We start from the raw sequence: 139,918 nt of genomic DNA, 5'->3' as shown, positions 1-139,918 counted from the left end.
CTGCTCCTCGTGGCTTTGGCTAAGCAAGGGGAAAAGCTTAACGTCCTCCCTGCAGCAGCCCCCGCCTGGCCTGCGATTATTCCTCCACTGTTTTCTAGATGTGTGACCTTGGCAGGTCACTTACCCAGCCTCTCCTAACCTCTAGTCTCCTATTCTGAAAAAAAAAAAAAAAAAAAAAAAAAAAAAAAACAGCAAGGTAATATGTGTCTGCTGTCCGTCTACCTCTGTCCCCATGCTGCCGAGCACTGAGCACGGGGCTTCCCCGGGGAGGGTGCTGGACTGAAACGACCGGCCCGGAGGCGCACTTGTTTATTCCAGCTTGTTTTGCTTTCCATTGGCCGCAGCACCCACTCCTCGGGGCCAGGTTCCAGAGACGGTGAGGACGAGGCGGTCAGGCAGCTGACCAGAGCAGCCTGAGGTCTCTCCAGAGGAAGCGGGCCTCCCGTTGCCAGGCCTCTCACAATGGTGGCACAGAAGCCCGGCCTGGCATCGGGTCCCAGCGGGCCTGTGATCCAGCCTCCTGTCCAGCTCTGCTTTTCTAGTGTACCACAAGCTGCTGCTTCAGCATCCTCAATGACTCACTGTGTCTCGTGCCATCCAGGCGAACACTGTGTGCTTTATCATTCGCCCAGCCACCATCCATTTGCCTGCCGTCCCTCCTTGAGACTCCGCCTTGGCCACGTCGACGGTCCACCGCACTCTCCCCCGGTAGTCCAGAGCAGGGGTCCCACCCTGGAGTGGTTGAACCACCCCGGGGCTTGTTAAATTAAACTGGGGTTCTGGTTGGATCTGTAGATGAGGACAAGACCTGCCCCTTTAGCACCTCTAACAAATCCCCAGGTACTCCAGGCAGACTGTAGTGCCAGGACCCCTGTGATTACGGACAGGAAGCAATCACGGGATAATGCAGCAAGGGAAGAGATCACTAGAGCCAGAGACAGGCCCAGCAGAGCACACCAACGGTGCGACACGCGGAGGCAGTGTGCGTGAGCGGATGGGGTGAGGGCAGTGCGGGGAGAAGTCACCGAGGCACCAGCATGGAGTCCAGACAAGACAGGGGCTGGAGAGCAGGCTGGCTCGTGTGTGGCCTTTGGGGACGCCCAGGTAAGAAAAGCAAGCAAGAGCTGCCTGGGGGTGGGTGAGCACACTCAGGCCCAGGCTCTAGCAAGGCGACCTGGATGCTGCGTGCCAGGAGCCAAAGAAGTAGACGGGGAGATGTACAGGTGGAAATACGGGGGAAGGAGGGGGTTTTGTGTGTGTGAGATTGAGCCCAGGGACATTCTACCTCTGAGCTACCTCCCAGCCCTATTTTTGTTTGGAAATAGAGTCTCACTAAGTTGCTGAGGCTGGCTGTGATCTTGAAATCCTCCTGTTTCAACCTCCCAAGTACTGGGATTACAAACATGCACCACCAAGGCCGCACAATTTATTTTTATTTATTTATTTTTGTGGTACTGAGGATAGAACCCAGAGACATTCTACCTTGGAGCTACACCCCCAGCCCTACTTTTTATTCTTTATTCTTGAAACAAGGTCTAAGTTGCGGAGGGCCTCACTAAGTAGCTGAGGCTGTCCGTGAACCACGATCCTCTGGTCTCAGCCTCCCAAATACTGGGATTTTTTTTTTTTTTTTTTTTTTTTTGCGGGTCTGGAGATGGAACCCCAGAGGCATCTGAGCTCTGAACTATACCCCCTGCCCTATTTCTTATTCTTTATTTTGAAACCAGGTCTCACTAAGTTGTGAAGGGCCTCACTAAGGAGCTGAGGCTGTCCCCAAACCGCGATCCTCTGGTCTCAGCCTCCCAAATGCTGCTATTACGCATGCGCCACCACGCCCAGCCCTTTTTTTTTTTTTTTTTTTTTTTTTTTTTTTTTTTTGGTGGTACTGTGGGTGGGATCCAGAGGCTTTCTACCTCCGGGCTACACTCCCAGAACCTATTTTATTTGGAAACAGGGTCTCACTAAGTTGCTGAGAGCCTCACTAAGTAGCTGAGGCTGGCTTCGAACCCGTGCGATCCTCCTGTCTCAGCCTCCCGAGTGCGGGGATTACAAGCGTGCGCCACCACGCTCGGCCCAGCCTTATTTTTAATTTTGAAACAGGATCGCCCTAAATTTCTGGGAGCCTCACTACATTGCTAAGGCTGTTCTTAAACCTGTGATCCTCCTGTCTCAGCCTCCTAAGACCTGGGGTGACAGACGTGTGCTGCTGTGTATGGTAAATGGAAGCTTTTAACTGTCTTGTGTGCAGTACAACACTGCATTCTACTGGAGAAAGTGAAGTTTCAAACAAGCCGAGTGTGGTGGTGCATCCCGGTCATACCAGTACTTGGGAGGATGAGGCAGGGGAATCACAAGTTCGATGCTAGCCTTACTAACTTTGTGAGGCCCTCCACAACTTAGAGCCTGTTTCAAAGTAAAAATCACACTGGGCCATGGGGGTGCACACCCGTAATCCCAGTATGGGGGAGGCCGAGACAAGAGGATTGCAGGTTCAAAGCCAGCCTCACCAACTTGGTGAGGCTGTCAGCAAACTTAGTGAGACCGGTTCAAAATAAAAAATAAAATGGGAGCCAGCCATGGTGACACATGCTTAAAATCCCAGTATTTGGGAGGCGGACACAGGAGGAGGTTTGCAGGTTCAAAGACAACCTCAGCAACTTAGGGAGGCCCTCCACAATTTAGTGAGACCATGTTTCTTTCCTCCCCCCCCCACAGAACCCAGGGGCATTGTACCTTTGAGCTACACCCCAAACCATATAGAGATCCTGTTAGACCTTGTTTATAAATAAAAAATAAAATAGGGTCAGGTGTGGCGGCACATGCTTGTAATCCTAGCATTTAGGAGGCTGAGACAGGAGGATTGTGGCTCGTAGACAGCCTCCGCTACTACTTAGTGAGGCCCTCTGCAACTCAGTGGGAGCCTGTTTCAAAATAAAGAATAACAAAAATAGGGCTAGGAGTATAGTTCAGAGGTAGAATGCCCTTGGCTTCCGTCCCCAGTACTGGAAAATAAATTAATTAAAATAAAATAAAATAGGGCTGGGGGTGTAGCTTGGAGGTAGAATGTCCCTGAGTCCCAATACCACTACTACTACTACTACTACTACTACTACTAATAATAATAATAATAATAATAATAATAATAATAATATTAAATAAAGTCAGGCATGGTGGTACATGCTTGTAATCCCAATACTTGAGAGGCTGAAAGAGGAAGATTGCAGGTTCAAAGGCAGCCTCAGCAACTTGGTGAGACCCTGTTTCTTTTCTTTTTCTTTTGCAGTACTGGGAATTTAATCCAGAGGCATTCTAACTCTGAGCTACACCCCCAGCCCGACTTTTTGTTCTTTATTTTGAAACAGGGTCTCACTAAGTAGCTGTGATGCCATGCCCAGCTGAGATCCTGTCTCAAAATAAAAACCAAAATAGGGCTAGGAGTGTAGCTTGGAGGTAGAGTACCACTGGGTTATATCCCCAGTACTGCAAAAATAAATAAATAAATAAATAAATAAATAAATAAATAAATATCTGGGTGTGGTGGCACATGCTTGTAATCCCCAGTATGGGGAGGCTGAGACAGGAGGATCACAGGTTTGCACCCAGTCTCAGCTACTTATTGAGGCCCTCAACAACTTAGTGAGACCCTATTTCAAAATAAAAAATAAAAAGCCGGGTGTGGTCCCGCACGCTTGTAATCCCTGCGCTTGGGAGGCTGAGGCAGGAGGATCGCACAGGTTCGAAGCCAGCCTCAGCTACTGAGTGAGGCTCTCGGCAAATTAGTGAGACCCTGCTTCCAAATAAAGTATAAAAAATAGGTTGGGGAGTACAGCCCGGAGGTAGAAAAGCCCCTGGGTTCCACCCCCAGTACCACAAAATAAAAATAGGAGCCTGGCGTGGTGGCATACACTTGTAATCCCCGTGCTTGGGAGGCTGAGATAGGAGGATTGGACAGGTTTGAAGCCAGCCTCAGCTGGCTTAAGAGACCCTGTTTCCAAATTAAAAAAAAAAAAAAAAAAAATATATATATATATATATATATATATATATATATATATATATATATGGTCTGGGAGTATAGCCCAGAGGTAGAAGACCCCTGGGTTCCATCCCCAGTACCATAAAAAATAAAATAAAATAAAATAAAATAAAATAAAATAAAATAAAATAGGATGCCGGGCATGGTGGCGTACGCTTGTAATCCCAGCTTTCGGGAGGCTGAGACCAGAGGATCGCAGTTCGTGGACAGCCTCAGCTACTTAGTGAGCCCCTCCACTACTTAGTGAGACCCTGTCTCAAAACAAAGAATTAAAAAATAGGGCAGGTGAGCCAGGCGTGGTGCCGCACGCTTGTAATCCCAGCATTCGGGAGGCTGCGACTGGAGGATTGCAGTTCGCGGACAGCCTCAGCTACTTAGTGAGGCCCTCTGCAACTCAGTGAGACCTGGTTTCAAAATAAAAGAATAAAAAATAGGGCAGTGGGTGTAGCTCGGAGGTCAAATGCCCCTGGGTTCCATTCCCAGACCTGCAAAAATAAATAAATAATAAATAAATAAATAAAGTAAAGTAGGGCTTGGGGTGTAGCTCATAGGTAGAATGAGAATGCCCCTGGGTTCAATCCCTAGTGCCCCACACACACACCAAAAAAAAAAAAAAAAAAAAAAGCAAGCAGGGAAGGAAAAAAGTTTAATAACAAGTGACTTTCATGTCATTTGTGATTTACAGCCAAAAGAAATAAAGCATTGCTCTTTTCCAAAATGCACAACTTTCATTTTATTGTGATACTGGAGACTGAACCCAGGGGCATTTCACCTCCAATCTACACTCCCAGTCCTATTGTTTATACATTTAATTTTGCAACAGGGTCTCACTAAGTTACCTAGGACCTCATGAAGTTGCCGAGGCGACCACAAACCTGCAATTCTCCTGTCTCCGCCACTTAGGGACTAGGGTTACAAAGTCACTACACCCAGCTCTTTTTTTTTATCTTATTTGTTTGTTTGTTTGTACTAGGGATTGACCCCATGGGTGTTGTGCCTCTGAACTACAACCCCAGCTCTATTTTTATTTTTAAACAGGGTCTTATTAAGTTGCTGGGTATCTCATTAAATTGCTGAGGCTGGTTGCGAATCTGCAATCCTCCTGTCTCCGCCACTCCAGTACTGGGACTACAGGAGTGCCAGCTCTGGTTTTTAATCTTTGAAACAAGGTTTTAACGGATGGCATTGATGTGTGTGTGTGTGTGTGTGTGTGTGTGTGTGTGTTACTGGGGATGGATCCCAGGGGTATTCTACCTCCGAGCTACAACCCCAGCCCTATTTTTTATTCCTTATTCTATTCGTTTTGTTTGGTGGTACTGGGGTGGAACCCAGGGGCTTTCTACCTCTGGGCTACACTCCCAGACCTATTTTATATTTTATTTGGAAACAGGGTCTCTTAAGCCAGCTCAGGCTGGCTCCGAACCTGCGCGATCCTCCTGTCTCAGCCTCCCAAGCGAGGGGATTACAAGGGTGTGCCACGACGCCCGGCTCATAGAAACACTAGAAATTAACTAGCCAGGTGTGGTGGCACATGCTTGTAAACTTGGGAGGCTGAGACAGGAGGATCTCAGATTTGTGGGCAGCCTCAGCAATTTAATGAGTCCATTTCAAAATAAAGAACAAGCCGGGCGTGGTGGCACACGCTTGTAATCCCCGCGCTTGGGAGGCAGAGACAGGAGGATCGCGCAGGTTCGAAGCCAGCCGCGCGCTGGCTTAGGAGACCCTGTTTCCAAATTTAAAAAAATGCAAAAATAGGTCTGGGAGTGTAGCCCGGAGGTAGAAGGGCTTCCAGGAACCCCAGTACCACCAAAAAAATAAGAAAGAAAGAAAGAAAGAAAGAAAGAAAGAGAGAGAGAGAGAAAGAAAGAAAGAAAGAAAGAAAGAAAGAAAGAAAAATAAATAGGGCTGGGAGCCAGCTGTGGTGGTGCAGGATTATAATTCCAGCAATCAGGAGTCTGACACAAGAAGATCCTGGTTCGAGGACAGCCTCAGCTACTTAGGCCCTCTGCAACTCAGTGAGACGTGGTTTCAAAATAAAAAGAATAAAAAATAGGGCAGGGGGTGTAGCTCGGAGGCTGAATGCCCCTGGGTTCCATCCCCAGACCCGCAAAAAAATAAAAAAAATAAAAATAAAAAACATGTGGCGCATGCTTGTAATCCCCGCGCTTGGGAGGCTGAGACAGGAGGATCGCACAGGTTCGAAGCCAGCCTCAGCTACTGAGTGAGGCTCTCAGCAACTTAGTGAGATCCTGTTTCCAAATAAAGTATAAAATAGGTCTGGGAGTATATCCCGGGGGTAGAAAAGCCCCTGGGTTCTACCCTCAGTACCACAATAAATAAATAAATACATACATACATACATACATACATACATACATACATAAATACATAAATAAAAAAGAGTGTTGTGAAGCAGGACGTGGTAGTGCACGCCGTAGTCCCAGTATTTGGAGGCTGAGACAGGAAGATCGCAGGATCAAGTACAGTGCCAGCGATGGAGTGACTCCCAGCAACCTAGTGAGACTGTTTTATTTCTTATTTTTTGGTGGTACTGGGGTTCCTGGAAGCCCTTCTCCCTCTGGGCTACACTCCCAGACCTTTTTTAATTTATTTGAAAACAGGGTCTCTTAAGCCAGCGTGGCTGGCTTCGAACCTGTGCGATCCTCCTGTCTCCGCCTCCCAAGCACGGGGATGACAAGCGTGCGCCACCACGCCCGGCGTGAGACTGTTTTAAAACAAAAAATAAAAAAAGCCAGGCGTGGTGGTGCCTACCTGTAAGCCCTGTATTTCGGAGGCTGAGACAGGAGGATCACAGGTTTGAGGGTAGTTTCGGCAAACAGTAAGACTCTCATCACCCTAGTGAAACCCTGTTTAAAAATAAAAATAAAATAGGGCTGGGGGTATAGCTCCGAGGTAGAATGCCCCTGGGTCCAATTCCCAGTAACACCCCACCCCCCCCAATTTTTTAAATAGAAATAAAAAGGGCCGGGGATATAGTTCAGAGGTAGAACCGCTCTGGGGTCAACCCCCACCATCATTAAAAAAAAAAAAAAAAATGCAAAGGGCCGAGGGTAGCTGGGAAGGGCGCCACCAGGGCTCAGCCCCCAGCTGCTCAGGTGCCCTGGCTTGCCCCGGCTTCCGGCGCTAAGCGGACGGCGGTGCCTCGGGCCCACTCCCCCGAGAAGCGTGGGAGCATTGTTTGAGGAACACTGGTCAAATGGCAAGCGGACATAGGAGCCTTTAAATGCAGTTTCAAGTAGAAACCAAGTTTTCCCAGCCACCTTTGCGAGGCAGTGACTACAGCCCGTCCCGATGGTGAAATCTACTGAACTGATTATGGCGCCCCTGCTGCTTCGCCACCATAAACTCCTCATCCTCCTCACGGGCCTTTTTCACTTCTTCTTTGGCCTGTATGGCGTCCATCTCCTTTTCTGGACCCTGGAGAAAGAAACAGAAGGAATGGCCAGTGCCCGGGGTCATGCTCGCCGGCGAATCGGCCCTGCCTGCGAAAGCCTCCCAACCCGTCGGGCCTAGGGTGGGCCGGACAGAAGCCCCTAAGGCAGCCGTCCTGGTTCCCAGGGCTGGGGACGCAGCTCAGCGGAAGAGAGGCCCTGGCTTCCATCGCCTGCACTCAAAAAAGAAATAAAACAAAACCCAATCCCTGGAGCTGCAAAGGTTGCCTTATATGGAAAAGGGGTCTTTGTGATTGTAATTAAATCAAGCATTTCGCACGCTTATAATCCCCGCGCTTGGGAGGCTGAGACAGGAGGATCGCACGGGTTCGAAGCCAGCCTCAGCTGCTTAGTGAGGTTCTCAGCAACTTAGTGAGAGAGCCCGTTTCCAAATAAAAAATAAAATAGGTCTGGGAGTATAGCCTGGAGGTAGAAAGCCCCGGGGTTCCACCCCCAGTACCACAAAAAAGAAATAAATAAAATAAAAAAATAAAAAAATAGGCACTTGTAATCCTAGTACTTGGGAGGCTGACATAGGAGGATCACAGGTTCCAGGACACTCTCAAGTAGTGAGACTCAGAAACCTAGCAAGACCCTATTTCTTCTTCTTCTTTTTTTTTGGGGGGTGGTGGTACTGGGGTTCCTGGAAGCCCTTCAACCTCCGGGCTACACTCCCACACCTATTTTATATTTTTATTTGGAAGCAGGGTCTCCTAAGCCAGTGCACACGGCTGGCTTAGGAGACCCTGTTTCCAAAAAATAAAATAGGTCTGGGAGTGTAGCCCAGAGGTAGAAGGGCTTCCAGGAACCCCAGTACCACCACCAAAAAAATAAAATAAAAATAAATAAATAAGCCAGGTGTGGTAGGGCATGCTGTAACCCTAGTACTTAGGAGGCTGAGACAGGAGGATTGCAGGTTTATGGTCAGCCTCAGCTACTTGTGAGGTCCTCCACAACTTAGTGACACTGTTTCAAAATAAAGAATAAAATAGGAGCCAGGTATGGTGGTAATCCCAGCATTTGGGAGGCTGAGACAGGAGGACTACAGTTCAAGACAGCCTCAGCTACTTAGTGAGGCCCTTTGCAATTCAGTGAGACCCCATTTCAAAATAAAGAATAAAAATAGGGCTGGGGTATAGCTTGGAGGTAGAATGCCCCTGGGGTTCTATCCACGGTACGGAAAAAAAAAAAAAAAAAAAAAAAAAAGGAATAAGGCTGAGGGTGTAGCTTGGAGGTAGAATGTCCCTGAGTTACCAGTGCCAATAAAATAAAATAAAATAGCCGGGCGTGGTGGCGCACGCTTGTCATCCACGCGCTTGGGAGGCGGAGACAGGAGGATCGCGCAGGTTCGAAGCCAGCCGCGCTGGCTTAAGAGACCCTGTTTCAAAAATATAAAATAGGTCTGGGAGTGTAGCCCGGAGGTAGAAGGGCTTCCAGGAACCCCAGTACCACACATACACAAAATAAATAAATAAATAAATTAATTAATTAATTAAATAGGGCTGGGTTGTAGCTCAGGGGTAGAATGCCTCTGGGTTCAATCTTTAGTACCACACTCCCACACACTAATAAATAAATAAATAAATAAATAAATAAATAAATAAATAAATAAAATAAATAGGACTGGGGGTATAGTTTAGAGATAGAATGCCCCTGGGAGCAATCCTCAGCACCAGAGGGGGGGGGGGAAACAACAACTAAAAGGCTGAAGGGTGAAGATCGGAGGTAGAAGCCCCAGGATTCAATCCTCAGCACCAAAGAAACAAAAAAGGCCGAGCCATCCATGGTGCTGGGTCAGTATTTGCTTTTGGGGGGAGTGCTGCCTGGAAGGGGGGGTTTATGGAAGTTTCTGGAAGTTTCTAGAGTCCTGGTGATCTTGTGTATTTTGAGCAGGCTCAGTTGTTCATTAACAAAAATCCATCAACCCCTTTTCTATATGCTTGACCAAATTTACAAAAATAAATGAAGGGTAAGGGAAGTTGTGGTGCGCGTCCTCAGTACCTTGGTTTCTCCCCAGGTGGTCTTGGCAAAACTCTCAGCGTACTCTTCATCATCCGTGATCAGGAAGTTGTCAAAGATAGTTCCAGATCTCACCTGTGAAGGAAAATAAGACCTTTATTTATTTATTTATTTATTTATTTAATTTATTGTGCTTTATTTTATTTATTTATTTATTTTTTTGAAGATTTAAAGAAGTTTATTAGAAAGATAGAAATACAGAAAATAGAAATACAGCTCCATACCAGACTGGCATGGAGGGGTGACTGGAAATGAACACACCCTGTGCTTTATTTTTATAGTTCTGGGGCTTGAACCCAGGAGCATTCTTCATCCCAGCCCCCCACTTTTTTTTTTTGCAGAACTGGGGATCAAACCCAGGGGCCTTCTACCTCTGAGGTACAACTCTAGCCCTATTTTGTGTGTGTGTGTGTGTGTGTGTGTGTGTGTGTGTGTGTGGTACTGGGAATAGAACTCAGGGGCCTTCTACCTCCAGACCTATTTGATATTTAAATTGGAAACAGGGTTTCACTAAGTAGCTGAGGCTGGCTTTGAACCTGTGTGATCCTCCTGTCTCAGCCTCCCACGTACTGGGATTACAAGCGTGCGTCACCACGCCTGGCTCTTATTCTTTATTTTGAAACAGGGTCTAAGTTCTGGAGGACTGCACAAGTTGCTGAGGCTGGCTGTGAACCTGTGATCCTCCTGTCTCAGCCTCCCAAGTACTGGGATTACAAGTGTGTGCCACCATGCCCGGCTTCCGATTTTATATTTTTATGTGGTACTGCGGATGGAACCCAAGGGTCTTCTGCCTCTGGGCTACGCTCCCAGACCTATTCCATATTTTTATTTGGAAACAGGGTCTCACTAAGGTGCCGAGAGCCTCACTAAGTAGCTGAGGCTGGCTTCGAATCTGTGCGGTCCTCCTGTCTCAGCCTCCTAAATACTGGGATTACAAGCGTGCGCCACCACGCTCATCCAAGACCTTTATTATCGATGTAGATGTTACACATGGAACAGCTTCCCACAGAGGGACAGCAGCACTGAGCTCAGTACTGTAACCAGTAATCAGTTCTTAGTAGCAGCTGGTGCTTACGCCCATTTCTAGAATACTAAACTAGCCGGGCGCGGTGGCGCACGCTTGTAATCCCCGCGCTTGGGAGGCAGAGACAAGAGGATCGCGCGGGTTCGAAACCAGCCGCGTGCGCTGGCTTAGGAGACCCTGTTTCCAAATAAAAATGTAAAAACAGGTCTGGGAGTGTAGCCCGGAGGTAAAAAGGCTTTCAGGAGCCCCAGTACCACCACCAAAAAAATAAAAAATAAAATAAAATAAATAAATAAGGCAGGGAGTGTAGCTTGGAGGTCAAATGCCACTGGGTTCCATCCCCAGACCAGCAAAATAAATAAATAAATGAATAAATGAATAAATAGAAAATAAAAATAAAAAGACAAAAATATAGCCGGGGGTGTAGCTTGGAGGTAAAATGCCCCTGGGTTCCATTCCCAGTACCGAAAAAAAAAAAAACAAATTAAAATTAAAAAAATAAGCCAGGCATGGTGGCACACGCTTGTAATCCCAGCATTTGGGAGGCTGAGACCGGAGGATCACGGTTCGTGGACAGCCTTAGCTACTTAGGCCCTCTGCAACTCAGTGAGACCCTGTTTCAAAGTAAGAAATAAAAAATAGGGCTGGGCATGGTGGCGCACGCTTATAATTCTAGCATTCAGGAGGCTGAGACCAGAGGATCACAGTTTGGGGACAGCCTCAGCTACTTAGTGAGGCCCTCTGCAACTCAGTGAGACCCGGTTTCAAAATAAAGAATAAAAAATAGGGCAGGTGCTGTAGCTCGGAGGTCGAATGCCCCTGGGTTCCATCCCCAGTCCTGCAAAAAAAAAAAAAAAAAGAATAAAAAATAGGGCAGGGTGTATAGCTCGGAGGTCAAATGCCCCTGGGCTCCATACCCAGACCTGCAAAATAAATAAATAAATAAATTAATTAATTAATTAAATTAAATTAAAAAAATAAAAATACACTTGTCATCCCAGCATTCAGGAGGCTGAGACCGGGAGGATCACGGTTCGCGGACAGCCTCAGCTACTTAGTGAGGCCCTCTGCAACTTAGTGAGACCCTGTTTCAAAGTAAAGAATAAAAAATAGGGCTGGGGCTGTAGGTCAGAGGTCAAATGCCCCTGGGTTCCATCCCCAGACCTGCAAAAAATAAATAAATAAAAATAAATAAATAAAAATAAAATAGGCCGGGGGTGGAGCTCAGAAATAGAATGCCCCTGGGTTCAATTCTCAGTATCAGACACAAAAGCCAGAGAAAAGAAAAAGAGAAGCAACGCCTCCACGTGGGGGTCAGTGGAATCACAGCCAAGCACAGTGAAAATCAAGTGACCTACCTGCCAGAGGTCCAGTCCGATGGCGCCGATGTTCTCGAATTCCGAGATGTCGTACTGGCTCAGGTAGCCGGGGCCCTGCATCCTCTGGTGCAGCCAGAGGTCCTTATCGATTCCCTCCGGTTTCAGGCCATCCTGCGAGAGAGCACAGCAGGGTGGTCCCAGGCCCGGGTGGCGGCGGCGGGGCCCGGGGCCTGGCGGGAGGTGCACGCACCTGGTATGGCGGCTTCTGCAGCATGGGCGCCGGCCAGTCCCCGTCCAGCTCGCCATGCCAGTCACTCTGCTTGCTGGCGCTGGCGTCCAGAAAATGCTTCTCCCAGTCCTTGAGAGACGGAGGAAAACACAAAACCAGCCAGACCCTTAGATTCTCCGATCCGCGGGAGGAGCCAGGGCCTTCTGTGTGCGAGCTGCGCGCTAGCCCCAGCTGCGCCTTGACCCAGGAAAGGGGATTCCTAGCCACCATGGGGGTCACCACACTCCCTCCTCCAGTGTAGTGGCCACGGGGCCAACGGCTCAGTCTCTGGGGCCATGACATACTGTTTGGCGTGCATACGTGTGTGTGTGTGTGTGTGTGTATGTGTGTACGCGCGCGTGTATGATCAGGGATTGAACTCAGGGGGTTTCTTTCTTTCTTTTTTTTTTTTTTGGTGGTACTGGAGTTCCTGGAAGCCCTTCTACCTCCGGGCTACACTCCCAGACCTATTTTATATTTTTAAATTTGGAAACAGGGTCTCTTAAGCCTGCGAGGCTGGCTCCGAATCAGTGCGATCCTCCTGTCTCCGCCTCCCAAGTGCGGGGATTACAAGTGTGCACCACCACGCCTGGCAAACTCAGAGGTTTTCTACCTCTGGGTTACATCCCCAGCCCTTTTATTTTTACTTCTGTATTTATTGCAGTAGTGGGGATGGAACCCAGGGGCATTCGACCTCCAAGCTACACCCCCAGCCCTATTTTTTATTTTTGTTTTGAAAGACTCTCACTAGGCTGATGAGTCTCCCCGTTTGCTGAGACTGTCCTTGGACCTGTGACCCTCCTGTCCGGGGCTCCCAGGTACTGGGATCACAGGTGTGTGCCACCACGCCCGGCCAGGAGCAGAACTCTCGATGGGGGAGGACAGACCACATGTCTGTAGCTGCCCAGGCCACAGCTGGTCTACCTTGCGCCTCCCAGCCAGATGTGGACTGTTCCGGAGACAGGGCTGGGATAGCTACAAAATATTCCAAGATTCACCAGGGGATGTGGGGATAAAAGCAGAAAAATAAAGTAGTTATATTACCGTGCTTGTGTATGCACGTGTGGTGGAAATTGAACCCAGGGGCATTCTACCTCTGAGTTATAATCCCAGCTCTTTCATTTTTTGTTTTGTTTTTTGGGGGCACTAGAGATTGAACCCACGGGCATTCTAACTCCAATCTACAACCCCAGCCCTATTTTTAATTTTTTTACATTTATTTATTTACTTAATTTGTGGTAATGGGGGTGGAACCCAGGGGCTTTTCTACCTCCAGGCTACACTTCCAGACCTATTTTATATTTTATTTGGAAACAGGGTCTCACTAAGTTGCTGAGAGCCTCACTAAGTAGCTGAGGCTGGCTTCGAACCTGCGCGATCCTCCTGTCCCAGCCTCCCAAGTGTGGGGATTACAAGCGTGCGCCACCACGCCTGGCTTTTATTTTTGTTTTGAAACAGTCTAGGCTGGGCGTGGTGGCACAGGCTTGTGATCCCAGCATTTGGGAGGCTGAGACTGGAGGATCGTGGTTCGCAGATAGCCTCAGCTACTTAGTGAGGTCCTCTGCAACTTAATGAGACCCTGTTGCAAAATAAGGAATAAAAAATAGGACAAGGTATATAGCTCAGAGGTCGAATGCCCCTGGCTTCCATCCTCAGACCCGCAAAAAAAGAAACAGAGTCTAAGTTGCAGAGGGCCTCACTATGTAGCTCAGGCTGGCCATGAACCTAGGATTCTCCCGTCTCAGCCTCCCAAATGCTGGGATTACAAACATGTGCTACCACACCTGACATAGTTTGTTATTTTGAAACAGGGTCTCACTAAGTTGCATAAGGCCTCAAAGTTGCATAAGGCCTCAATTGCTGAGGCTGTCTTCAAACCTGCAATCCTCCTGTCTCAGCCTCCCAAATACTGGGATTATAAACCTGTGCCACCACACCAGGCTAAAACTGTGTTTCAAGCCGGGCGTGGTGGCGCACGCTTGTAATCCCAGCATTTGGGAGGCTGAGACCTGGAGGATCACGGTTCGCGGACAGCCTCAGCTACTTAGTGAGGCCCTCTGCAACTCAGTGAGACCCGGTTTCAGAATAAAAAGTAGGGCAGGGGGTGTAGCTCGGAGGCCAAATGCCCCTGGGTTCCATCCCCAAACCCGCAAAAAAAAAAAAAAAAAACTGTGTTTCAGAATTAAATAACAAAAATGCCCAGGAGTGGTTGTGCATGCTTGTAATCCCAGTATTTGGGAGGCTGAGACAGGAGGAAGGCAGGTTGCAGATTTGCAGCCAGCCTCAGCAACATAAGGCCCCCACAATTTAGTGAGACCCTGTTTCAAAATAAACAATATAATAGGATGGCGGTTATAGTTCGGAGGTAGAACATCCTTGAGTTCAATCCCCAGTAACACACACACACACACACACACAAAAAAAAAAAAAAAAAAAAAAAGCTGGGCGTGGTGGCGCATGTTTGTAATCCCCAAGCTTGGGAATCGTGCAGGTTCGAAGCCAGCCTTGCTGGTTTAAGAGACCCTGTTTCCAAATAAAAATATAAAAAATAGGTCTGGGAGTGTAGACTGGAGGTAGAAGGGCTTCCAGTACCACCAAAACAAAACAAAACAAAAAAAGTGTTAGGGGTATAGCTCAGGGGTAGACTGTCCCTGGATTCAATACCCAGTACCACTAAAGGGGGGGGGGGGAACACGTTAAAAATACAAATCTAAGCCGGGCGTGGTGGCGCACACTTGTAATCCCAGAATTCGGGAGACTGAGACCAGAGGATCAAAGTTTGTGGACAGCCTCAGCTACTTAATGAGGTCCTCCGCAATTTAGTGAGACCCTGTTTCAAAATAAAGAATAAAAAATACGGCAGGGGGTGTAGCTTGGAGATCAAATGCCCCTGGGTTCCATCCCCAGACCTGCAAAAAAAAAAAAAAAAGGTCTGGGAGTGTAGCTTGGAGGTAGAATGCCCCTGGGTCCCATCCCCCAGTACTTTAAATAAATAAATAAATAAATAAATACAAATAAATGAAATGAAGAGGCCGAGGGTGTAGCTCAGAGGTAAAATGCGCCTGGTTCAATACTCAGTACCCACCAATATATACATATATATCACACACGATCTACTTGCTGTCTCAAATGCCCTAAGACTCTCCTGCAGCACTATCCCAGGGCTAGTCCCAGCGATCGCCATGACTGCCAATCGCACAGTGACTGGGCACGTCCAGACTGTCTTACTATGGCTTGTTCGCACGCAGAATCACCCGGGAACGGCGGTACCTGGATTTTGCCATTTGGCACCTGGTCCAGATCCTCAAAGGACTTCTCCATCGTGTTCAGCGAGGTCAGGTTCCAGTCGTACTTGATGCTGCCAGACTCAATCGATACACCGTCAATTTTCACGTCGTAGGAAAGATCTGGCCTTAAAACCAGACTGTAGAGGTGTGTGAAGGCATCCACCTGGATGTTTTAGGAGGGAGAGGACGTCAGACTGAAACCCTTGATGTTTCAACGTAAGTCTAAGTATGCATTGTAAGGCGGGTGTGGTGGTACAAGCTTGTAATCCTATACTTGGGAGGCTGAGACAGGAGGATGCAGGTTCACGGCCAGCCTCGGCTACTTAGTGAGGCTCTTGGCAACTTAGTGAGACCCTGTTGTTTTTTTTTTTTTTTTTTTTTTGATGGTACTGGGGTTCCTGGAAGCCCTTCTACCTCGGGGCTACACTCCCAGACCTATTTTTACATTTTATATTTGGAAACAGGGTCTCCTAAGCCAGCGCGCGCGGCTGGCTTTGAACCTGTGCAATCCTCCTGTCTCTGCCTCCCAAGAGCGGGGATTACAAGCGTGCGCCACCACGCCCGGCAACCCTGTTTTTAAATAAGAAATAACATTGATCTGGGGGTATACCTCAGGTAGAATTCCTCTGGGTTCAACTCTCTGTCTGTCTGTCTGTCTGTCTGTCTGTCTCTCTCTCTCTCTCTCTCTCTCTCTCTCTCTCTCTCACACACACACACACACACACACACAACACACAGAGTTTAAAACAGGCCCAAGCTAGGAGGCGTGGTGGTACATGTTTGTAATCTCAGCATTTGGGAGGCTGAGATAGGAGGATCATAGCCGGTCCCAGTTACTGATTGAGGCCGTCTACAAGCTAGTGAGACCCTATTTCAAAATAAAGAATGAAAAATAAGGCTGGGGTAGCCGGGCTTCATGGTGGCGCACGCTTGTAATCCTATACCTGGGAGGTTGAGACAGGAGGATGCAGGTTTACGGCCAGCTTCAGCTACTCAGTGAAGCCCTTTGCAACTCAGTGAGACCCTGTTTCAAAATAAAAAAAACAGAATACAAAATAGAGTTCGGGGTGTAGCTTGGAGGTAGAATGCCCCTGGGTTCCATTTTTTGTACTGTAAAAAAATAAAAAATAAAAAAATAAGCTGGGTATGGTGGCGCACGCTTGTAATCCCAGAGTTTGGGAGGCTGAGACAGGAGGATCGCATAGGTTCGAAGCCAGCCTCAGCTACTTAGTGAGGCTCTCAGCAACTTAGTGAGACCCTGTTTCCAAATAAAATAGAAAATAGGTCTGCGAGTATAGCCCAGAGGTAGCAAAGCCCCTGGGCTCCACTCCCAGTAACACACACACACACACACACACACACACACACACACAAATAGGGGAGGGGGTATATCTTGGAGGTAGAATGCCCCTGGGTTTCATCCCCTAAATACCACAAAAAAGGGAGGGAGGATCCTGAAGCCAGGCATGGGCATTCCTGTAATCCCTCTATTTGGGAGGCTGAGAAAGGAGGGTTGCAGGTTCAAGGGCACCCTCAGCAATTTACTGAGGCCAAGTTTCCAGACAAGAAATGCCCCTGGTTCAATCCCTAGCATCACAAAAAGCAAACAAATAAAAGCCGGGCGTGGTGGCGCACGCTTGTAATCCCCGCGCTTGGGAGGCTGAGATAGGAGGATCACACAGGTTCAAAGCCAGCCTCAGCTACTTAGTGAGGCTCTCAGCAACTTAGTGAGACCCTGTTTCCAAATAAAATAGAAAATAGGTCTGGGAGTATAGCCCGGAGGTAGAAAGCCTCTGGGTTCCACCCCCAGTTCACCCCCCCAAAAAAAAACCCAAAAAGCAAACAAATAAATAGGGGGGGAAAAAAAAGAATAGAAGGGAAGCCTAGGATTAGGGTGTGCTCAGCGGTAAGCACCTGCCTCGCACACACAAGGCCCTGGGTTCCTTCCTCAGTACTTTTGTGCGTGCGTGTTGCTGGGGATTGAACCCATGAATGTTCTACCTTTGAGCTAAACCCAAAACCCTATTTTAGTTTTTATTTTGAAACAGCATCTGACTGAGTTGCTAAGGCCCTCACTAAGTTGCCGAGGCTGGTCTCCGATGTGCAATCCTCCTGTCCCAGCTTCTCAAATTACTAGGATTACAAGCGTGCTCCATTAGGCCCAGATTTTTTTTTTTTTTTTTTTCAGGTCTGGGGATGAAACCCAGGGGCATTCGACCTCCGAGCTACACCCCCTGCGTTGTTTTTAATTCTTTATTTTGAAACCGGGTCTCACTGAGTTGCAAAGGGCCTAAGTAGCTGAGGCTGGCCACAAACCTGCGATCCTTCCTGTGTCAGCCTGTGACCCCAGTACTTGGGAGGCCGAAACAGGAGGATTGTGGTTTTGAGACCAGCCTCAGGAGTTTAGTGAGGCTCTTAGCAACTCAGCAAGATCCTTTTTCCAAATAAAAAATAAAATAGGGCTGGGGTGTGTCCCTGGTACCCGCCCCAAAGAAATAAAAGAGGAAAGAGTTCAACGAATCATTCAAATATGAGGGCATTTACCTTACATCTGATTGATTTCTTGTTTGCATGATACTGATTCTTGAAATATAAAATAACATGAACTTTCTTGACATCAAATCCACAAATATCAGGTCCTATTAAAAAAATTAGGTGTTCTTAATTTTATTTCATGAGCCACCATTTAATATACCCCTACCCGCCCCAACCATTCTCTTTTTAAATATATGGAGTACAGGAAATCTGTATGCCCAGGAGTAGGCATATGATCATGTGAAGATATTTATTTATTTATTTATTTATTTATTTATTTATTTATTTTGGTGGTGCTGGGGTTCCTGGAAACCCTTCTACCTTCGGGCTACACTCCCAGGCCTATTTTATACTTTTTTTTGTATTTGGAAACAGGGTCTCTTAAGCCAGCACGGGTGGCTTTGAACCTGCGCGATCCTGCTGTCTCCGCCTCCCAAGAGCGGGGATGACAAGTGTGCGCCACCACGCCCGGCGAAGATATTTAAATAAATGCATAATGACCACCTTCAGCAGGTTGCTTCTCTGGCCATCAAAGCCTCCTTGGACTCAAATATAAACAGCACGAAAGCAGCGGAATATCTAACTGTTCAGTAAGGGTTCCCCTGGTGCTGCCTGAGCCTCAGGTCTTCGGTCCAGGGTGGAACCCAGGACCTTGTACGTGCTGGACAAGTGCTAAGCAATCAGCAGCACCCCGGCCTCCTGCGTCTCAAGTTCTGATTAATGCGTGGCTGGGTGCAGGCTTCGGATCTGGAGGCTGGCTCTAGTACAATCCCAGGCCTCAGTCACCATGTTGACATGTCTGGCAATGACTCAGCCTCAACAGGCCTTGGTTTCCTGTTCTATAAAACAAAGATGCTAATGTGTGTGTGTGTGTGTGTGTGTGTGTGTGTGTGTGTGTGTGTGTGTGTGTGTGTTTTACTGGTGATTAAACCCAGCCTTTCCTATTTTGTGTGTGTGTGTGTGTGGTATGGGGGATGAAACCCAGGGGCCTTTTACCTCTGAGCTACACCTCCAGACCTATTTTTATATTTTATTTGGAAACAGGGTCTCACTAAGTTGCTCACCTCGCTGGCTTAAGGGACCCTGTTTCCAAATAAAAATAGAAAAAAATAGGTCTGGGAGTGTAGCCAGGAGGTAGAAGGGCTTCCAAGAACCCCAGTACCACCCCCCCCAAAAAAAAAATAAAAAAATAGGGCTGGGGGTGTTGCTCAGAGGTAGAATACCCCTGGGTTCCATCCCCAGCACCACAAAATAAATAAACAAAGCAAATAAGTCAATAAATAAATATAAATAAAATAAAAACCATAGGGCCGGGACTGTACCTTAAAGGTAGAAAGGCTGTGTGTTTAAGTCCCAGTACCACAAAATGAAAAGAAAAAAAAAAAAAAAAAAAAAAAACCAAGATGGGAATGGTTTGGGCACCGTCTCAACTCACCAAACATGATATAGTACTGTGATTTTCCATTCAGGTTCTTCTGATCGAGGTCCGCGGGGAAAACCTTGACGTAGCCCCCGCCGCAGTCCATCTTCTGCTCGTGTTTCACGGTGTACTGGATGACCAGAGTCTTCCCTTTGTTGCTGAACGGTTTGAAGCGCGCGGAGATGGCGTAGAACCGGCTGTTCTGAGTGGTCTGCAGCCCTTCCGACAGAAAGTACCGCGGGGGTTAGGCGCGGGGCTGCACGCGGCACCGTGCCGTCTCAGACAGACGTTTCAAAATTAAAAACAAAATAGGACTGGGGTCGTAGCTCAGAGGTAGAATGCTCCTGGGTTCCATCCTCAAAATTAAAAAGCAAAATATTGCCAGGCGTGGTGGCTCACGCTTGTAATCCCCACGCTTGGGAGGCTGAGACAGGAGGATCGTGCAGGTTCGAAGCCAGCCTCAGCTACTTAGAGAGGCTCTCAGCAACTTAGTGAGACCCTGTTTCCAAGTAAAGTATAAAATAGGTCTGGGTAGAAATTCCCTGGGTTCCACCCCAAGTACTGCACACACAAAAGTAAATAAATAAAAATAAACACACATGCACACACACACACACACACACACACTACTGCTATGGTTTTGTTCTGTTTGGTGCTAAGGATGGAACCCAGGGCCCATGTAGGCTAGATAAGTGCTCTGGTCTCTACTCCCCCAGCACTCTCTATGCTTATTATTATGATAATTATTGCCAGGCATGGTGGTGCACACTTATAATTCCAGTACCTGGGAGACTGAGACAAGAGGATTGCAGGTTGGCAACCAGCCTCAGCTATTTAGCGAGGCCCTCTGCAATTTAGTGAGACTCTGTTTCAGTATAAAGAATAAAAGCTGGGCATGGTGGCACACTCTTGTAATCCCAGCATTCGGAAGGCTGAGACCTGAGCATCATGGTTCCCAGGCAGCCTCAGCTACTTAGTGAGGCCCTCCTCAACTTAGTGAGACCTTGTTTCAAAGTAAAGAATAAAAAATAGGGCAGGAGGTGAAGCTCGGAGGTAGAATGCCCCAGGGTTCCATCCCCAGACCTGCAAACAACAACAACAACAACAACAACAACAACAACAACAACAACAACATCAGAAAACATAAATAAAGAATAAAGCTGGGCATGGGGGTGCACACTGTAATTCCAATACTTGGGAGGCTGAGACAGGAGGATCGCAGGTTTGTGGCCAGCCTCAGCTACTTAGTGAGGCCATCTGTAATTTAGTGAGATCATGTTTCAAAATAAAGAATAAAAATATAGATAGGGCTGGGGGTGTAGCTCAGAGGTAGAAGGCCCCTGGTTCAACACTCAGTACCACAAAAAAGACAAATAAATAAAAAATAAAAAAGCCGGGCGTGGTGGCGCATGCTTGTAATCCCCGCACTTGGGAGGTGGAGAAAGGAGGATCACGCAGGTTCGAAGCCAGCTATGCTGGCTTAAGAGACCCTGTTTCCACATAAAAATGTATAAAATAGGTCTGGGAGTGTAGCCCGTGGGAGTGTAGCCCACAGGTAGAAGGGCTTCTAGGAACCCCAGTACCACCAAAAAAAAAAAATAATAATAATAATAAATAAAAATATAAAATAAACCAGGTATGGTGGCACACGTTTGTAATCCCAGCATTCGGGAACGCTGAGAAAGGAGGATTGCAGTTCACGGACAGCCTCAGCTACTTAGTGAGGCCCTCTGCAACTCAGTGAGACCCTGTTTCAAAATAAAGAATAAAAAATTGGAGCCCGGCGTGGTGGCACACGCTTGTAATCCCAGCATTCAGGAGGCTGAGACCGGAGGATTGTGGTTCGTGGACAGCCTCAGCTACTTAGTGAGGCCCTTTGCAACTCAGTGAGACCCTGTTTCAAAATAAAGAATAAAAAATAGGGTTGTGGGTGTGGCTCAAAGTGGAATGCTCCTGGGTTCAATCCCTAGGACCGCAGAGAAAAAAAAAAAAAAAAAAAAAAAAAAGAAGAAGCCAGGTGTGGTGGTGCAGGCTTGTAATCCCAGCATTTGGGAGAGACAGGAGATTGTGGTGGTTCACAGACAGGCTCAGTTACTTAGTGACGGCCTTTGCAACTCAGTGAGACCCTGTTTCAAAGTAAAGAATAAAAAAAAAAAAAATAGGACTAGGGGTATAGCTCAGAGGTAGAATGTTCCTGGGTCCATCCTCAGTACCACACACACACACACAAAAAAGGTCTGGGAGTGTAGACCGGAGGTAGAAATCCTATGTTCCATTTCAAGTAACACACACACACACACACACACACACACACACACAACTTGTTACTATTATTTTTTTTGTGGTACTGGGGCAGGGGCATTCTAACTCCAAACTACACTCCTAGCCATATATGTATACATATACATACACATATACATATACATACACATATATATATATATATATACACTTTTTTTTTTTGGTGGTACTGGGGTTCCTGGAAACCTTCCTACATCCGGGCTACATTCCCAGACTCACTTGATATTTTTATTTGGAAACAGGGTCTCTTCGACCCTGTTTATTTGGAAACAGTCTCTTCGCGGCTGGCTTCGAACCTGCGCGATCCTGCTGTCTCCGCCTCCCAAGTGCGGGGATTACAAGTGTGTGCCACCATGCCCGGCCCTGGCCCTATTTCTTCCTTCCTTCCTTCCTTCCTTCCTTCCTTCCTTCCTTCCTTCCTTCCTTCCTCTTTCTTTCTTTCTTTCTTTCTTTCTTTCTTTCTTTCTTTCTTTCTTTCTTTCCCTTTTCTTTCTTTTCTTTCTTTGGTGTTACTGGGGTTCCTGGAAGCCATTCTACCTCTGGGCTATACTCCCAGATACCTATTTTTTATATTTTTATTTGGAAACAGGGTCTCTTAAGCCAGCGCGGCTGGCTTCAAACCTGTGCGATCCTCCTGTCTCCGCCTCCCAAGCGCGGGGATGACAAGTGTGAGCCACCACGCTCGGCTTATTCTTTATTTTAAAACTGGGTCTGACTGAGTTGCAAAGGGGCTCACTAAGTAGCTGAGGCTGTCCTTGAACCACAATCCTCCGGTCTCAGCCTCCCAAATACTGGGATTACCAGCATGCACCACCACGCCTGGCCATTATTATATATTTTGTGTGCTGGGAATTGAACCCAGGGGCACTCTACCTCTGAGCTCTGCCCTATCCCTATTTTACTTTTTATTTGGAAACAGGGTCTCACTAAGTTGCTGAGAGCCTTGCTAAATTGCTGAGGCTGGCTTCATGCCTGTGGTCCTCGTGTCTCAACCTCCCACATACTGGGATTACAGGTGTGCCACCGCGCCCGGCTCGAATCCTCTTCTTGTACTAGGAGTCTATGAGACAAACCCGAGGACAGCTATTCCTATTGTAAGCCACCGTTTTCAGTGACCAATGAAACTGGCATTTTATACCCACGTGTCCAAACCTCAACTCAGGGTGATTTCCCCTTACCATGCCCCTCTCTCCGTTCTTCAGGGTCTTCAGAGGGCCCACCCCGGCCCCCACCAACTGGGCACTTTTTTTTTTTTTTTAGTACTGGGGATTGAACCGGGAGCTTTCTACCTCTGAGCTACACGCTCAGCCCTGTTTTCTTTCTTTCCTTCCTTCTTTCCTTTCTCTCTTTTTTTTTTAGGCATTATGTATTGAACCCAGAGTATTCTACCTCAGAGCTAAGCCCCCAGCCTGATTTTTTTAAATCTAGAAACAGTTTTTCACTAATTTGCTGAGAACTTTGTTTAGGTTGCTAAAACTGGCTTTTAAAAAAAATTTAATTAGCCAGGCGTGATGGTGCACGCTTGTAATATCCGTGCTTGGGAGGCTGAGACAGGAGGATCGTGCAGGTTTGAAGGCAGCCTCAGATGGCTTAAGCTGAGTAAAACAGGGTCTCTTAAGAGACCCTGTTTCCAAATAAAATATAAAATAGGTCTGGGAGTGTAGCCCGGAGAAGGCCCATGGGTTCCATCCCCAGTACCACCAAAAAAATTTTTTTTTTAATTAATTGATTTTTTTGGTGGTAGTGGGGTTCCTGGAAACACATACATACATATACATATATATACACACACACACACACACATATGTATATGTGTGTGTGTGTGTGTTATGTGTGTGTGTGTGTGTGTGTTTATTTATTTATTTGGAAACAGGTTCTCTTAAGCCAGAGAGGCTGGCTTTGAACCTGAGCGATCCGCCTCCCAAATGTGGCGATTACAAGAGTGTGCCACCACGCCTGGCTTTTTAAAATTTTTTGGTGGTACTGGGACAGGGGTTTTTCTACCTCCAGGCTACGCTCCCAGACCTATTTTATATTTTATTTGGAAACAGGTTCTAAGTTGCTGAGAGCCTTACTCAGTAGTTGAGGCTGGCTTCGAATCTGTGCGATCCTCCTGTCTCAGCCTCCCAAGCATGGGGATTACAAGTGTGCGCCACCACGCTGGGCTCCAAAGCTGGCTTTGAACCTGTGATCCTCTAGTCTCAGCTTCCCAAGTAGTGGGATTACATCCCGGCTTCCAGCAGGGCGCGAGCAGGCCACGTGGCTGTCCTCCTGTGTCTCACACCCTCCACCAACACCCCACTCTCCCTCGCCACCTCTCATCTGTCTGACTCAAGCCCACATCTTTTTATTAATGGACCCAGGAGAGCGCAGGGAAGCATCCCGGGACCTTCCTGTTCCTGTCTGCTTAGTAGACTCTGTGCTGAAAAAATGGATACACAGACTGGAAGGAATCCAAATTGGAAGAAAAACACTGCGTGCGTTGGGGAGTGGCAAGCATATCTTGTGTGTGTGTGTGGTTCTGGGGGTTGAACCTGGGGGCATTCTACCTCTGAGCTACACCCCCAGCTCTATTTTTTTTTTTTTTTCAGTAATAAGGGTGGAACCCAGGGGCATTTGACCTTCGAGCTATACCCCCAGCCTGATTTTGTATTCTTTATTTTGAAACAGGGTCTCACTGAATTACAAAGGGCCTCATTTAAGTAGCTGAGGCTGTTCAAGAAATTTGACCCTCCTGTCTCAGCCTCCTACAGGTTGGAATTACAAGCATGGGCCATCACGCCTGGCAATTTTTCTTCTTCTGTGATTTTTTATTATCATGTGTGGTAGTGGAAATTGAAGCCAGGGGCATTCTATCTCTGAGCTAAACTCTCAGCCCTATTTCATTTTCATTTTTAAATTTTTATTTTTATTTTTTTTTTGCGGCTCTGGGGATGGAACCCAGGGGCATTTGACCTTTGAGCTACATCCCCTACCCTATGTTTTATTCTTTATTTTGAAACAGGGTCTCAGTAAGTTGCAGAGGGCCTCGCTAAGTAGCTGAGGCTGTCCACTAACCGCGATCCTCCAGTCTCAGCCTCCCGAGTGCTGGGATGACAAGCGTGCGCCACCACGCCTGGCTTTCATTTTTATTTTTGAAATAGGGTCTCACTAAGGTTTTAATGGTTGCCCTAAGAGGCTGAAGCTGGCTTTGCACCTGTGATCTTCGCTTCAAGTACTGTGGATTACAGGAGTGCACTACTTCACCCAACTCCTTTTTCTTCTACTTTTTCTCTCCTCCTCCTCCTCCCCCTCCTCTTCCTCCTTTTTTTTTTTTGTACTGGGATTGAACCCAGAGGCGTTCTCCTTTGAGCTACACCCCTAGCCCAATTTTATTTCTTATTTGGAAACAGGGTCTCCCTAGGTCGATGAATCTCACTACCTGCTGAGGCTGTCCTCAAACCTGTCATCTTCCTGTCTCCCAAGTACAAGAAATATACGCATGTGCCACCCCGCCTGGTTTCTGCTGCTGCTCCTCCTCCTCCTTTTTTGTACTACGTTTTTTTTTTTAATTTATTTTTTTGGTGGTACTGGGGTTTCTGGATGCCCTTCTACCTCCGGGCTACACTCCCAGACCTACTTTTACATTTTTATATTTGGAAACAGGGTCTCCTAAGCCAGCGTGTGCGGCTGGCTTCGAACCTGCGCCATCCTCCTGTCTCCCCAGCGCGGGGATGACGAGCGTGCGCCACCACGCCCGGCTTTTGTACTACGGTTTAAACTCAGGGGCATTCTACCCCTGAGCTGCACCTCAGCTCTACTTTTTAATTTTAAGCCGGTCTTGCTATATTGCTAAGGATTTCCTAATTTGCTGAGGCTGGCCTTGAATCTGCTGTCATTCTCCGGTCTCAGCCTGGCAAGTATTGGAATTACAGGCCTACACCATTGTACCGGGCTAATGTTTTCCCTTATTGTGAAGATAAAAATGGAAGTATCAAGCCGGGTGTGGTGGCGCACGCTTGTAATCCCAGCATTTGGGAGGCTGAGACCGGGAGGATCGCGGTTCGCGGACAGCCTCAGCTACTTAGTGAGGCCCTCTGCAACTCAGTGAGACCCGGTTTCAAAGTAAAGAATAAAAAATAGGGCAGGGGGTGTAGCCCGAAGGTCAAATGCCCCTGGGTTCCATCCCCAGACCCGCAAAAAAAAAAAAAAAAAAAAAAAAAAAAAGGAAGTATCCAGCTGGGCGTGGTGGTGCACGCTTATAATCCCCGCGCTTGGGAGGCTGACACAGGAAGACCGCACAGGTTCGAAGCCAGCCTCAGCTACTGAGTGAGGCTCTCAGCAACTTAGTGAGACCCTGTTTCCAAATAAAGTATAAAATAGGTCTGGAAGTATAGCCCAGAGGTAGAAAGCCCCTGGGTTCCACCACCAGTATCACTAAATAAATAAATAAATAAAAATAAAAACGAAACTATCATAGCCAGGCGTGGTAGCACACACTTGTAATCCCGGTACTTGGGAGGCTGAGACAGGAGAATCGCAGGTTTGCGGCCAGCCTCAGCTACTTAGGCATGGTGGCGTATGCCTAGATTTTCAGCTACTTAGTGAGGCCCTCTGCAACTCAGTGAGACTCTGTTTCAAAATAAAGAATAAAAACTAGGGCTGAAGGTATAGCTCAGAGGTAGAATGCTGCTGGGTTCCCTAGTACTGGTTTCCTAGTACTGCCAAAAAAAAAAAAAAAAAAAAAAAAGGTATCTTCTCATTCTTTCTGCTAGATAAGGCATGACTCTTTTCCAAACTCCTCTGGCAAATGCTATGAGCCTGGGTGATCTGGTGTAAGTATGGGAAAAGAAATACAAACAAAAAAAGAGGGCAAGGAAAATCCTAATTGTGCTTCAGTGGACTCACTGCAGAAATGGGCCCAGGAGTCAGGGATGGTGGCGCATGCCTTGATTCTCAGTACTAGGGAGGCTGAGACAGGAGGATGAGCCTCACCAATGTAACAGGAGTCAGCAACTGAGTAAGAAACATCGAAACAAAATATAAAAAGGACGGGGGTGTGGCTCAGAGCTAGAAAGCCCCTAGGTTCCATCCTCAGTGCCACGAAGGAAAGAAAAGGAAGCTGGGCCTGGTGATGTACGCTTGTAATCTCAGTACTTGAGAGGCTGAGACAGGAGGATCACAGTTATTGCCCAGCCTCAGCCTCTTAGTGAGGCCCTTGGCCACTCAGTGAGACACTGTTTCAAAAAGAAAAAATAAAAAAGAAATTGGGCTGGGGGTGTAGCTCGGAGGAATGCCCCTAGGTTCAATCCCTAGTACTGCAAGAGAAAAGAAAAAAAGAAAAACAAAAGAAACAAAAAAAGTTTGTTTCTTTTAACACAAAAGAAACAAAAAGTTTCTTTTTGTTTCTTTTTTTTTCAAAAAGAAAAGTTTGTTTCTTTAACACAAAAGAGTGTTAGCTGTGTGTCACATATCTTGAAAGGTTGCTTTGGAGTCAGGCATGGTGATACACGCTTTTAATCCCAGTACTTGGGAAGTTGAGACAGGAGGACTGCAAGTTTGAGGGCAGTCTCAGCAGTTTAGGGAGGCATTGTTTCAAAATAAAAAATGAGATAGGGTTGGGGGTGTAGCTCAGAGGTAGAATGCCTCTGGATTCATTCTGAAAAAAGAGAAAGAAAGAAAAAGAGAGTCGGGCATGGTGGCGCACATTTGTAATCCCAGCATGTGGGAGGCTGAGACAGGAGGATCCCAGGTTCGCGGCCAGCCTCAGCTACTTAGTGAGGTCCTTTGCAACTCAGTGAGACCCTGTTTCAAAAAATAATAATAATAATAATAATAATTGCATGCTTGTAATCCCTACACTTGGGAGGCTGAGACAGGAGAATAGCACAGGTTCGAAGCCAGCCTCAGCTACTTAGTGAGGCTCTCAGCAAGTTAGTGAGACCCTGTCTCCAAATAAAATATTAAAAAATAGGTCTGGGAGTATAGCCTGGAGGTAGAAAGCCTCTGGGTTCCACCCCCAGTACCATAAAAAAAAAAAAGAAAGAATAAAAATTAGGGCTGGGGGTGTAGCTTGGAGGTAGAATGCCCCTGGGTTCCATCCCCAGTACGGCAAAAAAAAAAAAAAAAAAAAAAAAAGAGAGAGACAGAGACAGGAAGGTCGCTCTGGGTCAACACCTGCTTGCTTTTCTCCTGGGTCAACACCTGCTTGCCATTCTCCTGATTCTACACTAACCTTTGTCTTTCTCTTTGTCACCATAAAACTTGCCGGACGACAGTCTAAAATACCCAAACTGGGAGTCATTGGTGGACTGCACCCATCGGTTCCTCCAGCGCTCTGCGGGGGGGGAAAGGACACCGGTTAGAAAGGAACATGGAGCCGGGCGTGGTGGCGCACGCTTGTCATCCCAGCATTCGGGAGGCTGAGACCTGGAGGATCACGGTTCGCGGACAGCCTCAGCTACTGAGTGAGGCCCTCTGCAACTCAGTGAGACCCGGTTTCAAAATAAAGAATAAAAAATAGGGCAGGGGGTGTAGCTCAGGGGTCAAATGCCCCTGGGTTCCATCCCCAGACCCGCAAAAAAAAAAAAAAAAAAAAAAGAAAGGAACATGGTTTATCTGGGTCTCGAGCAGGTAAGCGGGACCCTCGGTGGGCGACAGGCCCGCGACGCTCCCGGTCACCTCCGTCCAGAAACTCCTCCTGGAAGTACACAGTGGCCAGCGCCACCCGCAGCACGCAGGCTGCCCAGAGCGCGACGACGGCGCGAGCCATGGGGGCGCGCGATGCTCCGCCTCCGCTCCCGGCGGTCTCTGCGGCCAGGCCGTCCGGGCCGCTAAAACTACAACTCCCGTCACGCCTCTCGATTATGACCTGGAGCGCCATTGGCCCTCGCCGCGCGGGGCACGCCGGGAGCGCCCTGAGACTACCACTCCCAGGACGCCCCGCAATTATGACCTGCGTGCTAATTGGTTGATGCCGCGCGGGGGCTGCCGGAAGATGTAGTCTTTTCCGCCCCGGTGTGGTTGCCGGGGCAACGGCAGCCGGGGGCCCGAGCGCCTGGCGGGAACGCGGCGCTAAGCCTCGAAGGATGGACGAGTCGGTGTGGAGGTCGGCGGGGGCAGATCGGCACACTATTGGGTGGTCGCTTGCTTGAGAGAGGGGCTGCGGGAAAATGGGGCAGGGTTACGGGCCAGGCGGGTTGGGCGGCCAGTGCTTGTTTCCCCGTGTGGAGGAGCATTGGAGCGTGACCCTTGCTACGAGGCCGGGGAGTTTCTTTATTTCATGGTTGGGGAGGCTGACAGTCCGAGACCAGACAGCTGCCTCTGGCGAGAGAGCCTTATGCTATTTTTATTTTTTGATACTGGGGATTGAACCCAGGGGCATTCTATCCCCGAGGTACATCCCCAGCCCCTTTAAATTTTTTTGTTTTGTTTTGAAACGGTTTCGCTTAAGTTGCGGAGAGTCTCTGAGGCCATCCTGGAACCTGAGATCGTCTGGTCTCGGCCGCTGAGTACGGGGATTACAGGCGTGGCGCCCGGCCGTCATGCTGCTCTGTGATGCGGTGGGAAAGCAGACAGGAAAGTGGGTGCACGCAACGCTAGAGGAAGCCGGGCGGAACCCTCCCCTCGCAGCCTGCTTCCCAGAGCACACATCCAGTCTTAACTCAATCCCAGGGCGTTTTGATTCAGAGCCACACCCCCCAGCCTTGTTTTTTATCCCTTTTTTTTTTTTTTTTTTGGTGTGTGTGTGGGGGGGGGGTCTGGGGATGGAACCCAGGGGTATTCGACCTCTGAGCTACACCCCCACCCCTATTTTTGTATTCTTTTTGTGGTCCTGGGGTTGTAACACAGAGGCGTTCTACCTCCGGGCTATACTCCCAGACCTATTTTCTATTTTATTTGGAAACAGGGTGTCACTAAGTTGCTGAGAGCCTCACTCAGTAGCTGAGGCTGGCTTCCAACCTGCAGTGATCCTCCTGTCTCAGCCTCCCAAGCCTGGGGATTATTACAAGCATGTGCACCACCACACCCAGCTTGTATTTTTTATTTTGAAACAGCGTCTCACTAACTTGCAGAGGGCCTCATTAGGTAGCCAAGGCTGGCGGGAACCACAATCCTTCAGTCTCAGCCTCCCGAACTCGGTTTATTCTTTATTTTTGAAACAAAGCGTCACAAAGTAGCTGAGCTTGGCCACAAACCTGTAATTCTCCTCTCAGCCTCCCAAGTACTAGAATTACAAGCATGCTCCACCTTGCAGGTTCCTCTTCCTCCCCATTATCCTTCTCCTCTTCTTCCTCCTCCTCCTCATTATATTATTATTATTATTATTATTATTATTATTATTATTATTATTATTATTATTTTGTGATTCCGGGGATGGAATCCAGGGCTTCACACATGCTAGGTAAGTGCTAACCTTCGAGTTGCACACTCACACACTCTTACCACAGTCTATTCACCTGCTGAAGATCCCACCTCCCGACCCCAGCCCCGTGGCCGTCTAATTTCAGCTTGAGTTTTGGGGGGGCAACCAGAGCAGGTGGGGTTTCACAGGGAACCAACCACACAGAGGTGGTTCGGCTATGGCCGGACGGGAGCCCCGGGATGCACATCGCCTACATCAGCTATTCTCACGAGAAGTTCTTCTCTCCTAGAATGGCTTCAAGAAAAACCAGCCGTCCCACACTCGGTAAGTTTGGTGATCTCCGCGATCTCCCCTTAGAAGATTCAAAGGTGGAAGACCTCCGAAGTTTGAAAGTCAGTCGAAGGCTAACCCAGGCGGCGCCCAGTCCAAGCAGATTTCTAAAAAGGAACCAGGCCCTGGGGGAGAAGCACTTGATCTCAGAAGAGAATGCGTTCCCGGGCCGCTGGCCCCGCGGGGCCCTGGGCAGACCGCCTCCCACGGCCTCCAACATGGGAGCCGGCGCCGCGCTCACCAAGCTGGCCCAGATAGAAAGCAGGATCCGGAGCCGGAGGAGCGTGCCCTCCAGTGTGTCTGATGCAGAATCGGACTCGAAGCCCACCGACGACGAGGGTCTTCCGAAGAGAGCAGGCGAGGCCACCTGGCCCAGAACTATGGCTGCTCGCTCTTCACCGAACATTCCCAAGACTTCCCAGAAACGCGCCCAGGAAATCTCCACCTCCCAGAGGGAGGCTCAGACCGGGAAAGGAAGCAGGTTTCTAAAGAAGAAAGGACCGCCCGCTCCCGCTGGGAACAGATCTCCGAGTGCGCCTGTTGGGAAAGAAAAGAAATTTCAAACACCCAGACAGAAAGAACCCGCTAGAAAGCTGTATTCCCCAGACAGCGACGAAGAGGAGATGAAAGAATTGCTGGGAAGCTTGATGGACTCCTCTGGAGAAACGGAAATACGCGGGAATCGGGGATTTATCAGTGCTAAAATCGCTGAGAAAGAACATGAACGTGTGAAGCCGTTCTTGGTAAGGTCTTCGTTTCTTCACCTATTTGCAGTCCTGAGAATTGAACCTAGAGGCCGTCTACCTCTGAGCTATGCTCCCAGGCCTTTTTTTCCTTTTTCTTTTTTGTTTCTGGTGGTACTGGGGTTCCTGGAAACACTTCTACCTCCGGGCTATACTCCCAGACCTATTATATATATATATATATATATATATATATATATATATATTTTTTTTTTTTTTTTTTTTTTTTAATTTGGAAACAGGGTCTCTTAAGCCAGCGCGGCTGGCTTCGAACCTGCGCGATCCTCCTGTCTCCGCCTCCCGAGTGCGGAGATTACAAGTGCGCGCCACCACGCCTGGCCCAGGCCTTTTTTTCCCCCTCGGTACTGGGGATGGAAACCAGGGGCACTCTACCTCCGAGCTACACCCCCAGCCCTATTTTTTATTCATTATTTTGAAACAGGGTCTCACTGAGTTGCAAAGGGCCTTCCTAAGTAGCTGAGGCTGGCTGTGAACCCAGATCCTACTGTCTCAGCCTCCCAAATGCTGGGATTACAAGTCTGCACCACTGCGCCCGGCTTTTTTTTTTTTTTTTTTTTTTTATTTTGAAACAGGATCTCACTGAATTGCGGAGGGCCTAAGTAGCTGAGGCTATCTGCGAACCCAGATCCTCCTGTCTCAGCCTTGTACTGGGATTACAAGCATGTCCCATTTTTTTTTTTTTTTTTTTTTTTGGTGGTACTTGGGGTAGAACCCAGGGGCTTTCTACCTCCAGGTCACACTCCCAGACCTATTTTCTATTTTATTTGAAACAGGGTCTCACTAAGTTGCTGAGAGCCTTACTAAGTAGCTGAGGCTGGCTTCGAACTTGTGCCATCCTCCTGTCTCAGCCTCCCAAGCGTGGGTATTACAAGCGTGCGCCACCACGCCCGGCCAAGCATGTGCCATTTGAAACAGGGTCTAAGTTGCTGAGGCTGGCCTTGAACTTGTGATGGTCCATTCTCAGCCTTTTTGTGTGTGTGTGTGTGGTTCTGAGGATTGAACCCAAGGTGGTTCTACCTCTGAGCTACACCCCCAACACTATTTTGTATTCCTTATTTGAAACAGATCTCACTAAATTGTGGAGGGCCTCACTAAGTGGCTGAGGCTGGCTGCGAACCTGTGATCCTCCTGCCTCAGCCTCCCCACGTCTTGGGATTACAAACCTGTGTCACCAGGCCAGGCTCAGTTTATTCTTTATTTTGAAACAAAGTCTCACTATGTTGCTGAGGGCCTATGGCTGAGGCTGGCGCTGAACCTGTGATCCTCTTATCTCAGCCTCGCAAATACTGAGATTACAGGCGTGTGCCACTGTGCCCAGCCTCCCCAGCGTGTGTGTGTGTGTGTGTGTGTGTGTGTGTGTGTGTGTGTGTGTTGCTTGGAGTGAAACCCAAAGGTCTTCATTCTGGGCTATGCCTCCAGCCCTATTTTATTTTTTATTTGGAAACAGGCTCTCACTGGGTTTCTCAGAGCCTCACCAAGTTACTGAGACTCACTTTGAGCCTGCGAGCCTCCTGTCTCAGCCTTCCAAGTGCTGGGATTACAGGCGTGCGCCACCACGCCCAGCTTTTATTCTTTATTTGGAAACAGGGTCTCACTAAGTTGCTGAGAGCCTCACTAAGTAGCTGAGGCTGGCTTCGAACCGGTGCGATCCTCCTGTCTCAGCCTCCCAAGCGTGGGGATTATGCGTATGTGCAACCATGCCTAGGCTCGGTCAGTTTGCTGGAGCAGCTCACAGATAAGGAGGAAACACATTGGTTTATTATTTATTTTGGAACCCAGGGGCATTCTACCTCTGGGCTACACCCTTAGTCCCCCGTTTTTTTGAAACAGGGTCTCCCTAAATTGCTGAAAGCTTCACAAAGTTTTGCTGAGACTGGCTTCAAACCTGTGATCCTCCTGTCTCAGCCTCCTAAGTACTGGAATTACAGGCATGCACCACCACAATCGGCTCTATTATTGGTTTATTTATTTATTTTTTAAATTTATTTTATTGAAAGTAAATGTTGTACATTTAATCTGTATTTGGTGCCCTCTCTCCCCCCCCTCATATTATTGGTTTATTATAAAGAATGTTTTAAGCCAAGCATGGCTTAAAACCATACTTTGGGAGGCTGAGATGGGAGGATCATGGTTTGGGGACAGCCTCAACTTCTTAGGCTCTCCACAACTCAGTGAGACCCTGTTTAAAACTAAAGAATAAAAAATAGGGGAGGGTGTGTAGCTTGGAGGTCGAATGCTCCTGGGTTCCAGCCCCAGCCCCACAAAAAACACACAAAACAAAAAAAGTCTTGAATTGGAACCGGGCGTGGTGGCGCACGCTTGTCATCCCAGCATTCAGGAGGCTGAGACCCGAGGGTTGTAGTTTGCGGCCAGCCTCAGCTACTTAGTGAGGCCCTTTACAACTCAGTGAGACCCTGTTTGAAAATGAAGAATAAGGCCGGGCGTGGTGGCGCACGCTGGTAATCCCCGAGCTTGGGAGGCTGAGACAGGAGGATCGCGCTGGTTTGGAGCCAGCAGTGCTGGCTTAAGAGACCCTGTTTCCAAATTTAAAAAAAAGTTAAAAATAAAGAATAAAAATTAGGGCTGGGATTGTAGCTCAGAGGCAACACGCCTCTGGGTTCCATCCCCTCAACTGCAAAAAATAAATACAAGTTATGAATTGGGTAATTTCGTGTCTTTTATTTCCACCAAAGTAGGATCAGATCCCAGCGCAGCCCAGCCTCTCTCCGCCCGGCGCGGAACTTCCCAGCTCCAAGCCTTTGCGGACCTGGTGCCCTTCTGCCCCCGGCTCAAGAGCTGGCTCCCCGGCCCCCTACGGGGCCTCCCTTTCCGTCGCAGACACCTTTTCGGAGTCACTGTCCTCGGAGATGGGGTGCATCAGGCTCGCGTCCTCCCCCGGCAGGAGTGAGGCCGGGCCTCCGGATGAGTCTGGCTCCGAAGCCGCCGACAGCCTGGACGGTAAAGCGAGGCCATCGCCCGGGCGGCAGGGAGGCGAGGCCGCCCTGGGCCCTGTGGGGGCCGGGGTGAGGGCCGCACTGCCGAGCACGCATGCTCGCTGAGCCGGCCCCCAAAGGCCCCTCTTCTTTTTTGTTTGGTACCCCAGACTGAACCCAGGGGCATTCTACCTCTTAGCTATACTCCTAGCTCTCTTTTTTATTTTGAAATGGGATTCTTGCTAAATTGCTGAGGCTGGCCTTGAACTTGTGATCTTCCTGTCTCAGCCTCCCAAGTACCGGGGAGCACAGGCGTGTGCTATCATGCCTGGCTTTCCCCAGGGCTCTTGCATCCTGAAGAGTGTTCCTTTAACCTGCCGTTCAGTGAGAACTTAGAAACTTTGGGGCTACATCTCCTGGCCCAGGGGCCCCTCCCCAGCTCTGCTTCTCTCCGCACGGTCCAGCGCTAACACTGCCTGGTGCCGTCCCGCCTTGCAGCAGCGCATTGTGATTCTCGCTTCTCGGTCTGGAATAGGCCCAGGTGACCTACTATCTGTTTAAATAAAGGTTGAAAGCCGGGCGTGGTGGCGCACGCTTGTCATCCCAGCATTTGGGAGGCAGAGACCGGAGGATCGCGGTTCACAGACAGCCTCAGCTACTTAGCGAGGCCCTCTGCAACTCAGTGAGACCCTGTTGTTTCCAAATAAAGAATAAAAAATTGGGCAGGGGGTGTAGTCTGAAGGTCAAATGCCTCTGGGTTCCATCCCCAGACCCACAAAAAAAAAAAAAAGTTGAGAACCAGGTGTGGCGGTGCACGCTTGTAATCAATCCCAGTACTTGAGAGGCTGAGACAGGAGGATCGCAGGTTCGCAGCCAGCCTCAGCAACTTAGTAAGGGCCTGTTTCAAAATAAAGAATACAAAATAGGGCTGGGAATGAAACCTGGAGGTAGAACCCCCTGGGTTCCATTCCCAGTACCACAAAAACAAAACAAAACCCCAAAAAAGGTTTGTAAAAACATATCCACACCCCTTTGGTTACACAAGACTGGCGGCTACTCCTGCAGTCCGGTGGTGACTCCTGTGCAGGGCGATTCCAGGACCCCAGAGACACCAGGGTCCACGGATGCTGAAGTCCCTCTGTCAAATGGGACCGACATACATCCTCCTGTACACTTTATTTTTTGGTCCTGGGGAGAGAATCCAGGGGCACTCTACTGCTGAACTACACCCCGGCCCTTTAAAAATGTTTTTATATTTATTTATTTATTTATTTTTGGTGGTATTGGGGATTGAACCCAGGGCTACACTCCAGACCTATTTTATTTATTTGTTTATTTTTGTGGTACTGGGGATTGAATTCAGAGGCATTCTTTAAGCCATACCCCTAGCCCTATTTTATTTCATTTTGAAACAGGTCTTTCTAGGTTGCTGAAAGGCTCACTAAGTACTGAGGCTGGTCTTGAACCTGCGATCCTCTTGTCTCAGCCTCCTAAGGACTGGGATTATAGGTGTGTGCCACCATGGCCAGTTTATTTTGTATTTTTTGTATTTTATTTTATTTTTTTGTGGTACTGGGGGTGAAACCCAGGGACATTTTACCTCTGAGCTATACCCTCAGCCCTATTTTTTCTTCTTTTTTTCTTCTTCTTTTTTTTGGTGGTACTGGGGTTCCTGGAAGCCCTTCTACCTCCGGGCTACACTCCCAGACCTATTTTTATATTTTTATTTGGAAACAGGGTCTCTTAAGCCAGCGAGGCTGGTTCCGAACCTGCGCGATCCTCCTGTCTCTTCCTCCCAAGCACGGAGATTACAAGCGTGCGCCACCACGCCTAGCCTTTATTCTTTATTTTGAAACAGGGTCTCACTAAGTTGAGGAGGGCCTCCCTAAATAGCTGAGGCTGGCCACAAACCACGGTCCTCCTGTCTCAGCCTCCCAAATGCTGGGATTACAACTGTGAGCCACATGGCCAGCTCTATTTTTTTATTTTGAAACAGGGCCTAAGTTGCTGAAGGCCTTGCTAAATTGTTGAGGCTGTCCTCAAATGTGTGAGCCTCCTATCTCAGCCTCCCAAGTACTGGGATTACAGGTGCCAGCATACCCGACATTATTTATTATTATTATTCATTATTATAATTTATTTATATAATATATAATAATATATTATTATTTATTAATTATAATTTATTATTATTACACTCCCCATCTCAATTTCATTTTTTATTTTGAAACAGTCTTGCTAGGCTGCCGAGAGTCTCATTACTTGCTGAGATTCCTCCAACCTTTGATTCTTCTGTGTCTCCCAAGTACTGGGATTATAGACCAGCACACCTGGCTCTTCCACAGACCTGGAACCAATTCTAGATGATTTATAATACTTACTACAGTGTAAATGTTATTAAATAGTCGTTACTTTGTACTCTTTAGGGACTAGTGACAAGAAAAATGTCAGTGTAGTTTCTTTTTTTTTGGTGGTACTGGGGGTGGAACCCAGAAGCTTTCTACCTCCAGGTTATACTCCCAGACCTATTTTAAATTTTATTGGGAAACAGGGTCTCACTAAGTTGCCGAAGGCCTCGCCAAGTAGCCGAGGCTGGCTTCGAACCTGCACGATCCTCCTGGCTCAGCCTCCCAAGCGCGGGGATTACAAGCGTGCGCCACCACGCCCGACGTCCATGTAGTTTCAATAAAGGTGCCTTTATTCCCTTTTTTAGTGACACTGGAGATAACCCAGGGGCCTTCTACCTTCAGGCTGCACCATCAGACCCATTTTGTGTTCGCAAACAGGGTCTCCCTAAGTTGCTGAGAGCCTTTCTAGGTCGCTGAGGCTGGCTTCGAACCCGTGAACCTCCTGCGTTAGCTTCCCACGTACTGGGATTACAGGCGCGCGCCCCCACGCCCGGCCTCACGCTACTGTTTTAATTACAGATTTTAGAATCAACATTTTATCCCTGGACGATCTGGCTCCATTTGACAGCGAGAGATCCGAGTTGGGGCAGGAAGTAAGTACAATGGAAGCCATTTACTCGGTCCTCTCCAGGTGTGTGTGGTGCCGGGGCTGGAACGCAGGCCTCCCTCATGCTGGGCAGTGCTGACCCAGAAGGCTCACGGGAGGGTCTAGGTCGCAGAGGCTTGTGGCTTTCCGCAAGCCAGTGGTTCTGCCTGGGGCGGTCCTGGCTCGCAGGGTACAGGGGCGACGCCTGGGGACCTTTAAGTTGTTACCCTGGGGCAGGCGGGAGGAGGCCGGGGAGGCTGCTCGGGTCCTGCTGGTACAGGATGGTCCCCAGGCCTGAGCGTGTTCTGGCCTCAAATGTCAAGAATGGAAGCCGGGCGTGGTGGCGCACGCTTGTAATCCCCGCGCTTGGGAGGCTGAGACAGGAGGATCGTGCAGGTTCGCAGCCAGCCTCGGCTACTTGGTGAGGCTCTCAGCCACTTAGTGAGACCCTGTTTCCAAATAAAAATATAAAATAGTTGTGGGAGTATACCCCGGAGGTAAAAAAGCCCCCCCCCCAAATGTCACGAATGCCACAGGTGAAGCCAGACATGGCACAGGCCTGTAATCCCAGCACTTGGGAGGCTGATGATCGAAGGTTCGAGGCCAGCCTCAGCAACTCAGTGAGGCCCTCAGCAACTTAGTGAGATCTTGTCACAAAAATAAAGAAATATAAAGGGCTGGGGCTGTAGCCCTGAGGTAACACACCCCTGGCTTCACTCCCTAGTGCCACACATGCACAGACGTACACACACACACACACACACACACACACACGCGCGCGAACATTTAGTATTTCAGAACAGTGCAGCTTCAGATTCCGTGCAGGTGCTACTTACGGACACCCACATACTCAGGGCGTCTCCCACACAGTTTATTTTTTGTGGTCCTGGGGATTGAACTCAGGGGCATTCTGCCTCTGAGCTAAACTCCCAGCTCTACCTTATTTCATCATTATTATTATTATTATTATTATTATTATTATTATTGTTATTCTATCCCAGCCTCCCAAGTGCTGGAATGGGGATCAGCCCTATTTTATTCTTACATTTGGAAACAGGGCCTCACTAAGTTGCAACCTGCGATCCTCCTGTCTCAGCCTCCCAAGTGCTCGGATGACAAGCGTGCGCCTCCACGCCCGGCTTCCCCCACCTGTTAAGAAGCCTGTGCTAAGCGTCCCTTGGGTTCTGGGCTGGGGTTGGCTTGGTGGTACAGCAAGCCTGGACCATGCATGACACGCTGGTTCTGCCCCCCACGGGCCCCCTCCAAACCCTAGTGGGGGACCAGAGCCCCTCCCCCGGGGGCCTCCAGAGGCAGCCTCACCTTTTGGAAAGACCTTCCAAGTCACTTCTGTGTCCTTCGTCTTAGGAAGGCGCTCAGAGGGAAAGGCCGTGGAGCGGCAGCTGCCCACCGGTCGGACAGAAGGTGCCGAGACGCGCCGGGCCGCGGGGCTCCGGGTCCCAGGGAGAGGCGGCCTCCGTGGCTGGAGGCCCGGGCCTCGGCACCGCGAGCGAGCTCTCCGAGCATCTGAGCGCCAGCTCGGGCGAGTCTTCGGCCAGGACGGCTCCGGGGAGCTTGGCTTACTCCGAGGACTTCGAAAGCTCTTCTGGTCTGACGACGTCGGAGCTGGCGGCTCCTTCCAGGCGGTCTCCGGACAGGACCCTGGCCACTTGCTCAGAATTCTCTTCAAGTCTGCAGACAGACCTTGTCCCCAGGCCACCCCCGGCGAGGAGGAAGCGGGGCGAGGGCGTGACGAGAGTCCTGGTGAAGGAAACGGCCGTGCAGACCCTCGACCCTGCCTTTGCCTACCAGTGGGCCGCGGGTAGGTGTGGCGGCCCCGAGGCCCGGGCGCCTGGGCCTGGGCTCTTGTCGCTAAGTGGCAGGGGTGGGGTGGGGACTCAGCACCCTGCTTCCTCATTTCTCCATGAGGGCCGGTGCCCTGGGTGTTCCCAGCGTCTCCCCAACTCTGAAACCTTAAGAAAGTTCCCAGAAGCTGGGCGTGGTGGCGCACGCTTGTCATCCCAGCATTTGGGAGGCTGAGACAGGAGGATCTCGGTTCACGGACAGCCTCAGCTGCTATTTAGGCCCTTTGCAACTCAGTGAAACCCTGTTTCCAAATAAAGAACAGAAAAAAAGTAGGGCTGGGGGTGTAGCTCGAGGTAGAATGGTCCTGGGTTCCATCCCCAGTACAAAAAAGAAGAGTCCCCAGGCTGACAGGCTGAGGCAGCGGTGTCGGTTCTCACCGTGGGACCCTGGCCAGGTCTGAACACTTAGGCTGCCGTGATGGGGGTGGAGGCCGGGGCTGCTCGCGTGCGGCCTGTGCCCTGTTCCCCTGGAGTGGTGCAGCTGGGCCGGCGTTGGGAGACCACGGCCATGTCCACCCGGGGAGCCGCCTTCGCCCGGCCCTTAGCTGGCTCGGGACTCCAGCCCCAAATGCAGAGACTCACTCAGACTTTGTTTTTTCTTTTTTTCTTTTTTTTCTTTTTGGTGGTACTGGGGTTCCTGGGAGCCCTTGTACCTCGGGCTACAATCCCAGACCTATTTTATACTTTTTTATTTTTGGAAACAGGGTCTCTTAAGCCAGCGAGGCTGGCTTCGAACCTGTACCATCCTCCTGTCTCCGCCTCCCAAGCGCGGGGATGACAAGCGTGCGCCACCACCCCCGGCCCTCACTCAGACTTTGGAACTGGGCATGCGCCAGGCCTCGTGCACGCTGGGCAGGTGCAAATCACCGAGCCACGGCCACGGGGCTGGTTAGTTGGTTTTTCAGTACTGGGGAGGGAACCCAGGGGCATTCTGCCTCTGAGCTGCACCTCCAGCCCTAATTTTTATTCTTTATTTTGAAACAGGGTCCACCGAGTTGCAGAGGGCCTCACTAAGTAGCTGAGGCTGTCCGCGAACCGCGATCCTCCTGTCTCAGCCTCCCAAATGCTGGGATGACAAGCGTGTGCCACCACGCCTGGCTATATTATTTTTTTCTATATTTAAAGGGATGGGCGTGGCTTGGAGGCAGATGCGTCCCAGGCTCATTCCCCACTACCTCTCCGCACACGCGCGCACACACACGCACACACACACACACACACACGCAGGCGTGTGGCCGACACTGAGAGGGGAGGGGTGCACGTGGTTGCCTCGTGTCCTATCCTGGGAGAAGGTGCGTGTTTCACTCACCCCGCCCTTTGTCCCCGAGACAGCGACCGGCATGGCGGCCGTCGGGCCTGCCCTGGGAGGCGCCTACGTGGACCCGGTGCCCATCGCTAGCCATGTGGTCAGCGCGGATGCAGTGGAAGGTAAGGGCGGCGGCGGCCTTGGTGGCCTCCGCGATGGCCTCCGCGTGGGCTCCCGGAGTCCACGGGGCGGAGCATCCTCGAGGTTGATGGGATTCCTGCTGAGGCTGACGGGTGGGGGGGCAGCCACCTTTCGTCGCATCCTCTGCAAAGGCGCACCAGTGACCAACAAAACGGGAGGGAAGACGTAGCTCACCTGGGGGTGAATTGAAGACAGGACGGAAACTGTGGAGAAAACAGGAAGGAGGAGCTGGGCGTGGTGGCTCACACCTGGAATCCCGGTACTTGGGAGGCCGAGGCTAGAGGATTGCAAGTTCGAGGCCAGCCTCAGGAATTTAGCAAGACCCTGTTTCAAAATAAAGAATAAAAAATCGGGCTGTGGTGTAGCTTGGAGGTAAAACCGCCCTGGGTTCAATCCCCAGCACCACACTAAAAACAAAAACGAACCCCCACTAAATCATTTTCATAGTAGTGGAATTTTAATTTTTAATTGCATACAGAGGACTTAAATGACTTTTCTTTTTCTGTGCTGTGGATGGAACCCAGATTCTTAACCACTGAGCACCCCCCTAGGCCATTTTTTTAAATTTGGAATTTTTTTCCCCGAGTTATGTTTTTAGTGCATACTTGTAATCCCAGCTGCTTGGGGGACTGAAGCAGGAAGGTCTCTTGAGCTCAGGAGTTTGAGGTCAGCCTGGGCAGCAAAGTGAGACCAGCTGTTTGCTTTTTTTTTTTTTTTTTTACGGAACTAAGGACTGAACCCGGGGCATTCTACCTCCAGCCCTATATTTTATCCTTTATTTTGAAACAGGGTCTTAGCTGGATGTGGTAGCTCGTGCTTGTAATCCCAGTACTTAGGAGGCTGAGACAAGAGGATCGCGGTTCGCGGCCAGCCTCAGCTACTTAGGTGAGGCTCTTCGCAACTCAGTGAGACCCTGTTTCAAAATAAAGAATAAAAAATCGGGCTGTGGGTGTAGCTCTGAGGTAGAATGCCCCTGGGTTCCATCCCAAGCACCACATTAAAACAAAAACAAAAATACATTTTAAAAATAAAATAGGAACGCTGGGCGTGGTGGCGCACGCTCTTAATCCCAGCATTCGGGAGGCTGAGACAAGACGATCGCGGTGCACGACAGCCTCGGCTACTTAGCGAGGCCCTCTGCAACTCAGTGAGACCCTGTTTCAAAATAAAGAATAAAAAATGGGGCTGGGGATGGAGCTCAGAGGTTGAATGCCTCTGGGTTCCATCCTCAGTCACACACACAACACACTTTTTTTTTGCGGTACTGGGGATGGAAACCAGGGGCGTTGTACCTCCGAGCTACACCCATGATCCTCCGGTCTCTGCCTCCCGAATGCTGGGATTACAAGCATGTGCCACTACTCCCGGCCATACACGGTTTTTGTTTGTTTGGTTTTTTTTTGCGGGTCTGGGGGTGGAACCCAGGGGCATTCGACCTCCAAGCTACAGCCCCTGCCCTATTTTTGATTCTTTATTTTGAAACCGGGTCTCACTGAGTTGCAGAGGGCCTCACTAAGTAGCTGAGGCTGTCCGCGAACCGTGATCCTCTGGTCTCAGCCTCCCAAATGCTGGGATGACAAGCGTGCGCCACCATGCTCGGCCATACGCGTATTTTTGACTTATCAGCAGGTGCTAATTAGTATACAGTAGTCGCAGCATTTGTGGCAGTTCGCCTCCCAGGGGCGGGGCCACAGGCCTTCCTGGGAGCCCGTGGCTGGGAGGCGGAGCTGCAGGTGGGGCCGCGGCTGGGGCGCCGGGGAGCCCCCCACGGGTGACTGACGCGGAGGCGCAGCCCTGACAGCCTACAGCCCGGCCGCGCTGGCGCTCAACGACCTGCTGAAGCAGCAGCTGAGCCTCACCCGGCAGTTCGTGGAGGCCAGCCGCCAGCTGCACGGCGCGCTCCTGCGCTCGCTGGAAGGGGACTCGTTCCGCTACCACACGCTGGAGGAAGCCAAGGAGGTGAGAGAGCGCCGCGGCCGGGGATGGAGATGCGGCGGGAGGCCCGGGGTTCCGTCGTCACCTCTTGTCCCGTGACAGGAGCCTTTAGAGGTGGGGACTGGGACCTGTCTGGGCTCAGCATGGCCCTGCACCAACAGGGACCTCCTGTCTGGGGCGCCTTCTCCCCTGGGAGGGGTCCTATCTCCTTTCAGACCCTCCAGTGCTGCCCAAGAAGATCAGAGATACTGCTGGGGCTTTTTCTGCAAAGCTCCTAAGGCCAAAGCTCACCTCCCCTTTTTCCTCTCTAAAAATTTAATTTTTGCCCGATGACCCCCAAACCCCTGTGTTTAGATGGGTGTGGTAGTATGCCTCTATAATCCCAGGACTTTGGAGGCTCAGATGGGAGGGTCACAGATTTGAGGACAGCTTTGGCAACTTATCTAGACTGTTTCAAAATAAAAAAATAAAGCCGGGCGTGGTGGTGCAGGCTTGCAATCCCAGCATTTGGGAGGCTGAGACGGGAGGATCTCGGTTTGCAAACAATCTCAACTACTTAGTGAGGCCCTTTGCAACCCAGTGAGACCTGTTTCAAAATAAAGAATAAAAAGTAGGGCTGGGAGGCGGGTGTGATGGCGCACGCTTATCCTCCCAGCATTCGGGAAGCTGAGACAGGAGGATTGCAGCTCGTGGCCAGCCTCAGCTACTTAGTGAGGCCCTTTGCAATTGTCAGACCCTGTTTCAAAATAAAGAATAAAAAAATCAGGCTGGGGGTGTAGCTTGGACATAGAATGCCCCTGGGTCCCATCCCTCGTACTGCAAAAAAAAAAAAAAAAAAACAGGGCTGGGATATATCTTGGAGGTAGAATGCCTCTAAGTTCAGTACCAAAAGAAAAAAAAAACCTTATTTTATAAATACCCATTACAAAGACGTTTATATACAGTCTTCCAATAACTCCAAAGATAACTATTACCAAATCAGTATATATATTTTTTCAGATTTTTCCTGTGCAAAGCATGAACTATTTTATATATATTTTGAGTACTGAGGATGGAACCAAGGTCACTCCATCGCTAAACTACACTACCCTGCCTCTGTGTGTGTGTGTGTTATTGGGGATTGAATTCTGGGGCATTCTGTGTTTGAGTTACATCTTCAGCCCATTTTTTTTTTTTTGGAAACAGGATCTCACTAAGTTGCTGAGGCTGGCCTTGAACCTGGGATCCTCCTGTTTTAGCCTAGAATTCCCAAATAGTGGAATTATAAGCATGTGCCACTGCGCCCTGCCACTCCAGCCCATTTTGAGACAGGGCCTCATGGCTTGTCCAGGCTGGCTTTGAACCTGCCGTGTGCTGGCCTCCTCCCATCATGCTCCCGGGTACTCACCCAGCCCACGTCCTGAGCTGCCTGCCCGGAGCCCCGTGCCCTCTTCCTGCAGGAGCCCACCAGGCCCTCCTGTTGCCCGCGGGGTGCTCCCAGCACCAGGCTGGCCGCTGGCTGCGTCACTGTCGGCAGCTTAGCCGCACCATGCCTGTGCGCCTCTCGGTGCCTACCGGGTGGTGACTGCCCCTCTGTCCCCGCCCAGTATATCAGATGCCACCGGCCCACCCCGCTGACCCTGGAGGAAGCCCTGCAGCAGGTGAAGGAGGAGCTGTGAGCACCCGGGAGGCCTGACCCACAGACAGGAGCATCCTGCACTGGGCTGGCCATGCGGTGGAGCAAACCCCAGCTCTGGCGCTGAGCCAGGGAACTGACCTCTCCTGGCCGAGGCTGCCGCCATGACCAGAGCCCGGCAGAGCTGTCACTGCTCACAGCTGGACGAGCCAGCAGATGAAGCCCCTGCGCGGGGGACTCTGCAAGACAGCAGGCGGGGCGGAGCCGCTCGGCCTCAGAAGCCGCTCACCCGGCTTGCTTCTCGACGCAAGTGGAGGAAGCGGTCTTTTAAAAAAAGGCTTTATTTGAAGGCAAAACAGTAAAATCCACAAGGAATTGTTAACAGCACGTGTTTATGTTTTATCCTGACTCAGACACATCTGAACAAGTCACAGCTACGAGAAATCTAGAACAAAACCAAATATTGTCACATGGGTTGGAAAATTGTGGACGGGACTCTATCTTTTTGAAAAAATTTCCCATGTGTTTTTGTACAAATCCATGGCAGCACTCCGCAGGCCGACACTGGGCAGGCGTGGCAGACCCAGTGACTCCGGGGAGCTGGCTGCCTGGGGGGGGGCCCTGCACCCCTGAGGACGCCTCAGACCCCGATGGAGCCTCGACCCCAGGCAACAGCAACTGGCCACCGCGAGAGGGGCGCAAGCGGGCACCTGTGACCGGGCCAGCGCTTCCCGGGGCGGGGCCGAGACCTCACTGGGGATCGCTCTAGATCGGTACTTTTCCCTAAAACTAAACCCATCGGAGTGGAAAAGAAAACCTTGCTGGGCTCTGTAAATCAAAGTGTTCTGCTTTTCATTTCTGCCTGGCGCATGGCTGCCTGTGCGCGGCGGTGACCGAGAGGCTGCGCGTCCCCGCGGCTCCTCTCCGTGGCCAAGAAGCTGCCGCGCAGGGGGCGCAGAGCCCTGCCCGTCCCCGGCGGCTGCTCGCGGGCCCTCAGTCTTCCTTCTCTTCCTTGCGCGCCCCGAACGTGGAGACTGTGGGAAGGAGCCGTCACTAGCCTCCCGCCGCCCGCGGCCTCCCGGCGCCCCGCCGCCCGCCTTGCTCTCTACTCACACTCGTCGCGGGCCTTCATGCGCGCGATGAAGGAGTAGCTCTTGTTACGGCGGTAGTTCTCGTAAGGGTCGTCCAGGGCCACGCCCACGCCCTTGTACTGGTCCCACTTGTCCCGGACGTCCCCGCCCTTGATGGGGTCCTGGATCCCTTGCTCCTTCACGCCCAGGCCTCCGGAGCCGCTCCAGCCTGCGGCGGGGGACAGGGACACCAGCGCTCGCCCGCCGCTCCCGCCGGCCCGGCCCCCAGCCGCCCCGCACGCCGGCACTCACCCATCTTCACCAGCATCTGATGGCCCTTGTTCTCCTCGCCCAGCCTCGAGTCGGGGATGGGAGGCGCCGAGTTAGAGCCCAGGCCAGCCGAGGAGCTGAAACCGAGGACCACGTTTTCAAAACACAACCCTCCGCGATGGCAGTTAGTGACGCTCGGCTATGTGGCCTTGGGAGCTCCGGCCGCCAGGACACAAGACACCTGGCTCGGTTTTTTTATTTTGGGTCTGGGGATGGAACCCAGGGCCATTCGACCTCCGAGCTACACCCCCAGCCCTTTTTTTATTCTTTCTTTTGAAACCGGGTCTCACTGAGTTGCAGAGGGCCTCACTAAGTAGCTGAGGCTGCCCGCAACCCGCGATCCTCCGGTCTCAGCCCCCGAATGCTGGGATGACACGCGTGCGCCGTCTCACCCAGCTTACGTTTTTCTCCTCCATAGGCCGAGGGGTTCCTTGAAGACCCCGCTCAGCTTAGGTGTCAGCCGGAGCCACCTCAAGCCGTCTGTGGCCCGATGGAGTGCGCAGCCTCGCTGCGTCGGCGACACCGGCCACCCAGACTCTTTGGCCTTGGTGCTATTGGGGTTGAATCCATCTCTGAGCCTCACCTCCCGCCCTTTTGAAATTGGAAATGGTCTCGCAAAGTTGCGGATGTGGGCCTCAGACCTGTGATTCTCCTGTCTCTCCACCCCAAAAGCAAGCCAGCAAAGATCGCTTACGGCGGAGTGGGGCTTCGTGATCTCGACCGGCGCCTCCTTCCGGGGGAGTATGACTTGGACCTGGACCGCGAGCGGGAACGGGACCTGCTTCTGGAGGAGCGTGACCGGCTCCGGCTCCTGCGGAGGACAGGCCGGGTGAGCGCGGGCGGGGAGCTGGGCGGCGGCGCACGCCAGGGCGCAGGCTTGCCGTCCAGGCCGCAGCCTACCTGGATCTGGAGCGGGAGTAGGAGCGTGAGCAGGATCGCGACCTGGACCTGGAGTAGGAGCCCGACGACTTGGAGGACCTCGAGTTGGAGCGGGAGGAGGAGCGTCCCCGGCTTTTGGATCTGCTCCGGGACCTGGAGGGGCCGCTGCAGGAATATGCACGGTTGGAGAGGGCACGCTGATGGCTTTGTGCCCCACAAGCCCGACCTGCCTGGGACCCCCAGGTCCTGTAAGACCCCAGCTGTGGCAGCTGCTGCCTCTACCCCAGTGCAGGGGATCGAGCTCTGGAATATCGCTGATTACGACGGCGTCAGCACAGCCATGTTCACTGTTCCCTTCACTGTGAGGCCGGGAGGCAGCCACCGTGGGCCCACGGTCTGCCGGTGCCTGGGCCAGCGGCGCTCACCTGTTCCTCTTCTCCTGGCCTTTCCTCCGCCGGGCTCGCATTTTTGCTCGGAAGAACTCATAGAGGCCGTTCTGCTCCCAGCCTTCGCTGTAAGACAGGGCGTTCCCGCGTGAGTGCAGGAGCCCCTTGGGGTGGAGGCCCTCGGCCAGGCAGGGAGCTCGGCTGTGGGCTTGGCTCCGCTGGCCCACTGCTGGGCTGGAGGCTCTCACTCGCTGAAGGACGGGCCTGTGGTCAGCAGGGGGCGGGAGGGAGGCTGCGGGCTCCCTGATGGCACTTTTATCCTTAGAGACAGGACCGGGTAGCAGGGCGCGTTGAGGCCCTGGGCTCCATCCCACACTAAGGCTAGATAACTTAAGCCACCGTATTCTCTTACCTGAGGGGTGGCCAGTGTTAGGAGTCTTTCACGCAAATGGAACAAACTGAGGCCAGTGGGGCCCGTGGCCTCCCGCCCTCCTTACCTGAGGCCAGTGGGGCCCGTGGCCTCCCTCCCTCCTTACCTGAGGCCAGTGGGGCCCGTGGCCTCATCCCTCCTCACCTGAGGCCAGTGGGGCCCGTGGCCTCCCTCCCTCCTTACCTGAGGCCAGTGGGGCCCGTGGCCTCCCTCCCTCCTCACCTGTTCCGGGGCCTGTCGTGGGAGGGCGGGCTGTAGAAGGCCTCCACTGCGGCCAGCAGCCGCTCGCTGGGGGGCATGGGGGGTGGGAGGCGGATGTCTTTGGGGTCCAAAGGCTTGTACTCGTGGTCTTCCAACTGCGGGAGGTTACCAGTATGGCTGCTCAGCCCTGGACACCCCGCCCAGGGAATCCCACCCTCGGCAGGCTCGGCGACCCCTCGAGGGGCGCCCCAGCTCCTCAGAGGCTGAAGAAAGCAGGGGGCCGACACAGGCAAAGTGCGCCTGAGACGCTGTCCCTGTCCGTGTTGCAGGGTACGAGCCCCTCGCGGGTGGCCTTCCTCTGCCCCCAGGCCCACCTTGGCTCCCTGGGCATACCTGGGGGCGCCCCACCCGACCTGTGGAGCCTCACCTTCACCAGGGGTGCCATCAGCCCAGCAGGGAGGTCGAAGTAGGGCACGTTGGGGACCAGACTGGGGTCGTCATGGTTGATGTGGGGAGGGCCCTGTCGCCGCATGTGGGGGGGCTGGCCGTTGAAGCCGTGGGGAGGCGGGCCGAAGTCAGGGTGCTGGGGCCCAGCCCAAGGCGGGTGCTCATTGATCCCCGGGTGTGGCATGCGGTGGCCAGGGTGATGGTGAGGGGGTCCCATCTCTGCAGGAGAAAGCTGTCTCAGGCCTCTGGAGCTGGAGCCTCAGCCGGCCGGGGCCCCAGGTGATAAGAGCCAGGGGAGGGGCAAAGGGCACGGCTCTGCCAGGCCTGGAAGTGCCTGTCAGGTGCACAGCCCCGTCCAGGGGACCTGAGGGCCACGAGGAGCCACAAAGAGCAGGACCAAGCCTGAGGACGGCAAGGCCGGGGCTCTGTGTGGCATGTGGCAGGATCGCCTTATGTTTTCTTAGTTTTTCAGTGCTGGTGGACCCCAGCGCCCAGAGCACTGAGCCACACCCCTGGCTTATGCCCTTGTACCCGGACACACACTGGGGCGGGAAGGCCTAAGGACACGGGCCCACCACTGGCCTCAGAAGAAACAGCCCGGGACACTGGGGTCTCCAAAACCACGGAACAATCATGGGCTGCAGTTTAAGCCTTCTGGCCTGGGAGCTGGTACAGCAGCTACAGGAAATTAACATTAAAAAGTAAATCATGCCAGGCGTGGTGGCGCACGCTTATAATCTCAGCATTTGGGAGGCTGAGCCAGGAGGATCGAGGTTCATGGACAGCCTCAGCTGCTTAGTGGGGCCCTCTGCAACTCAGTGAGACCCTGTTTCCAAATAAAGAACAAACAATCAGGCAAAGGGTGTAGCTCAGAGGTAGAATGCCCCTGGGTTCCATGGTTAGTACCGAAAGGAAAAAAAAAAACCCACAACAACAACAACAACAACAACAACAACAAAAAGTAAATCAAGCCAGGCATGGTGATGCCAAGTAATCCTAGGACTAGGGAGGCTGAGACTAGAGGATTACAGATTTGAAGACAGCCTTGGCAAGTAGAAAGACTCTCACCAACCTAGTGAGACTGTTTTAAAATAAAATAGTACTGGGGGTAAACCGTCAGGTTCAACCCCCAGTAAAACACACACACACACACACACACACACGCGCGCGCCAGCCAGCCAGCCAGCCAGCCAGCCAGCCACCTCAGCAACCTATTAAGATCCTACTTCAAACAATAAAATAGGGCTGGGAGGAGGTAAAATTTCTCAGTACAAAAAAAAAAAAGAAGTAAATAACAAAACACTCCTTGCCTGTTCTCGCGGCCTGTCTGGGGGAGTGGGGACCCTGGAACCTCACCGTGGAGCAGAGCCTGGTCCCGGCCCTTGAGCAGGGCTGGGGTGCATACCGAGGGGCGAGGACGGAGTCTGTAGGCGGCCCTCCGTCCCCCCGCGACTGCCCGCTGGTCAGTCCACTCAGCAGGTGGAGCGCGGTGTCCCCGCAGGCCTGGGCATGCGCCCTGGGCACTCACCAGCAGGGAAGTCCCCTTGGGGGTAGTCGAAGCGGTGAGGGTAGGGCGGCCTCTCAAAAGGGTGGCGTGGGGGGAAGTCGTCCTGCATGAAGCGGGGCGGGAAGCGGTTGAAGTTGTGGGGGTGCGGCGGCTGGTTGAACTGCGGGTGCTGCTGGTGGGGCGGGAAGGGCCCGCGGAAGTGGGGCGGCCGCTGCATGCGGAAGGGTGGCTCGCGCTGGCCCCCGCCCCAGGGCGGCTGCTCGTGCTGGTTGTTCCAGGGGCCCTCGAACTGGTTGTTCCAGTTGGGGTCGGGCTGGTTGCTCCAGGGGGCGTCGCGCTGGCCGTTCCAGCCGGGGTCCCCACGCTGCTCGCCCCACATGCCTTCGTGGCTGCTGTTCCCCCAGGGCGGGCAGTGGGGCGGCCCACCCTGGTGGTGGGGGTAGGGGGGCTGCTCCGGAGGCTGCAAGGCAAACAGACACGAACCTGAAGCCGCCCTGGCGTCAGTGCAGGACCAGACTCCCCGCTGCCACCCGTGCCCTCCCCGGGCAGCAAAGGCCGGCGTGCACGCCTGCTCTCCGGGTGCCCGCGGCAGCTGGGCATCCCAGTGACGCTGCCCCACGCCCCCGAGGCCAGCTCCTGTCTGCCCACATGGACCACTCGCCCTACACCCCGTCCCGGGTGTGCTCCTGGGCCCCCTGCCAAGACGGCAGCTCTCTGTGCCCGAGGACAGCAGATCCAGCTCTCACCCCCCAAGCGGTGGGAGTGTGCGTGGACAAGGCCGCGGGCGCCGCGGGCTTGGGGCTGGCCGGCCTGCACCCGCGGGCGCTCAGGAGAAGGCGATTTCACACTTGTGATGACAGAAACGACTTCATCTTTTTTTTTTGGTGGTACTGGGGATTGAACCCAGAGTGCTCTACCACTTAGCCAAACCCCTGACCCCCGACCCTCTTTTCATTGAGACAGGATCTAAGCTGTCCAGGCTGGACTTGAATTTGGGGTTTTCTCGCCTCAGTCTCCCGAGTACTGGGAGGAAAGATGTGTACCATCATGCACGGCAGCAGAAACTGTTTCTTTTTTTTACGGTCCTGCGGATTGAATCCAGGGGCATTCTACCTGAGCTATAACCCCAGCCCTATTTTTTATTATTTTGAACAGGATCTCAGTCACAGAGGGCCTCACTAAGTAGCTGAAGCTGGCTGCAAACCTGCAATCCTCCTATCTCAGCCTCCTAAGTACTGGGATTACAAGCGTGCGCTGCCACGCCCGGCCAGCAGAAACTTTCTGACTGTGAGAAGCCTCGCAGGCAGGTCCCGCCGACCTGGACGTGGGCCTGAGGACTGAAGGGAGTGCCGCCAGCTCCAGGCAGTGCCGGGCCGCCTGACCCGTCCACGGGCAGAGGCCTGCGCTCATGCCTACCACGCGGGGAGACCCGCTCCCTCATCGGAGGTGTCTCACAAAGCGCCCGCGCTGGCTCAGTCGGCGCTCAGGGGCAGGGGGGTCTACGGGAACATCTGATCTCTGGCGAGGTCACTCCTCACCCTACGGCTGAGAGTGGGGGCTCAAGCCGCCTTTCTGCCTCCCCTCTAGACAGTCACGGGAGAAGGCCACACTGGCCAGGCCCTGTTGAGGGCAAGAGTGGACACCTGGCCAAGCCTGGGCTGTATCCAGATGCTCTGTCCACTGGACCGGCCAGCTGCTGTTTCTGGCCATGCTGTGCTGGCCTATGGGCTCCCAACCTGGGGAACGCTCCGCTCTGTGGCCGCCTAGTGAAGCCTGGCATCTTTGTCCTCCTGTTCCTTAGGAAGGCACCGCGTCTCTTCCAGAACGACACACAGCCAGTGCTTTGTGAAGCTCCCCACTCACAACAGCAGAAGTGCCAGGACTGCCTTGCCCCCCCCCCCCCCCCCCCCCCGGGCACTGAGGATAGAGCCAGGGCTTTCTACCTCTCAGCTACGGCCCTAGCCTTATTTTTTGTTCGTTATTTTGAATCAAGGTCTCACTAAGTAGCCGAGACTGTCCATGAACCTGTGGTTTTCCTGTATCGGCCTCCTAAGTCCTGGGGTTCCAAGTGTGCCCCACCATGCCAGGCTCGCTTTTCTGTCTCTAATAGGATTAAATTTCCTGGTGCCGGGGGGAAGGGAGACTTGTTTGATGGAGAGGCCCCAACAATGCCCGCCACCTGTCGGGCTCATGCACACCCAATCTGCCCCAACACGAGGTCCGAGAACTACCTGCTGCTGGCCCCAAGGAGCGACAGGGTGAGGCTGGTCAAACCAGGGGGGCTTGTTAGGCGGGATCTGGTCATGAGGTCCAGGCCCCCGGGGGCCGGCAGCCGCGGGGTCCTGGACTCCTCCCGCAGCGTCGTACTCAGAAGAGCCGGGCATCTGGATCGGAGGTTTGTTGTCATCTAGAGCCAGGAAGGATCAATTAGAGACGGGCCCAGGCAGCGGGAGGGGCGCCATCACCTCCAACAAAGGGCTCACTTCCAGGCAAGTTCTTGCCTCCTGACCCTGGTGGAAACTGACTGCCACCTTCCTCCAGAAAGAGGACAGAGACGAAAGAACCTGACCCCCCGCACGGCAGGCCCTCGTCTCCTCTGCTGAGCACGCACGCCTCACTGAGCTGCCTCCCTGCACCTAATCCAGCATTACACTGGGACTGAACCCAGTTCTAAGCTATACCCCCAGCGCCATTTTTATTTTGAAACAGGGTCTCTACTAGGTCGCTGAGGGTCTCATTAAGCTGCTTAGGCTGGCTTTGAACCTTGATCCTACTGTTCCAGCCTCCCAAATACTTTCGTTATAGTGGTATACCTCCATGCCCAGCTTCCATGATTATTTTTACTTTTTGTGTGGAACTGAGGCTTGAACCCAGGGATATTCTACCTCCAAGCTATATCCTTCGCCCTATTATAGTTTTTTATTTGGAAACAGGGTCCCGCAAAGTTGCTGAGGCTGGCCACACACCTGCAATCTTCCGGTTTCAACCTTCCAAGTACTGGGATTACAGGCATGTGCCACCACACCTGGCCTCCATTACTGAGACGGGGTCTCGCTGTGCCACCCTGGCTGGCCTTGAACTTCAGGGCACAAACGATCCTCCTCCCTCAACCTCCCAAGTAGCTGTGAGCACAAGCACAGGTCCACACAATAAGCAGCTGCTGGCCCTGATCTATTATTAGATTTCCTAGTGTTAAACCACCCTCACGTTCTAGGGAAGGATCCTATTTGATACACTTTTTTTTTTTTGAGATGGAGTCTTGCTGTTGCCCAGGCTGGTCTCAAATTCATAGGCTCAAGTGATCCTCCTGTCTCAGCCTTCTGAGCAGCTAAAACCCCAGGAGTACATCATCATGTCTGCCTCAAAATCCAAATCTTTTGAGTAACACGTTCATGCTTAAACAACTTAATATTTTGAAACGCTTTAGATCTGCGCGGGGCTTAGTGACTCGTGATTATAATTCCAGTATTTGGGAGGCTGAGACAGGAGGGCTGCAGGTTTGAGGAGCCCCAGCACTTAGACTCCCGCACTATTACTTTGAAACAAGACCCTGTTTCAAAAATAAAAATGGAAGCCGGGCGTGGTGGCGCACGCTTGCAATCCCAGCATTCGGGAGGCTGAGATCAGAGGATCGCGGTTCGCGGACAGCCTCAGCTACTTAGTGAGGCCCTCCGCAACTCAGTGAGACCCGGTGTCAAAATAAAGAAAAAAAAAATAGGGCTGGGGGTGTCGCTTGGAGGTTGACTGCTCCTGGGTTCCATCCCCAGACCTGCAAAATAAATAAATAAATAAATAAATAAATAAATAAATAAATAAAATGGCCAGGGGTAACTGGGTGTGGTGGTGCAAGTTTGTAATCCAGTACTATTGGGAGACTGAGATAGGAGGATTGTAGCTTTGTGGCCAGCCCCAGCTACTTAACAAGGCCCTCTGCAACTGAGACCGCTTTTTTTTTTTTTTTTGTGGTACTGGGGTTCCTGGAAACCCTTCTACCTCCGGGCTACACTCCCAGACCTATTTTATACTTTTTTAGAAACAGGATGTCTTAAGCCAGTGTGGCTGGCTTCGAACCTGCGTGATCCTCCTCTCTCCGCCTCCCAAGCGCGGGGATTACAAACGTGCGCCACCACGCCCAGCCTGAGACCCTGTTTTAAAATAAAGAATAAGCCAGGCATGGTGGTGCACACTTGTAATCCCTGTGCTTGGGAGGCAGAGACAGGAGGATCGCGCAGGTTCGAAGCCAGCCGCATGCGCTGGCTTAGGAGACCCTGTTTCCAAATAAAAAAATATAAAATAGGTCTGGGAGTGTAGCCCAGAGACAGAAGGGCTTCCAGGAACCCCAGTACTGCCAAAATAAATAAATAAATAAATAAATAAATAAATAAATAAATGAGAGCCGGGCGTGGTAGCGCACGCTTATAATCCCAGCGCTTGGGAGGCTGAGACAGGAGGATCGCACAGGTTCAAAGCCAGCCTCAGCTACTTAGTGAGGCTTTCAGCAACTTGGTGAGACCCCTGTTTCCAAATAAAGTATAAAATATGTCTGAGAGTATAGCCCGGAGGTAGAAAAGCCTGAGTTACACCCCCAGGACCCCCCACCCCACACACACACATGAATAAAAAACAGGGCTGGGGATGTAGCTTGGAGGTAGAACGTCCCTAGGTTCCATTTCCCAGTACTAAAAAAACAAAACAAAAACAAAAAAAGGCTGGGGGTGTAGCTTGGAGGTAAAATGCCCCTGGGCTCAATCCCTGGGTGTGGGATCAGGGGAGAGGAGGAGGATAGATGGGATTTTTGTATTTTTGGATTAGTGGCACCTAACCTGCACTAGACTGGGTTTCATTTTATTCAATCTTTCTACATCTTTGTTTAGAGGCGATGCTAAATTATGTATGTGCAACCGTTACATACAGCCTACATGTCATCACATGCATCATGACATATCTTCGTACACCTGCCTGATTTGGAGTCTGGGATGGCGCCGGCCCTCGCACATGCTAGGCACGTGCTCTACCACAGAGCTGCGCCCAGCCCTGGGGAGCGCCCGCAGCCCTGGTGCCATTCCTGTCTGGTCTGTCCGTTATCCTAGCTTGCAACGTGACGCAGGCAGGTCTCTCTCTGTTCTCTGGGGCGATACGCGGGGAACCACTGACTGACTTGGCCCGACTCTAAGTGAATTAATATCTGGCTGGGGAAGGCGCTTGGATCAGAGACAGAACTGGACAGGGCACGGAAGGGTGCTTTCTGGCCGCGTTTGGAAGAACCTGCCTCTCGGGGCTGCCACCCGAGGGTGGGGCTGAGGGCGCCTCGTACCAGGCTGGGTGGTAGGCGGGATGGCTGGGGCGGGCGCTGGGGCCGGGGGAGGGGCTGGCGGTGGCGGCGTGGCCTTGACCTCGGCTTCCATCTGAGGCACTTGGACCTGCGGCGGCGGCTGCTGCTGCTGCTGCTGCTGCTGCTGCTGCTGCTGGGCCAGGCTGTTGACGAACTCCTCGTGCTGCGTCTTCAGAGTCTGGATCTGCTGCTGGAAGGCCAGCTGCACGGGCTGCACCACTGAGGAGTACTCGTTGATGAGGGTGGCCTGCGGAGAAGAGCACCATCGCAGGCCCGGCCGGGGGCTGCGCGCCTCCTGGGGCAGCGCAAGGACAGGCGTCTGGAGAGCGAGCGGCATCTCGGGACCTGCCGGGCCTGGGGCGGCAGCCGGGCACCACCCCGACCACATGGCGAGCGTCCCCAGAGTGCGCAACCCTGTCGACAGACGAGCAGGTGCTGCTGCCCCTGGCGGCTGACGAGCGTTCTAGGGGCTCTGCCTTTGCAAGGCTTCAAGAGCCCGAGGCGTCAGCTTCCGATTTTTAAGGGGGACAGTAACAGGACCAAGGGCTCTGGAAAGGCCACGTGGAGAGGGACAGCGCGGCCCTAGCAGTGCAGGACGTGCCCCGCCATCTAGAAGCAGCAAGAGACAGCAGTGAGCCTGTGGCATGGGGGACGATTCCACTTTTATTTAAAAACAAAAAGTGGACAAGGTTTAGAAAAGCTGCGACATGTGCTTTCCTGGTCTGGCAGCTACTCGGAGCGTGAAGTCCTCTTTGTAATGCTAGGACTCACAAAGAGGGCACAGTCACCACATGGCTTCCGCTCTCAGGCCAGGCCTGCAGAGCGGCCTTCCGACTGGGCCGGAGGTGATGCCCCGGCCGCCTCCATGCCTCAGGCGTGGCCAAAGCCCCTCTACAGGCAGACGCTCTTAGAGAAAAGGCAGAGGACACCGTGACTCCAGCACCCACACACGCAGCAGGAGGCGCGCACACAGGCCCGAGACGGCCACATAGCCATGACTTCTGAGCAAGCTGATGGCAGTGCACCAGAGGTCGGGGGCTCCGGGCGTGGTGCACATGCTTGTAATCCCAGTACTCGGGAAGCTGAGACACGAGGATCGCAGGTGCAAGGCCAGCCTCCGCAATGTAGTGAGGATCTAAGAAACCTAGCGAGGCCTTTTTACCAAATAAAGAAAGAAAATCAGGCTGGGGTGTAGCTTGGAGGTAGGATGTCTCCAAGTTCAATCCCCAGTACCAAAAAAACCAACCAAAAACAAAAACAAAACAACAACAAAAAAAACCTAGTTCGGAGTCATGCCACCAGAGCCCCGCACGCTCTGCGCACCCTTGGGGTACACCTGGGAGTGGGCGGAAGGCTTTACCTGAGGGCATCTCAGCACAGGCGGGGCACTGCCCCGGCCGGGGAGAGGCACTCACCTGGTACTGGCCGAGCCCCAGCGCTGGGCTTTGCAACTGCTGAATGATGGAGTCGTCGAAGTAGCCGTTCTTCTCCCAGAGCTGCAGGAGCTGGACGGGGAGGAGGCTGCGTGAGCGGCAGAAGTGTGACACCCCCCCCCCTTGCCCTGCCCCGCAGCCACACACACACCCGGGCGATCTTCTGCTGCTTGTCCTCCTCCACCGCCAGGAAGCTGGTGCAGTAGATGGGCACCACCACCTTCTGCAGGGCAGCCAGCAGCTCCCGCGCCTGCTTGCGCTGGCTGTGAGGGAGAGACCTTCCGCGCATCAGGGCCCTGGGATGGGACCCGGCCACGCGCCCGTTACCATCGCGGCTCCAGCCACAGCACCCTCTGCCTTCTCAGGAAACAGACCCCCAACCCAACGGGGCGATCGGCTCCCTGCAAGGCCGGTGTGTGCCAGGCTGGGGGGATGGACGGGAGGTGGTGGGGTGCAGCCTGGGCTGGCCAGGGCAAGGCTCTTCACCCGGAGCTCGTCAGCAAAAGCCCCCTCCCTCCTGGGTCGGGTCCCTGCGCAGCCATCAGCTAAGCCCGATGGCGCATGGGGGGCCTCTCAGAAGAACAGGGAGCACCGGTCCCGCAGGCCCACGAAGCCGAGCCACAGAGGCAAAGTATGTAAATGGCATGGAGGCCCCCGCGGCCGAGCAGTGCGATGCCCCGGTAAGGACCCAGCACAGGCAGCAGCTCGAGGCCCAGGCCGAGCTCACCAGAGCAGGGCTGGGGTGGAGGCCGGTGGGGGAGGCGTCCAGCGGCAGGACAGGGTGAGGAGCACCCGCTTCCACACGGAGCGGACTAACAAGCGCCGCAGGAGAGCTGCGACAGACAGGCTGTCTCGGCAAGGCGCTGGCTGCGGAGGTGGAAAGGCAGGGAGGAGCGGAGCCACCAGGAGCAGGACAGAGAAGAGGAGCAGCTTCTTAAGTCTCAGCAGGAGAGCGGCAGGGGCGGAGCAGGGAGGGGAGGCGCCCGAGAGGAGGGAGTCCTGCTGTCTGCTGCCGTACTAGCAATGCAAGTCCCCCTGCGACGGCTTTCTGGTTTCTCCCATTCACCTCCACCCGGGTGCCAGTGAGAAGCAAGCACCTGCTGGGCCTGGGCACCAGTGGGGGAGGTAGTAAAAGGGGCCTCAGAGCCCCGAGTGCCTGGAGCCCCAGCCTGCCTTGCTGAGAGGTGCCCAGAAGCTGCCCCAGGGCAGCTAGGAGAAAGGGACCCTGGCCTAGTGACGAGGACAGGACAGGCAGGGCCGCTGGGGGGACTGCCCCAGGTGCCTGGACACCTGGCCCTGGGCCTGCGGCCGAGCCCGGCAGCGCTCACCAGTGGTGCAGAACGTCATTGATCAGGTAGATGAGGTGCAGGCGCAGCTCGAAGTGCGCCCCGTCCGCCGTGATGCGGTTGCGGAGGTGGCCCGCCATCAGCTCGCAGTGCGGCGGGGACTTGGCATTGCTGAACATCCAGTTCTTCCCAGCCTGTGGCAGCCAGGGAGGCCGGTGAGCGGGGCCCTGGGTGTGTGGGCGCGGAGCCCACAGCCCGAGGCCTCGCGCCCAGGGTCCCAGCACCCCGGCCGCCCTACCGAGATGGCGTCCTTGGTGCACGTGTCGATGATGGGCTGCAGCAGGTTGTCGAATTCATTCATGTCCAGCTGCGTCTCCTCCAGGAGCTTCTGCATCTGCTGCTCCACTGCGTGGGCCACGGCCGCCGTCACCTGCTCCTGGGGGGTCGAGAGGGGTCAGCAGGAAGCGGCGGGCCGGATCACGCGGGCTCCTGTCCCTCACTCCCCAGCCACCTGCTCTGGGTCCATGACAGTCTACTGTGACAGCAGGCCCAACGGGCAAAGCTCGAAAGGACACGCCGGGAGATGCCACGAGCTTCAGGGTAACAGGAAAAGGCTGAGAGAGCCGGAATGGCGGCACACACTGGTCACCCCAGACTTGGGAGGCTGAGACGGGAGGAGGGCAGGTTCACGGCCAGCCTCAGCTACCTAGTGTGGCCCACTGTAATTTAGTGAGACTCTGTCTCAAAATAAGGAATAAAATAGAGCGGAGGGTGTGGCTCAGAGGCAGGACGCCCAGGGGGCAATCCTCAGTACTGGGGGGGGGGGGATGAGGCTGTGAACGGGCATCACAGACAAGAGGGTCAGGTGCGCAGGCCTGTCATCCCAGCTCTTGGGAGGCTGAGACAGGAGATCGCAGGTTCAAAGCCAGCCTCAGCTACTTAGTGAGGCTCTCAGCAACCTAGTGAGACCCTGTTTCCAAATGAGCAATAAAACAGGGCACAGCTTGGAGGTAGACTGCCTCTGAGTTCAATCTCCAGTACAAAAAAAAAAAAAAGACAGACAGAAGGGGGCTTCTGGTCAGGCAGAGAAGCAACTTCACCAGCCACCAGGAGGGCGCAAACTCAAATGCTGCCAGAGCCAGGCGTGCTGCCCCGCGGTTAGTGCTTGCTAAGGACGAGGCCACTGCGGGGCCAGGCGGCCGGCTGAGGCTCTGTTGTCCAGTCTGGGGCAGCTGAGGGGCATTCGTGCCACGCTCTCGAGCTGGCAACAAGCCTGGGCCGGCACTCTGGACGTTTGACACTTCCTCCTCTCGCTTTCCTGGCAGCGCATCCTCCTGGTACGTGGCAACAGCGCCAGACTGAGACGGGGGGCCCACAGCGCGCCCTCCCGAGAGCTTGGGAGGCCGTGTGCTGCCCCCGTCCCGTGGTGGAAAACGCGCACCCGTACCCCAGTTCTAGCAGGAGGCGCCCCCACGTCCAGGAGCATGCGCAGCAGCCGTGGGGGCAGACCCAGGCTGCCTACCTGTCTGAGGGCCAGCAGGTGCTGCTCCTGCTGCTGCAGGTTCCACTGGCTCTGCTGGATGAGCTCGTCCATGCACGGCGCACCCTGGGCCGGGGGTATGGGGGCCGCGGGGGCCAGCGGGGGCTGCGGCAGGGGCGGAGGCAGGGCTGCGGCCGGCTCCAGCTCCGTGGCCTGCTGCTTGCAGAGGACTGGCAGTGGAGGAAGACAGGGGACTCCCGTGAGGATGCCACCGAAGTCCTGGTGTCCCGCCTCCACACCTACAGACCCAGCATCCACGGGCGGGCCTCTGTACACGGGCCCGTGTTTCGTGTCCGTCCTGTCCTAGAGCACCTGGGACAGAGCCTCAGCCCCGTGCCAAGTGCTGCTGTCCTCGTCCACTGTCCTTGCAGTGCGAGCCGAGCCTCAGCCCGCCCACCTTCCGGCCTCACCTAGGCCTGATCAGGTGTGGCCGCAGGAGAGTGAAGGCAGACAGGCATCTTCTCCCCCAGAGATCTTGTCCCCCAGCCTCATTGGCAGCCATCTCTGACCTCTGGCCTTTCCTTTTACTTTTAAGACATTTCGGAGGAGTCGGGCGAGGTGGCCCACACTTATAATCCCAGCATTTGGGAGGCTGAGACAGGAGGACCACAGTTTGAGGACAGCCTCAGCTACTATTTAGTGAGGCCTTTTGCAACTCAGTGTGACCCTGTTTCAAAATAAAGAATAAAAAGTAGGGCTGGGCCAGGGTTGGTGGCGCATGCTTGTAATCCCTGCTCTTGGGAGGCGGAGACAGGAGGATCGCACAGGTTTGAAACCAGCCTCAGCTACTTAGTGAGGCTCCCAGCAACTTTATGAGACCCTGTTTCCAAATAAAATATAAAATAGGTCTGGGAGTATAGCCCGGAGGTAGAAAGCCTCTGGGTTCCACCCCCAGTACCACCAAAAAAAAAAAAAAAAAAAAAAAAAGTAGGGCTGGGTGTGTAGCTCAGAGGTAGAATGCCCCTGGGTTCCATCCATCCCCAGTACTGCAAAAAAAAAAAAGCAGAGACTGTGCCTGGGCGGTGCGTGCTCCAGCTGTGGCCAGAGGAGATGGAAGGGAGGTCTTCAGGGAAGAGGTCCTGCTCATAAGGGGCCTGGCCGAGACTGCCTGCCTCCCTCTCCACCTGCGGGCCCTGTCTGCTATGGATGTGGCCACACGCTGCTGAAGGCCTGGTGAGTTCCAGCCCAAGGGCAACCTGTCTTTACACAGAGCCAAAGAAGGAAGGTGGGGTGGAGGGCAGCACAGGGCCCGGGGCCAGGCACCGGCCTCCAGCTCCCAGCTCCGGACTCACAAGGGCCCGAAGGGTGCCCCGAGCGAGGCCCTGCCTGCGTTCGTGAGCTCCTCCAGGGACGCTGCTGTCTCATCCTTTCATTTCTTTTCTTTTTGTGGTACTGGGGATGGAACCTAGGAGCATTTTACCTCCAAGATACACCCCCCGCCCTTTTTATTTTTTGTTTTGAAACAGTGTCTTGCTAGGTTGCTGAGGCTGACCCCAAACCTGCGATCCTCCTACGTCAGCCTGTCAAATACCGGGATTACAGGCGTGTGCCCACGCCTGGGTCCCAGCAGCATCCGAACACACAGCGCCCCCTCGCCCTTCAGCCCGCGTCTCCTCTCACCCAGCCAAAAGCCACATCTCACTGTCTTCATCTTCCTGTGACCACAGCCTGCCAGTCTGGCTCCTGCCTGCTTCCTCCACACGCCGGGGCTCCTGAGGACGCTGGGGCTCAGCTCGGTGGGCCCATCTTCAGCCCTTCCTCTGTGTCTGCCCTTCAGTCCCTCCCCTGCCTGACCCTTGAATGCTGAGGCTGGCTTCCTGGCCTTTGTCCTTTGCCCGCATGCAGACCCCCTGGGAATGCCACGCAGATGTGGCTGCAGCCGTGACCTGCCCGCTAAGATTCCTGAAAGCGTCAGCTCCTTTCAGGATCCTCTGGGTGTTGGACCCGACCGATGACCACAGGACTCCCACGAGCGGCACTGCTCACTGCGCTTCCTGACACCTGGGCTCCTTCCCTGTGCCCGCCGGCCCCGCCATCCGCCCAGACAAGCAAGGGTGCACCTGTGCGCTGATGCGCAGCCCCACCCCACGATCTGACGTCACCGCCACAGCTCTGCCACCCCGGCCTCAGCCCCCGCCCCACAGCAGTCAGTTCCGGGGGGGGGGGGCTGCTCCTCATTTGGTCACGCGGCCACAGCAAAGGTGGTAAAGGCGAGAGTGTTTTGCATTTTTACTGCAATTCAACATTCCACAGCTTGCTTTTTTTTTTTTTGGGTGGTGAACCCAGGGTGCTCTGCCTCTGAGCTACACTCCCAACTCTCTTTGTTATTCTCAAACATGGTCTTCATTTCATGGCTCACTGAGAAACTTGAAAGATTAAGAACCCCAAACGGGTCCTTCCCGGTGGGTTTTGTAAAATGCCATTTCAGAACAGTCAGAAGGTCTGTCTTAAAAGGCGAGGCCAGGTGCAGTGGAGCAGCCTATGATCCCAGTACTTGAGAGGCTGAGGCAGGAGGACGGCAGGCTTGAGGCCAGCGCATAGAAACTTGGTGAGACTCTATCTCAATACGAAGAACAAAAAGGGAGGTGGGTACAGCTCAGTGTAGAGAGTGCCTGGTTCTGAGTCCCAGCACCGCACACACACAAAGGACAGGAGTGAAGGCCAGCGGCGCTCAGGCTAAAGCGTCCAGGAGGCAGGCCCGCGAGCCTCCAGGAGCTCCCCCCCCCGACTCCTAAGCACAACAGCCTCCCCTACTCTGCCCAGAATCCCTCTGCTGGGCTCCAACCTCCTTCCTGAGTGCCGCCCCCGGCCCTCCGAGGCCGCACTCGAGATCCCAGGTGGGATGCCACCACCCGGAAAACACACCTCTTGCCCCAACCTTCCGTCACTGTAGACTCTCCTTTCCCTGTTGTGGCACCGAGTCCCAAATTGCTTCTCGTTTCTGACCAAGCAGGGTGTGAAAGATGGGCACTGGCTTCCTCTGCAGGGCAGTCATTTAAGCCAAGGTACTGTCTGAGGCATCTTCCTTCCCTGCCTCGCTAGGCCAAGCCTCGGCGATGTCCAAGGGTGCCTCCGCCCCTGGTTTCTATTCCTTAGCCCCACCTGCCCCCACGCCCCTCCCTAACCCGGCCCGCTACATTCACTCTGGCTCCTGGCAGCCTGTCCTCCACACCGGCCAAGCAGACCCGATCCTGGAGGAGCCCTTGTTTCAAACTCTCTTGCAGCTTTTAAGCCTGGGGTGCTGGGGCTAACAAATGACTGCTTTGAGCTGGGCATGGTGGCACGGGCGTGTAATCCCAGCGTTTGGGAAGCTGAGACTGGAGGATCGCGGTTCGCGGCCAGCCTCAGCTACTTAGTGAGGCCCTCCGCAACTCAGCGAGACCCGGTTTCAAAATAAAGAATAAAAAATAGGGCAGGGGGTGTAGCTCGGAGGGCGAATGCCCCTGGATTTCATCTCCAGACTCCCAAACAAACAAAACCAGAAAGAAATGGCTGCCTTGGAAACCGTAAGTGCACAACACTCTGCCTCTGCCTATAATTCCAGGCCGCGGATCTCCCCAAACCTCATCTCCAACCTACGAGGGCACGAGTAAGAACTCCTGGACCAAGAGAGAAAGGCCACACCCCCCTCGGCATTCAACACTCCACAGCAAACCCTTCCCCCATTTCCAAACATGGCACACTGCAGCCCTGCTGGGCCTCAGGGTTCTTCCCCCTCCACACACTGCTGGCTCAAGGCCCTGGACCTCTGCAGGGTCCCACTCTACCCTGCAAACCTCCCATCAGCATCAATGGCTCATTATGTATCAGAGGACAATGATGACCCAACCAAGGTCCATCCATTTGGCCTTAGAGAGTTTTGAACTCAGAATCAATCACTTTTTTTGGGGGGGGGGGTACCAGACACTGAACTCATGGGCATTCTATCTCTGTGCTACACCCCCAGCCTTTTAATTTTGAAACAGGGCCTTGCTAAGTTGCGGCGGCTGTCCTCTAACTTGCGATCCTCCTGCCTCAGCCTTTCTAGAATTAGGATTATAGGTGGGCACCGCCATGCCTACCTAGACTATCATTTTCATCACTCATCTACTTGACAAACCCCCATTCATTCAAAAACACACGTAGAGGTTGGAGATTTCCCGGCAGACATGGCGGAGACGGACCCTGCCCTCAGGATCCTTATCTGCGGATGAGCCATTATTTTAAGGCCGGCGGTCACACTCCTGACGTTCAACTGAACACGGACAAAACGTTCCAAGAACTAAAACCTACAGGAACAATTCTTTCTGCTTTGCACATCTTCAGTACGCGAAAACCTTGCTGGTCTCACTAAGCTCATCCAAAGAGTCTGGGCACTTCCCCCTCTCGCACTTCCTACTGAAAAACACAGGCAGCCCCCTCTACTCCCGTTGACTTCAAGTTATTCCGTCTGCTAAAAACGATAGAGAAATCCTGACCCGGAGCCCAGGAAGATCGATAACCTGGTTCTCCATGACACCGGGCCTCAGCAGCCAGCCAATCGGTGCGGCGCCCTGGGAACAGAAGCAGGGATCACGAAGATTCCTCTTCCCGGAACAAGAACAGGAGACCCCAGATAAAGGGGGTCTGCAAGAGACCGGAACCCGAGCGGGGAGGCGCCGGGGGGCCGGCGGACTCACGCTGCTGCTGCTCCAGCGCCAGCTTGCACTTGTAGTAACTGTAGAACTCGCCTCCGAACAGAAACGAGAATTTCGGGTTATCCTTCTGCTTCTCCATCGTCATCTTCTCAAACTCGGGCCCGTTGCGAGCCACGAACTGAGCGAGCTTGTCGATGACATTTCGAAGCTCCTGGTCTGGAGGACGGAGAAAAGGCCGCGCGGGGCGTCAGCAAACACCGCACGGACCCGGGGTCCCCGGCGCCCCCGGGCTGGGCCGAGCTCGGGCGAGGCCGCTCCGGTACGGGTCCCGACAGGGCCCACTCGGGCTCGCCGAGAAAGCGGGGACCCGCGGGAGAGGCCGCGGGAGAAGGCGCGAGGCCGCGCCCCGCCCCCTCCCAGGTCCCGGGACTGCGGGGCGCGGGGCGGGCCGCCAGGGGGCCCCGGGGGAGACGGGACGACCTCCATCCCGGGCTGGGCCTCACCGTCGGGCGGCAGCGGCATCTCCATGGCTCCGGCCGCGGGGAACGTCCTCCGGCGCCTCACGATCGCCCACCAGCGCCGTCTGCGGAACCCGGCCGGAAGTGGCGCGAGGGGAGCGTTTACGGCGGGCCTCGGGGCCGCTTCCGCCCGCCACTTACGGCCGTCGCTGGGAGACCCCGGAAGTGAGGTCAGGAGGCGGGCGGGGGAGCCGCGGGTCAAGTGGGCGGGGCCAGCCCGGCGCCTGCGCAGGGGCTGCCTCGAGCGGGCGCGGCGGGGAGAGCGCGGGCCGTCGGCGAGGCGGCGGCGGGGCTGGATCTCCGCGGGATCGGGAGTTTGGGGAGTTCCCTCTCGGGCGAGAACTGTTGTTTCCTCCCGACTGGAACGTCGAGACTACGAAACGTGCGTCCGGGAGACCCCTCCTCCCAGGCGAGTCCCCGGCGCGGGCGGAGATCGCGCCTGGGCTCGTTCCCTCTGCTCCTCCCGACTCGTCGCTTCGGTCAGGAAGACTGTGGGGCAAGGGCCCTCCTGCCCCAGGACCGGCCGCAGACAGCCTTCCGAGGGTGCCGCCGACGGTGCCGGTGGGCAGGGAGCAGCCGGCGGTGGAGCGGCGTGCACGGCCGCGTCCTTCGGTCGGGCGGCCTGAGCGCGCCCTTGTTAACGCGGGTCGGCTGATCCTCGGTGGCTTTGCCGCGCAAAGGATGCCCAAGTATTTCAGGTCATTATTACTATTTTTTTGTACTGGGGATTGAACCCAGGGCCATTTTACCTCTGAGCTATACACCCCAGCCCTTTTTTATTTTTTGCTTTGAAGCAGGATCTCGCTAGGTTGCTGAGAGTCCTGCTTCAGTTGCTGAAGCTGACCTCGAGCCTGAGAGCTTTTTGATCCCGACTCCCAGAGTACTGGGATTACAGTTGTGGGCGTGCACTGGCACGCCTCGGGCACTGTATCCTTTTTGTTGTTACAAAAAAACGTTTCCAGACTCTATGGATTGCTTACTTGTATGTCAAGTATTGATCCAGGCCAGGGGCCTACAAAGTTTTTCTTTTTCCGGGGGGGGGGGAATACTGGTGATTAAGGGCATTATGTCTCAGCTTCTTCCCCAGCCCTTTTGATTATATATATATATATTTGTGTGTGGTGGTACTGGGGTTCCTGGAAGCCCTTCTACCTCCGGGCTACACTCCCAGACCTATTTTTAAATACTTTTAAAATTTGGAAACAGGGTCTCTTAAGCCAGCACAGCTGGCTTGGAACTCCTGTCTCCTCTCCCAAGCACAGGGATTACAAGGATGCGCCACCACGCTCGGCCCTTTTGATTTTTTATTTTGAAACAAGTTCTAAGTTCTCAGGTTCTCACCAAGTTGCTGGAGCTGTCCTTGAATTTAGAATCCTTCTATCAGCCTTGGAAGTTCTGGGATTACTGGTGTCCACCACAGCGCCCAGCTTGAACCCAGGGATTCTTTTTTGTGCGTGTGTGTGGCACTGGGAATTGAACCCATGGGCATTCTACCTCCAAGCTATACCCTCAGTCCTATTTTCTTATTTTCATTTTGAAACAGTCTTCCTAGGTTGATGAGAGTCTCACTATTTTCTGAGGCTGTCTTTGACCCTGCAATCCTCCTGTCTCAGCCTCCCAAGTACTGGGATTACAGGTGTGCACCACCACGCCCAGCTCAACCTAGAGATTCTTTACCACTAAACTCTGTTCCTAGCCCTTTTCGTTTTTTATTTTGAGACACAGCCTAGCTGAGTTGCCCAGGCTGGCCTTGAACTTGTGTTCTGCAGGACGGCTGAGCATCTTCAGTACTGCAGGTGCATGAGATTTATATGTCCTGAGAGATTTTCAGTAATAACCCGAAAATGGAATTAAGCCCAAGAGACTCCATAAAGTCTTACTTTAGTACACACAAGTTCCAGACCCAGACTGCCTCCAACTTGTGATTCTTCTGCCCCAGTCTCCCAAGTACTTGGGATGACAGGCCAGCGCCACCATGGTCAGCAAGACTTAAGTAAAACAAGTAAAAAAAAAATTTTTTTTTTAAAACAAACTCTATTTATTTATTTATTTATTTTTTTGGTGGTACTGGGGGTGGAACCCAGAGGCTTTCTACCTCCAGGCTATACTCCCAGACCTTTTTTATCTTTTATTTGGAAACAGGGTCTCACTAAGTTGCTGAGAGCCTCACTAAGTAGCTGAGGCTGGCTTCAAACCCATGCGATCCTCCTGTCTCAGCCTCCCAAGCGCAGGGATTACAAGTGTGCGCCACCACGCCCAGAAAAAACAAGTAAAGTTTACATCCGCAGTGAGGAAGGCCTGCTGAAGAGACACCAGGCTGTGATTTGAACATGCTTGCCAAATTTCATATTTTGCTAACCCCAGATCCATACTTTGTTTAGATCTGAGAGAAGTGATTGGGATCAGACGATGTCATGAGGGCAGGGCCATGATGGGACTAGTGGCTTTAAGAGAGAACTGAGCCGACACTGGGATTTTGCCATGGGGTCTCTTCCTCGTAGCCCCATGAGACAGTGCAGCCCGAAGTCCTTGTCCCTGGACTCTCAGCCTCCAGAGCCCTGAGCCAAATAAACCTTTCTGTATCAGTTTACCCAGTCTCAGGTATTTTGTTTTAGCAACAGAAAATGAAATAAAATGGAAAATTGAGAAGCAAAATGGAATGATGCTTAAAATTGTACGTGCACAGGTTTTGAGGAATTTGTCCTGAATTAGAAGTGTGTCTTGGCCAGGCGTGGTGGCGCACACTTGTAATCTCAGCATTCGGGAGGCTGCGACCGGAGGATCGCGGTTCGCGGACAGCCTCAGCTACTTAGTGAGGCCCTGTTTCAAAAATAAAGAATAAAAAATAGGGCAGGGGATTGTAGCTTGGAGTTCGAATGCCCCTGCATTCCATCCCCAGACCTGGAAAAAAAAGAAAAGAAAGGAAAAAGAAGTGCGTCTTGTATTGTGCGCTGCAGAATTTCCCATACAGGGGTCAGCCGTAAGCATTGGGGAGCTGGGTTGGTTAATTATAGCACATTCTCAAGGAACACTGGGTACCCTGTACACAGATACAGATATCAAGGGAGAGTACTTGTTACCGCAAGGGAGTTTTTTTGGCTTAGCACTTTTTTCCCCAAAGAGGCTTGCAAAGTAATATACACAATATGCTAGTTTTTTTGGGGGAGAAATCTGTGCATAAGTATCTTCCCTAGAAGTAAGTTGTAATCTCATTTGTGGATTTTTCCAGAGAGAGGCTGTACATTCACGAGCACATTGATTTCACTCATGGATATATATATATAATTTTTTTTTTTTTTTTGGCGGTATTGGGGATGGAACCCAGGGGCATTTTATTTCCGAGCTAGCTACACCCCCAGCCCTACTTTTTTTACTCTTTATTTTGAATCATGGTCTCACTGAGTTGCAAAGGGCCTTAGTAGTAGCTGAGGCTGTCCTCGAACTGTGATCTTCCGTCTCAGCCTCCCAAATGCTGGGATTACAAGTGTGCGCCACCGCGCCCAGCTCATTGATATATTTTGGAACCTACTCCCTATGTACAAGGATATATCAACCCGCCTCAACCCCTTTTGTATTTTGAGAGAGGGATCTAAGTTGCTGAGACTGGCCTTGAACCTGTTAACTTCCTGCCTCAGCCTCCCAAGTACTAGGATTACAGGCACGTGCCACTGTGCCCAGCTCTCATTCTTCTCAACATCTCCATGTAGGTAATATGTTTTTCTTTAGTAATTTCTCCAGGCATACACAGTAGGTGATTAATAGTGAGTACTAGGCCATCTCGGCCACCCGCGCTGAAGCCAGAGTGCCGTGTGACTCCTGTCAGCCAGCGGAGCTGCAGCGGGGGGATGCTGGGGACTGATGGCCCTGTGCTGTGCGGGAAGAGGCCGAGTTGGGCCACTGGAGCGGGCCTCTGCTCTGTTCCGGGGAGCATTCCTTGCGTCTGCGTCCAAGTCACCAGCAGGCTCCCGGTCGCAGAGCAGGTACCTGGCAGAGAGCAGTCCCGAGTAGCCTCAGCAGGGCCGGCTAACACAGCAGACCTCGAGCAGCGGTCCTCTCCTGGGCAGTGGCTCTGAGGCCCCGCTGTGACCTTAGCCATGAACCGCAAGGCCATTTGGCTTGTCTAGGCCTGGACCTTAGTGTCTAGCATTGAGCTCTAGGAAGAGACCGAGAAGGACCCACCTCTGTGCAAACACCTCTTAGGATCATATCATAAAGCTAAGGAAAAATGCTCCCTCCCGTGGCAGCTGCGCGGGGGAAAGGCGCAAACGCTGGTGTAACTCTCTGCCTCCGATAGGGCCAATGGCTCCATCTTGGGTTCTTACAGCTGTGATTATAAATGCAAGTCCAAACATTCCAACACTCATCCCACACCCACCCACCCCGTAACTACACTGGACTTTCCTTGGCAGGGTGTTTTGGGGATTGGAGATTGAACCTAGAGGCATTCTGCCTCCTAGCCACATCTCTACCCCTCCCGCTACCCCTTTTTTGAAACAGGGTCTAAGTTCTCGAGGGCCTTGCTGAATTACCAAGGCTCCTCAAACTTGCGATCCTCCTGGTTTAGCCTCTCAAGTACTGGGATTATAGGCATGTGCCACGGCACCTGTTTTTCTTGTCAGTTTTTCTTTTTTAGGAACTGGGGAGCGAACTAAGGGACATTCTACTTCTGAGCTACGCCCCAGCCCAATTTTTTATTCTTTTCTTTTTTTTGGTGGTACTGGGGTTCCTGGAAACCCTTCTACCTCCGGGCTACACTCCTAGACACCTACTTTTATTTTTATTTGGAAACAGGGTCTCGGTCCTGTCTCTACCTTCCAAGCGGGGATTATAAGCATGCACCACCATGCCCTGCTGAATTTTTTATTCTTTATTTTGAAACAAGGTTTCACTAAGTTGCTGAGAGCCTCAGTAAGTAGCTGAGGCTGGCTACAACCTGTGATCCTCCTGTCTCAGCCTCCCAAGTACTAAGATTCCAAGTGTGTGCCACTTTTTTTTTTAAACCCACCTGGCCCTAACACTTCACCCGTGCGCCTCTTAGTTACACGCATCTAACTCTAGTGCTTTCTGGGTGGGACACAGACATTCCTGTTCTGTGGCACAAGTGCTTTGCCAGTCACTAAGCGAAAGGCCCAAGATGAAAGGGCTGTGGACGGTCATAGTGGAGACTCCTGCCTTTCCTCAACGGTTTGGAGGAAATTCTCTGGAGCGGATTGAGCAGGAAGGGAAAGAGGCTCTGGTGTCGGACTTCAGCAGCTGCTGTCATCCAGACAAGTGGATTGGCCCTCGTGGCGGCCTCATTTTTTTCACCTGCAAAATCAAGTTAGTAAGCTAGATGAAGGGGCGCACGCCTGCAATCCCAGTACTTGGAGGCTGAGATGGGAGGATCACAGTTTCAAAGACAGCCTCAGAAGTGCAGTGGGACCCACTCAGCAACCTCGTGAGACCCTTTCAAATAAAAAGGGCTGGAGGTATAGCCGAGGTAGAATGCCGCTGGGTTCAATCCCCAGTACGATACAGGCACACAAAATGAATTCAAATAAAAAGAGCTGCTACCTACAATCCTCTCTGCTCTACCAACTGAGCTATTGAAAATAAAAACGGCTGAGCTGGGTGTGGTGGAAGATTGCAGGTTCAAAGCCAGCCTCAGCAACTTGGGCTCTTTCTTATTTATATTTTTGCGGGTCTGGGGATGTAGCTTCGACCTCTGAGCTACACCCCCGGCCCTATTTTTTATTCGTTATTTTGAAACGGGGCCTGATTAGCTGAGGCTGGCCTTGAACCGTGAGCCTCCAATCTCAGCCTCCCAAATGCTGGGATTACAAGTGTGCCTGGCTCAATTTAGGCTCTTAACAACTTAGCGAGACCTTGTTTCCAAATAAAACTGGGCTGGGAATGTAGCTTGGAGATAGAATGCCTCTGGGTTCAATCCCTAGTAACACACACAACACAGCTGGGAGTGTCGCTCAGAGGTAGACTATTCTACCCCTGGGTTCAGTCCATAGTACTGAAAAGAAAAACCTGGCTCTCACTGATGAATTGGGAACAATTTTTCTTTTTCTTTTTTCTTTTGTTATTGGGGATTGAACCCAAAGGCGTTCTACCTTCAAGCTACACCCCCAGAGCTCTATTTTTTATTCTTTATTTTGAAACAGGGTCTAAGTTACCGAGAGCCTCCCTAAGTAAGTGAGGCTGGCCACAAACCTGCGATCTGTTTCAGCCTCCCAAGTACTGGGATTGCAAGTGTGCGCCACCATGCCCGGTGGGGGTGGGGGGGCAACCTTGATTTCCGGAAGACTAACTTATTTTTGGTAAATGCCACCCATGAATACACAGTTGTTCCCAGAGAACAGTCTACAGCACTGAAGTCTTAGAAAATAGGTGACAATTGAAAAAGAGAATCTAAATTTTCAGGTCCTTTAATAATTTAATGTTTTAAAACCTTAAGTCTGCAAAAGCTTAAGGTTTCCGGGTCTGCCTGGTCCCAGAGTCACAAAGGGTGTGTGGCGGCTGTAGAACAAATACACAGCAAAGTTCAGACACGAGGTGCCGCAGTGTCTGTCACAGCAGTTTGATTTTCCCTGTGATCAAGGACTAAAAATAAGGTGCTTAAAAACCCCACACAAGTCTCACAACACTCTCCTCCAGGGCCCTCTGGGCCTCGGTTTCTCCTTCTGTAACATAAAGGAGTCGGGTAAGACTCGGTGTCAGGCCAGCGCAGAGCACTGTGAGTGGACGGGGCGGGGGCCGGCCTGGCCTGGGGCAGGCGGTGCTGCCTCTGAGCCTTCGGGTCCTGAGTCTGTTGGTCTTTTGATCTGAGAGGCTGGTCTACTGTGATTGTCTCATGGATTCCAGTGTTGGTATATGCTGTAAATTTATGTATAGAATTAAATATCCCATTTATTAATTTATAAAGCATAATAAAACCAGACAGTCGTTTCTCTTCACCAGCAGATCTTGCTTGGGAAAAGGAAAACACGTTAATGTACAAATTTCAGCAACGTCAGGGATTTCAATACACCCAGGTGGAGGCAGAGATCACTGAAGTGCAGTGATGTGTCGGAGGCGTCATTTACTGTAACCGTATAGACAACTGCCATGGTGTCTTTGTGCCGCAAAATTAGCCCTGTGTGTGTTTTAGCAAGAAAAACTCAACCGCAGACAGCACAGCTCCCGGCGAAGGCACGCAAGTTCTTTTCACACGTCACACCCGTCGGGATCTCTCCTTCCTATATTCCACAGAGCAGCCGTCTCGAAATCTGGCTCTGAATTATTTTGAAAGCAAGTGAGCAACAGACATACAGATGGCCTGTCCTGAGGCAGGTGCCGGGTGACTCCCAGGAAAGCAGAAAACGGCTGCCTGACAACCCAGCACTGAACCTCTCACACACAGATTTCCAATTATCAAAAAGAAAAACAAAAAAACCCAAAACCCACAAGACCAGAGAGTCACGCAGAAGCTAGGATTTCTCTGAACGGGAAGCACTGCACTCACCAGGAGACAGGGCGAGTTCCTGCCCATTCTCAGCTCACTGCCCCAGGTCCAGCTGAAGAAAAAGGGCAGCATCACTGAAGACCCCAGGAGCCAGGCACGGGCCTTCCCGATGTGGGGGGCCAACGCCGGCGCCTCGGCACGCAGGGATCCCGTGGCTTTCCTGACGCGATTCTGCCAAACTCAAGCTTCTCTATTTATTCTCTTGAGCTGGGTCTTGCTAAGTTGCTGAGGCTGGCTTTGAACTTGCCATCCTCCTGCCTCAGCCTCCCAAGTTGCTGGGCGGATAGGCATGTACCACCATGCCTGGCTCCCATGCCTACTGTCTGATAACCCAGGTCCTCAGGTAGGGCTCGTCTCTCTCTCTAACCAGGATGCGATCAGATACTAATGTATATACAGCACAAAGACAGATCATGGCAGCAAAACCCTGGTCTTGTGGGTCACGCAGACACTGAGAGAATGCTCTGGATCCATTCTGTCCTCAGTACCTCGGGAGGAGAACTTCAGAACACGCCATCGCTTCCCACTTCCTACCGCACACGGCCAGATGGGCAGCAGCAGCGGGAACGCTCCTTGCTTTTCAACATTCAGAAAACACAACAGTCACTGCTCCAGAAGCCGGTCCTGCTCTGTCCCCTGATGAGGACCATGGTATAAACACACACGCGACTACAAAACAGCCCCTAGAAAACCGCAGGATCCTCATAAAACCGAGCCCTCCCCACCGAACAGCCTTCTGGTCTTTATAGACAGAGCCAAGACTCATCCGGAAAGACAGGCGGAGCCGCTCAGCACGACTTCCTGGAGACCCCGCACACGGCCTGGAGGGCGGAGGGCGGAGCTGCGTCCCTGCCCTCTGGCTTTCCAGGGCCTGGGTGCCAACTCCAACTTGCCTGTCAAAGACCCAGGCGCTAATGCCAAGGCTCTGGCTTTGCAAAGCCGCGGCGATCCTGGGTCCATCTTCATTGCTGGGGACATCTGGAAGGACTCTCCCAGGCTCCCTGTCCCTGGGCGCCGTGTGGTCCTAGGCACGCTGACAGTTAAGAGGCCAGTCTGTTATTCTGAAGCACCGCCCTGTACGCCTCCTTGCCGGCTCCCCGTTCGGCACCGGTCTTGAATGTTGCCCCGAAAGCAGGACAGGAACTCTGCCTGGGGAAGAACTCCCCACGGAAAGGTCGGACCTGGCCAGAAGCCCGAGGTCACTGCTGGGACGAGGCTCCGGGGGGAGGCGAGGGCGGTCCCGGCCTCCATTCGCAGTTCCTCCAGGAACCTCAGGGTCTTCCGAGGCCCTGCACCGTCCTCAGCCGGGCCGGACAGCGCTGGGGGTGGGGAAGGGGTGCCGGACGGCGCCGCTCCTGCTCTAGACGCTACACGTCATAGCGGTTCAGGCTGTATGAGTTTGGGTGGTTCTGGCTGCTGTACTGAAAGTGGTCAGTCAGGACGCTGCTGCGGTACTGGTAGTCCCCGTGTGGTGGGAAAAGGACGCCGTTGTGGGGCTTCTCCAGCGGGCTCCGATGGTGCTCCTTGCTGAGGTCGGCCGCGGAGACGGGCAGCAGGTGCTTCCGGGCCTGCTGGTTGGCATCGTACTTGGTCTGCACGGGAGTGGAGCAATGAGACAGGCTGGCTCGTCAACCAGGGCACGCGGGCACACCAGTGTGGCTCAGGCCTCGAAGCCAGCTGGCCAAGGCACACAGAATAGACGACTCGGAGGGCGGGCTCCCGTGGCGCCAGGACCGCCCCAGCCTCCAGCTCCCCTCCCTGCCCCTCCAGTCCGGGTGAGCCCCGGTCCAGGCTCACCTTGTTGTACAGGAAGACGCCCAGGATGGCCGTCATCATGCCCAGGACGTTGGTGCTGGTGACGGGGTTGCGCAGCATGATGAGGGACACGGTGATCACCATGATCCTCTTGGTGGCGTTGGCGACCGAGTAGCTCAGGGGGCTGATGAGGTTGAGGATGCTGAAGGCAATGACGTTCTGCGCGAAGTTACAGAAGCCACTCACGGCCAGGAGGAGCAGCGTCCAGGGCCACTGGGACACGTAGGTCTGCAGGGACGGGAGGCAGAGGTGGGTCAGTGGGCAGAGCCACGGCAGGCCCAGGCCTACGGTCATTGCGTCGCCTGAGGTGCTTCATATGCGTGACCTCCGACCCCGTGACCCGGAAGGCACAGTAATCGCTCAACATCTCCTCCAACGAAGAGGGCCTAGCAGAGGGAAGCCAGGGGCCTGAAGGGCACAGAGGCAGGTGTGGACCAAAGCTCCCCCTTGTCCTTCAACAGGGGATGGCCAGGCACTCGGGGGCTAGCAAAGGGCCTGCTTGATGAACATGATGCATCCCAGAGGGCGGAAGATTCTGGAAAGATGGTCCCTGGGTATGCAAAGAACCCGGTAATATGAGAGGGATGCCTTGCCCCCACTGCCGTGAACTTCCAGGAAAACTGCTTGACCTCTCTGGTCCTGTTTTCTTCTTTCGTGCCAGGGGATGGGAAATGAGAGAGAACGATCCCTGCACAGGCCGCTCAACCCGGCTGCTGGAGGGGCAAACAGACTTGTGGCTTTGAAAGGGCTCCGAAGCCAGACCTGGTGGCCCGTGCCTGCAATCCCAGAACTTGGGAAGCTGAGACAGGAAGATTGCAAGTTTGGGCCAGCATACAATAATTTAGTGAGACACTGTTTCAAAATAAAAAATCAAATAGGGCTGAGGGTGTAGCTCAGAGAAAGAATGCGCCTGGGTTCATTCTCTACTACCAAAACCAAACAGATTAATTAATTAACTAAGCTTAAAAAACAGATACACAATAAAACCAACCATCTCTTTCCCTTCCCCTGGTGCAGTTTCATGGGGTGTACTGGGGATTGACCCCAGGGGATTTTGTTTTTTGCGGTACTGGGGGTAGAACCCAGGGGCATTGTACGTCCAAGCTCCACCCCAGCCCTATTTCTTCTTCTTTTTTTGCAGGTTTGAGGGTGGAACCCAGGGGGCTTTCGACCTCCGACCTCCACCCCCTGCCCTATTTTTTATTCCTTTTTTTTTTTTTTTTTTGGTGGTACTGGGGGAACCCAGGGGCCCCAGTGATGGACCACATTTGGAGATGGTCCCTAGGCATCTAGGCTACACCTCTGGGCTACACTCCCAGACCTATTTTTTAAAAATATATTTTATTTGGAAACAGGGTCTCTTAAACCAGCTGAGGCTGGCTTCGAACCTGTGCGATCCTCCTGTCTCCGCCTCCCAAGCGTGGGGATTACAAGCGTGCGCCACCACGCCCGGCTTATTCTTTATTTTGAAGCAGGGTCTCACTAAGTTGCGGAGGGCCTAAGTAGCTGAGGCTGTTCACAAACCGCGATCCTCTGGTCTCAGCCTCCCGGATGGGATTACAAGTGTGCGCCACCACGCCCGGCTGATCCCAGGGGAGTTTTCCACCTGAGCCAGACACCAGCTCTTTTAATTTTGTTCATTAGTGGGAGGAAGTCAGGGCGACCAGACACATGCTCCCGGGATATCCCTCCAGGTCTGTGTGTGAGGCTTGGCCGCAGTGTGTGTGGCGCTCCTGGGTGGCGGTGGGACCTTGAGCGGGTGGGGCCGGCGGGAGGAAGCCAGGTCCCTGGCACCTTGCTCTCTCGTTTTGCTTTCTGGCCACCATGAGGTGAGCAGCCCCCTCTACCACGTGTCCCAGCACGATGGATCGTGCCACCCAGGCCCAGGCAACAGAGCTGGCCAGTCATGAACGGAAACCTCCGGAACGGGAGCAAAAGAAACCTTCCTCCTTTACGCTTTTATGTCAGGTACTTTGTCATAGCAACAGAAAGTGAACTAACAGGTTTCGTGCCCCGGCCTGTCTAGATTCCTGGCTTATGAGATTTCTTCCTCTCACATCCGCTCCTGCCACTGCCGTTCCCTCTGATGTGGCCTGAGCTTGCTCTATGCTGTCGGCCAAATTAAACTCCTTAATTAAGTTATTTAAAGAAACTATAACTTTATTTTTTTTTTACTTATGTTTTGTTGTACTGGGGATTGAACCTAGGGGTATTCTATCTTGGGGCTACATCCCCAGCCCTATTTTATTTTTATTTTGAAACAGGGTCTCACTAAGTTGCTGAGAGTCTCACTATTTGTTGAGGCTGTCCTCAAACTTTTGATATTCCTGTTTCAGCCTCCCAAGTACTGGGATTACAGGTGTGTGACACCACACCCAGCAATAAACCTCTTTCTAACACCAGCCTGTCTCAGACATTTTGTTATAGTCCCAGAAAACGGACTAATACAGACGCCAAGGGCATGCTGCACAGTGAGCACAGTCACAGCTGCCCCACAGAGATTCCACTTTGGAACCACTCAAGAAGTGTGAGTTCTCAGCGCTGGCCAACTCACCAGGTCGCTGCTGACCAGGAAGGCCGAGAGGTCCACCAGGACCCAGGTGGGGATCATAAAGAAGACCGCGTGGCAGCCCAGGATGTTCAGCAGCCGGAGGTGGTGGATCCGTGAATCTCGCAGAACCTGAACAGAGAAAGCCTCTTAAAGGACGACTTCCAAGGAAGGGCACCAGGTGCCCGGGACCCCACAGGGACCGCGTGGCGTTCGGCCTTACACATCAAACCTTCAAGTTTATCTCTGATGAGATACACAGCTCATTCTCTACGCTAGCACCACGTTCCATGTGTAAAGGCCTGAGAAAGGAAAACCAAAGTGTTCTACGAAATGCAGGTTGAGGATGCAGTGAAACAGGCGCTCCAGGACCCTGCTAGCTAAGTCTGGATGGGTATAGCCTTCGGGCTATAACCAGGCAGCGTACAGCAGAAACCACGAACACCTCGTACCCAGGAACTGTACACACATCCTGAAGAAATAGCGAAGTCAGCAAGACACCACGCAGGATGCTGCTCACCACTGCCTTATTTATGATGGAAAGTGGAAGATAACTCGCATTTCCCATCGGGGAACTGACCACAATGATTGTGGTATGCCCAAAGTGCGTGATAATTACACTGATTAAAAGCAACAACTTTAATTGATGCAAGGAAATGCCATCTCTAATAGCAAAGGAGCAAAACCAACTTTCACTGTAGCTTTAATATTGCAACTCTAAGAATGTGCAAGAAGGGAAGCTAACTTCACTAAGCAGCTGGATCTCAGGCTGGAGCACATCTCTGTGGACAGTATTTCCCAGCATGCCTGGGGCCTGGGTACCATCCCCAGCACTGCACAAAAGCCTAGGATGTAATTATCTTTAGGGAGCTAGATTTTGACCTGACTCCACAAAGCGGACGTCTCTGGAAGGCCAGGTCTCTGACTCTTCATCCCTAGCACCCACCAGAGTGCCTGACACTCTGCTCAGTAAGTCAAACATTTTTATTGGGCTGTTCTAGTTGTTTTTTTTTTTTTGTGTGTGTGTGTGGTACACATATGTTAATTTTATATTAGAAAAGCATCAACTCAGCAGGGCGTGGCGGCGCACGCTTGTAATCCCCGCGCTTGGGAGGTTGAGACAGGAGGATCACGCAGGTTTGAAGACAGCCTCAGCTATTTAGTGAGGCTCTCAGCAATTTAGTGAGACCCTGTTTTCAAATCAAGTATAAAATAGGTCTGGGAGTATAGCCTGGAGGTAGAAAGCCCCTGGGTTCCACCCCCAATACCATCAAAAAAAAAAAAAAAAGAAAAAAGAAAGAAATGCATCAACTCTTTTATTTTGTGGTACGGGGATTGAATCCGGGGGCATTCTACCTCCAAGCTACACACCCAGCTGGATTTTTTACTCTTTATTGCGAAACAGGGTCTCACTGAGTTGCAAAGGGCCTCACTATGTAGCTGAGGCTGGCTTCAAACCATGATCCTCCTGTCTCAGCCTCCCGAATGCTGGGATTACAAGCGTGCGCCACCACGCCCGGCTTCAAGAAGGCTATTTCTAACACCGAGGAAACCATGACTGGCTGGTGTCTCCAAAGCCACCAATGGGCTGCCACCCACACACCCTGAAACCTGGCAGCACGTGCCGGGGCTCACGGACCTTTTTGGAGAATATGTTCTGAAGCGAGAAGCAGAGCGTGGCAGCCAGGGCACTGACAAGCCCCCACATGTCGAAGGACAGCTCGGTGACAGTAGCCAGCAGCACGCCGCCGATGATGGGGATGAGCGACAGGTACACCTGGAGGGGAGGCAGGGAGGGCTGCGGGCCGGGCGAGCGGGGCGCGCCTGGCCCTGCCACCCCGAGGGGTGGTCTTCATCTGACATCCCTCCAGCTGCAGCCACCCTGCTTATCAGGGTTTGAAATCTGGATCCTCTGAGACCCCTCCTCCTCATTTCAGGCTCTCGGAACATACACTGCCTCCCGGCTGGGACACCCCACCTTCTGCTGGAGACCTTCCCCCTCACTGGGAGGTGCCAGTTCACCCCCATCGCAAGAACCTAGGCCTGACCTGGCAGGCTTCCGCGCTGCGTTCCCGAAGCCGGGCCCTGCCTGGGCCTCCCCAGCAGGGTGCTCCCCACCCACCGCAGCCACCCATCAGGCCATTCTTCCCGTTAGACCAGGGCAGGCCCTGCCTGCTGCTCTAGCCGCACACAGCAGGCACTCGACAGGGAGCCAGAGCAAACGCGACAGGTCTTCCAGCAGGTACAGGATTTCATGTGGCCCATGGCTCCCAACACCTGGATCTTCGCCTCATCACCGTTTTTTATTTTGGTACTGGGGACTAAACCCAGGGGTACTCTATTTCTGAACTATAACCCCAGCCGTTCTTTTCTTTTGGTGCTACTGAGGATTGAACTCAGGGGCTTTCTACTTCCAAGCCACACCCCCAGCCCTATTCTATTTCTTATTTTGAAACAGGGTCTAAGTTGTTGAGGCTGGCCATGAAGCTGTGATCTTCCTGTCTTGGCCTCTCATGTGCTGGGATCACAGGCGTGTGCTACTACACTGGACAACCCATGTCCAGTCTTCTTTATTCTTGGGTTTCAGCCCAGAGCTATGGAGAACACTATTACCAGGCATGGTCGTGCACGCTTGTAATCCCAATACTTGGGAGGCCGAGATAAAAGAATTGCAGGTTTGTGGCTAATCTCAACAACTTGGTGAGGCCTTCTGTAACCTTATGAGACCCTGTTTCAAAATAAGAAATAAAAAAATAGGGCCGGAGGTGTAGCTCAGAGGTCCGATGCCCATGGGTCCCCGAGCAAAACAGAACAACCAAGCACTCTTAAAGCAGGCATGACTTGGTAAGCCTACAATCCTGGGACTTGGGAGGCTGAGAAAGAAGGATGATAGGCATAAGGCTAGCCTCACAACTCAGGGAGACTCTCAGGGACCTAGCAGGACCTTCTTTCTTTTCTTTCTTTTTTTTTTTTTTTTGGTGGTACTGGGGTTCCTGGAAGCCCTTTACCTCCGGACTACACTCCCAGACCTATTTTATATTTTTATTTAGAAACAGGGTCTCCTAAGCCAGCGTGCGCGGCTGGCTCCGAACCTGCGCGATCCTCCTGTCTCCGCCTCCCAAGCGCGGGGATGACAAGCGTGCGCCACCACGCCCGGCCAGGACCTTCTTTCAAAACAAAACAAACAAAAAAAAGCCTGGGGGTGTAGCTTGGAAGTAGACTCTCCTGGATTCAGTCCCCTGTAGCCCTCTTTGCCACACACACACAGACAGACAGACAGACAGACAGACAGGTGGAGAGTCGAGGAGGGGCCCTACGGGCAGACCGATGGTATAGCTTGGGCGACTTGAATTCCAGCCCCTGCATTTCTGGCTGTGGCTCTCAGGTATGGATTCTTCTCTGGACTCCTTTTTCTTCCCTTGATAACAGGAATGATGAATACCTGCCTTATCTGCTTTGTGGGGTGGGTACCTGAGAAGTCAGTACACCATTATCCACGGCCGCCTGCCTGTGCGGGCCAATCCCCAGTCTTTCCCTCACTTGTGAAACGCCCCGCTTCTTGCCCAGCTGGGTCCAATGTCCCCTCCAAGGGAAACCTGATAAAGAGGAGGTGCTATCGGGTGATGCGACGGCACACCCCAGGCGACTCTGACCCCCGGAGGCCTGTCACACCTGTGTCACCCTGGTGGAGGGCGGCTGGGGTGAGAAGAGAAACCCAGCCAGAAGCGGCCCCATTTCTAAAAGCCGATCCAGGGCTCTGAGTTGCATGAGGTACAGGATGCAGAAGCTGACCACTTGGAAGAGAGGCGCCGTGTCCCGCATGCAATGGATTCTGGCTGAGACAACAGGGGTTCCACTTCCACGGAGGGACACGAGGCCACACTGGTTCTCCCTAAAGTCACAATGGTTCTGGCCCAAGTCAGGAAAGACCCGAGCCTGGCACTGCCCGCAGACCCTGGACTTTGCCAGAAGCGTCTTCCGCGGGTGGCCTCGCGTCCTGCTTCCATTTCGCTGTTAGTCATTCCTGGCGGTCTGCACTTCGAGACTGGGCTGGACTTGGCCAACATCAGACGCCTTTGAGCATCTGGCTTCTGACCCCAGAAGCCCCCAGCAGACCATTCTTCCTCGCAGAGAAGTGAAAACCTATCAGAGCTCCGCTCCACCCCCTGGCCCCAATTGCAGATGCCCTACCAAGACAGGGCCAACCCACCACCGCCAGGCAACCCAGGAAGGGAGCCAAAATCGGGAAGAAGTGGAGATGTGGTGGCGCACACCTGAAATCACACCTGTAATCTCAGCCTTGGAAGGCTGAGACAGGAGTATCGCAGGTTCGAGGACAGCCTCAAAAAGTAGTGAGACTCAGCAAAGCAGCGAGGCCCTGTTTCAAGATAAAAACTAAAGGCCAGGCATGGTGGCACACACTTGTAATCCTTCGGACTGTAGGCATTCGGGAGGTGTAGACTTGCAGCCAGCCTCAGTCAGCCTCAGCTACTTAGTGAGGCCCTTCGTAACCCAGTGAGACCCTGTTTCAAAAATCAAAATACTAAAGAATAGGGCTGGGGGTGTAGCTAGGAGGTACATTGCCCCTGGGATTTCATCCTCAGTAGTGGGGGGAAAAAAAAAAACACCCACCTAAAATACAGGACTGGAGGCGTAGCTTGAAGGTAGACCGCCCCTGGGTTCAAACCCCAGCACCACAATAAATCAACCGACCGACCGACCAACCAGGACAAAGGCTGGACCCGAGAGGGATGGTGGGACCCTATGGCAGAAACCCCTCAGGCACACACACCCCACTGCTTGCAGGGTGATTCCGGGGCAGTAGCAGGAAAGAGGCCGCGGGAGGCCTCTGCGCGGACTTCCTTATTTGACAGGAAGCAGGCGGTGCTGCCAGGATCCTGGACCACGTCACCAGTCGGGCAACTGCGGGCAGTCCCCACCTGCCCAGCGCCCGCCGTACCTTGGTGCTCTGCTTCTCCTTCATGATGATCCGGGACAGGAGGACCACCCAGATGGGCATGGTGGCCTTGACTGCAAAGACAGCGAAGGGCACTCAGGGGCCGCAGGGAGGCGGAGGGTCCGGCGGCCCAGATCCCCAAGCTCTCCGCCTGCAGAGCCTCCTGCCAGCCCACCGGCGGGCCGCGCGGCTCAGCGTCCTCATCCTCCTCGCTCCTTCCCCGCCCGAGCCCGGCGGCCTCCGAGCGCCCGGCAGGCGCCGCCCGGCCCGCACCTACCGGTGTGCGCGTAGGACACCGGCACCTTCCAGATGCTGACGTGCGCCGACACCGACGCGAAGTACTTGCCGAAGGCGAGCGGCAGCACGTAGCGCGGGTAGAAGCGCGGCGGCAGCAGCGGGCCGGGCGCCGGGTGCGGGCCGGGCGCGGGCCCCGAGACGGGCGGCGCGGGGGGCACGCGCCAGGCGCGCAGCAGCGGCGGGAGCCCGGCGCACAGCGCCAGGATGTGGCAGAGCGACACGGTCACCGGGAACGGGAAGGCGCTCAGGATCACCTTGTTGACCACGTTGCCGCCGGCGCTCAGCGCGTACCACAGCAGGCACAGCGCGGCCACCCGCACGCCCTCGCGCGCCCCGCCGCCGCCGCCGCCGCCGCCCGCCGCGCCCGGGGGCCCCGCGCCCGCCGCCGCCGCCATCCTGCCCGCTCCAGCGGCCGCCCCTTCCCGCCCGCCCGACGCCGGGCGGGGGCCGGGCCGGCCTGGGCCAGCGCCGCTCCTCATTGGCCGCCGCCGCCGCACGTCACTGCCGCGCGCCCGCCGACGCGCCCGCCAGCACGTCTCGCGCGCAGGCCCCGCCCCCGGGGGTCATTTCCGGCGGGGGCGGAGCCCGGAGGTGAAGCGAGGACCTGCGGGGCTGGCGCCGGCCGGGTGCGCTCGGGTCCGGCTGTCCGGGGAGCGAGGCCCGGGGTCTGAGCCCCGAGCCCCCGCAGGATGGACGAGCGGCGGCGCGGGGCCCCGGCCTGTCGGGTGTGCGCTTGGGCGCGCCGGCCTGCGAGCCAAGCCTCCGGCTGCGGCACAGCGACGCCCACACGCGGGAGTGCGGATGGGCGAAGGGCGGCGGACCCAGGGTCAAAAAGATCTTTCGGGGAAAGAAGCTGGACTGGAATAGTCACTGCACGGCGGGCGGGCGCCCGTGGCCAGACTCCGGCCGAAGGGCCATCCCTGAGCACCTGGCCCCCAGGGGCATGTTCCGGGGGTTACCATCTCCATTCCACCGAGGACGCCAGAAAGCGGAAGCGACTTGGCTTGGGCGCCCGGCCAATTTGGGGGCCGTTGTCACAGCAGCCTCCGTGGCCACCGTCTCCAGAGCTCTGCAGGAGGAGCCGGTGCGGATGCTGACCGCGGATGCCCCAGGACCGCCGGGATGGACCAGCCAAGACTGCCTACAGCAACATAACCTTATCCAAGGACTGTGGTTTGTCCCCAAAATCTTGTGTTTCCAACTTAACGTAGAAGGGGTGTTAAGCCCAGCCCCCTTTCATAACTTGCCATGTTGAAAACTGGCAACTTGATCCCTCAAATGCGGGGGGGGGGGCACTTTATCTTGTCTTAGTGTTTTTAAAGGCAGACAGTATGTACCCCGAGGCATAAACACGGGGCTGGGAGCAGTGGCCAGGGCCTAGTTCGGAAAACAGGACATGCTGAGCTGGGCATGGTGACGCACTCTTGTAATCCCAGTACTTGGGAGACTGAGACGGGAGGATCCCGATTCTCAGTCAGCCTCAGCTACTTAGTAAGACCCCCCCTCCCCGCAACTTTAATGGGAACCTGTTGCAAAAGAAAGAATAAAAAATAGGGCTGGGGTATAGCTCAGAGGAAGAATGCCCCTGGGTTCCATTCCCTAGCACTACCAGAAAAAAAAAAGCTGATAGTATGCCACCCCTCCCCCCCACTCCAATAAGCTACAGCTGTGCCTCTGGCCTTTTGTCACAAAGGAATGTCACATCCTGGGGCCACAGGCATGCCAACAGAACTTACACAGAGTGGAGGTAGGAAAGTAGTTACACCACAGTGTAACTTGGTGTCAGAAGGTTCCACTTAGAAGTCTGTTTTCTCTCAAACTTTTTTTTTTTTTTACCATCTATTTCAGTCCTCAACTCTGGGGCAGGCTCTTTCATCCTCCAAATGGGAACATGTGTGCAGGAATAGAGACTGACCCAAACTGCTGGTGTATGACAGGTTGGAGCTTAGTCTTACAACGCCCTCAAGGCAATGTCACTCTACTACCCTTTTCTTGGGAGTGGGGGATCCTGCACCAAACCTTTGTCACAAATTCCTGCTGGCTTTGATCAAAACTGTGGTTCTGCAGACAAGGAAATGCCCCAGGTCCTCCTGAGGTGCCTTATGTGGCTGCCCATTTCAACAGGACGCAGGTGTTAATTAGTAGAGACAAGATGACCTATTTTAGAACGGACACAAAAAAAAAAAAAAAAAAAACAACTAAAGTCTTAGTTGATGGTCTCAGGAAGGAGGAGACCAAAAAGAATTATTACTTTGTAATCAAGGGAGAAAAGTTTTTTTTCTGTGTGTGGTACTGGGGATCGAATCCAGGCTATTACTACTTCTGAGCTACAATCCCAGCCATATTTATTTATTTATTTATTTATTTATTTATTTATTTATTTTTGAAACAGGGCCTCACTGAGTTGTGGAAAGCCTAAGTTGCTGAGGGTGGGCATGAACCTACGATCTTCTCAGCCTCCCAAGCACTGGGATTATAAACATGTGCCATCCCGCCACTCAAAAAGTTAATTCTTTTAAGAACACCAGGTAGTGCTACAGCCTCAGGGGCTGTGCCCAGCAGAGGGCTCCAAGACAGCTCCGGAATGCCATGCCATGCCATAACTAGAAATATTTGGGGGCAAAACAAAATCATTGAGATTGAGCCAGGCAGCAGAAGGCTGACCTGGCCCCAGCTCCCCTCAAGTCTGGCTGTGGGGTCCAGACTCCCTGGCTAAGCAAAATATCCAGGAAAAGGGCTGATTTGGCTGTGAAAGACCAAATGAGAAGCAATTCTCAGACGGGTTTGTGCAAATGTTTTTTTTTTTTATTTCCACATTTATATCACAAGGTGTCCACTTACTGGACCAAATAGCAAAGTTGCTCCCTTCTGCATCCTGAGGACACAGAAGTCTAGGTACTGTACATTCACTAAGGCTCCTTGTTTTTGCAAATTGCGTTTATGACAAATAACCATAAGGCAAACGAATCTAAAGGAATGGTCATGAGTGTTCCCAGCGCCGGCAGCCTCCCACTCGCCGCAGCACAGCTCACACACCAGTAGCACCCGCGGTCACTTTTTTTGGGGGGTGGGTCCAAAAATGTGAAATTTTCTAGATGTGAGCAGGAAAGGAAAAGAAAAGGGGGGAAGAAAGGAAATATATTTGGATGGTAGTCAGATGGAATGAAAATAAATTTGAGAAAACAATTTCTGCAGCATTTCTTTAGTTTTAACTGAAACCAGACACAGATGGGTGGATGCCCGGGAGTGTGGCTAAGCTGGCTGGCCAGCTGGCTCCCCCGCCTAATGCCAGTGGCCGCTGCAGCCAAGAAGCTTCCAGCGCGTGATGGAAAACACCAGTGGCTGGGTGGGGTGTGGGCAGAGGCAGCGGCCTGCTGTCTCAGACACTGGGTGATGAGAACAGAAACGCAAGGAGATGAGATGCATGCACCTGCCGCTGTTGACGGTGACCACCCACAGGTTTCCTGTGCCTGCCTGCAGCCGAGATCCCAGCGCTCAGGTGCTGGGGGCGTCTGCACCTCGTCTGGGGTGGGGACTAAAGCTCATATAGCTGGGTCGCTATAGAGTTCTGAACTCACTTTGCCGTCCTTCCTTCTGCGCGGTCCTTCCTTTGCAATTTTGTTAGTAAACTGGTAGCAGCATGTCACAAAAGGAGGAGTTTGGAGGGAAGAGCACAGAGACCATGAGACCCCTGCCCTGCCCCTCCCGCCTGGGCTGGACTCCTGGGCTGCCAGCTGTGGAGGCAGCTGGACCGGCCACCGGCCACCCCGGCCACTATGAGGTGGGAATGCACTTCTGGCGGGCGGCTGGTCAGTCCAAGCAGACGTAAGGCAGAACGTTCAACCGCCCGTCGTCGCCGTGCGGGTCAAGCGATATGCACTGCGTCCAGTCATACCAGTTACCCTGTGTGTCCCGACACCCGTTCACCCCTGGCCACTGGCCGGCCTGGATTCTGTCGAGATCGCCCTGTGTGACCTCTCGGCTCAGCCCCGGGAGGTCTGTGGGCGGCCCGTGCGGCACCAGCACGTGAGGCTGCCGGGCGCCCCGCCGGGTGCTCTCCTCCTGCTTCAGGTACTCCGACATGAAGTGGTGGGCCCCCGGGGTCTGCGCGCCCGAGGACGAGAGCAGGCTGCTCTGCCGGCTCAGGTAGGACTGGATGATCTCGTTGCGCGACAGCTCCTTCCAGTTCGTCTGCTCAAAGGGGCTCTGGAGGCTGGCCTTGGCCTCCTGCTTGTCCAGCTCTGTCCTGGGGGGCTGCTCTGTGTGCACAGGGCTGTCTGCCCGCACTGGCTCTTTCTGGGTTAGAGGTTTAATCTGTCTCGTCATGGGGTCAAAGGTGAGCTTCCGCTCTTTTAACCGGACAGGCTTGACGCCTGCCTCGGCCACCTGCCCGTCCAAGTTCACCGTGTAGTCTCGAGGCCGGTACCTCTTTTTCTTTTTGCTGTCCGAGCCGCCCGAGGAGGCGGCATCACTGTCCACCCGGGAGGAGTCGGGGGAGAAGCTGGCCCGGGACTGGAGGGCTTCAGCTGGAAGCAGCACAGCCCTACAGCCCGGCCCCGCCAGGCGCGGGTGGCCGTCGGGCTGCTCTAGCCAGTGCACTGGGCTCTCCGCGCTGGGCAGCAGCTCTGGCCGCCGCACGGGGGGTGTGGATGGCTGGGCCAGTGGGAGCGGCGACGGCACCTGCGTGGCATCCAGCGACGGGGGCCGTGGCGAGGGGCTGGGCACAGAGCCCTTGGGTGCATATGGACTCCGCTGCCGGGCAAAGGAGCCCTCATGCCGAGAGTTCCGGGGGCTGAAGGAGCAGCGAGGGGGCCCCCTGGGCTGGGGCAGGCCGGGGGTCTCGTCCACCCTGTGCAGGGACTGTGAGCAGGGGCCGGGGGAGCTGGTGTGTGGCCGCACGGCGTTGACGGGGATCTTGCTGCTGTGCTTGTCGTTCTCACTGGGCTCCAGGCGGCCACACTCGGCGCCCAGGTGCCCACTGCCATCCAGGGGGCTGGGGAAGCTCTCGGGGCTCCCACTGATCCCGTTGGTGGGGAGCGGGGACGAATTGGGAACCACGGAATCATGACTGGCTTTGGAAACCTTGGGCGGTGGCCCAGGGTGGCCGAGGTCACGCTGGTCACCCCGGCGCTTGCGGCTGCCCAGCCTGTCCAGCCGCTGCCCGGGCAGCCTCTGGATGTCATTGCGGTTCTTCAGGTCGTGGATGTTCTGGGGGGTGCCAGCCGCCCCCGCCTCTGGCCGGCAGTTGTGGGCGCCCCCGTTGGCCGAGCCGGCGGCCCCCACCAGCCCCCGCAGCGCCGCCTCATTCTGGTGCACGGGCTCGATGAGCTTCTGCCAGCTGCGCAGCAGCTTCTTGGCCCGCTTGGCGAGCTCCTCGTTCTTCGTTTTCTTGCGGACGTCGTTGATGAGCTTCCCGAGTCGGGTTTCCTATGATCAGACAGAAACATGCTTTTAGGACAAGGACATCCCTGTGAAAAGAGCTGAGCCAGGGAGAGTGGTAGCACCCAAGGCTTTGGCATGACCCCTAAACTGCTAGCTCCCCAGACACAAGACCTACTGGGATTTCTAGTCCTTTGTGACGATGTGAATTCTCAAGCTGTGGGTCTCAGGGCCACTGAGGGCATCTGAGAAGTTCTGTTTCACAGTCCTGCAAGGACACTGCCAGGGGCAGCGCCACTCACTGGAGCGCCCCCAAGCGCACCCATCCCCAGGGCCCTTGAGTACACAGTATGGCAGGAGCCTAGTTCTGGGGCCAGAAACACCGCATTCTCTCAGCACCCCATGGCCCCACTTGGTCCTCTGCAGGCCTCCTGTGACTCGTCAGGAAAGGGTGAGGACACGGGCTGTGGAAATGCAGCCAGGCTGGGGCCGCCCCGAGACCTGGGTCCAGCACTCACCTCCAGTGCCTCTTTGGTAATGGGGTACCTCTCCAGGCTGGAGATGACTTCCAACACCGCCACCATGTTCCGGATCTGCAGAACAAGAGCCACCTGTCAGATCTCTGCCCCTCTCCTGGAAGGCTGCTCCATCACAGCGCCCACCCCACGGATCCTACCTGCTCCCAGGACCAGCGTGGTGCCCAGCGTTGCCCTCCCTGCCTTCCAGAGAGCGCACACCTCCATGCATGTGCTCACCACTGACAGGATGCTCCCAGCAAGGGAGCTGCACTCTGTCCTGCCATGTCACGAGGGCTGGGCTGAAGGCCTCGCCAAATACAACACACACAGCTCCAAAGAGCAATACCGAAAACCCAGTCAATCTTCCGACATCAACAAGGCCCCAGAGATCCTCTGAACACACCAAAGAAGGAGCAAAAAGTCACAAGCCATAGGGGACATAGGTGACAAGGCCCAAGAGGTGTGCCTGGAACAGAGTGGGTGGCGATGCAGCCAAGACACGGCCCAGAGAGGGCGAGGAGACGTGTTAGTAGCCGGAGAGAGCAGAGCGCACACAGAGCCCCATGCCTGCCTGGCTGCTGGGCTGTTTGGCAGTGCGCACACTCCATCCCATGACCCACGCTGAGCTCCTCCACACACCACTAACTTACTTAGTGGCTCGAATAAGCCCACGGCAGACACTGTTGTTACCACTGCGCACGCATGCCTCCAGCACCCTGCCTGTTAACAGTGACCCTCACCTCAGGGACCTTCCTACTGATGCGACCCCAGAAATGACCCAAAGCAGCATCGGCTCAGGTCCCCAGGGGTCAAGGACACAGGCCAGTGACACTCTGCTTGACAGTTAACTGAGGAACCAGGCGTGGTGGCGCACGCCTGTAATCCCAGTACTTGGGAGCCTGAAACAGAAAGATCACAGGTTCCAGGACAGCCTCAGCAACGTAGCAAGACCGTTTCAAACAGAAAATAAATAAAAAAGCTGAGGGTATAGCTTGGAGAAAGAATGCAGAATGCTCCTGGGGATTCAGTCCCCTTCTCCCTGCTGAAAAAGATCAGACACACAGGTGCAAACAAAATCTCTAAAGAGTCTAGAAGCAACACAGGAAAGTATCTTTGAGTAATGGAAGAAACAAGTGTTTCTTCTTAGGAGCCACAAATGCTATCCGTCCAAGAAAAATGGACAAGTTCTGCTTCACCAAAATCAAGAACCTGTGCCTTTTTGTGGTACTGGGGATGGAATCCTGGGGCATCCTACCTCCAAGCTATATCCCCAGCCCCGTTTTTGTTTTTTTTTTTTGTTTTTTTTTTTTACTCTTTCTTTGAAACAGGTTTGCTGTCTGCGAACCATGTTCCTCCTCTCTCAGCCTCCCAAATGCTGGGATTACAAGCGTGCACCACCACCTGGCTAAGAACTTGTGTTTTTAAGACGCTATTGGGACACATGTTACTACAACATACTGGCGGAGGGTAACTCCTACAGCTCAACAGCCATCCCCTCCCCGGCAGCCACAAGTTTCTGGAGGGCTGGCAACAGCCTGAAAAGCCCCATCTGCCTTCCTTGAGTCTCACAAGTGGACGCCACCCGCCCGTGCACGCCATGACTGCACACTATGAGGCCCCAAAGACAGATGAGGGCCACTAGGGAGGCATGCCAGGAAAGTTGTGCTGCTGCCCAGCCACCACCATGCTTTCTAAAACTACCCTGTGTGCCCAGGCCTGGAGGTACGCTTGCACACGTTTAAAACCACTGCACGCCAAACACGGTTCTGTGCCTTGCTTTTGTACTGAGCACCAGGACGACCAGCATCTGACGGGCAGTGTGTGCGTGCCTGTGTGCTTCAGTGCTGGCACACACAGGCCTCTTCCGTATCTGCAGATCTGCTTTGGGCTACGCACAAGCAGGCCCAGGATGCAGGCTCCACAGCCGAGAACAAGAGACTTGGCTCCAGGGAGGCGGCACCACTGCATTCTCTCCAGGAGCCGGAGCAGAGCAGCGTCTCCCTCATCACCACGGAGCTGTAGCCCAGACCCCTGCTGTGGCGGTGGTGCGAGGTCACCGGCCCAGAGGCTTAAATAGCGTGCATTTGTCATCCCAGGCTCGGGGCTGGACATGTGGTCCCGGTCCCATTGCACTGGGACCCACTGGGGCTATGGTGCTCCGGAAAGGGTCTGTTTCTAGCTCCTGTGGGTGTGGGCACAGTTTGCTCTTTATGGCCACAGGACTCAGGCCCCCGTCTTCTTTCTGTCACTCGAAGGCCACTCCCGGTTTCTAGTACTCACAGTCCTCCCTCCACCTTCAAAGCTGCTGATGGACAGGTCTTGCTCACATCACAGCTGACATTCCCTATGACCCAAGACCCTTCTGACCCCAGCATACAGCCCCTCCGCCATGCCTGCCTTGAGAGGGACCTCGTGCCCACGCCCCATGTCTAAGATGTGGACACCCTGCTGGCCTTGTGTCTTCTTGGCGCTCCTAAATCTTGTGCCCACTTCTTGCTGAAGGCGGCCTCCCTCCAGGGATCTGTATCCCCTGTGTGAAGCTGCACAGGGACCACAGAGCACGGGCAGTGGCCCCACTCCACCCACTGCCAACAGGCTAGGTTACTCCTTGGCAAAGGCCTCACTTGCCTTCTGATACTCTTGTTTGGGGCTTGATCCATGAACACACCGCTTCAAGATGTGTCCATGCTGGGGTGACCCAACAGGAGACATGGCTGATCCTCCACTCACCCGAACACACGATGGGCAGGGACTCAGTGTGAGAAGACCAGGCAGTGAGAAGGTCAGCCTCAAAAGGCGGACAGGCCCACTGCTCCCGGCCTGGGCCCCGGCACTGATGCACTCCTGGGCCTGCACATGGCCCCATCCTCCCCTCCCCCCGTGACCTCACCTTGGTATATTTAGAACCCTGGGTCCCCACACACTCCTAAACCAGCAGTCATTGCAGCACAGAATGCTGTCCAGGCTCGGCTGGCCTGGCAGCACAGAGTGTCCTTGTCCTTGGGCAGACACTGTCCTGCTACCACACAGGAGGGAGTGGGCAGAACACCTGAGCAACAACCCCAGGGCCTGGCACTGAGCAGGCACTTCAGAAATCACTGCCCAACCAGCAGCAGCCAGCTAGAAGCTCCTGGAAGTTCTGTGGGAGCCAGGGCCCAGGGTCTGAGAGCCCGCTGTGGCTCAGCTGCCTGAGGAACTGTACCTGGGTGTGCAAGGGGGTCTTCAACTCCCAGAGACCTTGTGGAGAAGGCTATGGCTTCCACGTCCTTCTGCAGAACCTTTCTGCCCCTCACTGTGGGGCCACTCCCTGGAGCCAGTAGAGGGTGGCAGCAATGTGGCTGGGCTCCTGGGATCTGAGCTGCTCTGATCTGAGCCGCTCTCGGTCAGCTTTCACCACAAGGGCTGAACTGTGACCATCTCAAGAGACCACCTGTCTTGCCTATTTCTGGGTGGCTCCTCCTATCTGTCAGTGTGGAGACAGGGTAGATTCTGTTGCTGCATGCTCCTGCCCTGCTGGGGACCCTAAGTACTGCCCTTGGGATGGCCTCCTACAGGTTTGCGGGCTCACTGGCCCGAGGGAGTCGTAGCCTCCACTGTCAAGAGTAGCCAGGCACACCCACAGCCCTTTCTCCCTCTAGGATTCATTCCCAGTGCAAAACAAAACAAAACAAAAAAAACCTCTCAACCCCTGCCAAATGGCTTTCCCCATTATCTGTTCTGGGCTTTTAGGGGATGTAGACCCTCATCTATTTCTGTAACAACTGCTGGAGCCGAGTGCCCTCCCCATACACCAAGAGTAGCCGTCCCTGCCCACTTACCGTGTGGGCATAGCCTTTCTCCTGGAGGTGAGTATCTGCCTGGTCATGGGGCCCCGATATGCTCCGTGTGCCTGAATGTCCATGGGGGTGCTGCTATGGCAGCAGGAAACGCATGTGGCAAAGAGATCCAGAGCAAGCCTGAGGGGTGGTGCTCTGGGCAGGGCAGGATGTTACCAGGTGGTCCCATTAGGACCCACGTGTACCGCATGTCCCGTCTAGCACCTGAGACATAAATCTGATCCCTTAACCAGCACACTGAACACTTGAGGGTGGCAGGAGGCATGATCGGGCATACCTGGGCCAGAAGAAAAGCAAAAGTCCCATCTTTCTGGAATGTCACAGAGAGACTAAGTGGGAAGGCTGGTCCTGGCTGCAGCCTCAGGGCCAGCAGACTTGCTGAAGAAGGTGGGGTGTTCAGGAAACGCAGCCCCTGGCGTCCACATCCTCCTTTATAACACTATGGGGTTTGCATCTCAATGTTCTTCAAATGGCCCTGTTGACGGCTGGATCCCCAGCTGGCGGCACTGTTGGCTGTGCCCCACAGGTATCAGGCCTACCTCCTCCCATCTGCTTCCTCGCTGCCACGTGGGGAGTGGCTTCCACCACCACGCTCCGTCCACGATCCAGGGCCTCGCCACAGGCCAAAGCCACAGGTCCCACCAACTGTGGGCTGCAGCATCTGCCACCGTAAGCCCAATGAAGCTCCCTGCTTTCCAGTTGACCGTCTTCAGGGTTTGTGCAGTGACAGGAGGTGACTCACAACATCTAAGGGAGCCGGCAGGGCAGCTCCGTCCAGGCCGGGCGCGCAAGAGAGGCTGGCACTTCAACCCTGCGAGGCCGAGGCGCTCACTCAGGGCTGCAGCCACTCGCTGCTCCACCTGCAGCGAGAGTGCAGAGGGCAGGCAGGGCTTACAGCGCGGAAGCAGCCTGGCAGGGTGGCGGGTGCGTGCTGCACTCCTGCTCGGGCCCCAGTACCACCGCGATGTGGGTCACGGGGCACCGCGACGAGCCTGTGCACGATTCTGAGCGAGCCATGAGAGGCACGCTGCGTACCTCATCTTTTATGTCGCTGTCGTGTGGTACTGGGGGACTGAGCCAGGGGAGTGCTACCCCCCTACCCCCCCTTTTTTGGTGGTACTGGGGATGGAACCCAGGGGCCTTCTATCTCTGGACTACACTCCCAGACCTATTTTATATGGAAACAGGGTCTCTTAAGACAGCCGAGGCTGGCTTCGAACCTGCGCGATCTCCTGTCTCAGCCTCCCAAGCTCGGGGATTACAAGCGTGCGCCACCACGCCCGGCTCCCCTATCCCTTTTTATTTTTAAACAGGGTCTCTCCCTAAGTCACTGAGGGCCTCACTCAATTTCTGAGGCTGGCCTTGAACCTGAGATCCTCCTGTTTCAGCCCCCCAAGTACTAGGATTACAGCTGTGAGTCACTATGCCTGGCGCATCCTCATCTACAACAATGAGATTTATACTACTTCCTAAAGAGATGACGCAATCTGGACTTTGTTGGGAATGATTCACTTGGGAATGAGTGGCAGGAAGGGGACAGGAAGCAGTGCTGACTGCCTGTAAAGTGGATCTACTGCAGTGAACTAGCTACCTGTTTTCTGTTTTGTTTGCAGTATTAGGATGGAACCCAGGGGCATTCTACCTCAGAGCTACACCCCCAGCCCTATTTTTTATCCTTTATTTTGACACAAGGTCTCACTAAGTTGCAGAGGGCCTCACTAAGTAGCTGAGTCTGTCTTTGTGATCCTCCTCTTAGCCTCCCAAGTACTGGGATTATAAGCGTGCACCACCACGCCTGGCACCTCTGTTTTTATACTTGAAATTTGCCAGGAATAAGAAAGGCTAGAAAGCACACCTAGCTACTGACATATGGATGGAGACTTCACTGCTCCAGAAGGAAGTGGCAGGTGCACAGAGGTGAAGTGAGCAAATAAGTGTCTCTAATTCCTCAAAGTGGCTCCAACCATCTGTTGCCAGGAGGGGAAGGAAGGGCTGAGGCCTCTTGCCTCTTCACTGCAAGCCTGTCTCAGCCTCCTAACCTCTGCCTGATTCAGGCTCCACAGCCCATTCCACAGAGGGACCGAGAGATCCTTACTGAGCCCCACAGATTACTGAGATGCTGCCGGCAGATGTGGCAGGTCCTGTGCATCTCTGGGGCTGCACCACAGAGCAGCTATCAACGCCCCCTCCCAACCACCACACATCTTCATCCAGGGGCCAGCACTAAGTCAACAGTTGCTTGGTGCAGGGAGAGGTCTGGCCTGCTCTGGGAGGAAGCCTGAGACAACCATGGCCAGGTTCTCAGGGCTGTCAAGACCAGGAGGAGATGCTTCAGGGTTTTGAGGGCACAGTCATTGGTGAGAATGAGGCAGAAGCCAGGCAGAGGAGGCTAGGGTCTGGGGGCATCTCACAGAAGGATGCAAGCCAGGGCCAAGAGAGAAACTCAGGGCAGGGACAACCAGAGCTGCGTGCCCTGCCTGCCCAGCTTCAGTCACCATGGCCTCCCAGCTCATCTGTGACCTGCAGAACCCTTAACCTCGGTACTTTCTTGTCAGGCATGCCCCCAAGGCCCACCTGCAGCAATGCCTCACAGCTACCCTCTGAAGCCAAACCACTCCTCTGGCTTCTCCAGAATCCAGAAGGCCTGACAACTGTCTTCAGAGAACCTGCCTCCATGAAGCCTGTGGGTATTTTTTTGGTACTGGGAAGGGATGTTCTACCATTGAGCCACACCCCCCATCCCCAACTCTATTTAAATTTTTATTTTGAAACAAGGTCTCCTTATATTGCTGAGGCTGGCCTCAAACTTGCAATCTTCCTGCCTCGGCCTCCCAAGTGTTGGGATTATAGGTGTATGTCACTGCACACTGCTGGAATCATCTTTATACCAAACCCCTGTGGGAAAATGTTTTCATTGGTGTCATCCCCTGCCTAAGTCAGCCTTCTGTGAAGAGGACAGGTAGGTAAGAGTCCCAAGCTGGGGCTGTGCGGTAGAACCAACCCACCCTGCGCCATCTGCCCGCCCACATCAGGGTTAAGTTCCTAATGACTACCCTGGGGCGGGGGTGGGGGGATTTCCAGTCAGGACCTGAAACCAGGAAACAAGATACTGAGTCTTGGGACAGCAGGGTCCTCACCTCTCTGGACTCAAGCTGGCAACTGCTACTGTGGTGGCAGAGGGGGCCCTGCACCCTGAAGTCTGAGCACAGACAGGGCTCAGGCAGTAAGGTGGGGCAGGTTGCTGGCCCAGCTTCATGCTGCCCCCACTTGCTGGTTTCACCCTCAAGACACAACCACAAAGACAAGGAAAATGAGGGTCTGGAAAGGCCACGGAAGGCCGGGTGGACCATACAGGCAGAGGGCAGACAAGCCTGACTGACCCATCTCCGGCTTCTTCCTCCAGGTGGGGTCAGGGGCACCCAGCTAGGATGTTGGTTCCTGAATACACCTCTCCCCAACCTACCAGCACGGAAACGCACAGGGCTCTGAGAATCCCCCAAATCACAATCCAGCCCTGGATGGTCTCAGTACTGCTCCTGTCTTTCCCCGAGAGCCCTGAGATGGGTCAACAGCAGCGCCGGAGCCCACTCCTTCCTGAGCGTGGCCTCCCGAGGCTGATGAAGCATTCCTGCACACTGGCCCCAGCAGCTTGGGGCCCACACCCACAGTGCGGCCCAGACCCGCCCTTTGGGCTCAAAGCACGCGGGTCGGCAGGCCTGGTGAGGCCTCAGCGGCAGAGTCCCCACAAAACTGGACCCCTTCAAACCAGTAGCCTGTATGTGCGCATCCCTCTTTCTTCCTTTGAATACAGAATGACCTAGACAAGAATTTATAAAAACTGGCTCAGAAGACTTTGAAAGTGTTCCAAAACAAAATTTGCCTTACACGGCACCCAGACGCAAGCAGTCTGGAAGCATTCCCACCCCGTGCCCCAGCACCCCACGGTGTCTGCTGCGGCCGTACACGATGAAACAGGCTCTGCTGGGCACCGGCACATCTGCGATCTGGTCCCAGCCACACTATCTTCAGCCAGAGCAAGTCTTCCTACTTCTTTTTTTTTGTGGGTCTGGGGATGGAAGCCAGCATTCGACCTCTGAGCTACACCTCCTGCCTTATTTTTTATTCTTTATTTTGAAACAGGGTCTAAGTTGCAGAGGGCCTCACTAAATAGCTGAGGCTGGCCGTGAACCTGCGATCCTCCTGTCTCAGCCTCCCAAATACTGGGATTACAAGTGTGCACCACCACGCCCAGCCCAGAGCTACTTTATACTTTATTTAGAAACAGGGTCTCACTGAGTTGCTGAGAGCCTCACTCAGTAGCTGAGGCTGGCTTTGAACCTGTGTGATCCCCGTCTCAGCCTCCAAAGCGCGGGGATTACAAGTGTGTGCCACCACGCCCGGCTGTCTTCCTACTTCTGATGGACACCACACGTGTCCCCAGGCAGCTGCCTCCAGTTCCCACTCAGCCTCTGCCGCAGTCTGTGCGAGCAGCAGCCCATGTGCCAGGGTCGGCCTGCTCCTCCCTCCCTCGCGCTCAGGGTGCATCCTGGCTCTTCTCTGCCTCTCCTGGCGGGAACAGGGGAACCTCCTTGGGCAGATGCCACCTACTGCCCTTGGCTCCGCATCCTCCACCAGGATTCTGTGGAAGCCTCAACCCTCAGCACAGCTTCTTAGAGGAAGAAGGGCTCTGGGGCAAGGAGCCAGAGCCTGCACCTGTAGAAGCAGCTCCCTCCAGCAGGGCCCAGCTCTCCAGGGTGTCCTACCTGCAGCACAACATCGAGTGCTGACACCTGGCCAGGAGATGGGAGCCAGGTCAGGGCACGGCTCACAGAACCCTGACCGCACCGCAGCAGCAACAGGAGGAGGCCAGGCCCGGGAGCAGCAGTAGCTCCCTGCAGCACAGCAGTCCATCCTTCCTGTTCTACAGTTCAGCAGCTTTTCCTGATAACCAACCTAAAACCCCTGGTCTCTGAATCGGGCCAGGGACTTAAAATTCTTGCCAATGAGGCCTTTTCTGAGCATGCAGGAGTTCCCCAAATGTCACCTGTAAATGTGTTCACGCCTACACCGATGCAGCTGGAAGCTGGCAAGCTGAGCGGAGCGTTCTAGTTCCAAGCAAGAGTTCAGAGGGTGACCTGAGAATGGTGGTGGTGGGCTTACCCTCGCCAGCCTGCCTTCTGGGAAGAGCCAGTGAGAATGCCAGCAGCAATCACAGTGCTTGGTCTACCGTGCAAGATGGCGATCCCAAACCAGAACAGGCCAGCTTTCCAGGAACTGACAGGGAATAACCTCCAAGCAAAAGCCAAGTACCAGCAGCTTGGCTTGCTACTCTACAGAGCACTGTGCTGCCACCTGGGACATACAAGTCGGGACCAGGTGGCAGGTCTGACGCTGAGCACGGGGCCCACCTGGTCTCCTGCGCTGGCCCTGCTGAGCCTAGACAGCCTGGAGACCATGAGCAGCATGCTGACCACTGCCCCAGGTGATGGCACCACAAAGGCCCAGAGCCTGGCTGCTGGCCACTCTAAAGATCCCCGCAGGCAAGGCAGTGCCCAGGCAAAAACCTGGAGGCAGCCTGAGGCCGTGGAGAGAAAGCCACGGGAGAGCCAGCCTGCCCCGCCAAGCAGGACGCCGGAGCTCCATGTAACCCATTCACCAAATGCTTTCTCCTCCCCCTCCCTTTCTTGGTTGGTTGGTTGGTACCAGGGGCTGAACCAAGGTGTGCTCTACCTGAGATACAGCCCCTGTCCTTTTGATTTTGAGGCAGAGTCTAAGTTGCTGAGGCTGGCCTTGAACCTGTGACCCTCCTCCCTCAGCCTTCCCAGTTCTGGGATGGCAGGCATGGCCACCACAGCCAACACACCAAGCACTTTCTGAGCACTGACCAGGCAAGCACTCCACTGCTCCAGGGTCCTTGCACCCCGGCAGTGGGCATCATGGGCAGTCCCAGTCAGTCAGACACAGAGGGAGCAGGGGGACAGCCACCCGAGACTCTCACAGGCTGATGGGAGCCTGAGCTACCAAAGATTACGAGGACCCACGGCTTGTCAGAGGGGCTTCTGCAGAGACCGGCCAAAGTGAGCACATCACAAGCGAAGACCAGGATGCCCTGGCAAGCATCAAGAGGCCGCTGTGCTAGATAAGTCAATGACGGCTACACCTGGTAGCCTTGGGTTACTGGGCACCTCATAGGGTCAGCGGCTCTAAGCTGGGGGACAGTCATGGCCAGACACTTGGACAGGTCTCGCTCTGGCAAAGTCTCTCAGCAAACACTAGTGTGAGCAGCAAGTAGCCCAGCCCCATCTCACAGGGCAGGGCAAGCCCCCAGGTCCCAAAGGCAGAAAGGGTGAGCAGGGTCCTGCAGCGGTGGTCTGCACGCAGCTTTGAGCCTGCCACCCAGCTATCCCTCCAGGGCTCCAGAGAAGGTGACAAGACACACAGGAGCACGTAGGGTGATTCTGATACACCACAGTGCTCAGAATGGAGGCTCACCGCACGGTCCTCAAAGCCTGCCACCTAAGGACCCTTGGGAAGGGCTTATGGCCAGGCTGCACTCCTGTGTCCTGCAGCTCTGGAACTCTCTGTGGACCCAGAGGCACACAGTGGGCTCAGGGACCTTCTCGGCAGCGTTACTAAGGCAGCACGGAGCCCCTCAGCATGTCCCAGCAGCTTCTGTCCAGGCCAGCACCTACAGAAGTGCCAAGGAGGTAGGAGCAAGTCCAGCTGGACCCCGCCTGCAGGCCAACAGCAGATCGATGCACACTGGCAGACTGACTGCGTGGTGTGGGTGGACGCGCGCTGCACATGGCGCCATAGGCAAGTCCCCAAAGTGTCCAGTAAGAGCCAGACACAAAGAACACATCTGTACTGGACTGAGCTCAGAAGCCAGCAAGACAGCTCGGTGGTGACAGCAGTCAGGTGAGAGTGCTTAGGAGAACAAGGGACCTCGGGGACTGTGCTGCTCTTGGCTCTGTTCGGGTGGGGGTCAGGGATACTGGGAGTGCAATCGATTCACAACACTCATTCGAAGGCAAAACACAACCCATACATTTTTCTGGACAGATGCTGTGCTTTAATAATCATAAAAAAGCTGCTAAAAATAACAAATGGGGTGTGGTGGCACACAGCTGTGGTCCCAGCTGCTTGTGAGGTCAAGGCAGAAGGGTCACAGGAGCCCAGGCCAGCCTGGGCAACACAGGAGAGATCTTGTCTTAAAAACAAAACTAAATATAAGAACAATGGAACTCCTTTGCGAGAATACCACCATCTGAGAGAGCACTCCCCTGAAGATGGGGGCTGGCTGAGCAGCTAGCGTGGAGGCCTTGCACCCCAGTCACCTCACCCCTCCTGAGCCCCAAAGACCAGGGTGAGAGCAGGGTCAACGAGACCCCAGGCTGCCGGACACATCGTGACGGGGCCACTATGCTTCAGAGCTCACCAGAACCTGGCTGCACGCTCCTGAAGGGGAGAGGCAGCTGTGAAGACAAGACATCCCCAAGGGCCACGGGAGGACCTGGGCAACTTGCACTCACTCCCAGGAGGAAAAACGCTCAGCTCCTAGAGAAAGGCGGAGGCAGCATGCCCTGCTGGGGAGGGGAGCTGCTGTGCATGGCATCTGTGTCTTGCCACACCAGTGCCCCAAGACTGCAGACCCCTGGCACATACCGTGCCCTTCCTGATGAGAAAGCCAGCGCACCAGGGAGCCAACCGCGCTCGTCATTGCCCTGCAGCGGCCGTGTACCACATCTGCCATAAGCAGGCTGTGAGCCAGTCCCGCTGGTGGCAGAGAAGCAGGGCAGAGACACAGGATGAGGAAAATCTGTGTGTCTACACAGGAAAAGACAAGAGCAAAGTGAGGGAGAGTGGAGATTAAAGCAGGGAGGCAGAGAGCATCTGAAAATCAATGCAACTGACCATACGAAGAGGCCCAAACCGCAAACCCGTGTGATCACCCCAACACATGCAGAGACATCTGACAGCGTGGGACGTGTGTTCCTAACGAACTGTCATCCAAATAGGAATAAGCCACTTCTGATGAATCCGCCAGTGCGCACAGCCAGCCTGAAACGCCGCGGCGAGCGGCTGGTGCTTTCTCCTGAGAGTCGCCACGCCTACCCAGTACAGGGCGCCAGCCGTGCAGACAGGAAGCAGGAGACAGAAAAGGCACTCAAGACAGCGGAGGACACCGGCTGCCTCCATTCATGAGCGACACGACAGCCTCCGCAACGATTTTATAGACTTACACAAGAGCTACGAGAGTGAGTTTAGCACGTTGCAGGATGTCAGACGGATATATAAAACCCTACTGTATTTCTATGTGCAAGCAACAAACACTTAGGAGTTGAAATGTATTTATTTTCTTTTTTTGTGGTACTGGGGATGGAGCCGAGGGGCATCCTACCTCCAAGCTACACCCCCAGCCCTATTTTTTATTCTTTATTTTGAAATAGGGTCTCACTGAGTTGCAGAGGGCCTAAGTAGCTGAGGCTGGTGGCAAACCTGCGATGCTCCTGTCTCCGCCTCCTGAACGCTGAGATTCCAAGGGTGCGTGCGACACCACGCCAGCTCAGAAGCTGAAATCTAACAAGTCAATCCCGTTTATGGTGACAACTAAAGAAGGAGCACTCAGGACACCTCAACACAAACGGAACAATGCAAAGGCAAGCCGCACTGAGAGAATATGTGAAAATCCTGTACCAAGAAGGACTCGTCTAGGCTCTACAAGAACTCTCAACTCAGCAATTAGACAACAAAACCAAAGGGGAATGGGCAGATGGCGCTAGCATCCATCCCCCTGCGCCGAGGACACGGGCAGCACCGGTGCTGAGGAGGCAGGCCGGCGAGGCTCAGGAGCTTGTGCCACAGAGCTGTCCTCCGCGGCAAGCGAAGACCTCACTGCCCGCCAGGCATGCTGTGCAGTGTCCACTGTCTGTAAGAGGCTCTAGGGCAAACCAAGGGAGAAAGTGTGCCACAGCCACAAATAAATCCAATCTAGCCTAGCAGCGGGCAAGAACTGGGATAAACGTTGCTGAATATATATCTAGTGGCTACGAGAAATTAAAGTCAAAATAGCACAGTATGTTTATTAGGGAAACAAAGCTGACACCAAACCCCAATAAAGGGACACATGTCCCCAGACGGCTCCAGGAAGGGTCGCGCTGTCCCGGGAAAGCCTGGAGGAAGCACTGCCAGGCCTGGGCTTCCAGTGCCCCTTTCCCTTGGCTGCCCTGTTCATTTTTTCCACTTTACTTTCGTCCTAAGCAATAATATCTGGGCTTCAGTGATATTTGGCTGGCTGTATTTTTTCCCAAGGCCCATTTAAATATGTGCATATTAATTAAAATAAAACGTGCTGCCCTCAACCACCTACCCCTTAAACTCTTCAGACCATAGGGGCTGAAGACTGTCCCTCCAGGGTAACCCACATCTTTCACAAAAAACGTGCACTGTGACCATGACTCAGGACAACTCTGGGACCTGCAGGAAGCTGACAGACAAGACTGAGCAGCAGCTGGAGGCACGGGCCACACTCCCATAAATCCTCCTTTTCTTTACTCTGAACCCCATGAGAGGGGGGACTTCAGAGTAAAGAAGCCCTAAACCAAGCTGGGCGTGGTGGCGCACACTTGTAATCCCAGCATTCGGGAGGCTAAGACCAGAGGATAGCGGTTCGCGGACAGCCTCAACCACTCAGTAAGGCCCTCTGCAATTTAGTAAGACCCTGTTTCAAAATAAAGAATAAAAAACAGGGCAGGGGTGTAGCTCGGAGGTCGAATGCCCCTGGGTTCCATCCCCAGACCTGCAAAAAAAAAAAAAAAAAAAAAAAAAAGAAAGGAAAGGAGATGGTAAGTGTTCACCAGTCCACATCAGTGCCCACTCTGTCCAATCCTGCCCAGGTCACTTGGGTGACGAACAGTCTCACGCCATCCCCACCCCATTGCTGGTGGCAACAGGGAGAAAGCTCCAGGGTGAAAACTGCAGGTGCCACAAAGCCATGCCATGGGAGGAGGGAAGTAAGCCAAGGAAGGAGACAGGCTGATGCGGGAGCAGAGCTTGGTGTGCTGGGGCGTGCAGTGAAGGAAGAGCGGCCCCCACTACCTGCGGGGTGTCCTGCCCTCCTGCCCATCAGTGCCCCCTCAAGGATCCTCCACCCCGCCACTGGTCTGGGGCTGATAGGGGCTCGGCTGCAGCAGGCCTGCGCGGGCTACTTCCTCCCCATGTCCCGGGGCCCATCCTAGAGGACTGGAGAGACTGTGCCAACGCCTGCCCTAGGGCCCCACACAGGAGTCTTGCCACTGCCACCGAAGGGCACTGACTGAAGCAGGTCACCCGAGCCTGAGACGGCAGACCCAGACAGATACAAACCCCATTCCCTGCCTGAGACAGACAGAGGGCGAGCGACAGCTCTGCCAAGCCCACCTGTGGGACGGCAGGCAGGGCGCTGGTGCTCCCGGCTGGGCCTGCCTCCACCCTTGGCGCAGAGTCTGGGGTCCCCACCAAGCTGGAGGAAGGGGCGGCAGGTGCTCCCTCTCCCTCACCAACAAAGGCCGAGCACTAGCCAGGCCCTACTTCTGAGCCTGCATCTGGCCTCAGAATCCACTGCAACCAGAGCGCGCTGCACCTTAGGGGCAGGAAGTCTGGCTTCTCCGCCTCACAGTTAAGTCCAGTAATCCCCCCAGTTCTTCCAACTGTACACTGGCCAATGACACCCAACGGAGGCCCTGCACATCTGACCAAGAACTTGACGCCCGCCCCCATCCTCACAGCCCCAGAAGCCCTGTGAGGAAGTCTCAGGCTTGCTGGGCACAGAGTCCCATCCTGTCATCCCAACTACTCCAGAGGCTGAGCAGGGGTATTGCAGGTTCGAGACCAACGTGGGCAGCTTAGCAAGACTCTGCCTTAAAACGAAATAAAAGTGTTAGGGACACAGCCCAGTGCTTGCCCAGCCTAGAATGTGCAAAGCCCTGGGCTCAACTCCTAGCACAAAACAACCCCATAGCTCTACTTCCTAAGCCACGATGATCTCCCCAGGCCCGTTGGCTTCTGTCAGCGCCCCTGCGGTACCTCTAGTCCCAGCAGGAGATGAAGCTCTGGAGCCCCCTCCCTCAGGCGCTCTCTCCCAGAGCTAGGCCTACAGGCCACAGCGCTGCGCTCTGCTGGAAGACGCAGGGGAGGGTCGGGCTCGCAAAGCCTCTGTGAGCCCCTGAGGCACCACTTTACTTGTTTAGGTGTTGGGGGCCGAGCCCAGGGGTATTCTTTCTTTCTTTCTTTTTTTTTGATGGTACTGGGGATAGAATCCTTCTACCTCTGGGCTACACTCCCAGACCTATTTTTATATTTTATTCGGAAACGGTCTCTTAAGCCAACAAGGCTGGCTTCGAACCCGCGCACCTCCTGTCTCCACCTCCCAAACGAGGGGATTTCAAGCTTGTGCCACCATGCCCGGCAACCCAGGGGTATTCTATCTCAGAGCTACCCCTATGCCCTATTTTATTTTGTACTTTGAAATAAGGTTTCACTAAGTTGCAGAGGGCCTCACTAGGTTGCTGAGGCTTGCTGGGGAATCTCCTGTCTCAGTGCACCAAGTACAAAGATTCCGAGTGTGCACCACTATGCCTGCTCACCACTCTATTTACTAAGAAATTCTTACACGGAGATTTACAAAACGACTATGCACCCTCTTTATCTGCAGCTGGGGACGGAACCCAGGCGCGTTCTACCACTGAGCCACACTGCCAGCCCTATTTTATTATTTTTTTTACTTTGAAACAGGGTCTCACTAAGTCGCCGAGGGTGGTCCCGAACATGAGAGTCTTGTCTCAGCCTCCCAAGTCCTGGGATTGAAAGTGCGCGCCACCTCGCCTGACAAACTGTGCTTCTTACAAGTAACAGAGCAAGGCACAGAGACGGCACCCGTCTGCCTGAAGTCACACCACGAGGTCGAGTACGGGCCCAGCAGCCCTCTAGGCAGCAGGGCGAGACTGAAGCACTTGAAACAGGATTCGGGGCCTAAGAGTCAGTGGGGGTGTGGGCCAGACTCAGGAGGCGAGGCCATGGCAGCCACTGGAGTGACTGCCGGCCTCGGGGAGAGTGCACTGGTGTGGGCAGCGAGGGGGCTCACGGCGACCACGCGGAGAGGGCGGGGCCCATGAGCTGGAGCTGCCGCCTGGCGAGGGTACTGCTGCCAGTGCGTCTCACTCATCGTCACCTCTTACATGCAGAGTTCTGTCTCCATGAGGTTCTGCGCAGAGATTTCCTATGGAGCACCCCATCCAGCCATTCTCAGACATCAGGGTACTATCGGTCATGAAAAAATAATACGATGCCAAATGGAAGACAGCCTGTTCTTAAAGACATCGAGATGGGACCGAACAGGTACTTTGTTCCTCCTCCCTGTGATCCTGAGCGTCTGGAGGCGGACAGTCTTCCTCAAACCCAGCACATGCCCTAACCGGCCCCTCCCCTCAGCCACAGCTGAACAGGACCCAAGGCTTCTCCAATCCCTCCTGCTGAAAGCCGCGCCACCCCTGACCAGACCTCCCAGGATTCCCCGGCAATCTTTCCAGACTCACTCAAAAAACAACAGCCACAGGCAGTCCTAAAGAGCTCAAAAGAACCAAAAGAAGACTGACCCATGTTCAGAGTGACATTATTCACAATGGCTAACATGTGAACATAACCTGTGTCTACTGACAAAGGAATATTGTTTCACTTTAAAAAAGGACCTTCTAAGGCTGAGCGTGGTGGTGCACGCTTGTACTTCCCTTCTAATTCCAGCATTCCAGAGGCTGAGACCGGAGGATCACAGTTCAAGGGCAGCCTCAGCTATTTAGCGAGACCCTAGGCAACTTAGTGAGACCCTGCTTCAAAACATATTGACTTAAAAATAGGACCAGGGGTGTAGCTTGGAGGTAGAATGCCCCTGGGTTCCACCCCCAGTATCAAAAAAGAAGAAAAAAAAAGGATATTCTAGCCGGGAATTATGGTACATGCCTATAATTACAATTGTTTGGGAGGCTGAGGCAAGAGAATGTCAAATTTGAGGCCAGCCTCAACAACTTCGTGAGAGCCTGTCTCAGAATTAAAAAAAAGAAGTAGGGATGTAGGCTCAGTGGCAGAGCATCCCTGGGCTGTTACTTACGAAAGAGGACATACTAACACAAGTTCCGATGTGGACAGGCCGTGAGGACGATCTGCTTAGTGAACGAGCCAGTCACGGGGGCAATGCTGGGTGACTGCACCTACCTGAGCTGCGCAGAAGAGTCTCGCTCATGCTCACGGGGGGACGGGCAGTGGTGCTTTAACTGGTGCAGTTTTGAGGTTTGTTTTTGTATGCGTATGTGTGGTACTGGGGATTGAACCCAGGGGCATTCTACCTCTAAGCTACAACCCTATTTTATTTCTCTTGAACCAGGGTCTTGCTAAGTGGTGGAGGGCTTCACTAAGCTGCTGAGGCTGGCCAGAACCTGTGCTCGATCCTCCTGTCTCAGCCTTCCAACTACTGGATTATGGCTGTGGCACACCTGGTGGCATTCTACCTGAGCTACACCCTCAGCCCTCTTTTTAAAACAGGGTCTTGTTAAGTAGCGGAGGCTGGTCTCTAACCTGAGATCCTCCTCCAGAGTTCCACTTTTACAACATGAAAAAAGTTCTGGAGCCGGCGCGGTGGGCACGCCTGTAATCCCCGCGCTTGGGAGGCGGAGACAGGAGGATCGCGCAGGTCGCTGGCCTAAGAGACCCTGTTTCCAAATAAAAGTATAAAATAGGTCTGGGAGTGTGGCCCAGAGGTAGAAGGGTTTCGAGGAACCTCAGTACCAAACAAACAAACAAACAAACAACAACAACAACAACAAAACAGTTCTGGAGATGCATGGTGGTGATGGTTGTACATCATATGAATATATTTAATACTATACTGAAGGTTAAGAGGGCTTTTTTTTGGTGGGTCGAGGGATGGAACCCAGGGGCATTCGACGTCCGAGCTATACTCCCTGCCCTATTTCCTATTCTTTATTCTGAAACAGGGTCTCACTAGGTTGCGGAGGGCTTCACTAAGTAGTAGAGGTTGTCTGCGAACTGCAATCCTCCAGTCTCAGCCTCCCAAGAATGCTGGGATTACAGTAAGCGTGTGCTACCACACCCGGCTCTTTTTTTTTTTTTTTTTTGGGCGCGATACCGGGGATGGAACCCAGGGGCATTGCACCTCCTAGCCCCAGCCCTATTTTTTAGTCTTTTTTTATTTTTGAAACAGGGTCTTACTGAGTTATGAAGGGCCTCACTAGGTAGCTGAGGCCGCCCACAAACTGCAATCCTCTGCTCTCGCCTCCCGAATGCTGGGATTAAAAGCATGTGCCACCACACTCGGCCTAAAAGGGCTACAGGCCTACGTTTTATGTAATGTGTATTTTACCACCACCACCGCCACCACCACAATGGTACAGAACCCTGGTGGAAGCCTCTGTACCCGAGCTCTTAGCAGGCCCTCCTGCTAGGACCTCTGTCCATTAGGTTCCCACAGGTGCTCCTGCACCCTCTGCTCCTCTCTGCAAAAGTGCTGCAGCTGATCCGGAAGGCCGGGCTCAGAACTCCTGCTGGGTGACCTCCTAACTCTAGGATGAACACAGAGTGCTCCCTGGTGGGACGGTGGGAAGGAGGATCTGGGGGATCTCAGAAGTGCCAGGCTTGCTCATGAGCACTTGCTGGCCTTCCCGAGGGCTAAAGTGTCACATGGAGCTACAGAAGATCCAGGGCAGCAGGCCTCAACCCTCAGCAGCAGCAGTGGGTGGCAGGACCCTCACACTGGCTGCCTTGGTACCAGGGGGCACATATACAGGCGTCTCCCCAGGCCAAGCCCAGTGGGCCTCCTGGAGCCAATGCCAGCTCAGCTGCTGGAGTAAGGGGCTGGGATGTCAGGGAAGGCCCAAGCCCTTGGGCCTTGCTGACGGGCCAAGACTGGAGCGGAGGGCACATCCTTCAGCCCAGGCCCTGAGCAGTTGTGGCTGCGGCCACTCTCCCCGCCCAAAGTTTCCCTGTAAACCTGCCACTGTGAGGACCACCACCGTGTGCTCTCACTGCCTGACAGACCTGCATGCAGTTCAGCGACGACTCCCTCGGGCGCGTGCTTCATGCACAGGAATAGTCACAGGCATCTTTTATCCTGACTCTGGAAGCAGCGCCATGACAACGAAACAGCTCCCATCATGCAGTACTACACTGCGGTTAAAAGGACGGGGAGACCCATAACAAAGCCTAGAGCCAAGACATCTTGCGGGAAGCCAGCTTGCTGTATAAAGCCCGTGCATTGCCCAGCACCTGGGGCTACACCCTACACATGAGGGAGTACACCACACACACACAACCTCCCTTCCCGAGGGACAGCACACTTTGCAGAAGACTCTGCAAAGCGGCTGCACCTCCAGCCGCTTAGTTTTCAAGGAAGCTTGTCAGCTGCTTGTGCACTGAGTCCGCTGAGAAGGTAGGCCAGCCCGAGGGCGAGTGTCTCAGGAAGGACAGGCTGGTTCTCGTGAAGTGTGCACACAGGGCACAGCTTTCACTCACAGACACTGGGCTGTGGAAGGCGACCCGAGGCCTGCGTGCTGGACCACAGCTGCGCGTCCCTGTTGTCCAGGAAGATGACCTGGTTTGGGTGATAAGATGCAGGATAGACACCTTGGCTCCAGGAGCAAGGAACGCGCCACAACTGTGCACTCCCACTCTCCCATCTCACTGGAAAGGCTGCCCTGAGCGAGGGGGGGCATTTACAATCACAGACACCGAGACTCAAGAGAAATGGAAGCCTGCTCAGGGTGACACACCCACACCACCAGACTGGGAAGAGGTGACAGCGCTACCCTCCTGTCACAGGTGACAGACCCCACCAGCAGGGGTGGAGTGTGGGGTGAGCTTGAGACGGGTGGGGCCCCTCAGCAAGAGGAAGGGAGCTTTTCTATTACTGGGGATCGAACCCAAGGACATTCTATCTCCAAGCTATACCCCCAGCCCTTCCTTTTTATTATTTTGAAACACGGTCTTGCTAAGTTACTGCGACTGACCTCTAGCCTGAAATCCTTTTCTCCAGCCTCCCAAGTACCAGGATTACAGGCATGTGCCACCACAGCCTGCTCAAATTTACCTTCTCACTGAACTGCTTACTCAGGGCTGAAGTTCTTAGCACTGTGGGCAGATACTCGTACAGGGAAAACCTGTCATTCAGACAGCCCAGTTTTCTTCTTTCCCTCACTCAAAGCTTGGGCCTGCAGAGAGATCAGGCACCAGGCACCAGTACGAGAGGCAGCAGGACAGAGCCCACCTGCAGTGCCACCTCCGGTGGTCTTCAGCATCAGAGAACCTTCCAAGGTGGGAGCCCAGAGCCAGCCAGGCTGGAGCTCGGAGTGCGACCCTGTCTCCTGGGAGGTTAGACACCGACCCTGCGTGCTCTGAGGAGCGGGCTGGGAGCAGAGCCTGCTCGGTCCTTTCCTCCGGGGCTTGCTCCTGTGTTGGAAGGCAGGCAGCAGACAAGCAACTAGACCGTGCAGCTGCACTAAAAGCTACCAACACAGGACAGGGAGAGGCAGCGGGAGAGAGCCATCACAGTGAAGCGTCTAGAGCAGGAGGACTGCCCCAGCAACCCTGCTTCGGGGCAGGCGGCTCAGTGAGGACCGGTGCCACAAAGGGACCCTGAAACCAGGAGAATCATCCCAGAAGCCAGCTGCAAGGCAAGGACGCTGCCCTAGACACTGCAGCCCATGGCTTGAGGCCAGCAAGCCGGCCTCTGGGCAGCCAGGCCTGGCCGGAGCTCTGCTGCTCACAGACAGCCGCTTCTGCTCTCCTATACCCTGTGCCGCTGCATGCAAGGTGCGGGGATGGAGCCCAGGCTGTGCCGGGGCTGGCTCCCTCCAGCTGCCCTCAGAGTGCCTTGGTGACACTTTCAGGGAACTTCGGGACCATTATTAAAAATTAAACGATAAGTTGGGCATGATGACATACTCCTGTAATCCCAGTACTTGAGAGGCTGAGACAGGAGGATCACAGGTTGGAGGAAGCCTCAGCAAGTAGTGACTCTCATCAACCTAGTAAGATCCTGTTTCCAAATAAGAAAATTTGGAGTGTAGCTCAAAGATAGAATGCCTCTGGGTTCAATTCTCAGTAACACACACACACACACACACACACACACACACACACACACACATCTCTCTCTCTCTCTCTCTCACTCTCTCTATTAAATGATCTAAATGGAAAATGAGTTCAACTGAAAACAAAGGAGACAAAGTACTAAAAATGTATCTCTTCCTGCTTATTTTACCATATTTCCTACCATCTTGGTTTCTGAGGTTATTCAATGACATTTGCATCCACATGGAGGAAGTTATGTGCTACTGACTATCTATCTCCTTCCAGCTCCACATTTGGCAAAACCATGCTAATCCCAGTAATTGTAATCCCAGTACTTGGGAGGCTGAGACAGGAGGATCTCAGGTTCGCTCTCAGCCTCAGCAACCTGCGAGGTCTTTCACAGTTTAGTGGAACCCTGTTTCAAAATAAAGACTAAACGCTGGGCTGGTGGTGCACGCTTGTAATCCTCGTGCTTGGGAGGCGGAGACAGGAGGATTCCAAAAATAAAGAAAAAGCATAAAATACGTCTGGGAGTGTAGCCCGGAGGTAGAAGGTCTTCCAGGAACCCCAGTACCCCCCCCCAACACACACACCCACACACAAAGACTAAAATAGGGCTGGGGTGCAGCTCAGAGGTAGAATTCCCTGAGTTCAATCCTCAGTGCCTTTCCCCATACTAATCAGTCACGTAGAGGTGTTTACACAACGGAAATGGGCAAATGCTTTAGAAAGGCCGGACTCTGTGAGCTCGGAGTCAGGAGTCTCCTGGGCCACATCCCTGCATTTTCAAATAACTTAGGTTTTGTGGTATTGGGGATGGAACCAGGGGTATTCTACCACTGAGCTACATCTGCAGCCCTATTTTATTTTATTTTATTTTTTGTGGTACTGGGGGTGGAACCCAGAGGCTTTCTGCCTCCAGGCTACACTCCCAGACCTATTTTCTATTTTATTTGGAAACAGGGTCTCACTAAGTTGCTGAGAGCCTCACTAAGTAGCTGAGGCTGGCTTTGAACCCGTGCGATCCTCCTGTCTCCGCCTCCCAAGCGCGGGGATTACAAGCGTGCGCTACCACGCCCGGCTCCTATTTTTTATTTTGAAACAGGATCTCACTAGGTTGCTGGGGCTCGCCTTGAACTTTTTTTGGTGGTACTCGGAATGGAACCCAGGGGCATTCTACCTCCGAGCTACACCCCAGCCCCGTTTTTTATTCTTTACTTTGAAACAGGGTCTGAGTTGCAGAGGGCCTCACTGAGTAGCTGAGGCTGTCCGTGAACTGCGATCCTCTGGTCTCAGCCTCCCTCCAGAATGCTGGGGTGCTGGGATGACAAGCCTGGGCACAAAGCCCGGCTCTGGCCTTGAACTTTTGATCCTTTTATTACAGGTGTGAGCTTTAGGTCACCAAGGCACACTGAAGTTACCTTGACCTTTTCTATAAATTGTGCCAAACATCCATTTAAACTTTTTTTTCTTGGCAGTACTGGGGATTGCAAGAGGCCTTCTATCTCCAAGTTATACCCCCAGCCCTATTATTATTATTATTATTTTGTGTGTGTGTGTGTGTGTGTGTGTGCGCGTGTGGTGCCAGGGATAGAACCCAGGTACATTCTACCTCCGAGCTACATCCACAGCCCTACTTTTTATTCTTTATTTTGAAACAGGGTCTCACTGAGTTGCAAAGGCCTAGGCTGAGGCTGGCCTCAAACAGTGATCCTCCTGTCTCAGTCTCCCAAATGCTGGAATTACAAGCATGTGCCACCATGCCGGCTCCCCAGCCCTATTTTTTATTTTGAAATAGGGTCTCATTAAATTGTAAAGGGCAAGCCTGGCGTGGTAGCACACGCTTGTAATCCCCGCGCTTGGGAGGCTGAGACAGGAGGATCGCGCAGGTTCGAAGCCAGACATGCTGGCTTAAGAGACCCTGTTTCCAAATAAAACATAAAATAGGTCTGGGAGTATAGCCTGGAGGTAGAAGGACCCTGGGTTCCATCCCAGTACCACAAAAAAAAAAAAGTTGTAAAGGGCATCACTAAGTAGATGAGGTTGGCTGTGAACCTGTGATTCTGCTGTCTCAGCCTCCCAAGTACTGGGATTACAAGTGTGCGCCACCATGCCTGGCCATTTGAATTATTTAATTTGTACAATTCCTTCAAATAAAAAAAATTAGTACACAGAAAAAAAGTATATGCTGTTTATTGAGGTCAAGATCATATTAACATAATATTAGCCACATAAAGTTTTACTGGAACACAGTCATGTTCATTTGCTTACACGATGTTCCTGGCTGCTTCTGCTACAAAGGCAGAGATGTGTGGATGTGACTGAGACCCTTGGCCCCACGGCTGCAAAGCTAAAAACGCTGTCTACTCCTCACAGAAAACAAGCCAGCTTCTGGAATCAGACTTGAGAGTGACGGAGAGAATGTTAATGCAGATTAAATTTACAAAGAGCAGCACTGCTTGAAGCTGTTGAGAATAGAACAAGTATCCTTACGTATAAGAAAACAATTATTGAATTTAGTACAGCCACCACCTAGCTCATTAACATAAATAAAATACCAGTTGAAAGCCGGGAGAGGCTTGTAATCCCAGCATTTGGGAGGCTGAGACCTGGAGGATTGCAGTTTGCGGACAACCTCAAGCTACTTAGTGAGGCCCTTGGCAACTCAGTGAGACCCTGTTTCAAAATAAAGAATAAAAAATTGGGTAGGGGGTGCAGCTCAGAGGTCAAATGCCTCGTTCCATCCCCAGATCCGCAAAAAATCAGTTGAGCTAGGTGTAATGGCACATGCCTGTAATCCCAGGGCTCAGGAGGCTGAGTCAGGAGGATTCCAAGTTTGAGGCCAGCCTCAGCAATTTAGCAAGGTCCTTGGTATCTTAGTCAGACCCTGTTTAAAAAAAAAAAAAAAATAGGGCTGGGAATGTAACTCAGAGGTAGAATCCCCTGGATTCAATCCCTAGCACCACACAAAGTTGCTAGTCATCCCCCTCAGGATTCAGAACTGTGCACATAAACTAAAAAATAAGAGCAGCTGGTGAAGCAACGACCGGCTATGTGGAACTGATGATGAAGAGCACAGAGAGAGCAGCGCGTCATCATTAGCTGTCCACTGCGGCCGCCTCCCTCCCGTCGCTGACACCCATAAAGCGCCGCGTTTGCAGCTGGGTCTCTATCTACGCGCTTCACACCACAAACTTTTCCAGTTGTGGATTTAACTAGTCGCAAATTCAACCAACCTCAGACCAAAGATACCTGGAAAAGGCCGGGCATGGCGGCAACGCCTGCGATCCCAGTGACATGCTTGAGATAGGACTGCGGGCTGAGACCAGCCTCAACAACTGTGCCACTCCCAGCAATCTAGCAACACCCTATTTCAAAACAGAAAATAAAAAGGACTGGGGGTGCAGCTTGGAGGTAGAATGCCCCTGGGTTCAATCCCCAGCACGCGCGCGCGCACACACACACACACACACACACACACTCTCCTATGCTTAACTAAGTACAATCTTTTTTGCGGTTATTACTCTGTAAACAATATAGTACAACTATTTATATAGCATTTGCATTGCATCAGGCATCTTAAGTTATCTAGAGATGATTTAAAGTATGTGTATAATGCCGGGCGCGGTGGCGCGGCTTGTCATCCCAGCCTTTGGGAGGCTGAGACCGGAGGATCGCGGCTCGCGGACAGCCTCCGCTACTTAGCGAGGCCCTCTGAACTCAGTGAGACCCGGTTTCAAAATAAAGAATAAAAATTGAGCTTGGGGTATAGCTTGGAAGTAGAATGACACTGGGTTCCATCACCAGTACTGAAAAAAATAAAATAAAATAAAAATCGAGTATGTGTAAAGATTATATGTTACTATGCCATTTTGGACTCTGGTATACACAGAGATCCTGGACTAACTGGAGGGGTAACCGTGTGCATGCATACTTTTTCTTCCAGCCTTTTTTTTGTATGGAGAGTAGGCTGTAAAAATTTACCAGCACACCCCTGCCCGTACCTAAGCATATACGTTATGTGAATTTGAAGTTCATTACTTTAAAGTGCTTCAATAAAATTTGAATAAAATGGAAATCATTTTCATCACTGTATTTTAACATTACGTATAAATGAAAAAAGAATGTGAATTCTTTTGATATGCCAACTCATAAATTTTTTTTTTTTTTTTGGCGGTACTGGGGTTCCTGGAAGCCCTTCTACCTCTGGGCTACACTCCCAGACCTATTTTTTTTTAAATATTTTTATTTGGAAACAGGGTCTCTTAAGCCAGCATGTCTGGCTTCGAACCTGCGCGATCCTGTCTCCGCCTCCCAAGCGCGGGGATTACGAGCTGCGCAGCCACGCCCGGCACTCAACTCATACATTTTTAAAAATTTACTTAAACCAGGCCTGGTGGCTGATGCTTATAATCCCAGTACTTGGGAGGCCGAGACAGGAGGATCACAGGTTTGAGGACAACCTCAGCAAGTAGTGAGACTCTCGGCAATATAATGAGAACCTGTTTCAAAAGAAAAAAGAAAAGAAAATAGGGCTGGGGATGTAGCTCAGAGGGAGAATGTCCCTGGGCTCAATCCTGCTACTTCATAAACACAAAAGTGTACTTAAAAAGCTAAGTTTTATTACGTCTTCATGCAAGCAAATATTTCTTCACAACAATTATGAAAGTCAAGCAAAATAAAAATAAAGGAAACAAGTCCCACACGTTAACATTTAAAGTGGTCACAGACATAAGCACACTCTCGGTATCATTGTTCCGTAAGACTGTACTTTTTTTTTTTTTTCAGTACTATGGGATGGAACCCAGGGGCATTCTACCTCTGAGCTACACCCCCAGTCCTATTTTTTAGTCTTCTTATTTTTTGAAACAGGGTCTCACTGAGTTGCAAAGGGCCTTGCTAAGTAGCTGAGGCTGTCCACAATCCTCCAGTCTCTGCCTCCCAAATGCTGGGATTATAAGCATGCGCAACCATTACCGGCTCTACTGTTTCTCTGTTGGTTTTTGTGGTACTGGAGATTGAACCCAGGGGCATTTTACCTGAGCTACACTCCCAGCCCTATTTTTAAGTTTGAAACAGGATCTAAGTTGTGGAGGGCCTAAGTAGCCGAGGCTGGCTGCGAAACTGTAATCCTCCTTTCTCAGCCTCCCACCTACTGGGATTACAAGCGTGAGCCACCACGCCTGGCTTTTGTAATTTATTTTAAAAAACAGTTAACTGTGCATTTCCCCTCTAGTCCCCTCTCCAGCTGACCCAGTGCACTCTGTGGACACCATTATTTCCTCTGTGTGCTGTGCCATGGAAGGGGCTAGAAGCAGAACGGCGTGAGCAGGGTCATGAGGCTCACTGCTCTGGAGAGAGACCGAAGGGGTTGCTGGCACAGATGGAAAAAAGAAAACCTGCATCCAGGTTCTGCAGGTGGTGCTGGTGGTGTCTCTTCTAAGGGCTGTGGAAATCCAAAGAAGGATGGGAGATGAGAGTGGTGTGATCTGGCTATGGACTTGGAAGGGGCAAGAGGAAAGTCTGCCCAACAGGAGGTGGCAGAGTTCAGAGGGACAGAGGACACGCGTTTTGGTAGAAGAGCTGCTGGGGCTCACAGGTGGGCTGGGTGACAAGGGCCAGGGGAAGGCAGGAAGCTGGGCCAACCGGGTGTAGCTGCACTCTGGGCTGCAGAGGGAAGCCAGGAGAAGATGGAGGCCCCGGTGAGGGGCTGACTGGAGACCAGCATTGCACATGGCGGCTCTGCATCTTCCAGGAGCCACCAGGAAGGAGCGCGTCCTCTCCACAGGCGCAGGACAAAGAGGTCTGCCACTTACTGCAAGCCCACCGCTCTCAATATGGTTTGCAAGCGTTCTTTAGGCAAAGCAGTCTACTTTTATTTTCATTTTCTTTACAGTTTAATTGAAAAGATAGTGGAATGATTTGCATTTCACCCCAAAGACTCACTCTGGCCGGGCTGCACTCAGCTGACAAGCCACTCCTCCACTCCTGGCAAGGCAGGTCAGGTCTCCTTTCCTACCTGCACTATGCCTCTCCATTCTGTGGATATAGCCTGTTTCCTAAGCTTCTCCCATGCTACTCAATTACAAACACGATTACTATCCGATTATATCCATTAACATTGTTATTTAAAATCATCACACATCTGTACATAAATTTCCAACAGTAAAATTACTGGGTCAAAGGACATGAACATGTTTATGCCTCTTGCTACACAAATAGTTCCCAAAAGAGTGACAGTAGCTCTGACGGCCTGCCAGCAGGGCAGCGCGGGGGTGGAGAGGGAGGCGGCTGAGAGAAAAGAGCCAGCGTCCAGCCTTGATCACCGCCAGCGTCTTCCTCCCATGCATTTGAGTACGAGGTCTATTACTTGCGTATTAATTACATCAACAGCCCTCGCTCTCTTGCAGTTAATTTTGAGTATGTTCTCCAGATGAGCAGGGTACTGTCTTTCAACAGCAACCTCACAACATACAAGTTCTATTCTGATGACCTCTGTTTGCAACTGCCACACAGAGGGATCTGGAAGAGCGGAGGCAGATTTTATACCCGATTGTGAGTTTCCACCAAGAACCCCTTCCAAGATGTGTGCCTTTTCTTCCCACAGCCTACAATTTCATTCTAAGCCAATGTTGTTCAGGTTTCCTGCAGGGGAGCAGTTAGAAACACCCCAAATTCTGCAATGTTGTCAGGTAACGACTCACTGCTGCCGCTAAAGGAAAGACCATCTTAGGAAAGAACAACATACAGGAAAACAAAAGTAAATATCTCAAGCTTATCCTAAGGAATAACAGGGAGGGGCCATGTACGCTCAATGCCTACTCGCTACAGAGAATCCCCCTGGGCTGCTGTTCCCCGTGAGTGGGTAGAGACCGTCCTCCCTTTATAGAGGCCAACACGGACTTGATGTGATTTGTCAAGAATGCAGACTATAGCCGGGCGTGGTGGCGGGGAAGTTGAGACAGGAGGATCACGGTTCATGGCCAGCCTCGGCTACTTAGTGAGGTCCTTTGCAACTCAGTGAGACCCTGTTTCAAAATAAAGAAATAGGGCTGGGTGTTGCTCGGAGGTAGAATGCCCCTGGGTTCCATCCTCCATACTGAAGAAAAAAAAAAAAGAATACATACTATAGGATAAGTATAGAGATTTGAACCCAGGTCTAACTTCAAAACCTTTATATATTATATATATAGTATATATATATAATATATATATTATATACTGTGTGTGTGTGTGTGTGTGCGCGCGCGCACACGCGCGCGCGCATGTAGTTAGACATTGAACCCAGGGGTATTCTACCTCCAAACTATAACCCCAGTCCTATTTTTTGTTCTTTATTTTGAAATGGGGTCTCACTAAGTTGCGGAGGGCCTCACTAATTAGCTGAGGCTGGCTGGGAACCTGTGATCCTTCTGTCTCAGTCTCCCAAGTACTGGGATTACTAGCGTGCGCCACCACGCCTGGCTATTCTTTTTTCTTTCTGCCTATCTTCCTTTATTGGAGGGGTACAGGAGGCTCAGAGGATTTCCTATTGGTGTTAAGCCTCACACCAACCTATGCTTAAAGCATAAGAAGATTCTCTTCTTGCCAGGCGTGTTGGTGCATGCTTGTAATCCCTGTGCTTGGGAGGCGGAGACAGGAGGATCGCGCAGGTTCTAAGCCAGCTGTGCAGGCTTAAGAGACCCTGTTTCCAAAAATAAGAAGGTATAAAATAGGTCTGGGAGTGTAGCCCGGGGGTAGAAGGGCTTTCAGGAACCCCAGTACCACCAAAAAAAAAAAAAAAAAAAAAAAAAAAAGATTCTCTTCTTCCCCGCAAAAAAATACCTCATGGGCTAGAGCTGACATGGCTCAGGGGCTTTCATGACAACAGAGAAACTATGTCTGGCTGGTGAGGAGACAACAGATGCTCTGCATTCCCACGCCAGTCCAAGCACACGCACACGCTCACCACCACCACGTCCCCAGTGGAAAAAACCCTGCACATCTCAGCTCTGCACCAAACACAGGTAACCAGAGCCCTGGAAGCGCACCATCAACTCGGGGGATTAAGCCCCACGCCCCCTCCTCTCTGCAGCGGGCGTGAACACGAAAGCCAAGGCTCTGGGTAGTTCCTGGCACGGCAGTGGCCAGTCACTCAACCTTATGAAGCCCAGTGTTCCATCCATGAAATGAGATAACTCTCAGCAGAGTGAGCACAAAATAAAAGCTGATGATGTTGATGTCCTCAAAACCGTTTCTGCCAGGTGAGAACCTAATCAAGTTGTACACCAAGGATGCTGGGGCTTATGCTGTTAGGTGAGGCTGTCACTAGATTTAGTAAGACAGGCCTTCCAGGCTTTGGGGGCAGAACTCCATCCTGCAGGTCCATTAACCACCGACACTGAAAATCCTGACGTGGCCCCTTCCAGCTGTATAGCCTCGAGAAGACAACCTTCCCTCGCTTGCAACAGACAGGCAGTGACAGCCCCCTCACGAGCAGGTGCAGGTACTACGCCAGGTACCCAGCACATGGAGGGATGTCGGCACCAGGCAACGGCACCACCTGACCATGCCATTCACAGACTCCACTTGGCGACATCAGGTTACTTAGGTGGAAGCAACCGAGAAGGAGCAGAAGCCTCCACTCTGAGGTTCACTGCCCTCTTCTGAGGCGAGTGCCTTGGCCAAGGACGGGGAGAGGCATGCGTGTGCTTGTGCAGGTCAGAAGGGTTCAGTGTGACAGTGGGTCCTGCTGGCAGGCTAGGAACCCCCAGACCTAATGGAACTGGGCAACACACAGGACAGGTTCCAGACCTATGGTCCCACTGTGGCTCCCAGACACTCCGTGCACTACGGAAGAACCTGAAGTGTGAAGAGCGCCAAGCAGCGTCACAGCGCATCCTCCAAAGACATGCCAAGTCCCGCCACCCCACGCTAACTCACGAGCCACGCGGCTGCACTGCCCAGGCCCCACTAAACCTCAGTTCTCATCCCAAACTCATCTCAGTCCTCCCGGGTAGGCACGACTACGTCCCTCTGTGGCTTCAAGATGAGACGATCATACATCCAACTCATGAGCTGGCAGTTGGCGCTAACAGAAGGACTGAGCCCACTGTACCCAACGAGAAACAACCTACCAGCCTTTGCCCTCAAGGGGAACTGGAGGAGGGACAACAGGCAGGTCAAATGAGCTGCAGGAAACAGAGAGAGCACTGTTGCTGATGGCTCTCTTGGCTTTACTGGAGAGGCCGGGGGGAGGAAATCGCTGAAGGGGAATGGGTGGGATGGAACACACATTTAGGGGTGGTGTGAGACCCGAATGATGGGCTGCTGAGTGTGACTGGAGCAGGAGAGGCTGCCTGAGCCAGAACCTGGGGTACAAAGTACTAGGATGATCCCGTCCAGGCTTTCTTTGGTTGCAAGTGACAGAAAAGCCAGCTCAAATGAACATCAGCAAGGAAGGAAGCCACGGACTCAGTTGAAGAGGTCAGGGTGGAGCTCACTGCCCACCAGCTAGGCAGTAAGACTTGCGTCTTCCCAACTTCCGGGATGGCCTCTGGGTTGGCAGTGGTTCCCAGCAGCAAGCAGTGCACATTCTTTCCCAGTCAGGTCTCCCTCAACTCCACCAGCAAAGTACTACAACTTTCACAGGATCTGATAGGGTCACAGGTTCAACCCTGACCAATCACTGGCCAGGAAGATGCAGCCCCAGGACTGTAGATCATGCTCCTAATCATCCAACGAGCATAGACTGGAGGGAGTGGTAGTTCTCATGAAAGTCAGGATGCAGAGACCAGGAAGGCAATGGGACCTGGGCGGGCTGCTCAGAAAGCCTGTGCGTCATTAGCTACCATGCACCTCACACATGGGACCACATCCCGTCCTCAGCAGCCCTCCTAAGCAGTGGCATTTACATGCTCCCAAGAAAACAAAGGCTGCAAACCTAACTGTACCCTAGACTGCAAGGTCTACTTAAGAGAAAGGCTTTCCTCTCTCTTGTGCGCCTAAAGAACCGAGGCTATCCTGTGTCAACGGGATCCTGCCAGAGGAAGTGAAATATCCAAACTGGGTTTGCTTGGACTGGCGAAGAAGAGGTGCAGAAGCTGGGTGTGGTGGTGCACGCCTGTGATCCCAGTACTTGGGAGGCTGAGACAGGAGGATTGCAGGTTGGACGCCAGCCTCAGTAACTTGTGAGACCCCCTGCAACTTAGTAAGATCCGGCTTCAAAATAAAGAATAAAAATAGGGTTGGGGGATAGCTTAGAAGTGGAATGCCCCAGAGTTCAATCCTCAGTACCACCAAAAAAAGGAGGTGCAGAGGCAGAAGACTGGCTTCCCTCAGTTTTGCCCCCACCCTAAGATCTAGCCCACAGGAGGGGGGGAGGGCAGGGTGACAGGCACAGACACAACCTAGCGTGCCAAGGGCGGGAGTGAAGGTGTACCTACTTTGGAGTGGGGCACCCAGGCCAGGAGTCAGTGCTGGAAAGTCTGCGGCTGAGAGCACCTGTAGAAGGCCTTAGAGGCCAGACAAGGACCGCGCGCAGTGCTGGCAAAGCCAAAATGTTCAGGGGGAGCAGGCGCCACTGAAAGGAACTACGGAGGAGACCGCAAAGCCAAGGCAGCAAAGAGCAAGGAACCAGGGCCGGGGCACTGCTCGTTGTGAGGCTGCGTCTTTCCTACATAGTGTGTGCATTCAGCAACACCCATGCAGGCACCAGGAAAGCAGCGATCCAGGAAGACCACCCAGAGTAAGACGTAAGACACAACAGGGGCTCATCTACGAAGCACACGATGCCGCTGCCTCTTTCCCAATTTGGTGGAGCCCACCACTCCACCAGATAGAAAGCCAAGCCCACAAGCTGACACAGGCGCATGCCCCAGGGCCGCGGCCAGGAGGTACCTGCCGGCCCCTCCCCTCGCCTTGCGGGGCCAGCAGCATGCCCACAGAGGCAGCGCTCAGGTTTCCCAATGCAGCGCCTGCTGCAAACACAACCTGTCAACGCGCCATGTGACCGCAACGCCCCAATCCCCCCACCACGGTTCTGTCCCTTTCATCCAGCCCTGGCCACCTACTGGTTTTGTCCAGCAGACTTTGCTTTTTCTGGAAACTTCCTTGGGGCACTGCCACTTTCTTATGAGGCCTCCTCATCCCACCTGTGCCAAGGCAAACTTCTGTTCCAGGAGTTTCCAAACTGGAAACAAGGCTGAATCTTCTCTCTACCTTTACAAGTCACACTAGGAGCTGCTGCCTTTGCCTCCATGGGGAAGAAAGCCCATTCACCCGCTACCCCCCCCACACACACACGACAAGAACCAGACCACTTTATTCTCAGTCCTCTCCTCCTCAATTTCTTTCTTTCTTTCTTTTTTTTTTTTGGTGGTACTGGGGTTCCTGGAAGCCCTTCTACCTCCGGGCTACACTCCCAGACCTATTTTTACATTTTTATTTGGAAACAGGGTCTCCTAAGCCAGCACGCGGGGCTAGCTTCGAACCTGCGCGATCCTCCTGTCTCCGCCTCCCAAGCGCGGGGATTACAAGCGTGCGCCACCACGCCCGGCTCCTCCTCAATTTCAATCCCAGTAGCACTCTAGGAAACAGTCACAAGCAAATGCGGGAAGAGCGGACAGAACCCAGGGAGGGGGATGCCGAGCGAGAAGCCAGACTCCTGCCTCTAAGAGGTGCACAGCCTCGGCCACCAACAACCTTCAAAACGCACACGTAACAGCTGGGGGAGGTGGCGCAGTACCTGAGATGCTGAGACAGGAGGATCACGGGCTTGTGGCCAGCCGCAGCTACTTAGTGAGAACCTGTTTCAAAATAAGAAATTAAAAAAAAAAATAGGGCTGGGGATATAGCTTGGAGGTAGAATACCCCTGAGTTCAATCCCCAGTACCACGGTGGGGGGGGGGGGGATCAGAATTGACAGTCAAGCACCATTTGCAAACATTTCCTGACAAACACCATCACTGCCAGCATCCAGCAGAAGGAGTAATAGTCACTAACTTCATGTGCTTGTTGAGAGCTCCCCAGAAACACAGGTAGGGAAAAGTGGAGGCTGCAAAAGAAAGACCACTTGGCCCTCCCCCCTAGATTAACCTAGGGGGACAAGCCAGGCCCTGGAATTCAGACACCAGTTTCCAGTTACCCGGGTTAACCAGGGGGAGGAGGAAGATAAGAAAACGGGCTGGAAAATCAGACCCAAGCTGACCTCAGGGTCCCCCGGGGTATGCTGAGGCTCTTGCTGGCTGCCTGTGCCTACAGGAGGCCTCCCCTGGGGGTGTGCTCAGGCCCACCCAACCACAGGCCGTTCCAGGCAGCCCCAGAGCCCTAGGAGCGTGACAAAGTGCAAAGCCACGTGGGACTCCCCTCCGCCCACAGTGAAGACCAAGGCTGCATCCCAACGGCACGTGCGCCCATACAAGTCAACAGCAGGGCACCCGAGGGTGACTCCGGCAAACTCCGAGTCTGCAGCGCAACCTGAACAAGCAGCACTCAAACTCTGTGCCGCCGCCCGGTGCTGTCCACTCACCCTCGCTCCATCAAAAGAGCTCCCGTAAGCCGGGCGCGGTGGCGCACGCTCGTCATCCCCGCGCTTGGGAGGCGGAGACAGGAGGATCGCGCAGGTTCGAAGCCAGCCTCGCGCGCTGGCTTAGGAGACCCTGTTTCCAAATAAAAATGTAAAAATAGGTCTGGGAGAGTAGCCCGGAAGTAGAAGGGCTTCCAGGAACCCCAGTACCACCAAAAAAAAAAAAAAAAAAAAAAAAAAAAAGAGCTCCCGTTCTGCCCAGCTTTTTTGGTTGTACTGGGGTTCCTGGAAGCCCTTCTACCTCCGGGCTACACTCCCAGACACCTATTTTTTATATTATTTGGAAACAGGGTCTCTTAAGCCAGAATGACTGGCTTCGAACCTGCGCGATCCTCCTGTCTCCGCCTCCCAAGCGCGGGGATGACAAGCGTGCGCCACCACGCCCGGCCTGCCCAGCTCTTTGACACAATCCAATCAGCCAGCCCCCACCCGCTGACGGGACCCTGAAGTCTTCTGGGGACTTCCGGTGGACTATAACACACCCAGACTTGGGTGACCAATCCCACACTAATCCAATCCAAGTCCAGGGAAGGCACGAAGAAATGTTTCTTGGGCTTCTGGGAAAGAGTCAGGATAAGGGAAAGTCCTGAGAGGAAGACGCCCTACTGTGTGAAGGCGGCAGTGGGGCAGTGGGATGGAGAACAAGCAGGTCTTCACTGGGAAAGGTCTCTTCTGTGTGTAGGTCACCCCACCAGGACAGAGCCATCCGCCCTCTGGGGCTGCATGGGCCACAGAGTTAATAAAGAAAGGGAAGGCAGCTGCTCTGCCAGCAACCAGCTAAGCAAATTCTCAAGGAAACAAGGTGAACCATGCAGCCCAAAGGGTGAGTTGTCTGAATATCACAGGCCCCACAGGCATGTGCAGAAGCCATGCTGCCAACTGCTGCCCTGGGCATCATGCGAGACACACAGCAGGGGCGAAGTTGGACATTTACCATATGGCTTCTAGGAAGCCAGTTTAAGAGAAAGCACAAATATTTCTGGGACAGGTTGAATATCTCTAATCCAAAATCCAAACTGCTACAAAATCCAAAACTTTTTAAATTTTTATTTTATTTATTTTTTGTGTTTGGTACTGGGGGGTGAAAGCCAGGGCCCTTCTACCTCTGGGCTATACTCCCAGACCTATTTTATATTTTATTAAGTTGTTGAAAGCCTCACTAAGTAGCAGAGGCTGGCTTTGAACCTGCGTGATCCTCCTGTCTCAGCCTCCCAAGTGCAGAGATTACAAGCGTGCGCCACCACGCCCGGCTCAAAATCCAAAACTTTTTGAGCCCCAATGTAATACTGGAAAAGTTTTGAATTTTGAGTCTTTTCAGATTTCAAGATGTTTTTGCTGTTGTTTTTGGATTAACAACGCTCAACCAGTAAAGTCTATGCAAATATTCTCAAACCTGAAAAACTTCAAAATCAAAACCAATTCTATCCCCAAGCATCTTGGATAAGGCATACTCAACCCATACTACTTCCCTCCTGGCACAAACATGTCCCCCAGATGAACCTGGCACGAGGATCTGCACCCAGGCAGGAAAGCGGAGTGTTTGCCCTGCATGGACCCAGTGCTCCCTAGCAGCTGGCACGGGAGGCAGCGAGCAGGCGGGCCGCGTCCCAATCCCAGCCTGGTCCCTCGGCCTGGTGTCTTCCGAACTCTTTCCTCACCCGCCTCCCAGGGCTGCCGTTCCCGTGTGCCGAATGCATGCGAAGTGCTGAAAACTGCTGGCACCTAGCTCCTCTCCGAGTTGATGGCTAGTCCAGTCCTGACCTTTCACACCGTATCAAGTGCGCCATCCTCGTGCCACGAGGGTCTGTAGGTCTGAGGAGGAACTCATGCTCCACTACTGAGGGGCTTGCCACTCCTTGGAAAATGTGATCGGCCACACCTGCGGTCAAGCCAGACATGGTGGCTGCACACGTAGCCCCAGCTATTCTGGAGACTGGGGGAGGATCACTCAAGCCCAGGAGTTCTGGCTCGGCCTGGGCAACATAGTGAGACCCTGTCTCAAAAACAGCAACAACAAAGACCAGTTGTCTACAGAAATAGAGAGTTTTGTTTTATAGTGCTGGGGATGGAATCCAGGGCCTTGTACATGCTAAGCAAGCGCTCTATCACTGAGCAACACCCCAGCCCTCTTTATTTAATTTTTTTGGCACTCTATCTCTAAGCTATACCCCAGCCCTATCTTATTTTGAAACAGGGTCTCACTAAGTTCTACAGGGCCTCACCAAGTTGCTGAGGTTGACTACTAATCTGCCATCCTGTCTCCCTTCCCAAGTACTGGGATTATAAACTTGCACCACCATGCCTGGATTTTTATTTCGTGGCACTGGGGTTAGAACCCAGGGGTACCTCTAAGGTATACCCCCAGCTCCTCCCCCATTTTTTTTTTTTTTACAAGTGAGCGCCACCATGCCCGGCCCCAGCCCTATGTTTTTTGTTTTGTTTTGGTTTTTTTGCGGCATTAGGGATGGCACCCAGAAGCATTCTACCTCCAAGATACACCCCCAGCCCTACTTTAGTCTTTTTTTTTTTTTTTTTTTTTTTTTTGCGGGTCTGGGGATGGAACCCAGGGACATTTGACCTCCGAGCTGCACCCCCTGCCCTATTTTTTATTCTTTATTTTGAAACAGGGTCTCACTAAGTTGCAGAGGGCCTCAAAAAGTAGCTGAGGCTGTCCGCAAACCGCAATCCTCTAGTCTCAGTCTCCCGAATGCTGGGATTACAAGTGTGCGCCACCACGCCACGCTTGTTAGTCTTTATTTTGAAACAGAGTCTCATTGAGCTACAAAGGGCCTCACTAAGTATTAGCTGAGGCTGTCCACAAACCCAGATCTTCCTGTCTCAGCCTCCCAAATGCTGGGATTACAAGCGTGCAATACCACGCTCGGCTCCTAGCCCTATTTTTTGAAACAGGGTCTCACTAAATTGTCGAGTCAGCCTCCCAAGTACTGGGATTACAAGTGAGCACCAACACACCAGGTTCTTTTTTATTTTTTTGAGACAGAGTCTTACTAAATTGCTCAGGCTGACCTGGAACCTTCAACTCTCTTGCCTCAGCCTCCCAAGTAGCTGGGATTACAGGTGTGTGCCACCATGTTGGGCAAATATGATTTTTTTTTATTTTTTCCAGTACTGAGGGTGGAACCCAGAGGCTTTCTACCTCCAGGCTATGCTCCCAGACCTATGTTATATTTTTACTTGGAAAAAGGGTCTTACTAAGTTGCTGAGAGCCTCACTAAGTAGCTGAGGCTGGCTTTGAACCTGCGTGATCCTCCTGTCTCAGCCTCCCAAGCGTGGGGATTACAAGTGTGCGCTACCACGCCCGGCAAATATGGTTTATTTTTATTTTTTTGTAGCACTGAGGGTGGAACCCAGGGGCTTTTCTACCTGTTTTATACTTTATTTGGAAACAGGGTCTTACTAAGTTGCTGAGAGCCTCCCTAAGTAGCTGAGGCTGGCTTTGAACCTATGCAATCCTGCTGTCTCAAGCCTCCCAAACGCTAGGATTACAAGTCTGTGCCACCACGCCCAGCAGAAATATGGGGTTTAAAAATAATGAATGGCAGACCGGGCATGGTGGTGCATGCTTGTAATCCCAGTACTTGGGAAGCAGAGACAGGAAGATCGCAGGTTTAAGGCCAGCCTCAGCTACTTAGTGAGACCCTGTCTCAAAATAAAGAACAAAAAATAAGGCTGGGGGTATAGCTTGGAAGTAGAATGCCTCTGGGTTCAATTCCCAGAATTCCCAGTCAGTGTGTGTGTGTGTGTGTGTGTGTGTGTGTGTGTGTGTGTCTGTCTGTCTGTCTGTCTCTCTCTCTCTCTCACACACACACACACACACACACACACACACACACACACACACACACACAATAATAAAATGATGAATGGCTCCAGATGGGTGACCATCTTCAAATTCACAAGAAGAGGTTTCCAAAACAGGGCAGCCTTAGGGCTGACAGGGGCTCCCAACCAATGGCAGCACAAAGGTCAACTTCTAGGCCTCTCACACTCACAGGTGAGGTCAGCTTTTATATTTAAGTGGATGCTACATACATAGCATCCACTTCTACTTGTTTACTGTGGTACTGGGAATTGGACTCAGGGCTATTCTACTCCTGAGCTATACCCCCAGCCCTAATTGTTTTTGAAACAGGGTCTTACTAAGTTGTGGAGGGCCTCACTAACTTCCTGGGGCTGGCTTTGAGCCTGCAAACCTGATCCTCCTATCTTGAACTACAAGCATGCACACCACACCCAACTTTATTTTTTATTTTGATTCAGCGTCTTGCTAAGTTGCCTACGCTGGCCTTGAACCTGCAATCCTACCTCAGCTTCTCAAGTACTGGGATTACAGGCATTTGCCACCATGCCCGGAATACCTGTTTTCTTCTTATCAGGCTTCATACAGAATCACAGAATCTTGGGGAAGCTGGGAGTCCAGGGCCCAAGGGCCTAGAGGGAAGGCCCACCTCACCTGGTTGCCCTGCACTGTTTTAAGCCAGCTCTGGCAACAATTCAGAATATCCCTGAGTGCAATGGGGCTTTCCTTCCAGGGAGTCCCCCTGCCTTACCCTAGGTTTGCCCCTGAAAGCCACCAGAGGGTACAGAGCAATTGGAATCCTTAGAACCTTAGGGCCAGGCATGGCGGCACATCTTTGTGGTTCCAGCTTCTCAAGAGGCTGATGCAGGAGGATCCCTTGAGCCTAGTAGTTTGGGACCAGTCTGTGCAACATAGTGAGGCTCTGTCTCTAAAATACAAAAATAAAAATCTGCACACCCTTCCCCCCACCCCAGTACACACACCACCCCCAGGCCCTTCATGTCTGCTCAGGTCCAGATGCCTCAGATGCACTCACAGAGCTGTGATACTTCCTGTCCCACGGCTAAGAGGGACACTGTTCAATGAAACACCAGCTTTCCTTCCAGCTCTCTGTTCCCCTCACACCAGAGACCAGCCTCTAGAACTTTTCATTCTGAATTCTCAGATAATGGAGTATTCCAGAAAGCTATTGCATGCTCTTAAGAATTCTGAAGTATCTTCAAATAAGACACAGGGACAACTTCTCCATTTGGACTCTGGAGCTACAGACCTGCCCGGCGGCCCCGACCCCATCTCACCCCAACACATGCCATTCACACACACACACTATTTCTGCCCTATCCCCGCGAGGCTCCGGGCCCCTCAAGGGCAGGGCTGGGCACCTTCAGGTCTGCACCAGCATCACGGGCACTTGCTAGTCGCATCTATGCACCTGTTGAGCTTTTCTATACATTGCGCACTTTGTTGATGGAGACCCAAGAACGTGGTCTCCACCTGGGGGCCCCCTTAAACACTGCATGCAGAATAGCAGTCAGTCTTCTTTACTTGGGGAACATACCCATGGCATAGGATCACTACGCAGAGCTGACACATGTGCTCTGGGAGTAACAGGAGCGGCTTAGGAAGGGTGCTCCAGCATGGGTGCTGGCAAGGCCACCCTGAAAATACAAGGCCTCGGTTGCCACCTGCTGAACTACAAACTCAGTCGCCCATTCTGACAACCAGCTGTTGGGCCCGAAGGACCAGGAAGACTCAAGACATTTCACCCTCAGGAATAAAAAAAAAAAAAAAAAAGCACTTTTCCTGACAGACTCCCAGTGTCCAGCTTTCAGGAGGTCTACAGCGCAGGAGACCTGTCCATTGAGCTCCAGGCTCCTGGAGCCTGTTGCTGGTTCAGGTTAACCTGGAGCTGTCTGGGGAGATGCTCAAAAAAACCTCAAAATCAGAGCCGGGCGTGGTGGCGCACGCTTGTAATCCCAGCATTCGGGAGGCTGAGACAGGAGGATCATGGTTCGTGGACAGCCTCAACTACTTAGTGAGGCCCTCTGCAACTGAGACCCAGTTTCAAAATAAAGAATAAAAAATAGGGCAGGGGGTGTAGCTCGGAGGTCAAAAGCCCCTGGGTTCCATCCCCAGATCCGCGGGGGGGGGGGGTGGGGGGGAGAAACCTCAAAATCAAAGCAGCAGCCCACTCCGCGTACCCTGCACTCAGTACCCTGAGGTATGTGTCTAGCACGTACAGCTGTGTGCTGAGTCCAGGAGCAGGGGTAACTGAGCACAGTGCTTTCTTGCATCTATGACCAACATAAAGGTTCCTTCCCACAGGTGATCCTGGAACAGTCTCCCAGGTCTCTGGGACCTCCAACCGGAACAACCTACTCCAAGCACCCACCTGAGACCTTCCGTGAGGACCACTGCAAAGTCGACTTTTCTCTGGGGCAGAGCAAGTCACAAACAAGAACTTACACCTGCTTCCCAAGTACACTTCTTACTTCCCTATTTCCTGAAGTCACCAACACTGACGTCCTCGTGCATTCTGGTCCTTGTAAATAGATAGCAAAGACAGGATTGCCACTGAATCTGGGCAACTGAAGGACCAAGCAAAGCTCACAGATTTATTTATGTCTTCTCATTTGCTTGAAAAGTCAATCAATCATCTCCTGCTTCGCAGTTTATTTGATTTCTCTTTTTGGCAGAATCAATGGCTTTGTAGGGAGGGGTACTAGAGATTAAACTCAGGGTCATTCTACCTCCAAACCAAACCCCCAGCCCTATTTTTTTAAATTTTTTATTTTGAAACCAGGTTTCACTAAGTTGCTGAGGCTGGCCTTGAACCTGCAATCCCTGTCTCAGGCTCCCCCGTACTTGGATTGCACATGTGGTGCTCAGTGGTATTTTAAGTCCCTATTATCTTGAAGCAAAAAGCAAAGCAAGAATCCAGGACTCATGGAAAGTTCTACTCTAGTCAGCATTGCTGAGCCACGGCCCAGCCCCAGACTCTCTGTGACAAAGATGGTAAGGTCATCCAGGTAAATCAAACCCAAGTTGTAATCTCACATATGCCGGTGTGGTGGGTTGTGCTCACTCAAGAAATACACCCAGCTCACAAAATCCCTGAACCAGATTGGCACATGTGCCCTCTCTGCAAAAAAAGGGGTGGTTTGGGACAGGTGTTGGGAGCATGGGCACTAGCAAGGCGAACATGAAAATGCATGGCCGCCTCGCATCGCATCTTCTCTTACAGTTCAAGAATACTGCCCCCACCTCGCGTTCCCTCTGAGGTCAGCCCTCCATCTTTCACGAGCAGTATGGTGTCTGGAGTCGGAAGCACTGCCACTTAGTAACTCTGGACAAGTCCCTTACTTTGAGCCAGTCACCTCAATTAAGTCGGCAAGAAACACAAGCATCTTGTCTTCTCCTGACCACGGGACACACTCACTGAATGGCTCCTACAATCACTATGCTGGTGGCTTCCGCACCTGCCACAAGGAGAGACTGGCCTTTACCCAACCTGCCTTTGTGGGGCTGTTGGGAGGAAGCAGAACACTGTGTTAGGGGGCCACGCAAATTAATGTAAGGTACATGCTTCTGTTTAGAAGTCTGTTATTTGAGTAAGTTCACTCTATGCACCTTGCACATATATTTGTGACAAGCAAACGATTCATGTTAGCCTGTGTTGCCCTTTCCAAAATATGGACCTGGGTCTAGAAGGCGCTTTGCAGGGTTTGCACATCAGTTCCCAGTCCCGCTCTGCTAATAAGGAACCTGTAGGCCTTCTAAGCCAAGTAACATCTTAACCTTCAAATTCCTAGGCAGGAAAATAACCCTGCAGGGTCCCTTGCTCACCTCCCCTTAGTTTCTGATGCCTGCAGAGCTGTGAGGCTCTGCGTTTTCCTGCTTCAGAGCCTGACAGTGGCAAGCATCGACACCGATACCAAAGGCCTTCAAGTCCCTCCTCTCTGCAGGGTCTCCTCTGGCTTCTCCTTGCTCTGAACATGGGACACTCGCCTGCATTCGACAAGCCCTGCCTGGCTGTTCTTAAGCTTTTCGTGGGGATGCAGAATACCCTTTACTGTCTCTGTTGGGCCATTTCTTGAACAGCTAAGTTTGTTAGCCGTGCAGTACAGATGTTCCCCGCGGTTCCCCAGAGAATGATCTCAAGCCACCTGTGAATCTTTCATTCTCTAAAGTTCTGCATATAGCCGGGCGTGGTGGCGCACGCTTGTCATCCCCGCGCTTGGGAGGCAGAGACAGGAGGATCGCGCAGGTTCGAAGCTAGCCCCGCGCGCTGGCTTAGGAGACCCTGTTTCCAAATAAAAATGCAAAAATAGGTCTGGGAGTGTAGCCCGAAGGTAGAAGGGCTTCCAGGAACCCCAGTACCACCAAATAAATAAATAAATAAATAAATAAAATAAAGTTCTGCATATAGCAGTCGCCAGGGCTTCCTGGGAAAATGGAGGCTCAACGGTAGCTCCTGAGGGGCAGGTACAAGAAGGTTCACAGGCTTCAGTCAGTTGAACCAGCACGCAGAAAGTATACCTAACGTTTCTGCTCTAGAGGCAGAAGAGAAACAAAACCTCTTTGGAGAGGCTGTACTGGGCTTGAGGTCTGGACTTTGTGGAATACGGAGTGTCCTATGCAAATGAGAACCTACTCACCTGCTGAAGAAACTGCTCGGGGGATTTGCTATGTCTTCTGAGCAAGAGTAAGACACAGTCCTCAACTTTACCCACAATGCCCCAAGATTAAGGTGGAACAGGCATGCACACACTACACCTCAAAGAGATTTTCAATACCCAGGGCTCACGCATACCACAGAGAGTAAGGTTCTAATTGTTCTGAAAACTGTTCACTGCCTTTGGGAGAGCAGAGGATTAGCTGTATTACAGATTTGGCAAAAATTACTACTAACTCAGAGTCTAGGCCTCAAATTCAAATACTCCAGAGGTGAAAATTTAGAGTAATGAAACAGCTTTCCTCTTTAGAACCTCAGGAAGGAGAATACTGGTGGACACTACTTTGTTACTTCCATAACTTTTCAGATACTAGTGGATATTAGGTCAGCTGGCCCAACACTGATTTTTCAAGCAAAAGCTAAATTGTTAACTATAATTGCATGTCCATAAAGGTAAGCATTACATGACACAATTCTCCTCTCTCAGAAGAGGTTTAATTTTAGTGTTGGCTCCTCAACAATGTCCCCATTTTTTTTTTTCCTGTGAGCATCTTAAATATGTGTCAATTACCCGGTGGTGGAGTTCATAACTGGGCAAGGCAGAGATGAGAGCTGTGTGCCAGGCTCTTCTCTCACCCGAGCCCAGGGCAGTCCAAGAGAAACTGCAGAGGCACCAACACTCCAGGCTATGGGCCTCCTCCACCAGCAGCCGCGACAATCCCCCAGGCTCTCTGAGCTCCTGTATTCACTGGAAGTCACAGTCCTGTCAAATGGTGCTCTGAAAGGAGGCACTTTCCACATTGATCATAGTAAAAAAACGACTTCCCAAATCCACCTATCCACACGTTAACAAGACTCTATCCAGTCCCCTCTAAGTCAGCCACAAGAAACACAAACTCCATGCCATGTAATATAGCCACATGGCTATATAAATAACATTTTTTGCACATGCTAAGATATAAGAAACTAAAGTTTGTCTCCTCTTCATTTCCTACTCCAGGAAACCCCTTCCTTACACAAAAATGGATTCCGTAAGCCCCTGGCCCCATCTAATCTACAACATCGTGACCACCTGTCACAGTGCCCCCTATCCCAAAGCTCTCCTAGTGGTGTAAAAAAAAAAAAAAAAAAAATCAGTACTAATCTCAGCAACCTCTCAGATTCTCAAAAAACAAACAAAAAAGAAACAACCACATGGAATTCAAGAAACTGCACTCTAGATCCAAGAAAGATGCAAAAGTCACCAAGGCTCCTTTTTCATGTCATTTGTTTTATCCCTTAATATTTCAATCTTGGAATCGCAGCAGCAACAATTACTACAAAAAGAACCTTCCAGAAGGTTTTATGTAGGCTGTGCCTACTCCACCCCCAAAGTCATAACAAAAATGTCTGTAACGTTTGTTAAGACAATTACCATCAGGTCAATCTTAATGGGGCCTGAATATCCCATTAAGAGAATAAGACCCCATTAAGAGAATAACCTATAATAGAGCAACCACAGCCTTACAAAGATCACAGCCTCTCAATTTCTACCAAGACTGTACAAACCAATGTGAATTATTCCAAAAGAGTAAAGCACGTTGCTAAGGATGGGAAAGGCAAAAGCTCCTCCAGTGTGAGAAATCGGAGTTACCTGGCCAGGCCCGAGGTGATTTTTTCTTTTATCCCCAGCATATTAAAAGGTGATCTCAATGGCTACTTCCTGGTCTCCAAGTAAGCGCTCACTTCATACCTGGATGTCACCTCATCTTCCTACTGCCTTGCTCCTCGCACGGGGCAAAATGACCCGTTGCCAACAAACCCCTTGGAGAAGATAGGAGAACATGTTGAGGTTTTCCCTACTCACAGAGGGGGGGGAGAAGAGGTCTCTCAGCAAATGGTAGCTCAGCAAAGGGGCACCTGAGAAAGTGAGCAAGGGTTAGCCTGGAGTTAACCCTGACAGCCCAGGTCACAAATCAACAGGCAAAGAGACCCCCCCAGGTGGAAAAAGAGACTAGGAAGCTTGGCTTGGAGCTCATGGGAAGATGGGAGACAGAACCATCACTAATTCACAACCAAAATGCCCGGCTCTGGTTGGGTCAGAGATTCAATGAGCGCTTAGGCCCAGAAAAGATCCCACCCTCCCCAGGTTTCTCTCTCCTACGTAGAGACCCCAAGAGGCATTTGGCAGAGATGCCTAGTGCAGAAGAGGGGGGGGGGGGCTCTCCAGAGGCCCTAGGCACCCAGCTAGGGCAGGGCAGGCCAGGGACTCCTTCTGAAGCCAGGAAGGTGCTTCCAGCCAGGAAGACAGAAGAGGAGGACCTCCCTGATGACCCAGAAGGTAGAGACACGGGAGACACGAGCTCCCCGAGTCATACCTGAGACACCAGTTGCTCCACAGCCTTGGTTCCTCCCCTCCCCCCCGCCGGGAGGGCTTCCCGGGGGGTCTCGGGTCCCAGGGGTAGGGCCGGTTAGCGGAGCTCCGCGAGGGGCAGCGAGGGTCGCGGAGCGGGAGCAGGCGGGACCGAAAAGCTCTGGCCCCGGCCCCTGTCAGCTCCCTCCACCCAGGCCGCACGGAAGCCTCGACCTCACGTACCGAGCGCCGCCGGGCTGCCCGACCTGCCCCCGGCCCGGGCCCGGGCGGCGAGAGGCTGGGATGGCAGCGGGCCTGGGGGGCTGGGGGGCTCCGGGAGAGTGCCCCGGAGCCCGGCGGGCGAGGGGCCGGGGGAGGGGGAGGGTCCGGGCCCACGCGGCCTCCGTCCCGGCTTGCGCGACGGGCACTTACGTTGCTCTGGGAGTCGATGGCCTGCAGCAGCCGGTCCCTGATCTGCTGCGGAGACACCGGAGCCGCTGTCATTGCCTGGGCGAGGCGGGGGGGAGCGGCCGGGCCGGCGGGCGGGCGGGCTGAGGCGGGGACGGGGGTCACTCACTCGCCGGCCTCCGGGAGCGGAGCCGCATGTTCCCCGCGGCGCCGGGGGACGGGGGAGGCGCGCGGGGCGGCGGAGAGGGGAGCCGGGGCCGGGGCTCGGGCCCTGGCCGCCGCCGCCACCGAAGGAGGAGGAGGAGGAGCCGCCGGAGCCGCCGCCGCCGCCGCCGCCGCCTCGAGAACCAAACTCCAGTGAGCTGCCCCCGCGCGGAGCACTCTGGGTAACCCGCGCCGCACGCAGCGTCGGCGCCACGCTGAGGAGGTTGGGAGATGGGGCGGGCGGGGCGCCGGGGCTGGGCGGGGCGGCGCGCGCGCAGGCGCATTGGGCCGCCTCGCCGGCGGCCGCGGAAGCCGTTGGAGAGCGGTTGGGCGGGGCAACGACCGCGGCCCGCGGCCCCGCCCCCGAGGGGGCGTGGCTTTCCGGCGGAAGCGCGCCGGGTCCTAGCGCCGGACGCCGGCGGCTGTGCGGCGGGAAGGCGCCTCTCTGGGGGACACGCGCGGGCTGCGGGCGTCCGAGGCCCCGAGCTGCAGGAGGCGGCGCGCCCTCGCACCTCTCCCGGCGTCGCTGCGGAGGGCCCTGGGGCAGCCCCGGCGTGGGAGACCGTCGCCCCGATCGCCGAGCAGGACCCCCGGCCCGGGTCACCGGCCGCCCCGCCGACGGCCGCCGCCCCCGAGAGCCCGGGAGGGTCGCGCTGCAGAGGCGGGCGCCTGGTGGGGTTTGCTCGCGGCCTCGGAAAATCACTTTTTTTTTTTTTTTTTTTTTTCGTGGCGGTTCCCGGAAGACGTAGATTGAACGCAGGACGGCGACGGCCGATGAGAACCACGTGTGCTCCCGGAATCTGCGCGACACCTGTTAAGTCTTGCATTTATCATACTTCTGGGAAACATTTGTATTTGCCAGACCGGCCCCCGCACGTGGCCGTGGTCGCTTGCTTCTTCTGCACACGTGAAAAGTTTTACATCACGCTTGTGGAAGAAAATAAACACGAGTGCAACGCTTCCCTGTTTACTCTGACCTGGAGTGAGGTGCTTTTGTGAACATGGTCCAAGCTGGAAACTGGCCCACTGGGAGATATTCTTTATCTCACTTCAGATAAGCAAAATAAACAAGCCTTCCTCCCCAGTCATAACCCCGGGTCTCTCTCTCTTTCTAACGTAGATCTGCAAAATCTTATTTTTGTTTGTTTTGGGTACTGGGGATTGAGCCTAGAGGCATTCTGTCTCCAAGCTGCATCCCCAGTCTTACTTTTAATTTCTTATTAGGAAACAGGGTTTCATTAGGTTGCTAAGAGCCTCGCTAAATTGCTGAGGCTGACTTTGAACCTGCCATCCTTCTGTCTCAGCCTCCCAAGTACGGGGCTTACAGGCACACACTACCTTGCCGGGCTCATTTTTTTTTTTTTTTTTTTTTTTTCTTTTTTTCCCACCACCAGGGATTGAACCCAGGGGCATTCTACCTCTGAGCTCCACCCCCAGCCCTATTTTTTAGTCTTTTTGTGTGTGTGGTACTGAAGATGGAACCCAGGGGCATTCTACCTCCGAGCTCCACCCCCAGCCCTATTTTTTATTCTTTATTTTGAAACAGAGTCTCACTGAGTTTCAGAGGGCCTCACTAAGTGGCTGAGGCTGGCTACCAACCTGCAATCCTCCTGTCGTTTTTTTTTTTGTTTTGTTTTGTTTTGTTTTTAACATCAAGGATTACACACAGCCAGGCATGGTGCAATCCCAGTACTTAGGAGGCTGAGACAGGAAGATCGCATGTTTGCAGCAGGCCTCAGCTACTTAGTGAGGCCCTCCGCAACTTAGGCCCTCTTTCAAAATAAGGAACAAAAAATAGAGCTGGGGGTGTAGCTCAGAGGTAGAATGCCTAGGGTTTCATCCCCAGTACCACATACACACATACACACACACACACACACACACACACACACACACACACACACACACAAATAAGCAGTTGTAGCAGGCAGTGGTGGTGCACTCCTGTATCCCAGTTCTTGGGAGGCTGAGATAGGAGGATCGCAGGCTCTAGGGTAGCCACAGCAATTTAGCAAGCCCCTGTCTCAAAAAATAAACTAGGGCTGGGGATGTAGCTCAGATCAGAGGCAGAACTCCCTCCCTCCCTCCTGTCTCACACGCACACACATAAAAGGGAAAAAAACTATTTTGCATAGGTCAGTTTATTTTAAGAGAAAGTTGCAAAACACCCAGGTTATCGGCTTTTATAAGTTTTTTGTTTTGTTTTGTGTTTTTGCGGTACTGAGGATGGAACCCAGGGGCATTCTACCTCTGAGCTCACCCCTAGCCCTATTTTTTATTCTTCATTTTGAAACAGGATCTCACTGAGTTGCAAAGGGCCTCACTAAGTAGCTGAGGCTGTCCTCAAACCGTGATCCTCCCATCTCAGTCTCCCAAATGCTGGGATTACAAGTGTATATCACCACACTCGGCTTTTTTTAAGGTTTTTAAACTAAGCAGCAGGCTGGGATGCGGCTCAGTGCTAGGGTATCGAGCAGATTGGGCCTGGCCCTGGACACCAGGGCTACCAGGTCCGCCCCACAGCTGGTGCGTGGGGAGCTATGTGCTAGACAAAAAATGCTTCTGCCACATCAACTCAGGACTTTTTGTACCTAGTGACTCCTCAGAAGAAGCCTGAGGCTCTGCATGTCCACCACGCTTACCAAATGAGCGCCTCTGGAGAGCCTCCGTGCACCATGCACCTCCCACGGATCTGGAGCTGGAGTAGCTATTCAACTTAGCACTGCCAGTGGACAGGGGAGTGGAGACCAGGGAAATGTGTTGTTTGCAGAATTTCTCTTTCGACTGAAATATACACACGCATGTACATACACACATTATATATATGTGTATGTGTGTAAATAATATTGACTATTTTTTTGCCGGGCGTGGCGGCGCACGCTTGTAATCCCCGCGCTTGGGAGGCTGAGACAGGAGGATCACACGGGTTCGAAGTCAGCCTCAGCTACTTAGTGAGGCGTTCAGCAACCTAGTGAGACCCTGTTTCCAAATAAAATATAAAAAAAAAAAGGTCTGGGAGTATAGCCTGGAGGTAGAAAGCCTCTGGGTTCCACCCCCAGTACCACCAAAAAAAAAATATATATATATTGACTATTTTTTGTGGTCCTGGGGATGGAACCCAGGGGCATTCTACCTCCAAGCGACATCCCCGGCCCTATTTTTTATTCTTTATTTTGAAACGGTTTCACTGACTTGCAAAGGGCCTCACTAGGTAGTAGCTGAGGCTGTCCTCGAACTCTGATCCTCCTGTCTCCGCCTCCCAAATACTGGGATTAAAAGCGTGTGCCAGCCGGGCTTGGTGGCACACGCTTGTCATCCCCGCGCTTGGGAGGCGGAGACAGGAGGATCGCGCAGGTTTGAAGCCAGCCACACGTGCTGGCTTAGGAGACCCTGTTTCCAAATATAAAAAAATGTAAAAATAGGTCTGGGAGTGTAGCCCGGAGGTAGAAGGGCTTCCAGGAACCCCAGTACCACAAAAAAAAAAAAAAAAAAAAAAAGCGTGTGCCACCACGCCTGGCTAATAATACTGACACTTTAGAACAAATTTATCAAGAGTGGGGTTACTGTATATAAAATGGAGTGCTGGGCAGATTTAAGAGCAATGAGTTATAACAAGCTGTTATCAATAGCAAGATAAGCTAATAACTGCGTTTTGTTTGGTTAGCATTCTTTGAACTGCCTTGCATGTCACCTTTATAGAAGGAACGCATACACTTTGGATCAGAAACTTGCTATTCCACCTACACCAGGTTAAAAGGAAAATAATAGGAGTCTTACACAAAACACACACACAATGAAATTCACTGAGCTCTACAAGACAACCACCTATTTCAGTGGTTGTCAACCCAATAGATCATTAAGTCCTTATTTTTGTGGAATAGGTGAATGGATGTTTCATCAAATATAGCCAGGCAGACGTATGCAGTTTAGTTCCACAGATCTGGCACATTGTGGGCTTTTTTATTTTTTTTAATTGAACCCTGGGGTATTCTACTTCCAAACTATACGTATCCTCAGCCCTTTTTAATTTTTTTTTTTTTCGGTTCTTGGGTGGAACCCAGGGACATTGTACCTCCAAGCTATACCCCTAGCCCTATTTTTTTTATTCTTTATTTTGAAACAGAGTCTCACTTGAGTTGCAAAGGGTCTAAGTAGTAGCTGAAGCTGCAATCCTCTTGTCTCAGCCTCCCAAATGCTGGGATTATAAACATGTGCCTCCGTGCCCGGCTTAAATTTTTGTTTTGAAACGGTCTCATTAGGTTGGGTGAGGCTGGTCTCAAACCTGCGATCCTCCTATCTTAGCCTCCCAAGGTACTGGGATTATAGGTGTCTACCGCTGTGCCTGGCTTCAATATTTCTTGAATGGATAAAATCTTTCATAAAATATAAATCCTCTGTATATAGAATATGTCTAATTGCAGAGATACATTTATATAGTTTTATTCCACATTTAACATTCATAATAGGGTAACCTGTAATGGGAGATCCGATAACCACTGAACAGGCATCCTGTGTTTGTGTGTACGTGTGTGTGGTTCTGGGGGTTGACCAGAGGCATCCCGCCTCCAAGCTACACTCCCAGCTCTTTTTATTCTTTTTGTTTTTGAAACAGTCTCACTAAGTTACAGAGAGCCTCACTAAGTAGCTAAGGCTGGCTGCGAACTTGCCATCCTCCTGTCTCAGCCTCCCCAGTACTGGGATGTCAAGCCTGTGCCACCATGCCTGGCTCCTAAAACTGTCAGTGACTTTTGTCAAGGCCAGGCTAGACACTGTAGTTCCCTGCTAACCCTCTGCTCCAAGACACAGACTTAAAATGGTTACTTGGTTATACAAAGGTGGGGCATGTCAAATCCTGCTGTGATGGTTCTTCCTCAGTGGGTCCCTTGAATTATTGAAGTTCCAGGGTGCTAGTGTGTACCACCACAGCCAGCCCCCCTGCCTGCATGGGTGTTTTTTTTTTTTTTTTTTTTTTTTGCGGGTCTAGAGATGAAACCCAGAGGCATTTGACCTCCGAGCTACACCCCCTGCCCTATTTTTTATTCTTTAATTTGAAACAAGGTCTCACTAAGTTGCTGAGGGCCTCACTAAGTAGCTGAGGCTGTCAGCGAACCACGATCCTCTGGTCTCAGCCTCCAGAATGCTGGGATGACGAGCGTGCGCCACCAAGCCCGGCTATGGTGGTGTTTTTAACACCCTGGAAACACCTATCCCACCTCATAGCAGAGGGGCTTCTCTCTAAAGAAGGGAGAGGCTGTGGCTGAGTCCGGCCCTTGCTCTTGCTCTGGGGAGAGGTACAGATATTAGTTCCAGCCACAGCCAGCTCCCAGAACTGTGCCAGTGCCAGAGGTCTTCAACATTGATGCCCTTTGGCGGCCGGGGGCAACAGCAGGACGCATTCCTGTACTATTTCAGAAGCACGCCTTGGGGGACAGGCCATTTAAGGATTAATGACCAGGCTTACCCAGCAAGGGACATGGAGGGTCCAGCAGCTAGCAGGAAAAACAAATGTGACAAAATCAGCCCTACATCGACCCTTTTGTTTTCTCAACAGTTTGGTGGGGCATTTTTTTTCTTCTTGTGGTACTGGGGATTGAACCAGGGATGTTCTACCTCTGGGCTATTATTTTTTGTTTTTTATCGTTGAAACCGGTCTTCCAGTCTCACCATCCCGAATACTGAGATTATAAGCATGGCTAGGTCTCACTAAAGTTCTGAGGGCCTTGCTAAGTTGCTGAGGCTGGCTGCACACATGCGATCCTCCAGTCTCAGCCTCCCAAGTACTGGGATTACAGGCATGCATCACCATGCTAAGCTTGGTGGGGATTTTCTGTGTGTGTGTGGAGGGGGTACGGGGATGGAACCCAGGGGCATTCTACCTCTGAGCTACATGCCCAGCCGTATATTTCATTAATTAATTAATTAATTAATTAATTTATTTATTTTGTGGCACTAGGGTTGGAACCCAGGGGCATTCTTTGAGCTCCACCCCCAGCCCTATATTTTTACTCTTTATTTTGAAACAGGGTCTCACTGAGTTGCAGAGGGCCTAAGTAGCTGAGGCTGTCCACGAACCCCGATCCTCCTGTTTCAGCCTCCAAATGCTGGGATTACAAGTGTGTGCCACCACAGCTGGATCTTGGTGGGAATTTTTAAAATGCCTTTTCTCTTAAATCTCAGAAGTTATCTAAAACGGGTATAAGCGTTCTGCTTGACTTTGCAGCAACTCCTGTTTACTGTAAAAGTGAAACCGATGTCAACTGGTCTTGATTAACCCTGAAGCACCTGCTGCTTTTAAGAAGGGTTTTAAGCAGCTGGTCGTGGTGGCGCATGCTTGCAATCCCAGCATTTGGGAGGCTGAGACAGGAGGATCTCGGTTTCAGGACAGCCTCAGCTACTCAGTGAGACCCTGTTTCAAAATAAAGAATAAAAAAGCTGGGTGTGGAGACACACACTTGTAATTCCAGTGCTTGGGAGGCTGAGACAGGAGGATCGCACACTTGTAATTCCAGTGCTTGGGAGGCTGAGACAGGAGGATCACACAGGTTCAAAGCCAGCCTCAGCTATTGGTGAGGTTCTCAGCAACTTAGTGAGACCTTGTTTCCAAACAGAGTATAAAAAAGGTCTGGGAGTATAGCCTAGAGGTAGAAAAGCCCCTGGGTTCCACTCCCAGTATCACCAAAAAAAAAAAAAAAAAAAAAAAAAAAATTATAATAAAAAATAGGGCTGGCGGTGTAGCTTGGAGGTAGAATGCCCCTGGGTTCCAGCCCCAGTACCGAAAAAAAGAAAAAAGAAAGAAAGAAAAAAAAAAGGTTTTAAGGACAGGCAATCAGTCTTTAAGTCTTTATTCTATCTCCAAGTAAAGGGACACACAGATGCTCGGAGCTGGCTCTTAGAGTTTCTGGTTTTGAAGCTAATCACCTGAAACAGGTTGGGGACCCATGAATGCAATAGTACGATTCTTCCATACAAGCAAAGTATGTCTGGAACATGGAGGAGGGGGAGTCATTCTGAGCAGGAGACCCATGATAGACGGTGTTTGGATACGTTCCTATCCTCTGACCCAGCACTTCACAAGTGCTAAAGCCTTTCTAAAGGAGGCAGGCAGGGTGGACGAGTGTGTGCACATCCAACGTTCACTGCAGCATCGTGTACAGGAGTAAGAGACGAGGCAACCTCAGTGTCCAGTAATAAAGTGTGTAAATAGCTGAGGGTCAGTTTACTATCATGGGGAGGTTATGGGATGGAAAGAGCCACAGGAGCCTTCTGGGGGTGGCAACACTTTAGAATTCGACCTGGAAGGTGATCTCATGTAGCGGCTCATCACGCCGGCCGGGTGTGGTGGCTCACACCTGGGCCCCAGTACTTGGGAGGATGATCACAGATTCCAGGCCAGTCCCAGCAAGTACTGAGCCTCTCACCAATCTAGCAAGACCCTGTTACAAAAGAAAAATAAATAGGGCTGAAAGTGTAGCTTGGAGGTAGAATGGATGCCCCAGGGTTCAGTCCCCAGTACTACATACACACACACACACACACACACACACACACACACACAAAAATTACATCGCTGTAAACTTTAAGGCTGGGGTATACATGTAGCTTGCTGGGAGAGCACTTACCAAGCATGCATGAGTCCCTGGGTTCCATCCCCAGCAAACCCTCTCCAAAAACAAAGTAAGAAAGTAAGACAGACAGAAAGAAAAATAAAGGAGCCAGTATAAACCTAGAAATTTTTAGTTATTTTAAGCTGAATATGGTGGCACATGCCTGTAATGTCAGTACCCGGGAGGCTGAGACAGGAGGATCACAGGTTTAAGGCCCCTGCATTGTAACTTAGTTGAGACCCTATTTCAAATAAAAAGGGTTGGGGGTGTAGCTCAGAGATAGAACACCCCTGCCCAGCTGTGAATCTTAACTTATGTGCATGCATGTTCTCATGCATATGATACACAGAATACTGGGACAAAATAATTCAAAATATTATCAAAATATTCTATCTCTGATGGGTAGGTCAGACAAGTTGGGTTTTCCTCTTCCTTCTGCAGGTCCTTATTTACTGGAAGGAGCACGTCCGGGCTGCCGTGTTGAAGTGCCGGG

The 139,918-nt window shown here is 52.8% G+C and overlaps 5 protein-coding genes across 6 annotated transcripts; 1 reads left to right on the top strand and 4 right to left on the bottom strand.

Moving 5' to 3' along the window:
- Nucleotides 1–7,333: 7,333 nt before the first annotated feature.
- Nucleotides 7,334–28,412, bottom strand: CALR3 (calreticulin 3; the record flags this gene model as incomplete). Its single annotated transcript, XM_080715847.1, has 9 exons — nucleotides 7,334–7,474; nucleotides 9,490–9,582; nucleotides 11,890–12,021; nucleotides 12,101–12,208; nucleotides 15,389–15,568; nucleotides 17,950–18,044; nucleotides 19,376–19,579; nucleotides 27,876–27,977; nucleotides 28,322–28,412. The coding sequence occupies 9 exons, from the start codon at nucleotides 28,410–28,412 to the stop codon at nucleotides 7,334–7,336; spliced, it is 1,146 nt and encodes a 381-aa protein (XP_080571973.1).
- Nucleotides 28,413–30,244: 1,832 nt separating this feature from the next.
- Nucleotides 30,245–43,928, top strand: LOC308276760 (uncharacterized protein C19orf44; the record flags this gene model as incomplete). The annotated part of the gene is made up of 7 exons (XM_080715592.1): nucleotides 30,245–31,061; nucleotides 33,938–34,057; nucleotides 36,960–37,033; nucleotides 38,392–38,845; nucleotides 40,221–40,316; nucleotides 42,128–42,294; nucleotides 43,857–43,928. The coding sequence occupies 7 exons, from the start codon at nucleotides 30,245–30,247 to the stop codon at nucleotides 43,926–43,928; spliced, it is 1,800 nt and encodes a 599-aa protein (XP_080571718.1).
- A 950-nt stretch (nucleotides 43,929–44,878) lies between these two features.
- Nucleotides 44,879–63,870, bottom strand: CHERP (calcium homeostasis endoplasmic reticulum protein; the record flags this gene model as incomplete). Of its 2 annotated transcripts, none has more annotated exons than XM_080715061.1 (18): nucleotides 44,879–44,919; nucleotides 44,999–45,184; nucleotides 45,268–45,362; nucleotides 45,980–46,096; nucleotides 46,186–46,329; nucleotides 46,590–46,676; nucleotides 47,203–47,336; nucleotides 47,609–47,847; nucleotides 49,157–49,595; nucleotides 51,367–51,542; nucleotides 54,450–54,714; nucleotides 55,883–55,972; nucleotides 56,052–56,196; nucleotides 57,229–57,380; nucleotides 57,485–57,622; nucleotides 58,709–58,896; nucleotides 63,385–63,558; nucleotides 63,846–63,870. In XM_080715061.1, the coding sequence occupies 18 exons, from the start codon at nucleotides 63,868–63,870 to the stop codon at nucleotides 44,879–44,881; spliced, it is 2,835 nt and encodes a 944-aa protein (XP_080571187.1). The 2 variants fall into 2 exon arrangements, with proteins under 2 accessions (XP_080571187.1, XP_080571188.1); XM_080715062.1 differs by having other exon boundaries at nucleotides 56,052–56,163.
- An 8,849-nt stretch (nucleotides 63,871–72,719) lies between these two features.
- SLC35E1 (solute carrier family 35 member E1) lies at nucleotides 72,720–81,364 on the bottom strand (the record flags this gene model as incomplete). The annotated part of the gene is made up of 6 exons (XM_080714905.1): nucleotides 72,720–72,944; nucleotides 73,150–73,395; nucleotides 75,722–75,847; nucleotides 77,355–77,492; nucleotides 80,676–80,746; nucleotides 80,950–81,364. The coding sequence occupies 6 exons, from the start codon at nucleotides 81,362–81,364 to the stop codon at nucleotides 72,720–72,722; spliced, it is 1,221 nt and encodes a 406-aa protein (XP_080571031.1).
- A 3,415-nt stretch (nucleotides 81,365–84,779) lies between these two features.
- MED26 (mediator complex subunit 26) lies at nucleotides 84,780–131,713 on the bottom strand (the record flags this gene model as incomplete). Its single annotated transcript, XM_080715971.1, has 3 exons — nucleotides 84,780–86,396; nucleotides 86,867–86,941; nucleotides 131,642–131,713. The coding sequence occupies 3 exons, from the start codon at nucleotides 131,711–131,713 to the stop codon at nucleotides 84,780–84,782; spliced, it is 1,764 nt and encodes a 587-aa protein (XP_080572097.1).
- Nucleotides 131,714–139,918: the final 8,205 nt, after the last annotated feature.

The sequence above is a fragment of the Muscardinus avellanarius genome (assembly GCF_963383645.1).
Source record: "Muscardinus avellanarius genome assembly, chromosome: 18".
NCBI lineage: Eukaryota > Metazoa > Chordata > Mammalia > Rodentia > Gliridae > Muscardinus > Muscardinus avellanarius.
The sequence above is the reverse complement of the archived record's forward strand: the minus strand, read 5'-3'. Positions and strand labels throughout refer to the sequence as shown.